Raw genomic sequence first — 126,113 nt, forward strand, 5'->3', positions numbered from 1 at the left:
AGAAATTTTAAAAGTTTATATAGTACAAAATAATGAACAGCGAATTAGAAAAAAAAGGGTGTGTTCCTGTACTATTTTTGTCCACAACACAATTGATAAAGAGAGTTGAAATGTGAAATTCTAAGAGATTATAGAGAGAAAAAATTATAAAATTTTGAGCTTTTTCTCTCATTTACAAAGAAAAAAGGTGCTTAAGGTAACTTTATTACAAAAATCTGCAGAAATTTTTTAACAATCAAATTGAATTTTTGATATATTAATAATTAATCTAATTGAATAAATATTTTCGATTTTAAATTCCAAGTTGGAAAATTTAGTAAACTTTTAAATTTGAATATTAAAGAAACTTTGGTGTTAGGCCATATTCGAAAGTTTTATTCGTTCATGTCTTCCAATTATAGTCCTTCAGCTTGAATATCACAGCATCGACATAACATTCTACTGTAACTAGAACTCATAACAAAATTAGCTCAAAATATTGAACTACAATTCAATATTAAAAATTTTATGTAGATCTGGTAAGATTATATAATATTTATATTTAAAGATCTATTATATTTTACAATATATAAATTGCTGTTTACACACAATCGATTTTGACTAATTCTTATGATGATTTTTAATTCTTTACCTCCTTTCAAATACACAAATCAACATGTATACAAGGTTAATATTACATATTTTAAATATACATTGGTTGTGTGTATTTCTTTTATTTTTTCAACATCATAAAATTGGTAAAATTATTTCAGCTCTCGTATAATTTTTCTCTTATTTTTTCTTATTTTTGTTTTTATAGTTCGTTACAATGTAAGGGCACAGTGATGATGTGACAAGGAGGAAAAGTATAATATCTATAAAGAGTTGATATTATTTTTTTTTTTGTATTACAATATCTGTTTTGTGTTTGTATTTTCTTAATTTCATCCTTATTCTATAAATTTTTTTTTGTCTTTTCGTTACAAAAAGGATAACAAAGAAATTATAACGTATTGAAAGAATTTTATATTATATTATAGGTATAGAAATGTCGAAGAGTCTTACAGAGATATAGAAACGAAAAACAAAGAAATAGAAAAAAAAAGGATCAAATACAGCCAAAAAGGAAATGTTTACTTGCCTTAATTTGAAAACATTATACGTGACCAGAAATCAAAAATTGAATAGGTTTCTTTATTTTTTTATTTTTAATTTTTCAATTTTTTCTAAATACATGCATATTTTATGTTATTTTTTATTTACTTTTATAATATAGTATATTATTTTTATTTTTTACTTTACTGGTTATATTGTAATAAAAATTATTTTTTATATTATAGCGTATAATTCTAATTTAATATGAAATTCTGTAAAATTTTATTTTCATCAATTCATTAAACAAGAAATTGTTTAAAAAATAATATAGAATAATATTAGAAATTGAATGTATGTATAAATTTTGCATATAAAAAATTCGTAAGTTTCGCGGATATCGTCCGAGACAAAAAAAAAAAAATGTCTGTACATAATGGTTTCTGAATTTTTTTCCAAGTTACGAAGCAAAGCTCATATTTTATTCATTTAAAATTGCATAATATACATTAATTTGTAGATTAGGATAAGATATTTAACATTCGGAATCATAAAATCAGATTTAGATCAGAAATCAGATTTAAATTTTTTACTTTATTACGCCTTTTCAATTGCTTGTAATATGCTATTGATATGCCTTCATTGCTAATTACTATGTCTTTCAAAAGGGGAAAACTAAATCCTTACATCGTTTTCCATTAAATTGTGCTCATATATGATTTAATCGAAAATTTCAAATACATATTATAAGAGAAGTATAATTAATTATACTGAAAAAAATGAAAACATATTTTTAAACAAAATTGAAATTGTCATCTTCTTGTCTCATTATTCTTACAAACATTTATAATTGTCTATCATATTATTTAAAAACAATTTCTAAAATTTCTTGAAAGAAACCATATTTCTCAGTTTAGATTAGTACCTAAAAAATATTTAAAAATTAAAAAAAACAATAGATATTTTACTTCATAAAAGTTCAACTACTTTTCATTTTATTTTGAGATGCCTACAAAACTAAATACACATATTATATTTCCACATTTATACGAATTTAAATAAAATTTTATAAATGAACAAAAATGCAAATTACAATATAAATAATTGTAAAACTTCAACCAAAAAAAAAAAAAAACAAATCAATTTCATTTCTAACTAAAGTGAATCAATTGAATTGACTCCAATTTAAAGTTTAAATTATTTTTAATTTTCTATTTCCAGGCTTGTTTTAAAGCTTTACGAGCTGATAAATATTTAACAAAAAATGAGCTAGATGTTAATACAATCAATACAACTGAAATTAAAAAGTAATCAAAATCCTCTTTTAATAAATCAAACGTTTTTGATGGTGACACGCGTGTAACAAACAGATCTGAAAAAAAAGGCATCAAAAAAATAAATAAAATAATATTTTATTTTCTTTTGTTTTACCTAAACCATAAGCAACTACCAAACAAGTACTTTCAAGACCACTGGGCGAGGTATAAATATTTCTAATACGACTTATTGTCTGATTATAATTTATTATTTGTTCTGATGGTAATGGTAATTCTGGAATGTATGGTATAGAACCTTCTTCACGATTTTTTTGTGATGTCGGACGACGTGGATCTAATAGGGCCCATGGCATTTCTATAATACCACCACTAGATGTTCCAACTGTATATATAAATTAATATATGTACAATTTTATGTTTTGTTATTTTCAAAAAAAAAAATAACTCTTACTTAATATATCTTTATTTGTAATACCACGTTCTGTAATTGTTTCTTTCATAGCCTCTACAATTGTTGGTATTATATATGATTGTTTTTCAATTAAAGGCATAGGTGGAGCATCTAAAGAACTCCAAACAGTACTATTTGCTTGAACTTTTCCTTCATATAGTTCAATAGTAGCTAAAATTAATTGAGTTGTTTTATCATTTATATACAAAAATCAATTTTTTCAATATTAATTACTTATTTCAGTTCTACGAACTTTATCATTATAATACGAATAAACTAGCCAGTTTTCTGAATGTACTATATGAACTGGTTCACGTGCCTTTTTATGGGTCAACGAATAAACAACAGATCCAGAAACAACATCAACTAAATGCACGTTTAATACATCTGAAAATAAAATTTAAAAAAAAAAAAAAGACAAATATTAAACTATCATTAAAAAAAAAGTAAAAACAAATATTAATTTTTATTGTAGACGTATAATTCATCTTCAATTAAATTTTTCATTTAAACAGTCACTGAATCAAGTGCCTGCTACATACATATATCCAGATTAAACTATCCAAATATAGTATTTTCTACAGTAGGATTGTTATCTAAGCCGAAAAAAAAATTGTTGTATAAAAAGATTATATTAGTTAACATACAACTACCTAATAAAAGGTTGTACCCATAATAAAGTAAATATTAAAATAAAAATTTTTTTTTGCAAGTTCAAGAAAATTATTATTTAAATAAGATTTCAAATAACTACTGCTAAATATAACTTTAATTGCAATATTTATGTAGATAGCTTTGTACCAAAGGAATAATAAAAAATGTAAATTACATGATCTTTTAAATTGAACATCAACGCTAAAAATTAAAGTTTATCTAAATTACAACTATTATTACTTAAGTTTATAATTTTGATATGATTTATTAACTATTTACACTCGAAAAATTCAAAGATATAACAAAGACAGAACACACGACATTACGAACACACGAAAAATATTGTAACTTATCATATTTAACTTTGAAAATTTAAGCTAACAATTTATCTTTAATAATAATATTGTAAAAGAAGATTTCTTTAAACAAATTTTTATGAACAAATAAATAAATATATGTATCATATGTATGTACTTTATGATATCAAAATTATGAAATAAATTCAACATGATAAGAACAAAAAGTAGAATGAAATCCACATATTTAATGAATTTAATTTAAATTGCAAATTTTTTATTAATATAAAAAGCTAAAAGTTTCACGATTTTAATTTATTTTAAAAGTGTACGTAGCTTTAAAGTGACCAATTTAAATTAAGATAATATCAAAGATTTTTGCATTATAATTTTAAATTATTGTTGAAATGGCATCAGAAACAGTAGATAAAAATTGCATTAATATTTCAGACAGTTCCAATAATAACGTTGACCTTGAATATGATACTAATCAAATACCGGAATGGTTAAACAAGGATTATATGGAAAATATATTGAAAATATACAAAAATGATAAATCATTAAAGATCACATCATTTAAAGTAAAACCTGCATTGGGAAAAGGTGAAAATTTTGGTGGGGTTATGACCAGAATACAATTACAATATATTTGTAAATGCAGTAAATCATTGAAGGATGGATACTATATTGCAAAGAGTTCATTTGAAGGTAATTTAAATTAATTATAAAATATAAATAAAATAAAATAAATAAAAAATAAATAAAATAAATAAAAAATTATCGCTAGATGATGCATTTTCAATGGAAAAAATGAAAGATTATGATATATTTAATCGTGAAATCGATATTTATCAAAATATTTTACCTAAACTACGTGAATATTTAAATGAAATAAATGATAAAGAAATCATTTTTCCAACAACAATTTATGTTGATTATAAAAATTCTGGAATTTTATTTGAAGATCTCTCCGTTGAATCTTTTATTATGCCTGATCGTACAAAAGGCCTTGATGAAGCTCATATAAAATTAGCATTACGAAAATTGGCAAAATTGCATGCAACATCAGCTGTATTAAATGAACGTGAACCAAATTCATTTAAAACATATGATCGGGGATTTTTTAATAGACATACAAATTCATATGCAAGTTTTTTTGAAAATAATTTAAGAATTTGTGGTGAAACTGTTAAAAAATTCGGTCCAGAATATATAAAATATAGTGAAAAAATTGAAAAATTAGTACCACAATTAATGGACATTGGACGAAAATTATTTGATGTACAAGAACATGAATTCAATTCATTTGTACACGGTGATTTTTGGGTGAATAATTTATTGTATAAATATGACGAAAAACAAATTAATAAGCCATTAGAAGCTATTATCTTAGATTATCAGTATAGTTTCTATGGTTCATCCGTACTCGATTTACTTTATTTTATGAATACATCTATGAAAGAAGAATTGAGATTATCAGAAGAAGATAAATATATACAATACTATTATAATTTTCTGGTTGAAACATTAAAAAAACTTAAGTTCAATGGTAAAATTCCCACCCTACATGAATTTCATATTCAATACATTACAAAAGAGTTCTTTGGTAAGTTGTTTTTATCAATTGTCAGATATATGCTTTTTTTAAAAATAATTTTCTTTTACTCAGCTTTTCATTCAAGCTGTGTTATTCAACCAGTAATGCTTAACGAAGAGACAGAAGATGCTGATTTTAATGCTTTAATGGCCGAAGATGAAAGGGCTTTTAATTTTAAGAGAACCATCTACAAAAACAAAAGGGTGGTACAGAATTTAAAGAAATTATTACCCCACTTTGACAGAAGGGGTATTCTTGATACAAAACTTGAAAATTTATAAATTGGAAGCAAATAATATTCAAAAATGATCAACTACACTTTCATGATACTATAAACGAATAAAGTAAATTAATATTTATTCTAATCTATAGCCTGTGAAATATAATCATAAACTACAAAACAACTTAAACGTATTGATTACGTCTGCAAAAATTACTACATAACTTAATAAAAAGAAATATTTTACTATACTTACATTTATGAATACTATCCAAACCTTGTGTAACGACTGCTACTAAATTTGGATTAATGTACTTATATAAAACCGATCTATCACCAAGTACACGTCCTTGAGAGTGAACGTTTTCTATAGGATTTTTAACTGAAATAGTTAAAATTCTATGATTATTTCCGTGACCGCCCAAATTAACACTCCAAATGGTGGTTGCTTTCAAAATCTAAAAATGAAGAAAACAAACATTTTATAAAAAATTTTCCATAAAAATTTTTTCATATCATATTTATATATTAATACCCCTTTCACTAATTGTATATTATATCCCGTTAAAATTGATGCTTTTGTGTTAGCTACAAACATATACATTCCATCAGCCATTTCTTTGGTATTCTCTGGTATCACATGAATTCTATTGTATTCATCTAACAATAATAATCCTTTCACAAACTGAACATTTTCGTTATCCCTAAGTAGGCCTAATTGCTTTATTTTATAATTTAATTCATTCAATCCGTTGTCAATTGGTTGGCCATTTATAGGATTAAATCGAAAAATGAGTCCATTATCTGAATTCTAAAAATAAATATATTACAATGTTATAAAATAGGAAGAACATTAGGCACATAAACGTTATCATACTTTCTGTTTTCCAACAATAACACAAATTGGATGATGCGGAAATTGTTTTGCTGTTCTTTGAACAAGCAATTTCATAGGTTCCCTATCATTAAAACTTTCTAAAGATGGCACGTATTTTTGCCAGTGTAGTTTTCCATTTAAATTATCCATAGCAAAAATTTTTCCACTTTTTGTAAGTATCAACAAAATTTTGTGTAGGCCAAATGCATCACGAGTTAGTCCAGCTTTCTGATTAGGTGTTAATACAGATCCTATTCCCAAAATACTCAAAAATGCATTTTTCAATAGAGACACTTGAGATGTAATTCGACGTACAAATGCACCGCTTATATCCCCTAAAAAAATTTACAAAACTTAATATCAATTTTTTACCATTACTTTTTAAATGTGCCAACATAAAACGAAAACTGTGAAATTTTCTAACTGAAATATATCATTAGAAATAAAAGTAAAATAATAAAAAATCAAAAAATAACTAAGCACACAAAAAGCAATAAATTAATAATAATTCTATAGTTTGTCACAGCCTTTTATAAAGCATTTGCAGCTTTTAATTCATATAATAAGGCTAATCAAATGTTTCAAAAGCGTATTTTAAATCGCTTTATGGCAAACTGATTTTGAACACATTGCAATTTGTTGAAAATAAGAGCCAGATATTTTATTTTTGTAAAAGAACAACGAGTATATAATTCTTTGGTTATTTATCGATGTAACTATATAATTATGTTGATATAATTATGTACAAAAGTAAAAGTTAAAAATTTTATAAGAGGATTAACGAGTTTTAGCTGTCTTGTGAAGCTTGTACTCATTTAAATTTAACAATAAACAAATTCCAAAATAAAAACAAAAAAAATATTCTTTAAACATAAATACTTAAAGATTAAAATTTTGCTTTCACAACTAAAAAGTGAACATCAATAGTGCTAAATTTTAAGAATAAGTACTTGCTCTTATTTACTCACAATCATATCCAAGATCCTCTGCATGACAATTAAAAAAGTTTTTTTATTCCATCAATATTTTGAAAATTATAAGCAAAATAAATTTTATATAAGTACCTACCTGGTTTGCTTGTGAATTCACTTTCAATAAGACCTTCGGAGTCGGTGATAGGTAAATCAATTAGTTCAGTCGCGACAATATTAGTAATTGATTCCTCTCTGACCCAACGGATTTTATCTTTAATAAAATTTAAAACCATTTCTTAAGAAACAAGTTTTTGTACAAATTTTTTTTTACCTTGATGTGTAAACAATAAGGCTCCATCTTCAGTTGAAATTACTGCATTGCAGATTTTGTCATGATCCCTAGTTTTTCTACAAAATATGTCTAAAATTTCAGGCGGGCCGTAGTAATCGGGATATTCTATAGAAAACTGCAATTCATCAATTCTGTCACAACTTTTGGCGTTAACAACAAGCAATTTTAACAAACTTTCATTTAACTTAGTATAAGCAAGCATCGATTGATCATTAAACGAAAATGGTACAATACTATTAGCACTAATTTCGCACCCGTTTTCTATGTTGTTTAAATTTACCAAGTTCCCATCAACTATAAGTACTCCAGATTTACCCTGAAATTAAAGCAATATTTTATTTTTATTATTATGGTCAATTATTATTAATTTTGAATTTACTTTCACAACTTTTGGAACTTCTTTTATATCTTCGGTTAAAAATTTTCTGAGAACTTGAGTTTGCTCAGAAATCAAATCTAAATATATTATCTGATTCTTTTCAATACAAACGTAATATGAACCAGCTAGTACACATTTCCCTTCTTGTATCCATGGAGCAGATATTTTAAATGAATTCCCTTGTCCTGAGGAAGCAAAATACTTTGTAATTTCTAAATGTGAGGTCCAAAAGGGCATCACGTGATATAAATAATATTCATCATAAAACCATGCAGATGCTTCGGCCTTATCAGCTTGAATTGGCATTAGAGACCATTCAAATTCTAGATTACCGGTACCCGCAGACCACCCACGTACTATAGCCGGAGCAACTCCAGTTATTGTAATCATATCATAAACAATATTTGATTGACGAGAAACTGGAGCATTTGATGAAGATTCTTCATTTACAAATTGAAATAGTTTTACATCTCCGCGAGGAGAATTCTCTAATATCTGCCTCCATTGAATTTCACCCGTACGTGTGGAAAGTGCAGCCAAAACATTTTCCTCAGTCGTTACAATTAATCGATTATTACTTAAAATAGGATCAAATACAACATTTTTCACCCTACCAATATTCAATTTTCTCCTGGAAATAAATTAAAGGTTAATTACACGTAATTTTACCATTAAAAGTTAGTCAAATCATCTTTACCAATCAAATTTTTTTATTTGATCTTCATAAAGTCCATCAATTCTTCCTAGAACTAATAAGAAACTAATTAAACTAATTATTATTTTAGAACAACTGCAATAATTCATTTTAATATAATTTTTAATTTAAAAAATTCATTTGAACAAAAAGTAAGGATTTTCTATTAAAATGTATTTTAGATACAAATAAAATAGTGACATCTCTTTTGTCACATTATTTTTTGACATTACATAAAAGTGTTGTCGTTATACAGAATAGGCTCATTGCACTGGTTGTAGAACAACATTTTGTGCACGATCCACTTTTATGTATTATTTTATTTAAAATATAAATGTGATAGGTATTAATATTTTAATTTAGAACATTTACATTATGTAAAATCAATTTTCCCCGTATTTTTATATTATATAAAAAATATACAAATTGCAGGTATATGAAAATTAAAAAGACTACTCGAAAATACAAAATAACAGAATGTTGGGGTAAAACCAAATTTTAAAAGTTACTTTTTTTTTGTAATTTTATTATTGTTCTTGCCGCAAAAATTTGATTTGAAAGAATTAATTGCTTAAATTTTTAAATAAATGAAGGTTTATATAGCAAAAGAAAACACTTTCTCAACAGTAACCTTTTTAATTCATTATTTAAATCCCCAAGACATTAAATTTTTACTGATTTTGTCTAAACTTTTAATGATAACTTTTTTTTGTCATGTTATTTTATAATTGTGATACAGCTTGCAGTGAAAATTACCGTTAAAATGCAACTAAACAGAATCAAATTGTTATCAAATAGGTGCCTTCTCATATTCTTACCTAATAGGAAAAAATGTTTACTAACGAAGAATATAAATTACAGGTATGTACATATGTACTTGATTTTAAACTAATCTAGTACTAAATCGAACAATTCAATTATTCGGAATCACTGCTAAAAAATCAAAGGCACTTTTAAATTAGCTTTTTATAATAAATATTTGTTTACTTATTTTACTCTTTTATAAAGCTCAATACCGGTTAACAATCTTCTAAAAAGTTTTTTATTTACACATATGTACACAATGCTACTCATGATACCTAACCTAACCTACCTACCTTCAAGCTTTTTAATTCAATGAATACACAAACTCCATCATATTACAAATTTCCAGATACAAAAATTTTTTTAGTTTCATATTTTTTGTTCTGTATATTTGAAAATAAATTGAATGTCATATTAGTTTGAATTTAACTATCGGATCGATATGACAAGAATTACGGGTTTAAACGAAGTTTTATAAAAAAAAAAAAAAGAAAAATAAAAATTAAGTTTAATAATAAAAAATTTAATATTATTTTTTTTATTTTACGGGTTTCCTTATTTATAATGTTTAACTACATAAGTGTTTAATAATATAAAAATTATAATTTAAAAAAATTATTTTGAAATAATCATTACATATTATTTGCATTTTATATTTTATTTCTGTTTTACTACTATTATTATCTACTACATATTTGGAACAAGGTTAGTTTGGATTACATACATACATATTTTTTTTGAATAAGAATTTGTATGCATAGAAACTTTTTATAAAAGACAGTAAAATAAACATAAGTAATAAGACATACAATTGACAAAAATAGAAATAAATATTTAAAAAAAAAAATGTGCAAATTGTACGCACACATAAGTATGTTCGTTAATATATACATATGTATGTATGTTGGTACATCCAACATAAAGGTAGTTAATAAAAAATCGCATGTTAATTTTCTAATCTATCTGAAAAAATTGATCAAAAAATTATGCTGTATGTTGTTTGTAAGATTTATTTACATTGGTTCTTTAAAAACATACATTTATACCCGCTTATGCATGTACATATATGGGGTGTACATGCATATTTAGATATGCAAGCAGAAAACCACTTAAACCACTTAAAGGTATTGCCCTTTATCGTAATACCTAAAACGTAACCATATATGTGCATATAATAATGTTGAGTTTTTTTTATATTATTGTTAGTTATAAATATCAATACTCCACTAATAACACTAATAACATTCATGAATTTGGATATATATTTACGTAGATACCTACTTATCTAAATATTATTTATACACAATTGTATGTATATAAACGACATACATACGACATAATAAATATGACTGAATATGGGGTGAGTGAAATAATCCAATAGGGAATGTTAAAATTATGACGTGATCAAATACATACAAACATAAATTGACCAAAATAATGAATAATAAAAATTGTTAATTAATTTTTTTTTCAAGATTTCCACTTTATTATAAGTATGTATTGAAAGCATATTTAGCCCTTATATTCAGCAATTTAATAAAATGTGTAGCTTATTATTACTATTATGTTTTGATTTCTTATTTCATAGTAGCCTGTAGGTATATAATACAATATCGGTTCTTTATCAAACAATTGAGTATTATGATTATGAGTGCACATACTTACATAAGTATATGTAAGTAAATACTTGCATAATAATATAAAATAATAAATATAGAGAGTTTGTTTTAATTTTTAATGTTACAAAGGCATAATGTTGTGATAACTACAGAATACTTCAATTCCATTATTGTGAATTAATACAAGCGGATGTTTTAAAAACGCCTTAGTGACAATCTGTAAATTAAATCTAATTATTTTTGTTACTTTCAGAAAATCATTATAAAATTTAAAATCATCATCTTTGAATAATCTTAAGTATTAAATTCATAAAAACAATATTGTTTTAATTGTGGAGCTCTTATCATTAGAAATACTCCAAATTGATTGTGGTATACCGTTTAACTACTTAGAAGAAGCATTATAAAATAAAAGTATTTTTCATAACATTAAATGAATTGTAAAAAAATAAGCCATAAAAAATAACGGTATTGCATCAAATAAAAATTGTACACATCTTAAAATTATAACAAATTCGCAATATTTTGAGATTATTTAAGAAAAAAAAAAAATTTTTTTTGTCAAGGTCTCAAATAATCAATTAGAAATAAAATGCTGTAATAAACTGGTTTTATTATAAATATACATAAAGTGACTATTCCATACAAACTTTCTTGCCATACGACAATATGTGTGTGTACATTCATACAATAATATTGTATGCTACTATAATATATGTTTGTACATGATGTTTATTTCATTATTTTTTTAGACGATGATTTTTTTTCTGTTCAGCAACATTTTTAGTGTAAACCTCATGCATACGTTAGCTGTAATGTGGAACGTAACTACATACATTATAATCTCTACAATCTACGTAGCTTAACGTAACGTTAATAGCAGATAATTTTTGCTAAAAAAATTTCATTTAATATTTTTATTTTTAAAAACTGGTCTCACTATAACTCAACAACATATTAAATGTTTTTAATTAAAATTAGTGTGACGAACTTTGCTGTAATGCACTTACACAATAGCAAAAATATTATTTTATAATTTTGCAATATTTGTGTATAATTTTGCAATATAAGTGTACTCGTCGCACACAAAAAAAAAAAAAATTGAAAAATATTGTTACTTAAAATTCACAAATTATGACTACCTATATAATTAAATTTTTCATACATAAATATACATACACATGTATATTTACATTCAAATTTTTTGAATGAATAATCCATATATAAGCAAATACCTACTTTAAATATTTATAGCTTCTATTGAAGAGTCATTAAGTACTGTGCAATGTTTCAAGTTAAATTATTGTTCAGTATAGGAAAATAAATTTTAAATAAAATTTTTAAATTAGCCGCCGGCAAAATACTATATGTAACATGCTATACGTTCTCACTTAACAGTATTGTACTTTAAAGTTGGATAAAACCAATTGTTTGTAAGGTAGCAAACTCGTAGCACATTCCCTTTCAACAAGTGAAAATATTGCTGTTAAAAACAATCAAGCTATGTACTGCATTATTAAAATTATTTGAATTCATGTGCGAATGTATTTCATACCTTTAGGATGAGCAATGTATGCAACCACTAAAATAGAACCAAACAAAATTGAAAGAAGAATCAACGTAATACTTAAATTTAATATGTTTACAAAATTATCTTACCTAGTCTTGTAAAATTTCGACAAAACTGCTCTTTTGTGTTATCCTTGACTTTGAATCTATTTAAAATAATCAACTTTGTTATATGTGAATATTTTCAACTATATTATTCCAATTATTTTTTTCATTGTTGTTTGATTTAAATTCTGCCCCGTTCGCAACAAATTCGTTCTCTCAAATTAATGATTTCATGTTATCCAAAGCTGTACTTTTTAAAAACATTTAAAATCCTCTGTATTTTTAGGAATTTGTGTACGTTTGCACGTTTCATTTCACAAATAAAAAAATTCATCAAAATAGTTCGAATTTCTTTTATAATTTTCACTGTTTCCATATTTCTTGCATAAGTTGATTGTTATTATTTTCCTTAAAATTCCTTACATTATTTAATTTATTTTCATCAATTTTGTTATTAATTTCGTAATTTTAATTTAATTTTATTTATTTTTGTATTTTTCTATTCATGATGTTACTCTGATTGAAAAATATTTTATCCTCATACATAAATATTTGTAATTAAAATTTTTTTGAATATAATGTATGTACCTATACTAAAATTTGGTAGTTCATTTTCGAAATTTGTTCATATTAAATTTGGAATGAGTGTAGTAGAGAAAGTTCTGTGAGATATGAATTTGTTATTAAATTAGGTTAAAGTCTTAAAAACATTTTTCCAATTTGGATTTTTTGAATAGTAATTTAACCGCGAGGGTTGTAGCTAGTGGCGGTCGTCTTTTAGTCTGGACTCAGATCTGGATCTTACAAAATTTTGACATTTTTTGTTTATATACTAAAAAATAATGTGATTGAGTTCGAATCCAAATTTTACCAATTTTAAGAAAAATTGTACTTTTTTTTATTTTAAAGCTTTTTTTTGTAAAATAATTTTTTGAAAAAATAATTGTAATTTTTTGATATCTAGAGACATTTGTTCAAACCTTATTTACAATAAGGAAATTTTGTTGAGAATCAAATATATTAAATAAAAAAAAAAGAAATTTAATTTGGATAGCTGTGGAGGTGAAATAATTACCATGAATTTCGAGTTTGGACAGAAAATTACGAGTTATCAGTTTTGAACAATTTAAAGCATTTAAGAATATAAGAAAAAGAATTCTTATTTGGAAGAAGAGAGAATTTTATATGGAATTACCAAATTTATAAAGGCTGTAACAACTTTGAATGAAAGAAAATTTTAAAGAAAAAAAAGTTCAATTAAACAAACAAAATATTTCCAAGTTTTCAACTAGAGTGTGAAAACTTTTCGAAAGTGGGCCCTTCAAATAAAATATCTAAAGAACGTCATGTAGATAATTCAAATTCTCAAAAATTGCATTTACATACATATATATTTGTATTTATCAGAATAAGTGTATACTAATCTGCTTTAAAAATATTTCCATTTTAATATGAAAATACTAAAAATAAATTTCCAGCGCGCATCTGTATAAATTTTATAAACTGAAATTGAAACACGTTTTTAATATTTGCAAAGCTATTAGCTTGTATCTTCTTTTAAAAACAAAATACTTACTGGTTTTAAATTCTTTTCATAAATATTTAAAAAATATTTATTCAAATTGTTGAAATATGAACTTTTGATATTCAATATTTAAATATTAATTGATTTAGAAAAAAAACTTGATATTTTTTTAAAAATATTTTGTTCCAGACTCCAAGTGGACTAAATAATCAATGAATTATAAAGTTTTTCGTTTCACAAAATCAATAGAACAAATTGATATAAAATATAAAATATATTTTATACAACTAAGTATATTCATGTAAATGAGAAGAATAAGAGCAAAAATTTCTAATTGAGCAATTGAAATCAAATTGTATAATAAATGAAATTTCATCTTCGAGGACGCTTGTCTTTTATATCATCTTGTTCTAACAAACTAATGTAATAAGAGTGAACATGCATATAACCTTAGTTAACATTAAAATTAAAATTGAAATTTAAAAATTAATTTAGAAATTCTTTCTCTTCTTTACACAGAACAAATTAAACAAACCCATTAAACTCGTGTGCTTCTTATAATATGCAAAAATGCAAACGCTATTGTAAATTAAAAAGCGCAAAAATTTTTTAATATTGAATGAGTTTTGCATATTATTATGTATACATATGTATACATTCTATTATGTAGCATATCATATAAATTGAGTACATATGTATGTATATAGTTACCTACAAACTATAGATATACACTAGCATACAACATTTCCACTCATATAATATAAATTTTTATATATTATGTATACACAAGTATATCTTTTACATTTTGTACACAATAATATTTAGATATTTTATAATTAAATTATCTAATATGTACATATGTATATGTATATATATATATATGTACATACATTGTATATAAATTGATTGAACCGGTAATAATCTCAAAATTTATTCATATATGAGTGGGTCTACAATTTATTGAACTTTATTGTTTTATTTTTATTACATAAGAATACATAATAGATACATACTAAGCACAAAGCTTATTATAATATTATATACAGCTATTATAGTTCCTTATATTATAACAGCGGTGGCTAAAATTCCGGCTCGTGAGGCAAATGTATTTCTTTGAAGAATTTTTTGTTACTCTTAATAATACAACTCGGATTGATTTTTACCTTACTCTTTTAAATTACTTTGAAAAAATTCAAGCTAAGAATGAAATAATTCATCGAAAACTGTGCGAATGAAGATAAACAGTGACGTATTTATCCGGATTTAATCAATATATTAGTTTCAATTTGATATTTGAAATAAATATACCTATAATTTCTATCACTCCTGGCTACGGATGTAAGTTCTATTCCGGAATTTTGAAACTTTTTAGTTAATTGCTTAATACAGTGTTGTAATTGAGGCGTCAAATTTTGAAAAATGGCTCGCGTAGTATCAAAGACCTTGGCCACCCCTGTATATATTTATTACTGTTAAACAAAATACATTTACATACACATAAATTATTTTATGACCTAAAACTTGTACATAATGACCATATAGGAATAAAAATAAAAACTTATATAATATTTATATTGACAACATAATCTTTGACACACAAACACATTATTAGAAAATAATTTGAATTTCTACAGAATTTTTTTTAACATCTTTATTTTTTTTAAATAAGAAAATAAAGTTGTTGCTGTAGAACGAATATGGATTAAGTAAGAATTATTTGAAAGTCAAAATTAAAATTGGTTTTCCATCGGTACGATCTATTATTTATTAATTAGGATTTATGTACATACATACATATGTATGTATATGTAAATTGTGTAGGTAAAATAGTTTCTGGTGTAGGTATCAAATATGTATAACAATATATTTTTTTTAGCTCACTTTAATTAATATTTTGCAGCTCACAAATTACAAATTTAGGTTAAATAATAATATTAATTGCATTGAATTAATTACAAATTTCATTTGGAAACAAACCAAAAATTTATCGCTAAATACATACCTACATAATGTATAAAACTATGAACTAATATACAAAATATAAGAAATCATGGAACGCTTTTTATTCTATCAATATTTATTTTATTAATAATAGTCGTGTTATTTCAATAAATATTTGAATTTTTATCTTATCATATTTGCCTATGCATGATTTTGTGATTAAAAATTAATAACTCCTAAAAAAATATAGATATACATATACATATATACATACATATGTATGTACATATGGAGTACAAAAATCGAAAAAAAGACGCTTATTAAATCGTACAAAATTCACACATTTATTATACCTACTTAGTGTTGATATAAAAATTAGTTGTATAGATGTAGATCTCTCATTTTAACTCATTTAATATTTATCTAACAATTCTACTAAGCTCACAATTTTGTTTTTCATTTGCACAAATGTGTATAAATAAATGAAAATTCTAAAGTACATGCTATTCTATGTTTGTATATATGCTATTCTAATTTCGCCGCACACAATAATAAAGACAGTCGTTAGTTAAAATTTCTTTAAAAAGTCATATACCAGAAATCTGGTCTATAGAACAGTCAATTTTATGAACACACCCAACCGAATTAACACACAAATTGAGTTACTGAACTATAAGAGTACAACATAGTGAACAAATTTTACAAAATTGCTGTTTTTTTCTTGTAGCCGAACTTTTAGTATTGAATTAGAAAAAAGAAGTAAAACTTATATGGCGTCATGTCAATAATGTGTTCAATTAAATAAAATATCAATTCAATCATTTCAATAAAATACAGTTTTTTTTCCGAAAACAAATCCCGAAAATTCCGAAATTCCAAAAACAAAAAATTAACAGAAAATATTTAAGTTTAAAATCATAACTCTTTGCAATTAAGAGTAAGTGTTACAACAATATCTAAAAAAATTTGGTGAAGAATAAAGAATCAACTGTGTGCACCACAACTACTTTGTAGATTAATTTAATCGGCATTTAATATATTGAACTTGTTCAACAGAATGAAAAACCTGTGTTTTTATTGTGTTAACTGGAGCAGACTGTACTTACATATACATGTGTGTGTTTAAAATTTTTTATGGTATAATTTTAAATTAAGACAGACTGACGATTTTTCATTAATATTACATATTTATATGAAAATACATATGTACATCTTCACATATTTTATTTTGTACTTGGTCTGACTTAAAAAAATTTAGAATTTGCTTAAATTATGTACATACATACGTATTTTAAAAGCTCTTGATGAGGTAATATAATAAATGTACAGCTGAATTGAATGTACTTTTAGCAACAATACAATTATTATTATTATCTATGCGTATGTATGTAATTATTATTATCTATGCGTATGTATGTATAAGTATGTTTCAAAATGTAAATAATATTTTAAAGTGACCGACTGTGTTATATTTTTTACTATATGTATTTTAAAATACACGTATGCATGGGTCATTAATTTATATAAAAGAATTTAAATGAATAATATAGTAACTAGTTGTTATAAATTATATAAATTATTTCAAAATTAAAATGACTGCATTCAAATTTAAATTTTAAGTTTGAAATTAAGATTATGGATTATAGTATGCATGTGGTTATTAATAAATTATGAATTATAGTTGCTGAATTAACGTACATGTAATTAACACAGTATTTTCGAAAATTTTGAAAGTCGAGGAATAATCTATTTTATAGCAACTTGGAATATTATTTTCTATTTCGCCACTTAGAAATAACAAAAAATATGTTTACAAAACAGAAAAGAAAAATTTTAATCAATGATTCGAATACAGCAAACTAAATCATTCGATATGGTGCATAACATACGTATACAGTATATTTTACAATATGTATATAAAAAAATTATGAGCATATCAGACGATTATGAGATGTTCAAATTAATTGATAAGCATTGTATTTTTAGCTGATAACTATGCGTTTTTTTTTTTAGTTTCCAACTGATAACCGTTGCTGTGAGTTAAAATCAGCTGTCCTAGATACGACAATGTTCAATATTCACTTTAAGTACATATGGATTTCAAATACACACATATGTACATATTAACACAAACATTGTATTAAAAATAAAAATGTTTGAATTTTGATTACTGAATGACCTTTTATATTTAATTTTGTTTCTTCGAAATGAATACCTACATAGTATGTTTCGTGAATTAATAATAATTTAAAAAAAAGTTTTCGTTTCTAGTTTCTATATATGTATTTATACTTATTTAAATTAATTTTAAATTCAAATAAACTTTTATGCATATGCAGTTTAATTGAAAATTCTATAAATATTTTATTATTTGCATCCGTTAATTATATTAAATGATGCAATATTTCTCCAAGAAAAAAAATTATTTTAAATATTCCGAAATTTATTTTCGATTCCAAAGATTAAAGTTTCTTTATTGTTATTTAATGCCAAAAATACATTAATTTTAAGTTTAAAATTTTATGCTATAATATGCCTTTATTTTTATTTTCGATAAGTGTTATACACATTTATATTTAAAATATAATATTATACATGCAATAAAAAGAGTTATAAATGGCTGCTATATGTTTAAAAGATTATTCTTTAGAATATTTTAATCTTCTTTATATGCATAATAATAAATAAATAATCCAATTTTATAAATTTTTAAATTACAATAAAATATTAAATAATTTGCAGATATTGCTGTCAGAATTTCAGTTTATAATTTTGAAAATTCCCTCAAAATTCAGAAAATTAGTAATTTGAAAATTCAATATAATCAAAATTACCTAGCGTTAGAACTGAATTATCGAAAATACCCTATAACTGATTCATATACCGGTAATGTATAGCTTTTAGAAGAATGCACTTTATTTTGTTATAAAATAACATATGCACTCACACATATACAAAAACGGGTTAGTTTAAATGTAAATCTCATTTAGTAAGTTTCGAAATAATCAATTTTTACCAAATTACGTGCATTGGTATACTTAATTTTTTGAAATCTATATAGTGATAAATTTAAAAGAAACAATTTTAAGAAGATCTACGAAAGCTCAATGATTTGATAAATACCCACAAAAAATAAAAATTAGGCGGCATTTAATTTGATTTTCGAAAAAAAATGTGCTTAATGAGTTTTACCTTTGAATGCGGAATATTGAAAAAATATTTTTTTTTTTTGGTAAATTGAAAAAATATTTTGAACTTATTTTTTATACCCCACCCAAATGTATTATTTTTTATGACTTTCTAATGTTATAGAAGCATTGAGGTTAACTTGAAATTCAGATCATCCGCATACATTTTCGTTATTTCTTTTTTTTTTAATTTTTTTTTTTTTTGGTCAAGGTTACTGAAATCTATGAAAACAAAGAAAAAAACTTATGGAAATGGTGCGATAACCAGCTACGTTATGTGTGCATTCGTTTTAGAGTTTTACTTAAATAATAGTAACAAAAAAAAAAAGAGAAGCAAGGTTACAAGAAAATTGCAAAAAAAGAAAAAAATTGTAATTTTCAATTTAATTTAATTTTAAAGCGGAAAGTAAGAGTTTTTAATTTTTTAATTGCTCTTATATAATTTTGAGTTTATTTTTATACCGTTACTGTAGGTATAATAATTCATATTTTTTATTATACGATTGAGTGCAGGCAGGGTAAATTAATATTATACCGGGCACTATTAAATTTATTCTGACTTCTTAAGGAAACAAATGTTGGTACTAAAAGAGCAAAATTAAACTATTTGAAAATTATATATAAGAGTGTTTCCAATACTCTTTCGAAGCAGTTCAAGGTACCTATATAACAAAAATTGTTTCACCGATCTTAAGTTGAAAATTTTTTTTTTGATTTGAAGAACAATAAAAAGTATTTAAAAGTTCAAAATCCAAGTTTTGATACAAGTTCAAGAGAATTGTAAAATTTTGAAATTTTCTAGTTCACCAGAGCATTTGTTAGAGTAAGACCACTAGCAAAAGCAAATTTTTATTGGATTACTTATTGAATTATATACATTAAAACATTGAAAAAATTAAAGAATTTTAAAATTCCCACAAATTATTTAAGTAACTAGTAAACAATTCTGATATAGAATTCAGTCGCACAATAATAAGCTAAACATTGCCTAAGATAATTACAACCCCTTTATCATAAAACAACTGTTTTGTATGTAGACAAAAAAAAATTTCAATATTTTGGACCTTGGACTCCATTGATTATAATCGCAAACATTAAAAACTAAATGTTGTAAAAGTTGAACTCCATAGTCACTTGTTTTTACTTCAGCGATTTGTGTACTTTCAGACATGTTGGTCCAGCATATTTTTGTAATTTAGTAATTAAAAAATTAAATATTTATAATTAAAAATAACAATAATATTTTTTTTTCCAGGTCATCATACTTGCATACATTTCCATTTGATACATTCACCCTGTATAAATGCTTTATGTATTCTACATTATAAATGTATAAGTAAATTTAGACTGCAATTTTATATAGTACATACATACCTATACTTATACAATACTATTATATTATTTATACAATATATTATATAAAATCAAATTAAAAAAAAATATTTTTCTTACCAAATATACTATACCTACACATATATATAAAACTGTTATATATATAACAACACTATTTATATACTTTATATAAATATTATATACAATAAATAATTTAAATAATATGGATAATACAAGTCAATTATTGGAATTTACAAAAAATTCATCGAAAAATAATCTTAAAACATTTGTAAATCCATTTGGTGAAAGGCCATGGATGTTAAATAATGGTGCAGCAGCTGCAGCTACTGGTAGTGGAACTAAAGGATTAAAGGGTATTATTGCTGGTGGTATTACCGGTGGTATAGAAATTTGTATAACATATCCCACCGAATATGTTAAAACACAATTACAACTTGATGAAAAAGGTAAAATAAATTCAAAAAGAAGGTTTATCATTTCTTAAGAAAAGGTTTTATAGCCATTTTCATTCATTAAACATATTATAAATTTGGTATTATTAATGAAATAAGCCCTAAAGTTAAGTGAAAATTGAAAATTTAATCGAAATTTAAAAACCAAGAAAACTGTTATACTAAGTAAGCTACTATAAAGTTTCAATTTATTATAAATATTTTCAATAAACTGCAGTAACACGGTAGTACGTCATTAAAAGATTATTCAGCTTAAGGGTAGTATTTAATTCCTGAATTGTGTAGGCAGGCAGGGTATAACAACAATTTTGAAGTCGCGGTATCTTACATTCAAAGGTTGTTATTGCATTTTGAATATACTACGTATGAGCACGTCCGCAAATAATAAAATGCAATGAAATTTCGGTGTAGATAAGTATTATATGTATTATATTTTCTAGTATCCTCTTTTAACCAATTTGTACACAAAAAAAAAAAAATAAAAATTTTTAAAGAAAAACTCATTTTCAAAAGCTCTTATAAAAACTAGAGAATGGAAGAATTCAAAATATTCAAAAGGGTTTACTTTATGTCACACAAATCCTTTTGAAGCAAATCAAAAATATTATCATCATCTCTTCTTGAACTTTATTCGTCTATTCCATTCTATTATATTTTGTTAAAAGTAAAACAATGTACTTTTAGGAAGATTTACTTGAAAAAGAAAACCTCTTCTATTTTGAATATATTACCGTCTTAGATCAGAACTGTCCTAAGTCCACTTTCAAACAAAAACTGCCTGTTTCTCATTTATTCATTCTTCGTTTCTTCTTACTTTCTGCGTAGCAGTTGACTTCAAATTTTCAATTCCTAAAACCAGGTTGTAAAACAAAATTATGTTATTTTCATACTTGTTGCACGTGTAACACAAAATTATTTTCTCATTAAAATACAAACAATGAAGCTGTAATAAAAAATTTTTAATAAATTAATTTTTTTAGGTAATAAAAAACAGTACAATGGAATTATTGATTGTGTAAAAAAAACTGTTAAAAATCGAGGATTTTTTGGACTTTATCGCGGTTTAAGTGTTCTATTATATGGAAGTATTCCCAAATCGGCAACACGGTTTGTATTAAAAAAAAATTTTGAAATATTAAAAAAAAAATGTTAATAGCAACAAAATTTTAAAATATAATTTTTAATTTTAGATTTGGTGCATTTGAATTTTTTAAATCACATCTTTGCGATTCAAATGGCAATTTATCATCAACATCAAGTAAATTATTAGCTGGTTTAGGTGCTGGTGCATTAGAAGCTATTATTGCTGTAACACCAATGGAAACAATCAAAACAAAATTTATTAATGATCAAAGAAGTGCCAATCCAAAATTTAAAGGTTTCGCTCATGGTGTTGGTTTAATTATAAAAAGTGAAGGAATATCTGGTGTTTATAAAGGTTTAACTGCAACAATTTTAAAACAAAGTTCAAATCAAGCTATACGTTTTTATGTAATGGAAAGTTGTAAAGAATTATATAAAGGTGGTGATCAAAATAAAACTGTACCGAAGCCTATTGTTGGTGCATTTGGTGCATTAGCTGGAGCTGCTTCTGTTTTTGGTAATACACCATTAGATGTTGTTAAAACTCGTATGCAAGGTTTAGAAGCTCATAGATATAAGAATACATTGGATTGTGCATATCAAATAATGAAAAATGAAGGTCCTACAGCATTTTATAAAGGAACTGTACCACGTTTAAGTCGTGTTTGTTTAGATGTTGCCATAACATTTATGATATATGATTCATTTATGGATCTATTTAATAAATTTTGGAAATAATCAACTATATGCATATAATTATATCCAAATATATATGTAACTAGGAAAAATACTTAAAATGTAGATGTGATTAAATTATTGAAATGGCCTCATAAAAATATATCTAATTATAATATTATGCGACATGATATACAGGTGTGGTATGTGATATTTTTAAAATATCGAAAGTTTCAATTCCTAAAATATTAGATAAATATTTTTCATTCATTTTATTTAATATTTTCATATTTATATATGAACCCTATTGCATATTTTTATAAATATTGAACTTGCTCAATATTTTTTTTAAAATATTGTACTATTAAAAGTGCTTTTTATATTTGTTGAATTTTAAATATTGGAAAAAATATATAAAAATAAAATTTTACATGGTTTTAAAAATCGAAAATTTATACAAAATGTAATAGCATAAATATTTTAAGTTATATTAACATTAGGAAAAATGTTTATTTTGTTGTTAATAGTAAAAAAATAAAAATATTTATATGTACAATCGTTTTACAAATGTTACTCTAGTTTTAAAATTATATAATAAGAAATTAAATCAAATATAATAGGATCCTTTTTGCTAATGTTTTTGTTTAAATATTAATAATATAAAATTAAAAATTAAAAATGCATGAAATTGTGTGAGGCCATATTCAGTTTTCAAAAGTGTAATTATTATTTTTGCACAAAAGTTTTTAGCTATTGTTGTATTTTTAAAACAACGGCACTGTTACAAAATGTCCAAATTTTTTTTTTTTAATTTTTATATTCAATTACAAGTTAATAGCTTACAAAATAGCTTAAAATAAATTTTATATTGTATAAAAAAAGATTCAAATATATTCAGAATCAAATTTAGCTTTTGTTAAAATATCGCCAAGCTAAATTTCAAGCTATAATTAATAAGAGCATTCCAAAGCAGTAATTTATTTTGCCCTAGGTTTTGAATTTTGGCAACAAAACAGTTTGTGTTTCATATTTATTTAAGAGGATTTATTGAGATTTTGTTAAAATGTTATGAAAATTGTTAAAAATGTTTATGTAAATATTTGTGAAAATTTTTAAAATAAAGTGGCAAAAATTGAAAAAAAGAAAATTATATAGGATGTACATGCATAATAATATGTGTCTGTAAACAAGGAAAGAAGGCACAAATGATGTGTGTTTATACTTATACGAAAAACGACAAAACTATAAATATATCCCTGTACAATTTTTTTAATAAAATTAAATTCGACTGTTAACTGTTATGAAGTGGATTGATTATTAATGTGATCACAATAAACTTCTACGAGTTTAAGGTTTTGAACTGGGATATTTAAGGCACCCGTAATCCAAAATTTGTTAAAGTTGCAGATTTTTTTTTCTTCCAATATTTTATGTCCTTGACTTAGGACTTAACTATACAGCAATAGGATTTAAAAAAAAATTGTCAATAAAAATGTCAAAAAGATATTGTTCGAATTGAACAAACAGCAAAACTGGACCACTTTTTTTGTAACTAACCTAAAATAAAATTAAAACAGCATTTCTTTTTCTTATCCAAAACCCATTATAAAAAATCAACCGTTTTTATTTCTGTCAGCCGTGCTGAATACCATATTCCCCTTAGCGAAAACTATTAGAAACTTATTAAAGAGTTCTCTTACTATTAAAAGCTTACATCTGAGGGGTTCTGCATATCTAAATTTTAGTTTACTGTGTGATTGCATCTAATGAAGCTATCAAATGCAAGTTTTAGTTTATATCAGCATTCTATTTGTATTGACGCAATAGTTTAATTGCTTGCTTACGTATGTATGTGTCCAAACAATAAATTAAAGTTGAACATTAATTGCAAGACTTGTAAAGTTTTATTAATTGCAAAAATTGTAATAATTTTAAAATAATGTAATTATCATATATCAAACTGATCTCAACTATCAAAATGTTTTTTCACGCTACCAAATTGTCACATTTGAACAACGATTTTTCTTTTTTGTTGTGTCATATTTTTTCAAAGTTTTTCAATTTGTATTTATTGAAATTTTGTTAGGTGTCGCTTTTTTATAATTATTCAAATTGTCAAAATGATTTACTTAATCAATTACTTTTTATATGACAGTTGTCATATAAATCAATACATTTATTTATATAAAAGTAATCATTCAGCTGATCTATAAATGTCTAACTGACTGATTATCTATCAGAGAAGAGAAAAAATTAAAGTGCGAAAAAAAAATACTTACAAATTATTTTTCTTTGTTTTGAAAAAGTGCAAAATTTCGATTACAATGTTCATTTTTATTTATTGTAAAATATTTTATTTACATATTTAAAAAGGACAATTTGTTTTAATCCAAAACTATTACGAATCAAAAACAAATTTTTTCTTTCTAACATTCAAAACAATTTTATTTTTATTGCTTTAAAACTACATAACGAATATAAAAAAAAAAGTTTGGAAATAATCAATAATATTTTAAAAAAGAATTTCATTTTAAAATAATTTAAGATTTTAACATATATTTTTTTAATTTTAAAATAAAACTTTAATGAATAAATATTTTAAAGATTGAAATTAAAAAATTCTTTCAAATGTACCCAAGTACTTGATTTTTTTTTTTTTGTTTCAAAAATATTTTGAAAAATTTTTACGAATTGTTAAAATTTAATAGGATTTTATGTATAATATAAAAGTGTAATTTTATTTAATTTAAAATTTAAATAAAAATTAAAAAAGAATTTAAAGCTGTGACTGAATTCATCACATCATTCCAAATTAGAATATTACATACATACATATGTACATATATTATATGTAACTAAATTTGCCGTCATAATAGAATTTCGTCTGGTGGATTATCATTATTAAAAATAAAGTGATATGTATATTTTAATGCTAAGAAGGTACATATATACATGCATTTACATAATTTAATATAAATTTACATTATATATTATACAGGATATGGTAGAATACAAGAGAAAATAAAAGAAAAGAACGATAAATAAACATTTTAAGCTGAGACGATTTTTACATGCTTAAATTTTCATGTCCACATTCTTAAGTAGCATTATACAACTAAAGTATTCCATATTTAACTAACTATATAATTTGTAATAGATTTACTTTTAATATAATGAAAATGTAGTGCTTTAGCTGGTCCCGAAATATTTGGAAGAAATGCTTTGTTTATCGTAATTTTTATCAATAGAAAATTAAAAATGTAAAACAATTATTTATTACTTTCAAATCAAAATCTCAAGGTAGAAATTTAAAATATCAATGTGGGTAGGTAGGGATTCTATCTGTTCTCCATTAAATTTTAATTAATTGACTTTTTTCTCAATAGATTTTGTTATCTTATCATATTTAAGAATATTTTTGTTTTTTTTTTTTTTTGTATTATTAATTCAGATATGTTAGGTATCGGTAAAGTATAGATATCTACTTATTGTAAACCAATATTGCCTAAATAAAATTTGTATAACTGAGGAAACAAAGTGTCATTTTTTAACATAATTGAATAAATAATCTACCTACCACGATCTTATTGTTTAGATATTGAGGCAGCTAACTAGTTACATATTCTTTATCCATTCTTTATTTACACAGGTAGGTAGGTAGGTACGTACTTACACTGTTCTACATCTTCACAATAATGGCAATGAAAAATATGATTACTTTGAGCAATTTTAATACATAAAACAAGTAAAAAAAGACGTGATTTTACATAAAACTTTTTTACTGTCTTGTGGAATTCATTTCAGAATTACAATTTTTTTTTAATATCAGTTATTATCTGCTCAATATAGTAAAAAATGTTTTGGAATTACCTAGTAGACCTACATTACTTTATTTTCACTGAAAATTTTCCAAAAAAATAATATAAATTACTTGCAAATCTGTAAATAACTTCTTGTTCTATTCTGAAATTAAAATATGTGGGTATTTTCTAGGTAATACTAATAGGTAGGTATAGTCAAGTTGTTTATTTTCACGCTCATTCTTATACCCTGAGAAATGAATATTCTAATTTTAATATCCTCTTACATTCTTAAATCGATTACCTAGGTATAATAAATTTAATATAATATAAGTATTTTATGGGTCATAATAAAAAATGTATTTTATGGGTTTTTGTGTATACCTAGCTAAACTCTTAAAAAAATAAGTAAACATTCGCTTTTATCAGATATAATAAATATGAGTCAGATTATAGCGAGAACATTTAATACACAATTTACATACATATATGTTTTTTTAATAACACACATTTTATTTATTTGTAAATCCATTGTCATATAATCAATAGCTACATACGAGTACAGCGTTCATATGCTTTGAATTGCATCATTTTTTCACTTAATATTATGTAGGTAGCTAATTTAATAGGCTGGGGTAGGCATCCATAATAAAAAATCAGTTTTATCAGTTATCGTGCCAATATATATTTAATTCAAAATTTAATTGTTTTATTTCCAACTTCATAAACCAGCTGATTTTTATTATATTTGAAGTCTAGAAATTAAATAATTTATTAAACATTTCAAATCCTTCTCTTAATTTGTAGAGCACATTTTTTTCTTTCGAACTTAAAGGGGTTTTAACCTTTCTGCCGATTTTTCCAATAGATTTACTACATAGAATAATGAGATTTTCTTAGTATGAGAAATAGTCTGTACCTTGTATTGAGTGCATAATATATAAAATTAAGAACTAGATTTAAAAGCTTTCATTGTCAATATTGAAATAAAATTTGCATTCTTTATCAATTTATTTACGTATATTTTATTTTGAAATGACAACAAATTCAATATTAATCTTAATTTTTTTCTTTTTAGGTTAATAAAAGAAATCCTATAAATCTAAACATCTGAAAATATAAAATGTAGTTTTTAAGAATTTTTTTTTTTTCATATTATCAATAAATAAGATATTTTTCACAAACAATTGAAGTTTGAACAATAATTATACAAAATAAAGAAAGTCACCTAAAGATGAAAATTTAATCTTTTATGTGAAAAGAAAATATTGTCTTTAATACAGATAAAATTACAAAATTTCATCATAATAGACGACAACAGTGAGAAAATTTCATCAAAACAAGAAACATGAAATCTTCATTTTTATTGATTTTTGTTATTTGTGCCCTTTATACACCATCAATTAGATCACATATATTAGTTAGAAGAAGATACACAGATCAAGTAAGTTTATTTATGATTTTCAAGATAGAAGAAAATTTTTAATTCTTTTTTTTTTAAAAAAAAATATAAATTTAGTTAATAGAAGAGTTTTATGACTTGCCGGCTCTATTTGGTGATCCTATTCCAAGTACAGGTTTACGTGTATATCCACTTGGAGCTTCTCCGATTGATGGATGTGATACACAGCCAACACCACATCAACAAATACCTTTTGGGCCCATTAACAATAGAAAATTTGTTTTGATTATAGCTAGGTATTTCATAGCTAGTTTTAAATTTATGAAAAATTTTATATTAAAATTTTTATATTACAGAAACAATTGTACTTTTGAAGAAAAAATTCGCAATGCCCAAAATGCCCAATACGATGCTGCTATAGTCTATAATATAGGAAGTGATGATTTAGGTAAGTAAAATGTGTTATTTTAATTGATTACTAAATTTATAAAGTTTATAAAAATTACAGATAGTTGTTATTCTAAAGTATTTTTTTATTATATTGTGAATTCAACTTATCTAAAAATATTTTTTATTTATTGTAGAACAAATGTCAGCAAAGAACAGTACAGGAATAAAAATTCCAGCAGTTTTTATTGGGGAATCAAGTGGAAACTATATCAAAGATTACTATTTGAATCAGAGCGAATATGTTTTAATTATAAACGATGCACTTCCATTTAACATTAATAAAAATTTAATAATTCCGTTTTCAGTTTTAGTTGGTTTATGTTTTTTTGTTATGGTTAGCAATCCAATACATAAATTAAGTTGTGTATTTGTTTTAAAAAAAATTATTTTTAGATTTTATACATGATATACAAATGTATTAGGGAGCAAAGACGATTAAATCAACATCGTTTACCAAAACGTCTTTTGAAAAAAATCCAAGTTGTAAAATTTAGTGAAGGATTACCTTACGAGTCTTGTATAATATGTTTAGAAGAATATAGTAAAGGAGAAAGAATAAGAGTTTTACCTTGTAAACATGGTAAATCAATTATGTATATATATATATATATAGCAAAATTATATGATTTGTATATTATTTATTTAAGTTTAAATTAATTGAAATAAAATTTAACAATCGATTTCAGCATATCATTGCCATTGTATAGATGTTTGGTTAACTAAAAATCGTCGAGTTTGTCCAATATGCAAGAGAAGGGTTTTTGTCAGATCGGAGACGAGGAATCAAACCAGGAGGAGACATTATTCGTCGGACAGTAATACTGACACTGATGATGATGTTCAACCACTAATCTCCAGTTTGAATCCAAACGATCATGGTACTTTTCCACAAAATAATCAAAATGATAATAATGGAAATGAAACAAATACAAACAATCAACGAAATCAGGAACGTCCGACTACAGATGATGAAGATAATGGTATTAAAAACAAAAATATATTAAATATTTTAAATTTAAAGAAATTGTAAAATTTATTACTTTTAGTTTTGAATAGTGCTGAGTCTGCAAGCGGTACTCAAAATAACAGTTCAAATTCACGTAGAGAAAATCCATTCAACCGAAATTCAGGATTAAATGAAGCGCCGATTGTTGAGCAAAATGCCAATGAAGAAAGAAGTTTTTGGAATTTTTTTAAATTTAGGTAAAATTTAATATACACTTTAAAAACCTTTTGCTCATTCGAATTTATTTTTTTAGACTTTTTCGTCGCTCTGATTCATTAACTACACCTTTATTCAATGAAATTGAAAGTCCTTTTACAACTACCCAAACAAATTCAAATAGATTGGGAACACATGAAGTACCTTCTCCAACAACAGTTAATGTGGCAACATCACCATCAACTGCATCAAATAATATTTTAAATACGAACTTAAGTGGTTCATTTCAAGATAATACGGTTGCAACAACTACATCAGCACCATCTTCTTTAACAACAGTACAAATCTCAAATTCAAAAGAAAAGAACAAATCAAAAAGTTCAAAACGAAATAAAAAAGATATAGGATCAATTTCAAATTCGAGACAACAACCCTCGACATCATCAATACCAACTTCATCAATATCATTGACACAAGAGCCAACAGTTCAAAATTCTAATACTGAGGCAGATGTTTTTATAGCAACACCATCACAAGGAGGAATTGGTGTAGCTGCTTTACCTAATACAGATTTAAATCCTGATCAAAGGAATCAAAGTTCTTCTACAAATAATCGACATAATTACTTTAATCTTTAATGATCTTAAAAGATTATGTTATATGAAAGATTTTAAAATCTAAGAAAACATTAAAGCGAATATCACAAAAAAAAAAAATAATAAAATAAATATATAGTAAGGAAAGTTTCAGATAAAAATTGAATGCAAGAAAGAGGTAAAAATAATTGAATGTAATAAATATTTTAATAAAAAGAATTTGTAATATACGAGGGTTATACATATTCTAAATTATATTTCATAACATAAATTAAAAAATTGTTGGCATAATATTAAAGTTGTGATGTTTTATATATTCTTTTTTTTCCAATAATTTTAATTTGTATTTTTGATAAATTAAAATGCTAAAAATAATTAAAAAATTATTCAATTTTTATTATTGAAATTATTTTAATTGATGTTATTAATAATTAGAAATCCTCTTAAACTTGAATAATAACTATGTAAAATGTATTCAAACATTATGAATTGCTTCAATGACCTAAAATTGTCCAATTAATAAAAAAACAAAAATTGATATTCACAACATAATATGTAAATTGTTAAGTCGATTCAATTGTTATTCAATAGATTTTTAAGTTAACAAAAAAAAAAAAAAAAAAATATAGATTAAAAAAAATGCACTCTTTAGTTTTGCTAACATTTTATTTTTGTAAATAATATATAAATATTTAAATAACTAAATACTCTAGTCATAAGTAATATAAAATTAACAGATTAAATTTAAAAAAAAAAAATGTAAATCTGAAACAATTTTATAAAGAAAATTTTAATTTTAAATTCTAAATTGGAATTATTAATTTTCATATGAAACAAAGAAAAACTCATGTACAACATTTTATATGTATTTAATTAATTTTCAAAAATTGATTTTGTCTCATAAATTTAATTTCCAAAACATTTTTTTTTTTTTTTTTTGGAAAGTAAAATCGGATCAACAATCACCCTCGTATTTTATTTAAACTGTTTAATTAATTTTTACCTAACAATAACGTACGAATTGTGATTGTATATTAATAATAGTAATGATAATATATTGTAGTTATAGTAGATATATAATTGTTTATAAATATTTTTTATTTGTTAATTATTCCTTTTTGCTTTTTTTTTAATTTTTATTATTAATTTAGTATGAGTTTATTTTTTTTTTGAATACAATAACTATTTTATGATATCAAAGACAAATGAAATTTTTTATTTACCTTCTTATCCTTACAACTTCGATTGGATGTCTTCAAAAATTATTTATAAAAATAATAATTTTGTAATCGTAAAACAATTAAGATGCTACTATAAAATGAAATAAAATTTTATTGTTAAATATATATTTTGTGTAAAATTAAATATTTGTTTAAGAACAGTGCGTATAAGGAACAGATGAAAAATATGCTTTATCATTTTATTGCTCACCAAAATTAATATTTTGTACTTGTTTTTTTTTTTTTTTCAAAATCTTAACATTTTATATCTTTTATGTTAGATATAAATGATACTCGTAATATTTTGGTAATAAATCTCATTATCATTTGAATTGAGCTATGTAAAATTTATACAATATCATCTTGTATAATATTCATTATTTTATATTTTTCATTTTTTACTAAAATATATATAAAAAATTCACTACAGAACTCAAATTTATATTAGATTTTGTAGTTGGACTATAGATAAAACTGTTTTAGTCTATTTTTAATAATAAAAATTAATACATATTAAATTTTACATTGTAAATAAATTGGGTAATCAAAATACAGGATAAAAATTTTAATTAATTCTGCAAATTATTTTGGAGAAAAAAATGTTATCTTTATTTTATAAATGCTTATTAAAAATTGTCAGGCAAACATTGGCAATCAAATATAAAAACTAAAATTTCTTTTTCATTTGAATTTTCATTCAAAACAAATAAAATAAATAAATCTGTTTCATTTAATTGTCAATTTTAATTTCTTAATCTTTTATTTGTAAAATTTTCAATTTGCGAATAGAATAGATAAAAATTAGTTTTGCAAACCAATCTAAAAGTATCTAAAGACGTTGTAAACTGAACTTCCATAAAAAAAATTATTTAAATTGTAAATAATTAGATTTCTTAGAATATGTTTTAGATTGTGAAATTGTTTTATGTTAATTTTTGTAATAACTTTTTTAAATATCTTACAAAAATATCATATAATTATGAGTGCATAAAATACAATCATATGTATTTATTATTCTACATATGCATACATACACCTTGTAGTCGAACAGATATTCAAATTAATAAAAATTGCTTATATTAAAATCATAAAAATTTTTTAAAATTTTCATTTAACACCTTGAATATTTCATTGAGATTGCAATAAATAAATTTATATATGTAATTATAATTATAATTATAATAAATGAGGGAATTTTATTACAATACTTTTGCAACAGAATTATGTAAAATAATCTTTTGATATTTGTATTGCAGATTATATGTAATAGAAAGGTTTATTTTATAACATTTTTAATGTTATTTTCATTTACATGTTCGTTTGTACAAAATGCCTACATTACATTTTTCTTTATTTATTATTTACATATTTAAATGTATAATCATCATATTCATACATATATGTACATAGGAATATCAAAAAGGATAATTGATTTAATTTTTTTTTTTTGAAATTTTCGACTATGCACCAGCTTACTTTAATATTTTAAATGGATTAGAAAGAATAATAATTATGTACATATATCCTTTTTTTTATTGTTTCGTCCTGATATTATTTTTAACTATGGTGAACATTATAATTAAATTTATTTTATAAAAATTCCGATTTTTATAAAAAATAAAATATTATCATGTAGTTATTAGAGTTATAAAAAGAGAAATATAACAGAAACAATTGCCCCTCTTTCAATGTTATGTTGTATATGTAATGAAATTAAATACATAATATTAAAATATTAATTATTTGTTTAAACATTAAGGCATATGAAATCAATACAAAAAAAATAATGTATTACATATTTAGAAACAGAAAATACTTTATAGAATATAAATAAAAGGTTAATAAAAAAGTTAAAGAGTTTTCTTTGTTGAAATTTTATAATACTTAAAATACTGGTAATTCGCATACTATATACTAAAAAATTTACATTTTTAGTATCTAATATATTTTTATTTGAGTCCCGAAGCATATATTATGTCATTTCTTAAGGAGTTTCTTGATTTATTTTCATATTCTGTGATCTCAAAATTTCTTTACACAAAACTAAAATTATTTGTTTTTTAAAATGAAATATTCAAATTTTGAAAATTGTTTAATTACAACTAAGCAAAAAAGTAAAATATATATTTTTTTTTATCATAAATTATAACTTTATTTTCTATTATAAACAAATATATATATTAAATATCGTCTTTTTTTGAGCTAGTTAAATCTAATAACAAATGTCTTCTGCGTATATCAACATGCCTTAGAAAATTATATACTCGATCGGATAAATATTGATTAGATTGATTTAAAGACGATTTATCTTCACATATTTCATTTTGATTTTGGCTATTTGTTTTGATTGCTGTTTTTAGTGATGTAAGTTGAATTTTCTTCAATTGATAAGAGAATATACCAAATAAGAAATCCATAAGAGTTAATTGTGGCCATAAAGCTCGTGTAAAATATAGAACGGTGGATGATAACTGGAATAGCAATAATAAAATATTTTATTTAAATATATTTATCAATAAAATGAATAGTTAAGTTATATAGTTACAAAGAAGACATGTTAAAAATTTTTAAACAGTTTGATTAATAGATAAGAGAAATGAACTTTAAACTACTATCAGTTATCAATCTTTATCAGCATGTTAATTAATAAGTAAAAATTATGAAAGTTCTAATATTTAAAATATTTGCCATACATTGTACATGTATCCCTAATTATACTCGAAAATTAAAAAGAAAAAAAGAAAATTACCTGCCACATAAGAAAATCACTTATTCTAGATTCACCAGATGTTCTTATTAATAAATCAGGATCTGGTGATGAATTCATATATAAGCACTTTGATATTAAATATTCATTTATATCTTCTTTTTTCAAATCTCCATGATCTTCAATAACTTCTTGTATAGATGTTGTAATCTCATTGTGCGAAGTATACGCAAAGGCAATATTTAAAAATAACTTATCATTTTGTTCTGTAATTAACATTGCTTTAGCTATAACATTTTGTAAATCTTTTGGTAGTAACAATAAATCGCCAAAAATTCTTATTCTTACTCCATTTTCACATAAAACCTTTTCTTCTTCTAATAGTTTATCAAATTTCTCTTTAGCTAATCGTAAAAGATCATCAACTTCATCTTGAGTACGTTTAAAATTTTCGATACTAAACGCAAATACAGTAACTTCTTTAATTTCCATACTTAAGCACCATTGTAAGCATTCAGTTAATTTATCGAAACCTTTTGAATGACCATCGATTTTTTGTATTTGGGAATGTTTTGCAAATCTTCTATTTCCGTCCATTATAAATGCTATATGTTTTGGTAAAGGTCCCATTTTTAGTATATTCATTGCCAATGTTTCATACCACCGGTATTTGTAATTTCTCATCCAAGACATATTTATATCTATATTTTTTTCCTAAGTCTTATCTAAAAAAAATAACTATTTGAAACTTCTAATTAGTGCTTTTAAATCAATTTTTAACTAAATCATTCAATTTAATTTAACATTTAGTTTTTTTTTTTTTGTTGTAATGGTCATTTAATTGTTCTGATTCTTCTGATCTTAACTACGGTTGGCAAAAAAATTATACTTCTTCATTGCAATCTTTTAATTTATTTTGGTAATTTATTATATGAATTTTGCATTTGTGATACCAAAAGCTTAATATTTTTTAAAGAAATTTATAAAATTTTCTCATTAAAATTAAAACCCTTGTGACTTGCTACTACTACACCGAATCAATATAACCAAACCATATGTCAATTCTCTGACAGCTGAATAAATACACGTCACTGATATGATTTAAGCGTTACCATATAAAATAAAATAAAAAGTAGTCTGACATAATCGTATACATATTACAATAACGTATACAATCACAAATACGTCAAAGTAATTTGAGATATATGCCTTAATTTATTGATTTCATAAAACAAGAAACAAATATTGCGCTGATTCAATTAAATGATTAAGTTTAAATTTATTTTTAAGTTTTTAAAAATAGTTTTTATGCAAACAAGCAATCAAAAAAAGTCATTCTTTGTTCGCTGAACTTATACAATTATTGCAACGGGAAATGAAAATTAATTTTCGAGTGTTTTCAAAAATTTACAATTTATGAATGTTTTTTCAGAAAAATAAATCTCTTTCATGAAAACTTAAACATAGAGATTGCAAATTATCTATTACATTATTGAGATGTTATGGTGATTCAGTAAAGTATATAACATCGTTTAGCGCATCGAAAATGTGTAAAATTTTTGTTTTTTTGTTGAACCGTTATTTCAAGCAAAAAGTTATATTGTTCCTTCATTAGCCCTTTCAAAAACTGTTCTTATGAACCTTACTTCACTTTCGGAAGGAAATTTATAAACAAGAAAGCTTGCCAAATAGAAATTTCGTGAACATTCGTTAAAATCATTTTACCCCGGAAACCGCCGAAAGAAAACTAATACAGAATTTGGTTTATCTTAATTATTCTTAATTAAATATGTTAATTAAGTTCTTAGTTAATGACCAAATACGTTAAGTAACAAAAAGACATGAAATAATAAAAGATCTGTTTATCTATTTAACAAACACAGAAACCTTTGCCAGTATAAGTGACAAGTTTTCTCAAACAGTGAGAAAACGTTGTTATCTTTCAGTTGGGGTAAAACACAATGCAGAGGCTTTCGTGTCTAAGTGAGGGATTAACTAGAACAAGTAGATATAAAAACTTTAATAGTTTGACAATATCAACGTAGATAGTTTCTATGTTTTTCTTTGTCAAAAAGTGTGAACATTATATTATAATAATTTCTATTTATTTAGTTTATATCTTCAATCAAAAAATTCACTCACATAAATTTACTCTGATTATTGGCATACTACTATATACTTTGACTTAGCTCGTCGTAATTGTCTTATGTCGTAACTCAATAAACAAAAATTAGAAAAGAAAAGAAACTCGTCACGTCAACTAGCTGAAATGTTTACCTTTAGTATTTATTTATTTTAAAAATAGTAAATAAGAAAAATGTCTATTTAAATTTGAAAATATTAGAAAATAATATTTAAATAAACAATCAATATGGAGATGGCTCAGAAACTATTTGGGTCTCGAGACCATGAAGGGTACATTGGTAAAGAAGAGCATTTGGTAAGAAAATATTTTAAAGGAATCGTTATCACACCTCCGCATTTGTTAAATTAATCGATTTTAACTTTGACATTTTTTCTTATTTTTTAGAGAAATATTGAAACAGCTAATGATGAAGAAGATGAATTAGATATAGATTTGGCAGAACTGACAGAAGAAATTAATGTGGTTGATGGAATAAGGCCCTCTCCGGGAGGACCGTTTTCTGCTTTAATCCCATCGATGTGGCCTCAAAATATTCTTGCCAAACTAGGTCAACCAGAAACCGAAAATCCAAATGATCAACCAGATTATCAGTTTGATGAATTTGGGTTTCGTGTTGAAGAAGAAGACGGACCAGAACAAAATTCAAACAAACTTCTAGGTATTCCATTTGTTGAAGATCCACAAAAAAGATTGCAATGGATTGCACATTTGGAATTTTCTCATAATAAAGAGGCTAGTGAATTAACTTGGGAGAACGTTGATGTATGCCTTCCTAGAACAGAAAAATTGCGTAATATGGTAAGAGATGGAATTCCACACTCTTTAAGACCTCAAATGTGGATGAGATTGTCTGGGGCTTTACAAAAAAAATTAAAATCAGAAACTACATATAAGGATATTATAAAAGCCTCAAGTAATGATCAACTGATGACCTCAAAACAAATAGAAAAAGATTTGTTGCGAATTCTTCCGACGAATGTTTGTTTTAGTTCTCCTAATGGAACTGGTATTCCTAGACTAAGGAGGTAAAGTATTTTTATATATAAGATCTTCATTAACAAAATATTTCTTAATTGTAGAATATTAAGAGGAATAGCATGGCTTTACCCAGATATTGGTTATTGTCAGGGAACAGGAGTAATAGTAGCTTCTTTATTACTGTTCATGGAAGAAGAGAGTGCATTTTGGACTATGGCAACTATTGTTGAAGATTTACTGCCAGCTTCGTATTATTCTTCAACATTACTTGGTGTGCAAGCTGACCAAAGAGTGATGCAAACATTAATAGCTAATTATTTATCAGGAGTCGACGAAACGCTAAAGAAACATGATATTGAGTTATCGCTTATTACTTTGCATTGGTTTTTAACGTTGTTTGCTAACGTGGTACATACAAAAATACTTGTACGCATTTGGGATTGGTTTTTTTATGATGGTTCAATAGTTTTATTTCAAATTACCTTAGGCATGTTAAAAATAAAAGAAAAAGATTTGGAACATTTGGAAAATTCGGCTCAAATTTTCAATTCATTATCAGACATTCCAGGAGAAATAGAAGATGTGGAAATGTTATTTCAACGTGCAATGGAAGTTGGCGGTTCTTTAAGTCAAACAGTTATAGATACACACCGCAGGCGGCATTTAGCTTATTTAATGGCAGATCAAGGAGGTTTAGTTGGAAATCCTGAGGCTGTACCTAATTTACCAAAACAGCAGCTGGTAAAAAGACAAGTCAAAAAAAATAAATCTATGTTTCAAACTTATCTGTTTGGAGAAGATAATAATTGTATAATTGATACAAAGAACAAAAACATTCGCCAGACAGAAATTTTAGTAGACCTTAGAGAAGCGATTTTAAAGGTTTGTCGTCATTTTATAACAATTGAACCAAAGTTACAGGCACACATCAAGATGATTGCTGATTACGGTATGGATAGTCATGCGAAAGATCATGAAAATTACATTAATGTGTCGAAAAATCGAAATAGAAGGGCAAAAGCATTGCATGATTTTGAAAGACACGATGATGATGAGTTAGGTTTTCGCAAAAATGATATTATAACAATAATAAGTCAAAAAGACGAACATTGCTGGGTGGGTGAACTAAATGGACTTAGAGGTTGGTTTCCAGCAAAATTTGTTGAATTGTTAGATGAAAGAAGTAAACAATATAGCACTGCAGGTGATGATGCTATATCAGAAACGGTCACAGATTTAGTACGCGGTACATTGGCCCCAACAATAAAACAAGTCTTAGAACATGGAATGAAACGTCCGAATTTTTTGGGCGGCCCTTGTCACCCTTGGTTATTTATAGAAGAAGCGGCCACACGTGAAGTTGAAAAAGATTTTGAATCAGTTTATAGTCGATTAATATTATGCAAAACATACCGTTTAGATGAAGATGGAAAAGTTTTAACGCCAGAAGAGTTATTGTACAGATGTGTTCAATCAATAAATCAAAGCCATGATAATGCTCATGCACAAATGGATGTAAAACTTCGAAGTTTAATTTGTTTGGGACTAAATGAGCAAGTTCTGCATTTATGGTTAGAAGTTCTATGTTCGTGTACAGAAATTGTACAGAAATGGTATCAAACATGGAGTTTTATAAATTCACCTGGTTGGGTGCAAATTAAATGTGAGTTACGAATTTTGTCACAATTTGCCTTCAATTTAAATCCTGACTGGGAGTTACCACCAAGGAAAGGTACTGAAAGTCAATCTTTAAAAGATGGTGTCAGAGATATGTTGGTTAAGCATCATTTATTTTCTTGGGACTTGTAAATCAATTTAAATTCGCTAGAATAGTTTTTTTTTATTATATACATATAAAAATGTGCTACTGATTCTCTTTGAAATATAACAAAAAAAAAAAAAGAAAAAGTTATCAATTTATGTCTATTTACTGAAACTTAATTTTAAAGACTTCGTCAATGTAAACCAAGATTTTGTCGTATGTCCTATATGTATATACGTAATTTATATGTTGTACTCACTTTTACTTTATTTATCTACTAAAATATGAAAGTATATACAAATAAAATTATTTATATTAATGTTTATACATATAAAAATTATTCAAATATAAAAAATATTAAAAAATGCACGGCATATTGCTTTTTTCTTTTTATCTTTATTGTAAAAAAAATTTTATTTAAAAACAATTTAAATTAGCTGCAAACCAAACCTAAATAATCATCCATTAATGTACCAATTGCAAACTAAAAGAAAAACGAATAGGATGCTAATTAAATTTATAAACCAATTTTTTTTAAGAAATTCTTACAATTCCAGTTGCATCCACTCTGGTGCCAACAATTTTTAAACGAATTTTATCCTCTTCGGATATTACAACATCTTCATCTTTTGATTTATAACATGGAGGGATACCGTTGGGACAAAACTGCATGTCAGCTGGTATAGACTAAAAATTACAATAAACATTTAAATATTAAAAATTTATAAGTATATTAAAATTATAGTTAATTACATGATGTGATATAAAACATGAAAGTGGTCCAATTTCTGCAAACATTCCAACCTAGTACCAATATTTACAAAATATGTGATTGTTAATTTCACATTAATAATTTCTTTTTACCTTATTCACTTGCTTAACCAAAGCGTCTAAAACTTCACCTTTAAAAGGCCGAAACACGATTGCTTTATATTTTACTGGATAAACGACAAAACCTTGCCCAGGTTGAATGACTCCTGATCCTATTTGATCTATTGTTGTTACTGCTATAACAAATCCATATTTTCCGGTGCATGTCCCTTCAACTTCAGTATACAATTTTTGTTTTACAGTCTCAAGAAGTTGTGGACCAAAATATCTAGGATGCAATAATATTTCATGTTCCAAAGATATCTTCAAATAATAAAAATTCAATATTTAAAGTCATACAATAAATAAAAGTAATTTTTAATTACATGATAAAACATAGTTCTTCCCTGGTTAAGTTTAGCGTTAGCGTACTTGAAAAATATTCAACAATGTTGTTGTTGTTATTTTTTTTTAATTTTTTTTTTGTAATGTCAAGTTTTGACTTCTCAAATTTTCGAAATGACAATTTAACCTAAACTATTGTCAGTCGTCTAGCTTTGATCAAGACCTATTTGCAATCAATACAGTGTGAACAAAAACTTTTCATTCAATGTCTGTTTCATTGGCTTCATATAAATTTCATAAAGTTATTCTAATGAACAACACACTCTTTTGTTCCAATCACTTTTACTTTTTTCCATATAGATTACGTTATTTTAAAAAATTTGATTATAAGAAAAATATTATAGTCCAAACTTGTGTTTCTGTCAACTGTGATTTAAACAAAAAAATTTCATGAAATTTGTTGAAAAGTCAAAATTGGAAAAATACATTTTGAAGAAGAGACATTATTGTATTTTTCATGGAAACCTTGCAATATAAATTAAACACACGTTCATTTTTTTATTTTTTATTTAATTTAATCATTTTCAGCAAATTCTTGATATTTTGTGATACTACATGTGTAGCTTAAATTATTTGTCAAACGAATGACAAAATACGGAATTTCCCTTGATAAATGAAAACGACCCTTAAATTTGTATAAGCATAAATCAGCTGTTTCATATATTGGCATTTTAATGATGGATACGATAATAATTTAGAAAAAGAAAGTAAATATTTTTTAATAAATATTTGGAAAAGCGTATAAAATTTGTTAAATAATAAATTGATTGTTTTAAAAACTATGAACTCGAAGCCTGTTCTGACTTGTAAAGCTTGTTTATTTTGTTGTGACAGCGAATAACGGGTAAAATTCTATTTTTAGATTCAGGTGTAGGACCTTTATTTAAGTCATTGGAGCCGCATATTGTTTCTAGTATTCCTCTGGATACTTGTGAGTGGAGACGAGCTTTTGGAAGGCCATCGAAAAATGTTCGCCTTGAAGCAGTTTTTCAACCATTTTCAGAAACACCCTTGGAAAAATTTAAAAAAGGTGAATGGAGCATTCAGGAGCATCCAGTTTTACACATTTTTATAACAGAATGCGCGGTAAAAATAAAAATTTTATTTTACATAGGTTTTTTTTTAAATTGAAAATCAATTTTAGGATGTTGATACATATAAAAATAGTGTTAAAGAGGAGATCGATGCATGGTTAAAAGTTTTGAATACATATTATATTGCAGATTGGATGATCTTGTTAGTTGAAACAATTGATGCAAGAAAAACAAAGAATATAATACCAAGAACCACTGTATTAGATAAAATTCGACTAGATTTTGCCTCGAAAAATGGTGATAGATGCATATCGGTACTTAACCCAGCGAAATTCGAACAAAAATCTACGGAATCTTTTCGCTGTCTAGTGCAAAGAATAAGACATTTAATGTTGTCCAGTTATAGTAAAAATATTGTTAAATATGAGGAGCTGATTCGTGTAAATAGGGAAAAAAGAAACCACGAGAATTGGGATTTTATTAAATATTTTTTGTTGCAAGAAGACTTAGCTTTAATTCTAGAAAAATTAGAATTACATTCCGAAGCTCTTATTCAATATGACGAATTAGATGCAATGTTTTCTCAATTTGTTACCAATTCTGGGTTCGGTGAAAAACAGAAATGGTTGGAATCATTCCAGCATTCTTCAGCTTCATTTCATGGCATATCACTGCATCGTCAAGATAAATTTAGTATTAGAGAAAAAATAAAAAATGTGGAGGTAACATTTCTAGAATTTCGAAATTATTTATTTGAAAGACAAGCGCATCTGCTAATATTAATGGAAAAGCATGCAGAAATTGCAGACCGTTTACTCCCGTTTTTATTTGGTACTATTAGAGAAATTGAAGTGCTCAAGGTTGATGTCATTGAAGGTGCATTATCATGTTGGCAATTTGTTTGCTCTTTGGAAGTTTTAGACGTATGTGATCAAGTAATGGAGTCTAATCAAGTTGAATGTTTTAAAAAGTGTGCGCCGATATGGAATTTAGCTAAAGATAAGTTATATGATTTAGGGAAATTATGTGGATTGTTACCTGGATTCACTCCAAGCTCAGAACAATTACATATTGTTGTTCAGCTCTCAGCTGGTATAGGTGATGCTCCAAATGCGCAGAATTTTTTAGATCCTACACCACAAATTGAAAAATCTCATTCTCCAAGTCGAAAACCTAAAAAAAGTTCTACAGAAAAACTGAAAGAAGCATTAGGTTCAAATCAAGGTTTTCAAAAACTTTATTTAGAACTTAGTGAACTAGCTATTTCTACGTATAAACATGTTTCACGTTTAAGATCAGCACGATTAGTTGGCTTAGATTTGGGAAATTTTTACTGTGCTTTGAATGAGCCTCACAAAGCTGTTGTTTTTTTCACGGACCTTTTAAGAGAGTTAAAAGCAGAATCATGGACGGCATTAGCTAGTCAAACTTTATTGGAATTAGCTAATTGCTTTCGTAAGATGGAAGATTTACTAGCGTACACTAAAACTTGTTGTACCATATCATGTTGCTTAGATTTGGAAGTACTTGTACGCACGTTTTATTTTGATGAATTTTTAAAAAGTTTAAAAAATTTGCCACAAATTTTAAAAGTTGAAAATGATGCCAATCCCTATTTTTGTATATTGGAAGAACATTTCAAAATCTGTGCGATCGATGTGCTAAATGAGGGAATTATAATCCAAGATGATATGGTTATAGTACAGGTTAAATTAGAAAGTAATTTTCCCAGAGAAATATATGTAGACAAGATTTTATTATCTTACGAGATGTCCTCAAATAATAATGCCAACGATTTACCATCAGTTGATTCAATTTCTAATAATTGTTTTTTAAACTCAAAACAAGAAGTTTTTCTTCATTTAGAATACAAACAGGACAATACTCTGTCTTCAGCATCTGTTCGTTGTGATGTACAGAAAAGCTCTAAACCTGTTAGAAGAACAAGCAGTACAAGAAGAAAGATATCTCCAACAATTAGAGCGGATTTTACCAACTGTTTTGCTGTTGATCCTTTAGTTATACATCCTGGTAATAATTTAATTGAACTTAAAGGGAAGGCTCTAAGGGTTGGGATTTGGAACTTTAAACAGGTTAGATTCTTTGAGAACCAAAATTTTTTTATAAAATAAAATTTTCGTTTACAGCTTTCCATTAAAATGCGGCAGTTGGAATTTTTATCTGATAAGATACCTATAAAATTAAAACCATTTGAATTCACAACTAAGGCAGCTTCAGCAATATTATGTTTCAAAAATTTAATAGCTGGTATTGAACAACCTGTAACTTTATTTGTTTCCGGTGGAAGTTTTATTTTCCCTCCAGATGCAAAAATTACTCTTAAATGCTCAAAACACTTGAAAATAAGACCTAACATAGATAGTTCAGAAGAGACGAAATTTGAAAATTTAATAAATTGTCCTCTACCAAATTTCAAGTCGTTTGAAGAACGTACTATTCCATTAATTGTTTTAACTGACTTACCAGGATGTAATACGGATAAACACATTGAGCATGCCATAACATTGAATTGTCCTTGGTCCCGCAATGATTTAGATATTCCATTGCATTTTATGCCTGCAATGACTGCCTCATGTCGCTTACATACATGCAATACCCAAAAATTTCTGCATGTTTGCTTAAAAGGCTTGGAAGCACATTTAATTTTATCTGGAACACAGATGAAATGCGACACTAAAGGAGTAAATTTAGTTGATTTGAATCCAAAAAGTCAAAAAACAATTGTAAGGTTTTCTAAATCTTATTATTCGAACTATAAATAATTTTACTTTTAGGAAATATACAAAAATTTAACTGTGTCATTTTTATGGGAATTACAAGTTGAGCCATTGAAGACTGAAAATGAGATGCCGGTTATAAAAGTTCACTTTTCTACAAAATACGCTAGCTACAATAAACCAGATGTTCAAAGGAACTATGCATGCGCATTTGATGTTCGAGATTATACGACATTATTTAAGATTCAAGCGAAAATTGAATCAAATGAACTATGCCGTGTCGGCTCAGTTTGCAATTTAAATTTAAAAATAACAAAAATGCATGATAATCCATATAATGATTTGATGTACGAAGTGTTGGCTGATCAAAATATGTGGGCGGTATGTGGCAGAACAGCAGGTAATTTGAATATTTACGCAACAGAAGTATCAAAACTTGAAAATTTTAATACTGAAATAAAAATTTTAAGGTGTTGTTTCAATGAACAACGTAGAAAGTCATTCGATTTCATTGGATGTGCTGCCATTGAGTGTAGGTTTTTTGCCAATGCCAAATGTTCGACTTTCTAAATATATTTCAGGTGGTAAAAATAAGCAAGATGTACATCCAAAATTGCAACCATTTCCACCAGGACAAGTCTATAATTCCACCAAGAGTATGCAAATTCACGTTTTAGCGGGTACTACAGTTGAATAACATTTAATGTAAATTTAGATACATAAATGTAGATTTTATATATTTATATTTATATAGGTATATATGTAGCAAAACAATATGATATATACATGTAACAAAAATATACATATTGTATGCATATATGTATTAACATAATATACATATATATATACATTATGTTACAAAATGTGCATTATAAACTCTAAGCTTTTCTCATTTGATTATTAATTATTAAGGGAAATTAAAATATTGTTCAGTATCAATTTGGTATTGTTGTTTAAGCTTTTTCTATTTTTTAATTTTAAGTAGGTTATTTAAATTAATAAAATATGTTCAAATATTCTTTTTATCATCAGAATAATAAAGTATATGTTAACTAAATATTTTTAATTGGAATCTATGTTGAAATGAGTTAAGGAATCTTTTTTATGTAAAAATAAAGGAATTAGTATGAATGCATACATATTATATTATATACATTTATCTTAAATATCAATAAATCAAAATTTATTGTTTTAAAATCAGATTTTTCTTGAACATTTTCTTAAAATTATAATTTTTTACATTTGTTGATTCATTTACAATTAATATTATTAACAACAGTTACTCGTGTACAATCACACATTATGTATTTTTACATTTTAAATGATTAACATTTTGAATTTAAAGCTTTTTTAAATTTTGCATAGGCTAAGTGTTATTTATTCTTCAAATTTTGGTAGACCAAATTCTTCTGGTCTAAAATCTGCTAATGAACTTAAAAATTGTGTTGCTAATTTTTTTTGTTCAGGTGTTACACGTGGATCTGGTACCATTATCGTTTGCATGCCAGCTTCTATACCAGCTTTAACACCATTTGGTGAATCCTCGAATACAAGACATTTTTCGGGATTAGGTTTATCTTCAAATCTTGATGCTGCTATCAAAAATATATCCGGGGCAGGTTTGCCTTCTTTTACTTCTGGATCACTTGATCCACAAACGATATGATGAAACATTTTTATTAATTCCGGTATACCTGATGTCTTTTTTACGACAATTGTTTGAGACGAACTGGTTGCTAAACAAAACGGTATATTATTGGCATTCAGATGTCTTATAAGTTTTTCAGCACCTTTCAATAATTTAACAGCATTAAATCTTTCATTACATAATTTATTATATTGTTGTAGATATTCTTGCATTGTTAATGGTAATTTTAAATCTTCAATAACAATTTCAGCAGAACGTTCTTCTGTTGTACCTAGTATACGCATTCTTGTGCTATCCGGATATATTTTTCCATATTGTTTCGCAATATCTGAAACTATTTGCTCATAAATAGTTTCAGAATCTATAAGTAATCCATCAAGATCAAAAATTACATGTGAAACTTCATTAAATAATTTTCCATCCTTATTGTCATTATTGTTCATATCACTTCCGTTGCTCATATTTATTTACTTTTATGTAACAATAGAAAAATAATAAAGTTGATATTGGTTATTATTAAATAAGCTGAAACCGATAAAATAAATTGAAACTATTAATGTTATATGATGAGTACCAGAAATTTACCGAAATATAGGAATTCACTGCAAAAAATCTTGGAAAATCCAATATTAGTCTTTTACTGCTTTTTTTTTAGAAATATGTAAATAACTGGTGAACTCAGAAAAAAATAAAAAATCAATAAAACTAACTTGATAAAGATTATCGTCAGATGTTTTAGAAATTTTGCAGTTAACTGAAAAAGCTTACCTAATGTAGGTATATTTTATTTATTTGTTTTTATAATATACATACACAGATACATATACATATGTATATGCGTGCATATATGAATTGTATATTCACTTGTTCTTTATTGTATTCCACCTTTTGTCATTAGAATATTTTTTATTATTTGTTTGATATTTACACCTGAGAATATAGGTTAGCTCATATATTTTGATATGCACTTGAACTTGAATTGTGCCCAAGCGCAAGTTTATTTTACATTTTGATATACGAACATAGATACATATGTATATACTTACTTATAGTATGTATGTGTTATCAATGGTAATGTTCTGTATTTTTTGCTTACGTATGTACCTACATATATGTATATGTATATATGTATTTTGCTAGTTTGCACAAAATGCATAAAAATCTAAATTACTGGCAAGATGTTTTCTACTTCTGAATAATGTGAGCGTGAATAATATTCGCATTCTTATTTTATATTATCTGCTTACCTAAGAGTAGAAGTAAATTACATATTGGAATCGTAATCAATAATCAATTGACAATACTACACTGGAATCTACTTAATATATAATTCCTAGAAAAGAAGTTTCAATTTTACATTACATGTTGAACTGTAACATGTCCGGCTCTGTTATGTTCATTAAAATATTTTTTTTTTAATTCTTAAGTAAAATTCAAAAGAATTACGTTCAATTACAGTAACTGTTATTAAATTAAAAAATTTTCTTTTCAATTAGAAATTTTAAAATTTAAATGCAAAGGTATTCAAAACAAAAAGAATACAAAAAGTATTCTAGTTAAGTAATTGCCTACTCACTGCATTGCCAGGAACATTACCAATATTCGACATTTTAATACATAAACTCTTATCTATATATACGTACATACATATTTACTTACACATCGATATTGGAATCAACACAATGATAATATTGGATGCACGAGAAAATTACATAATTGTACGCATCTGTTGATAAGTGAAAAGTAAATAAATTTCTATTAGATAAGTGAAAATTTCACATAAATATATATACGTTACACAACGTTACTGTAACGGAACTGGAACTGGGACTGTGGTTTGCTTATACATACATACATACGTACATACATAAATAAATAAATTGTTATGAATCATGCTTTTTTTTATCAAGAAAATCATTAAATAATTTTCAATTGCCGCCTCGCTTTACATTTCCAGTTTTGTATTTGTAATAAAAAGCTTTACTGGCTCAATATTTGTACATATGTATATAAATAATTACCAAATACGTATATAAAATATAAATATGTTCATATATTTACCCTTTCAATATTGCATCATAAATGAAAATTGATATTAGAAAGTATGCACTAGTGTTGAGTGCATGGATATTTTTATTTTATGTAGGTACAGGGTGTGAATTTTAAAAGTAGTGTGAGAAAAGCTTAGACAATTTGGGAAGTTTTGATATCTACATGCATAGATATACATATGTATATGAACATATCCACAGGTACATGTATGAATATTGAAAACCGGAAAAATTTATCGCTTTCACGTAAAATTTATTGAAGTTAAATAAAAAAATTTTTTTGTTCATTCTCGTTTTTTATTTGTTCTTATTCAATAAAAGATTCATTTACTTAATATTGCATGGACTTATGAAATATAAGAAGCTTAGATATTAATTTTTAAAATTTTTTTATCAACGCGGTTTTATTATTGGTTCCAGTTAAATGTAGATATGTAGGTACTTAATTTTTTATTCTTCAAATTTTGGTAAACCAAATTGTTCGGGTTTAAAATCTTCTAATGAATTTAATATTTGAGTTGCTAAATTTTTTTGTTCGGGTGTTACACGCGGATCTGGTACCATTATTGTTTGCATACCAGCCGTTACACCAGCTTTAATACCATTTGGTGAATCCTCGAATACAAGACATTTTTCTGGATTAGGTTTATCATCGAATCGAGATGCTGCTATTAAAAAAATATCTGGAGCAGGTTTACCTTCTTTTACTTCTGGATCTGTTGATCCACAAACAATATGATGAAACATTTTCATTAAATCTGGTACAGCTGAAGTTTTCTTTTCTACCATTACTTGTGATGAACTAGTTGCTAAACAAAATTGCACTTTATTTGCATTTAAATGTCTTATTAATTTTTCAGCACCTTTCATTAATTTTATACTATTTAATCTTTCATTAGATAATTGTTTATATTGTTGTAAATATTCTTCTACAGATATCGGTAATTGTAAATCTTCGATAACAATTTCAGCAGAACGTTTTTCTGTTGTACCCAATAAACGCATTCTTGTATGATCCGGATATGATTTACCATATTTTTTTCCAATATCTGCAACAATTTGCTCATAAATTGTTTCAGAATCGATAAGTAATCCATCAAGATCAAAAATTACATGAGAAACATTTTTAAATTGTTTTTTATCGTTGTTATTATTGCCAATATTATTTTCGTTATTCATCTTTTTTTAATATAATTTGCAATTTATGAGGAGATTATACTGAAAAAAGGATTTATTTTTAATATTATGAAATAATTTACAGAAATAATTTATAATTTTTTAATTTTTTATACAAATTAATTAGAAGAATTCACCTGAAAAATAATTCTCAACCTGCAGAACAGTTCAATTTCTTTTTCTTAAATTTACTTAAAAATTTTAATAATTAATTTATATGGAAAAGCAAAAAATTATTTAAAATCTTAATTTCATCAGATCTTCAAGAAACTTTGCAAATGACTGAAAATTTCCAATCCAATATTTGATCATCTACATGCATATACATACATATATACAAAAAATTATATACGTAACTTTTTTTCTTTGGAGATTTGCCAATTTTCGTAAGAAATAATTTGTGCATGAATACGAAAAATTTATTGTACATCTTCTAGATTAATATGTACATACATATACTATATAGGAATCGTAAATATTACAAGATGCATTTGCGCTTGCATATGATTAATGTATGTATCTGAGTATGTTCATTTTTAAAGTAAAAATCGCAAAATGGTCTTCTATTTTATGAAATCGAAAAACTTTGGGTGCTCATATGTACATATATGCTGCCTATACATGTACATATATGCTGCATATACATACATAACACTTTTTTAATTATACTTACTTCATTGTTGGTCTACTTGAACTTGAATTTTAAATTTCACTGCAGTTCAATTATTCTGAAAAAATCACCGGCAAAATGTGTAAGATAAGATAATAGCATAATGAAAATTATAGTAGAAGTGTTTCACCGCAAAAAAATTCAACAAGATCGAAAAACTTGCAATAATAAAAAAATAAAATGGATGGTTTGTGATGTATGTACATAATAATATGTAGTCCATTTAGTTTGAACGTGTCTAAATATTGCATACACTTAGGATGAAACAAGAACTGTAATCAAAGAATTTTTAATATAATAACCAATTTTGTCCGCTTAATAGGTAAGACTAGTTAGGTTATAAAATTGGCTTTAATCAATTTCTGACATTTATTTCCTGGGTGAATAGCTCAGAATTATCATCACTTTCTATCTGTTATTTCACTTTCCGGGTGATAAATTTTTTTCATTAAGCCCATGTATTTGGGTGTATTAATTGGCCGTAATTTAACAAGGTATGTGTGTACATATAAATACATCAAATAGGTAAGCATTATTGGCAAAGAAAATGTTTTATGTTAACATTTCGATATACATATATGTACAAAATATTTATATATGTACGCTCAATATTTGTATGACAAAACGTCATCTAGTTATTTATGCTATGTAATTAGTTGATGTTGTATTTAAAATTAATCAGTGACGTTAACGTTTGTGTTGACGCAACTAAACATCATAAATGAAAATTGATTATACAAAGAAAGTTTGTATTTAATAAAATAATTTTAATAATTTTAAATTAGTAACAGTATCTATATATGCACATACATAAATCTTACGTTCTAAATCGTAAAATAAAGCAAATTTTGACTACAAAATTTTGACTTGCATATTTCAATAAATTAAAAGCTTTATTCACAAACTTCAAATTATAAAAATCGAATTTTTACTGAGCAGTGAAAAGCAGGAACATTTTTGCTGTGCTTTTCACAAAATATTTTAATTAAAATTAATTGTACATGCAATTACATAATATAAAAAATATAAATAAATATTATTAATTAGTTTTCTTCAATAATCTTATCAATTGTTTTTGCATCTAAACGATAAAAATTCCATTTTTCAAGTTTAGTTAAATTAATTGCACCCATTTTTTCATAAAATTCACGTGATGGATTCCATTCTAATACATGAAAATCTACTCTTAAACATTCATAATTTTTAGCATTTTTACATATTTCTTTCAATAATAAACGTCCAATACCCTTTTTTCGATATTCTGGTCTTATATAAATATCTTCAATAAAATAACTTTTTCCTTGCCATGTTGAATATGAAAAAAAACATAATGCGTATCCAATTGCCACTGATCTAAAAGTATAGAAAATAAAAATATAAAATATATGGAAAATTTTCTGTTACATGTTTAGGTTGTGTATTTTGTGTGTATTTTGAAAATTTTTAAAGTAAAAATTTTATTTGAGGTATAGTGAAGAGTTTCTAAAATACATAGTATATAAAAGTAGCTTGAATTAAGTGAGAAATGGTGACGATACTAAAAGCAACAAATTTCTAAATCATAGAATGCATAGAATTAGGAAAATATTTTGAAAAAAAAGCAATTATTTATGTACATTTTATACTTTATTCGTTCAAATGAGATAACAAGATGCAACAGCATTAACCAGTATAGCAACAACGACAGTTTCTTTGTATGCATTAAGTTATGTAGAGTAAACATATGCAATGATCGACGGAAAACAGGGACACCACTGAAAACTAAAGGAATAACTAAATTTTAAAAAATAAAAATTTTCTTTCATTATTTGGAAATCATGTAAGGTGCTCAACAAGTCCGAACCGGGGCTGATTAAAAAGAGAATATTTAAAAAATTTTTATTAATCGAAAAACTTAGAATATTAAAAACACTTTTTCTTTATAAAAAATTTTTTTGTTTCGGGAAAAAATTTGAACTTGATGCTGATGGCCTAATATAGAGTATATTCGACACTAAATTAATATTATAATTTATTTTATTCCTGGGAAGCTAATACCACCGATGATTGTTATGCTGATAAATATTATAAGTGGTAAATATTTACAGTATATCCGACGCTATACAACGCACCCCTGAATATTTAATTTATATATCAAAGTACATTGTTCCACATGCACCCCTGAATCTTCACATTGAGCTGAACATATGAAAGCAGAAAAAGTAAATAAGTTTTGTTGAAACTTCTCTTATTTTATAAATTTTTTTTTTGTAATTTTATTTTTTACAGAATGATTTTTCTTTTTTTTTTTAATAACAAAATTTAATATTTTATTTTATAACAAAATGCTGAATTTAAATATAATAGTAAAAATATCATAATGATAATAAATAATTAATTACAAAAATTTTATTATTTTTTTTTTAAATTTTAGAATTTACATGAAACCATCAATGCAAGATCAATAAATAAATTAGTATTCATATTTAAATTTTTGATATTTCAATATTGTATTTTTCGCTTTAACATGGTGATTCCATTTCAGAATTAATTAATTTTAACATATGAACACGATCACTCTCATTCTCGATACCATAATTAATTAAATCAGAATTATTAAAATTCATAAATGAATTATATGATATATTTTTCTCTTGAAAATTTTTAATATATTTTTGTAAGCCTAATTCAAATAGAACTGATGATATTGTTATACGATTATTATGAGTAGTTTTTGGTGTTAATTGTATATCACTGAAATCAATTGAATCTGCACTTAAATTATCACATTTATTAAATATTAATGATATATTATTATCAAGATTATTTCGATCATCAATGTTATCAATATCAATAATGCTATTATTATTATTATTTGATGGTGTTGATGATAAAAAATTTAAAGATTTCGCTGAAAATAATGGTGTATTCTAAAAATGAATTAAAAATTAAAATTTATTTTAATAAACATAATATGTAAATTATATATATATATATATATATAGATATACCATTGAATTTGATTTTATTCCAGGAATCATCGATTTATTATTATTTGAATCATTATTATTATTTAATGAAGTACGTTTTATAACAGTTTTCTTATGCGGTACTAATTTTTTTGGTAGAGTGAATAACATATCATCAAGATGATCAGCCCTATATGATGGTGATAATGATGATAATATTATAGAATCATCCAAAAGTGTATTATTTGTATATGAATTATATTTTAAATTTGAATTATTGTTATTTGTATTAGGACAATTATTATTTTTTAATGCACGACCATTATTTCCTGGAATTGGTGAAATACCCGGTGATGGTAAACTATTATTTAAATTATTTGGTGTAAATGAACGACGATTTTTATTTTTCGGTTGAATTTTATTTGGAGTTTTAATTTTATTTTTATTATCCATTATTTTTGCTGATACGCTTTCATTTATTTTAAGATCAGGTGTTTTAAATGTTAAATTTGTTGAGGCTTTTAAGAAAATATGGAAAAAAAACATTGTTAATTAAACACTTTACATTTTTTTTTTGCATTAATTACAATTGTTTTGTAACTTACTCATTTTATTTTATTTTTTTGTTTTCAAATTAATTTCAAATTTTATAAAAAGAACAAAACGAAATTAAATTATTAAAGTTTAAATTGCAGGTGCACTTCTACGTTTGAACTGAAGAAACAAGAGAAAATTTAAATGGAGATTCTAATTTCAATTATATTTAAAACTGTAAAATTTTAATAGTGTTATTTTGTGGATGTTCTTCGAAAATTCGAAATTCGATATATCCATTTTGTATAGGTTAGGTATTGAAATTTTAATTTATGTGAAATTATTACGAGGTATTATGATTAAGGGTGCAGTACAATTATAAATATTAGTCTAAACACAATGTTGAAAACTTATTTTTTGAATATTTCTACAATTTGCAAATTTTAATATAAAGTTTAAAGAAAACCGGAGGTTTAAGGCCAAATATATGTGAAAACTAAATTAAATACTTAATTTGAATTAATATTTAATATTTAAAGTAAACTTAATCTTAATTCTGCATTAATTTGAACACCCATATGACAGCATTTCGTTAAATATATTTTCTGTCAAATTGACAACATGTTGTACAGCTTCTAAAAAATTATATTATACCGAATTTGAATTAAAAATTATGGTATTGCAAAAATTAAAAAATAATTGTAATTAGGCTGTCCTTTTAATATTTTTTTTAAAAAAAAACTGTCCTTTTTAATCCGTTTTATGTGGTGCGTATGGTTGTATATCTAATTTGACAATAACAAGTTAGGGGTACTTTTAAAAATGCAGTTCTTAAGGTTTAAAATTGCCAAGTTTTCAAATCATCATGCATAAAAATAAATTAAATGTATAGAGTTTGAATAAAATTAATTGTTAATTTAATTAAAATCTTTACAATTCTAAGCGTAAGAGCTGCATTTTCAAAAATATCCAAATTTCAGGTATCATATCATGTTATGTCAAAATTATTTAAAATATAATATGTTTTGAATTATAAAAATCCTATATACAGTTTGCAGTTTGTATAACACAATTTTTTTCTGTAACATAACATAAAATTGATAACAGATAACAGGTTTCGATGTATAGAAAAAAATAATAATAACAAAAATATTGAATTGGAAAAATTTAGTGTAAATTGAAAATGCCTTTAATCAGGACTATACTCGCTTGAATTACAGTGTTTGGCATCTATTTTATGATCATTTACAGAAATGATATTAAAATATAAATATAATAATATGGTGTATATACCTATATATCGCGTTGTTATAAGGGCATATGTTCTAAATTATATGAAAATATTATAAAACAACAATTTATATATGGAAAATATCCACATGATTTTATTTTATGGATTTTTAAATATGAATACATAAAAACAAAACTGATAAGATGAAAAATGTCAATAGGTTAAAAAAATATAACGCGATCAAAAAAGTGTTTAAATTCAATATGTATGTGGGATTGTATATAATTTGTACATATATTATGTATATATATATGTAAATATCATAAATACAGTAAATATAAATATATATTTTTATTAACTGAGCTCTTCTGTTAAGCCTTTAAATCAATATTTTTTTATTTGAATGAACGGGACAATATTATTATTTTACTCATATACATACATATATATATGAAAGGAACACAAATGAATGAAAGTGTCAACTAAAATTTCTCAATTTTGAGTAAATTAAGTTTTAAATTTTTGAAATTTTTGAAACTATATAACAAATTAAGACCAAAAAATTGACGTTTTCCAGTATGAAACAATAGTTTTTCAAAAAATGAGTATTTGTATATGAAAAATAAGCATATAACACTTTCATTCATTAAAAAAATCCAATTTTTATAAATATGGTAGTTAACGCCTTTATTCACTCGTATGTTATTGAGATGTACATTAATTGCATTATCTATATAAAGTGCTTAAATGTTGAACTAAATAAAATGCGTTAGATCAGTAAACAATATTTTATATGCACATGCATACATACATACAAATATTATAATAAGTATGTATACAGATAATGTGCATTCATAAAGTTTTTTTAGTATTTAAATAATAAGTAAAATCAATAATAAGAAGTCATAAATTTTAAAATATTGAGATGAGAGAATAGCAAATAGTATCAAATTATAAATATATATATTTATATATATATACAAGATGATTCAGTAATGTGCAACATATTATTTCCATCTCTTATATACAGAATCAAAACTGGGAAGAGTTGTTGTTCAAAACTAAGTATTTAGTCTCAATGGTTTCTGATATAGTAAGGGTAGGAGGAGGAAAGATGATATATGAAGTAGACAAAGATACTGGGGAATTCTGATAGAGTTTTTACTTGCAGCTCTCACCCCGCCTAAGAAAAATATGAGTTTCGAACAATATTTTTTTGAAAGTGCTTATTGAGATTCTTGAGACAAGACATAGCTTAATTTCCTATCACTTGTAATTTCGGAATGGCTCAATGAGCTGTTTTTAAAAAAATTTTTGTTGGAAGCTCATATCTTTCGTAGAACAGAGGATTAGAGCAAGTAAAAATTTACAAAAATTTTTCTTAAATATCTTTATCTCGAAAACCGTCGAGCTTGAAATTCAACCATTTTTTATTCTCTAAAGAATGATTTATAATATTGTGCTCATTATTGAATCACTCTGTATGTAATATACAGGGTATAAAAAATATCAATAAATAAAATAGGTTTTTTATTTCTTAATATTCTGTTTCCATAAATATTGTGGTTTAAGGTTTTTGTACTACATATACATATAGTGTCTTTTAATGATACTTTTCAATCAGAGCCGTATAATATTTATGGGTGCATTGCTATTATCCTAGTAGTAAGAAATAATGTTGTTATTAAATGGTAGTCTTTTAAAATTTAATAAGATGATAAGATAAAAATTAAAAACCTAAAATTAATATCGAATAGGCCTATACGTACATGGTTTTAATGTATATATGTCTATTAAAAGGATATAATAACTAGAGATATAATAACTATTGTTATACCCATGTAATTTTATACATATATCGTTTTCTTGAAATCTTTGATAACAGGATGATTTGAAACATGCAGAAAATATTAACATTTTATTCACCCTGTAAATAATTTGTAATTAAAAATTATTTTATTTTGACATTATAATCAAATGAGTGGTTTTTAACTGAGAACCTATATGCAATATTAAAATTTATATGCTGTTTTTACAACTGGTAAGTGATAAGAACACAATCAGAGCTATGAATTTTAGAATAAATATATATTTGACTATTTTTTTTCACAAACAATTAAAAGTAAAACAAATTAAATAATATACAAAAAAAATTTAATTAAAAAATAAATCTTACTGTGTCAGGGGTCGTTTTAATTTCATATCAGATGATTCGCTTTCCATTGGTATAGTCATTGAATTATAATTAATTTTTTCTACAATATAACTATGAAAATATTGATGTTGATTTTTATCATTTAAACCCGAGTCTTTAATTAGTTCTATTAAAGTTAATAAAAAATTTCAATTATTAGAATATATTTTTTGAATATGCATATATTATGTACCTTCAGTAGAAATTTTTGGACCATCTGGCATTCCTTGAAATTCAGCCAATTCCTATAGTATGATTACATAAAATTACTTTTTGTTATAATTTAAACTTAATGATTTTTACATATATGAAATTAAAATTAACTAATTTATATATTTCAAGGTTTTTATTGGCCCAAATTACCATATAGAATAGAAAATAGACAATACAAAATAGAAATTATTAAAGAATAAACATTATTTAATGTAAAATATTCTATATTACGTGAAATGTTGTAGGACGGGGCGAGAAAATATTACAATTTTCATTGAAAATTAAAAAAATTCCAATGAAATTGTGTGTTAATTTTAATTTATATACGCAAATTTTTGTAATTAATTTATTATGTTTTCTTAATTTGTTATTTTAATTAATATTAATTAATTATTCTATTTGTTGATTTTATGTTTTTAAACATTTTGTTTAATATTCGTTGAATTGCTCTTTTAAAATGAAAGTTTCAATTATTTTATACCTACAGAAGGGTACTTATTACTTAATATCACAACAATAAAGATATAAAACAAAAATTTTATATTGTCTGCTCCTAAAGTTATGTTATTTTTATTTTGTTTTGCACATTACTAAAACTAAATATTGCAAATATTATTTTTGTGGCATGTTTTCTGAATAACCTTAATTTTGGATAATTTTATTAAATTGCCAAAGAAATTTATTTTTTTTGAATTAAAATATTTTGTTTTGAAATTGAATTCGCTTTTTATTATTAAGTTTTAATTCTAATATTAAGTTTTACTTGAAATATTTGCAATGCATGCAGTTTTTAACACATTACACATTATAATTAACTTCTTAAATATTTAATTAAGTTAATAATATTAATTTAGTAACAATATGAGCACTGTATATATACTTGTATAAAATATTTTAAATACTAACTTGAATCATTTCTCTAATTATTGGAATATCTTCAATTTTCGCTTTCCGAACAACATATTCTATTTTAGGTTTTATTTTAATACTATTACTTTCATTTTTATCATTCATTTTTTATAATATTTAAATTGATAGTTAACAATTATGTGTTTAAATATTATAGATTAGAATTAGAAGACTGCACAATTTATAAATTAAAAATTAGAAAATTTTGAATAAATTAAAAAAAAAAATTTATTTGCAAATGTCCAATATGAACACTAATTTCTAACTAAAAATATATTAAAAAAATTATTTTGATTTACATAATTTCAAATTTAATTTTAATCATTTAAAAAAAAATATATAAAAACACAATTATTGCTATCAAAAAAAATCGTAATTATAAATTTCAATTAATATTTCAGCTGATTTATAATTTATTATCTTATCTTACTTAGAGAATGTTTTATGTGCAACTGAAAAAATTTTGTAGATAAAAATATTATTTCTATAAATATAAAAGTTATCTTTATAAATTTTATAAAAGCTTTTACTTGAGATTGAAATCTCATAGAAATTTTTTGTTTTTTTGATGTTTTGCATGGACATATTAAATGAGTATTGTTGTGAACTTTTTAATTGATTAACAAAACATTGAAAATTTTATTGAAAATTCTGATATTAACCAGGGGCGGATTATTTCGTTTTAACGATTAACGAAGCTGTATATGGACGAACATGAGATCCTAAATCTAAAATGTTCCATTGAAGCTATATTACCATTGTTCGATAAATTGTAATACACTCTTCAGTCATGTGATGGCTGCAAGTCCGGGAAAGCGGTAGCGCACTCAAAAAAAGCAGGATCTTTATTATGTCGAAGAGTAGAACCGATCTTAGGGCCCTCTCGTATGATTTTGTGGGATCCAAACTGCTAAGGTATAACAAGGTAATTTTGAAATGGGTGACATTACGGCACAGTCGGAAATGAAAAGGCTGATGGTCTTACTCTTATTGAAGCGGTAACTCCTTTCATTGGACTGGAGTGAGCAACATTCATACTAGCACTGAATGGTTAAGAAAAACGGCCCCGGCCCGGCTGTAACATTTGCCTGGGCCAATCACTTTTCAAAAAATTTATGTCTCCCTTTGGAGTGTGGGGCGAGAATTGGCTACACTTTTGGTCGTCCGTATTTGAGAATGTTGTTGGGTACACTGACTGAACTCCTGATGAAAAAAAAGATGCAGTTTGTATAAATATACATGTTTATTTCATTATTTAGCAATTATGCAGTAATTTATTTTGAATAATATTTCACGATAATGTCACAATGACAGAATACAAATCCATTATGTTAATAAATAATAAACTTATAGAGCTATTGTTAAATATTAAATTTAATTATAATATAAATATACATGTATATTATAAGTTTTATTATCATAATGATAATTGTTACTGTTCATAAAATATAAAAATATAATAATAGAAATTAAAATGTTTTAAAAGAATTTGATTATTGTTAAAATTTATACAACATTCTATTGTGAATATTGTTTTAATAGTAAGCATATATTATGAAGAAATGTTTGTGAACGCAGAAATGCTAAATGTAAATATGAGAAAATTATATTATATACTTAACCATTCTACTTAATGTAAGGCACCGCAGTTGTTATAGTTTTGAATCAAGACTGGTGTATTATAATTGAAAATAAGCTTGAATGTTGAGTTATTTAATTTATATTATACTGTTACACTAGTAAAAACAAATCTAGAAACGAATCACACCCAAGCTAGAGTCCGCAAAGTGAATGTTCCCAGTTACTTGCACTTCATTTACTATTTCTCGTTAAATTCACCTTTAATGGCTCACAGATACAAGCACTTATAAAAAGAACGAATGTTATTTTTAAAGTCAGTTTTTTTGTTTAAAATCAATTAAAAATCTTTATTAATTTTTGTCGCTATACACAGTTAGTTTTAAACTTATTTTTGTGTACACAAAATATTAAAAAGGAAAGAATATGTATGTAAAAATTTAGACTGACTGCTCGATATGAGAAAAGTACATTTACAAAAATGAATTAAATAAAAAATTATAAAATGAAAAGCAAATTCAATTGAAAAGATAAGACGGGCTTTGTGTATTTATAAGAATTGTAAAACAGCATGTTAAAATAAATAACTTATTTTTTTCAATAACGAAAATAACTATAAAATTAAAATAAAATAGCAAAAATTGAATAAAATGAGCAAATAAAGGCAAAAAAAAAAAATTTTATTTTTTGATTTTATTTATCAGTTTTAAAACTGTTTTTGAAAATTTTCTTATCAATGTGTACTTGCAGTATATGATAACAAAATTCATACATAGTTTTTAAACTATATTGTTATGAGATTATTGAAAATGTATATAAATATGAATTGTGGAATTTTTAAATTTGTATTGTTTTGAATTTTAGAAGGAATATTTTTGAAAAATTAAAATTTTAATTGCATTTCACTAATTAAGTACGGTTGAACAGTTTTAAATTTGCATTTTCATCTACTTATATATTACGAGTATAATGTTGTATGTAGGAGCAGATAATCAAAAGATTTTCTTTAAAAAATAATAAACAATTTTTTGAATTTATGAGGGTATAATGTAAATATTATACCCGCATAATATGAACTTGTGTTTAAATAATATATTTATTTATATATATATATATATATATATATATATATATATATATATATATATATATATATATATATATATATATATATATATATATATATATATATATATATATATATATATATATATATATATATATATATATATATATATATATATATATATATATATATATATATATATATATATATATATATATATATATATATATATATATATTTTTTTTTTTTCTTATAAAATTCAAACTAATTTGGATTAGTATTATCATTTCTTATTACTAGTTAAATAAATAATTTAAATCGAGAAATTCATGTATGACCATAGATTTACTTTGATCTTTAATTTTGTGTTCCATTCAATATGGAACACTCAAATTAACAAGGTCGGCAAAATAAATATAAGGTATAATCCCAGGCAATAGCCAATAAAATTTTTTTTTTAAAGCTGGATGTAATACGAGTATTTTCTTAATCAGCTAACTGTACTGGTTAAAATCAAAGGTGCCATTCAGATGAAATAAAATTCATATTTTTATATAAATCAAGTTCTTATAAGTTTTAATGCCTCTTAGTCTGCACATGAGTACGGCATATCTGAGCAATATTGTTTTTGTTACTTTTCTTTTCTCTGAAAAATATAATATGTAATTTTTTTTTTATTCCTACATACATTGTGTATATTAATTCGAAAAAACAAATATATTCAAATAATTACTTTTACTTATACTCACATAATATTAAAATTTTCAGGCAATAAAATATTAGCAGCAATTTGATGTGCATCAGATACCCAGTATAGGGTTAAAGTATGAAAAATAATGATTCAGGTTCATAATTATTTGAATCGTTAATAATACAGAAAGTTGGATTGTTAATAATATTGTTGATTTTTGGTTAAATTTATTTTTACTGTTTATAGTTTTTTAAAGAGTAATGAGCTATATGAATTAATTATGGTTCTCTTTTTTTAATTTATAGATATTAAGATTCATTTTTTGGGCTAATTCCTAAACTGCATCTGTTTTTACGTAATTTTTCTACATCAACCTATATACAAAGGACTATTAATGAGAGGAGTCGGAGCTCATATTTCGAGAGACAGTGTTCCGTTAAAAGATGCATAACACTACTCTAAAATCCAAGTTTTTGAATAATATATACGAATGTTATATGGAGAGAGATGATAGATTCAATATTAATTTTTGTTTTAAATTTTATATCGAGTTTCATTAATATTAATTGATTTATTAAATTTAAATATATATGCCAAATGTACGTAATATGCATTATTATGTCAGTTATCAATATAGAAATTTTATCAATATTATTAACACCTGTAATTTATATTTAAAATTTGTTTTAACATGTAAAGTACATATGTATGCCATAAATACCTTAAATTGCTTATATATGAACTTTTTGTAATCTATATATAAAGTCACGAGACCTATAAAATTTTAATATAAATTCAAAATAATGATTATTAACGCGGGTTTCTTGTTTTATTTATTTATTTTTGCGATACGGTGGCGCAGTACTTGGTATCTACAAATTTGTTTTCTTTGATAATAAAATATAAAATTTGATAGTATTGTTGTGCCGCGATTAAATTCTATATAATAAGCACATTTTATTACGCCATTTACGTATATATAAGCAGATATATATGTAAATATTATAATGTTATTTAACTGTAAAAAATGTAAGATTATAATATTGTGAAATAATTGACCAAGTTTTAATTTCACATACTTGTATTTGTAAATGGCATTAAAATTGGCATTTTTTTTTTAAAGATAAGCGAAAAAAAACTAAATGATAAAAATTTGTTTATTCTTATGACACGGACGAAAAAGCTTTTAGGAGGCGGGAACGACCAATATATTTTTTTACGTATAGCTAAAATTTAAATTTTTCTTTATTTTCTTATTTTTTTTGTTAAATTTTATCAGTTAAAAACTAAACAACTTTTGTATGATTGTGGCGCTTTGAGGTTAATTACCTTTGTAAATTCATTTGTGTGTAAATATACAAAATTTTTTGCATAAAAAAGCAAAAAAATTACAAATTATCTAACAGGCTAGCTCTTTAATCTATATTTTGTTTATTGTATATAAATTGAATATAAATTTGCATATCTAGATGTAAATAATTTTTATCTTAAAATTATTTGGTTTTACTAGACAGAATGGCAGACGGAGATCAGTTTTATCTATTGGAGAAAAAGTTATTAAGATAAAAATTACTTAATAATTATATAAGTGTGAGTTTAATTTTGGCTTATCTATAATTATATATTATTGCACATTTTGCTTACATATTTGAACAGAAATAAAAGAGCGTTTTTTTTAAATAAGCGGAAGTTTGTGTGTATAATTGTGTTACTTTAAGCGAAATGATGGAAAGCGAGGTTCATACCAAATTTTTAATATCAGAAATATTATTAGGATTTTAAAAATTTTAGAGAATTTTTCTATGTATATATATCGAGGTGACTTTATGGAAGGGATTATTGTACTTGTTATGTTTGAGGACATGAGAACTCTTTCTAGTTGCCCTTTTGTTTAGAGAGAATACGTTCATTTTTTGATATTTGTTATCAGTATATACTTTGATAAATCATCATGAGTTCGAAAATCAATCTGCAATTTTTATATATGATGTTACTTACATAAATGTAGATGTTATGTTCTATTGCAAAATGTGATTCAGTGCGGTACTATTGCCTAAGTGAATATTATAAGCCTACCTCCGGATTACTCAACTACAGTCCCTGGATTATTTCCGTGAAGCTTTTTACTTATGTGCTGATAAAGTGGAACGAATTAACATATCAGTTTTTATTATTATTTGTGTCATTCCTGTAACTTGTAGATTGCAAATTTTAAGGGAACCGAGTAGGACAGGATTACCCCCCAAGCCAACGCAGCCATTCTTGACTTATTGTAGCCTCTCCACGGTCCCGCCTATAATGTCCTCGTCCCAATCACAAAGCCGGAGATATCCCTAAGGGAGTTGGACAACAGTTCCCGAACACTTAGAGACCCATGTCCAAGACAATTGCGGCGCCGAACAGCCAGTGCCGGACAGTCGCAGAGAACGTGCACGGCGGTCTCATTGCCACCCTCACAAAATCTGCACAGAGGGGAGCCCGACTTCCCCAGCCTATGCAGGTGGTACTTCACTGGGCAGTGCCCCGTGAAGAAATTCGCAATAGTGCAAACCCGGCTCCTGCTCATCCCCAGCAACTCTGCGGTGAATCTGCTGAAGTACGCCGAAAGAAAGACCTTCACATGACGGCACCCTTTCGTGTCCCGCCAGTAACGGCCGCATTCCGCCGCGAGCAGGCAGAGAAGCCTGGCCCCCACGGCGGAAGAAGGCAGACCGCAGAAAGGCAGCGGCTGCAAAAAGTCAGCCCCAGATCCCCTCCGCGCCAGCTCATCGGCAATTTCGTTGCCCGCATGACCATTATGGCCCGGCACCCAAATGAGCGTGACTCTGTTCTCCGATGCCAATTCCATAAGTGCAGCAAGCCAGCCCCAGACCAGCTTGGATGTAACCTGAGCTGAACGAAGCGCCAGCAGTGCAGCCCTGCTGTCCGAGAACACATACATGGTGCGGTTTCTATACGCCCTTTCTAAATTGATTCTCAGACAGATCTCTATTGCATGTATTTTGGCCTGGAACACCGTGCAATACGAGTCATGAGTTGCATATACACGCGTGTCCGTGCGGACACCGTATACACCCGAACCCGCACCCGACTCCGTTTTGGACCCGTCCGCATACCACACGCTCGAACCCGACTCAAGTACCGGGCCACCCCGATCCCACGTCCATCGATCGGGAAACAGAACTGTACTTGTGGTCGAAGTTGTACCGCGGCAGACAGGTATCCGACATGGTTATTCTTAGAATCAGATCGCTCTCAAAGAAGTCTCTGTGAGTCCTCTGGGCCAACTTTAGCTCAGCCCCGTCCTCGCCAGAGAGACAATATATGGAGGTGCAGTGGCGGCAACCCGATCATCACCTCCAATGCCGCGGTAGGAGCAGCCCGCATTGCCCCGGCCACTCCCAGGGAGGCCAGCCTTTGTAACTTTTCCAGCGTGGCCCGCACACCCGCCTGCTGAGCCTTACGGCACCATACAATCGACGCGTAGGTGACGATGGGCCTAGCAAGGGCCGTATATAGCCACAGTGCCATCCTGGGACTGATTTCCCAGGTCCCTCCGATGAAGCTCCTACACGTCTACAAGACCGCAGTAGCCCTATCGATAACTCTATCTATATGGGTATTCCTGGAGAGACGATCATCCAGGGTTACCCCCAGATACTTCACCTCCCTAGAGTAACTAATACATTCACCAAACAGAATTGAGCTCGTTAATCTATCCCTGCTTCTGCCTCTGGTGAAGGCGACCAACCCAACGCCTTCGCGGCACCTCTCCACAACACGCAAATTTTGCTGTAGAAGATCAGAAATAGTGCTCTCAAATTTTCCCCGTACGACGAAGGGCACACGTCGACGTATGCCTAGACACGTGCTCCGGAGCCCCTGAGAGCAGCGATTAGATCATGCGGACACCCTTTTGCAGCGGAGATGAAGAGTGTATCGTCAGCTATGGTGGACTTAATAATCCTATCCTGTAGCATCCGATTAACCCATCTGCTAGTCGTCGCATCAATCCCTCATTTGGGCAACGACTCACAGATGACATGATATGTGGTGTTGTCAATAGCTCCCTCAATATCAAGGAAGCAGCCAACTGCCACCTCACGCACTTCCAGTGAGTTTTCAAGGACCCCCACCAGACTCTGCAGAGCGAGTACAGTAGATCTTCCCCACTGATAGGCGTACGAGATTCATGCAAGGGATTGCTTCCCAGAGCATCGTCTCGTATTAATCTATCAATTACTTTTTCCATTGCTTTCAATATAAAAGAAGTAAGGCTGATTGGACGGAAAGACTTTGGGTGGTTGCTTGGTCGCTTACCCGCCTTCGGAATATACGTCACTTTAGCCACCCTCCATGCCTGAGGGATGTAACCCCACGCATAGCTGGCACGAAAAATTTCCAACAGTGCTCTGGCGATATGTTGGAAACCCCTCTGCAAAAATGCAGGATATATCCCGTCATCACCTGGAGGATGCCTTCGGTTCAATGACCGCAATTAGTTTGAGTGATTTCGAAGAATCTTCGAGTCAGGAAAGTGCGTTCCTGGTACTTAGTTATTAATACTAAAAAAAAGTGACTCAAAATTAGGATACTAGGATATATAGCTGGATACATGCACGGTAAATACATCTACCATCTGCAAATACAAAGTGAATGTTTTAAATTTAGTGGTAGTGTTTTTCTTTTTTAAATTAACATATTTATTTTATGTAAGCTTCGAATAGAAAACTCTATATAATATGTATACCTACTCATATAAGTATTATATAATAACTGTGGAGAACATATTTCTCAACTTTAATTATGAAGATACAAAGACTAAAATTTTTCATGTTTTTGTATTTAAAAAATAAATATACATAAGTAGTCAATATAGTAAAGCTATAAATTCTGAGCGTGAATTAAATGGAACGTTTTCAATTGGGTTGCTTAATAATAATTTTATTTTTAAGTACACATATATATATATTTTAACAAATTTCAAAACACAAAAAAAAATGGACGTTTTATATTTATTATGTGTTCACATATATACATATGTACATATACTACATATACATATGTATATAGATATGTATATAAAAAATTAATTTTTTTATGTTGCCCATTTTTAATTAAAATCAAATATAAAAGCCAATATAATAAAAATTTAGGAATATAGCTGCATAAAAGCGCGAATATTATTGCTTACATTAGTATATATGTTATGTATGTTATATATTATATTTCTCTACCAATAATATATAACACAAATATATAATATTCTGTAGGCACATGTAGTATTTCATATAATTTTATTATTTATTTACTTATTTAAAATTAATACTACTATATTATTATTATATATTATATATACATATATATCGTGGTATATCACATTTGTGTAACAATTATGAAGACATACATATGTATGTATATATATAGAATGAAATAAATGAAATTCAGTACGTGGATAATTGTTTTTGCTGTTATTTTGTTTCTCAGTTTTGTGTAAAACTTTTTAATAGCGAGACGAATTTCGAAATTCTATTTTAAAATTTCTCTATACGAAATATAAAATTTTAATTTGTTTTTTTGTTTTTTATAGCGAGAAAAAAGTAATAAACAAATTATTGTATTAGTTTTAGTATATAGTTGCTAAATTCGATTGTAAGTTATTATTTTAACTATACAAATAAATAAATTATTGTTAATAAATAAGAAGGTAAACTTAAAAAATAATTGAACAACTGCGAATTATAGTTTATGCTAAAAAAATTTGCCAAATTATAACAGGCAAATTAAAACTGTGAAATCTTCTCGAAACATAAGTTAATGAAATATAAAATATTAGATATCCATGTCCATACATAATTTTCATATCTAATGCCGATTTAATCTAATGCCAAACAATAATATTACAATTGCTAATATTGCATACTTTTAGGTTAATATCTAAGATAATTGAATTTATTCCGGTGGTCATTTAAAATATGACAAAAAACTCACTTAGTATCATTATGACTTGTGTCGGTTTATTACTAAATTCGCATGACTTGAATGTCATATGGTCAGATTTATAATATTACTGATTTTTATATAAAATAAAAATTTTACTTTTCTCAAAAGTATCATGAGAGTGAGTTAAAACCGAAAAATATGAGATTTTTTGTGACAATGTAAAATAACATTGATATTATTGGTGTCTGATATATCGCTAACAATCGCTAACTAACAAGAATCTTGGAATATAGGCACAATTTTAGGGAATTATTTCATTTCGTATGAAATAAAATTTTCAATTAATTAACTAATTTAGCATTGATTTAAGATAGTTTTTGCGTTAATAATAATTGACAGCATTACGAAAGTCATTAAAGTATTTCAAAAAAAAAAAAAAATAAATTCATAAAATAACTTATGTTAAACTTATTATATATATAATTTTTGTTATAAAACACTGTACATAATATATATATACATTTATTAGAAAAATTTATTTAATTTAATTAAATAGTAATTTTAAATATATAGTACAGTATATGTGCATTTTATACTCAAACATAATTATTAATTGTATATATATACATATACTCATTCGATTTATTAATAATTACTATATATATATATATATATATATATATATATATATATATATATATTTATATATATATATATATTAAAAAATGAGCATGTAACCCTAAAAATAACCTCATTAACCTTTGAATAATGCTTTTTTATTTCTGTTTTGTTTTTAAAAAAAATTAAAATTTAAAAATTTTTTTAATTTAAATTCACGCCATTTATTGCTTATAATAAATCATAAAAAAAATAATATATTATGTATATATAACGTAGAAGAAAATTCTCGAAAATGTTATAAATATGTAGTACAATTATTAATAAATATGAATATATTATAAGGCATATATACGATATTATTCAATTATTATTATATTGAATTGTTATTGAAATAGTTATTTCTTTACGAAATTTAAAATTTTGGTTTGCCGATTGAATCAAATCTAAAGTATCTATAAAAATATTTTACTCATTACTCCATGCGCCATTTTTCAATAATCAAATTTTCATATAATTAAATATATTTTAACATTTTGTGTTATAAATGCTTAATTGTGTTTTTCTGAATATATAGAAATCCTTATTATATTTCAATAAATTTCATTATCTTCAGAAATTTTTTAGTTCGGGAACTTTTCCAGTATTAACTACATACATATTTACAGATTATATTTAAAATACGTAAAGTAACGACCTATATACATATATATGTTAGCTTAAATATGATGTAACGCAATGTAACTTAACGTAAAATTAAGTTGTATAACAGAGAAGACGTAATCGAACTCAAAGTTAACTTTAATTACAGATGTTTACCGCAGTTAACCATGGAATCCATTTGTTTATATGTGCTATTGTGTATGCTATGTTATAGGTTAAATTAGGTTAGGTTGAGACGCCTCAACGTAGTGAGCCAGTGAGGTCCGTTGTCGTAGTGCCGAATCGCTCCTTTTCTACCCTCCCACACTCCTATTAGTACAAGTCGGCATTTTTCAAAAAACCGATTAAAATCTAATTACATTCACTAAGCTTGTTGAAAATAATGAGATCCAAGAAATCTCGAATTATCCGAGTTCGCCAGATCATGAGCATTTTTATATACGCCATATTATGTGGACTATATTAAAATACTTATTTAGCTGTTCTAACTGAAGTACATACTTTGTATTTGGATTTTTTCATTTATACATATAGATATGTACATGCATGGCTTTGTTGGGTATAGATGTCAAAATTTTCTAATATTTTTGTATTATTTTTTAATTTTTTTTAAATACATGCGTATGTATGTATATTAGTTTAAAGCTATATTTTCATGTTATAATTTATTTAAATTATTTGTATATTTGCATACATTGTATATATATTATAAAAAAAATTTACGTTCTTCAGACATACATATATATGTATACATACATATGTAATATACAATAATATTATGTATCCACATACATTCTTTTGTACAAGTGCTTATGTGGTACAAATACCGTAAGTTATATTTTGATAGATGTAGTAAAAAAATAATATATATGAAAAGTTTTCTTAAAAACAAAAAAAACTGAGAAAGAAAGAGAAACAAATTAAATAAATTAATAATAAATTAATAGTCACAATAATAACATACTCGTAGTACCTACATACAAAAAAAACGGATGTGGTCAGTGTATGATCAATTGCAAAAGGTTGTCGCTTGTAAATGATAGATTGATTAAAATTGAGGAACCAACGTACCTGACCTGCGATTTTCGTTAATTTTTTTGATCGATTGAAGTTTAAAAAACAAGTTCATCAACCCGATCGATTCCTCTCTACTTCTTTTTACTCTTTCCTTAATTTTCTAAGAGTTGTATGCTTCCCGCTAAAAAATCGGTATGAATAATAATATTCAATAATAAAATATACATTTTTTTTTGTTTCTTAATAAAAGTGTATATTTTGGGATCATATGTACCCAAAAACCTAGCACATTTCTCACTTATACTTTAACTGTCTATCTTATATCATAATGAGTAAACAAAGACTTATTTAACAAAACAAAACTAACACATAAATGTCTCTTGAAAATTCATCCAGCCCAACCTCAGAAACAGGCGTGCTTGGACCGACAGATAAAAATAGTTACTTAAAAGAAGTAGGGTCATGCACCATCAAGTATTAGATATTGATAGGTCAAAGACCAGTGCATAGATGGGTGCGGAGTATTTGGCCAAGAACCGAATTCTTCGAACCTATAGGAACGTTTACAATCCATTTTCGAGGTGCACGCCATTGAATTGTATACGTGCGTTTTAGCCTGGAAAGGGGCTATTAGGGGCAGGAGAGAGTAGGGCTGCCATCAAAACGCTGAATTCATTTTCTGTACTCTTTGCGGCAGTATGAAGCTTTCTTGAGAAACTCAATGAGTTTACCTGAGGTACCTGACCCGCTAATGAGGAGAGGGAAAATTCAACTCTCCTTGTCTCATAGTCCTTCTGCCGAGCCGAACCACATACTTTTCGTTGGGAATTAAGAAAACAATAAAACAGGACGCGGTCGCGCGGGAGAACTTTTGCGAGATTGCGGTAGGCCAAGGAACTTCTGGGAGATTATGACCTTAGCGATTTGGGTTGGACAAGAATCAGGTGAGAATTCTCACTGGGGATCTCAGGGCACTGCAGACTTAGGAGATAGATTATTACGCGGGGCGTGGAAAGGTGATACACTTCCAAATTCTGTTGTGAGAGTGCGATGCTTTCCCTCAAGAAAGAAAAAAAATATTGATGGGCTTTGACGGCGGCGGAGTTGCAGTATTTTGGGTCTTGAACATTTTTGAGCAGGGGGGATCTTAAACAGGTATTGTAGCGTGTGGTCTACTCAAATGGAACAATAGATCCCTATACGCGGTAGCGGTGCTCTGTTGCCCCGCTTGTACACATCTACAAATTCACTCAAAAGAACTCTAAAACCTCCCAAAATATACTTATTTTGCTATGTTGCATAAAAAGTGAGCATTTTCGTCGAAACCAACACAATTTTAAATTCGTTCTGAAAACAATACCTTCCAAAACGAACAACGAAAAAAAAACTTAATAAATTGTAGAAAAAATTCAATAATGGCTGTATTAATTTTTTTTTATTCATTTTTGTTGAAATATAAAATTTATTTTTTATTTTTAATTATTTTTTTAAATTCATATTTTTTTTTTTCAAATAAAGAGAAAAAAAAAACTAATTTAACATTTTAATATTATATTGACGACAACACAAAAAAAATAAAGTTGGGTCAAACCAATGGTTTGTATTGTAGCACTTTTCCCTTCAACAAGTGAAAATTCTGCTTTTAAATACAGTCTATGTATAGCTATCACACTATTAAAATTATTTTCATTCAAATACAAACTATTTCTAGGATTGCATATATTTAGGATGACGCATATATGCAGTCTTTGAAATAAAGCAAAAATTAATATAAAAAGGGGTTAACATAATGCTCGATTTTAAGGGTTAATTGTGTGAGTTAAGAAAAATAATTATATTTTTTAATTTCATGGAATTTACCGTTAGCTTTTTGCGTTTATAAAAATTTGGAAAAGCTTGCGGTTTCGGAAATATAAGGTGTCAAAAATTCAAATTTTACGAATTTCAAGAGGTGATAACTTGAGAGGGGGTGGAGATGGAAAAAAATTTTCTTCTAACAAAATGAACTATTTATTAATATCTAAAAGCTCCTAAAATTTCAAGCTTCTAGAGTCTGGGGTGTAGAAGAAAAACGACATCAAAAATTTGGAAAAAAAAGACTTTAAATAACGGTAAATTTGAACGGCCATTTTGTTTTTCTTAAGTTGAACTATAGTATACCGCGCAAGGGGAAGCAAGCCATTGCCTTTCTGCGTTTGAAAAATTTCAAAAATGCTTATGGTTTCATTGCAACAAATATTTAAAAAAGGTCATTTTTAGGGTTTTGGGGGGGTATATCTTCTAGAGGGGGGGAGATAGGTAAAAATTTTGTTCTACGGAAATAAGTTTCTAGTGAAGATCTATGTACGTATTAAATTTCAGCTTTCTATCTTCAAAGATGTAGAAGTTTTGTAAACAGACACACGGACGGACGGACGGACGGACGGACGGACGGACGGACGGACGGACGGACGGACGGACGGACAGAGTGAAACTAATAAGCACTTTTTTCAAAAAATTTTTTGGAAAAGTGCTAAAAACCAAAAAAAAACAAGAGCAAAAAAAATAAAATAAAAATAAATAAATGAAAAAAAACCGTATATACCGTTATAGCACTGATTTTTATTTACTGTAAAATATTTAATTAAAAAAAAAAAAATTGAGTCTTGAAAGGAAGCTATCAGTGTCAGTGTGAATTTTTTTTTTCATTACGGAATTTTTATATAAAAATTTTTCTTTGTTTAATTCAAAAAAAAATTACAAATTTTTTTTTCTTTATAAATTCTGCAAGTATTTTAATAAATTCTTACATTTTTTCCAAAAGATTTTTATAACAAGTGCAATTTTTATTAAAATTTCCACTTGAACATTACAAGAATTGCAAAATAAACGCATTATCAAAAATATTGTTAAAATATTGTTAAAATTAAATTCTAAACATTTAATTTTTGCTTTTTTTAAAAAAATAATTGTGGAACTGAAATATATTGAAATTTTTTTAATTATACAATTTGTATAAATTTTATATTTACAAATATAATTTTAAAGAAACTACTTGAATTTTTATTAATAAATAAAATTAATTTTATTAAACTCTCTAAAATTAAATAATTATTTTATAAATTCAATAACACCAATACTACATTTAATATTAGAACAGTTTTCTCAAATAAAATTATAAATATACAGGTAAGTTTAATTATAAATATTTTATACGTAATACCATTGCACAAATTTGAATTAGAATAGATTAACAAGGTTTACAGTAGCAACTCATAATTATTTACCTTATTACATTTTAATTACATTTTCCGCGAGTCTACCACAATTTTCACCAAATTTCAGTAGTTTTCAATTAAAATTAACATTATTTTATATTTATGATTTATTTTTATTAATTGTTATAAAAGAATATTGAATATTATATTAAAAAAGTATCCTGTAATAATTTTATATTATAAAATAATTTTCAATAATTTTAATTTTAAATATTTATAATATTAATGCCGGCGGAATTGAGTAATTTACAATATTTATTATGTGAGAATATTATATATACAATATATAAACTGACCGTATTGTATTTGAAACAATAATTAAAATATTTAAGAGATATTTCAACAAAATTTATATATTTTTTTTTATAATTACAAAAAAATTTAATCGAAAAGTAACTGATTAAGAAAAAATAAAAATTAATATTATAATATTAAAATATTATCGCGCAGAAATATTGTACTTATATTTGTATATATATGTAAATTTTTTATTATAAAAATATTAAATATATTTATAAATATTTGGTTTTTAATATATGATTATAGTATTGAATTTGAAAATATTATCGTATGAATTTTCAACGATAATAAATAATTGTTGCGCTTTTTCTTATATTATTCCTGATTTCTTCAATATTTTTTGTTTGGGCTATCCCCCCATTTCATTCATAATATTCTAAATTTACTACATATTAAAATTTTTTGTGTTATCATAAATTTAATATATATATATATGTATATATATTTTCTGATAACTCTTATTTTTACTATTTTAATGTGCAATATCAAATTTTATAAATTTTCTATCAGGCTTTTTTTTTTTTGTTTTACAATAATATTTTGTGTATTACAAATTTTATCAGTTTTATTGTATGTATATGTGAGTATAATATGAAAATATTATACCTTATAAATGAATTTTTTAAATATTATGACTAGTGCATTTTGTTATTTTTGATAAGGATAATAATATAGATAAGAAGAAAGTTGTATATGTGAACATTTACCGTTGATAACACATATATTGTATATTTTATCAAAACTTTACATATTACCTATACAATATTATGCAACTGTTTACAATTTGAAATATGTATTAAAAACAATATTGGTTCCCATATCGTGTTCAATTTAAATCTAAAATAATTTTTAAAATATTTGTAAAGTGCGTATTAAGTATATAATATTGAATTCCTAACTTCAATATTGTACAACTACCTACAATTCAGTAATATTACAACACAATTCAGCAATGACAAGGTGCAGACTTTGAGCTGGTTTGAGCAAAATACAGCACATTGCTATATATAGTTTTGAAATTAGTCTTTAATATTGTGCAATATTTTTTATAAATACCAAGGACTTTATTTTTCCCTTTTTAATTCACTTTAATAATAATAATAATAACAAGGTGTTGATAATTCAAAATAAACTATATATTGTAATCTTTAAATATTCTAATCATTTAATTTACAAAAAAAAAAATGAAAGAACGGAGATAAAAAACATTTTTTCACGTCTTATTCTTGTAAAAAAAATATTATATGCGCTTTTTTTTCCTTAGCACACTTATATTTAATTTTTTTTTTTTTTTTCGAAAAAAAAAAATGATAATTTTTATCACGAAAATTATAAAAAATAAAAAAAAACAACTTTTCTAAGGGAATGCTGATATTTGACTTTATTTATTTTTATTTTTTTGAAAACTTGGTATATAAATTTATTAAAATAATTTTTTTTTAGTTTTATTTCGATTATCGGCGGGAAAGCATTATATACTTATATACATATATAAATAATATAATATTATAAAATATTAATTTTAAATATATTTTAATTATTAAAATTATTAATTTTAATAATTTTATTATAATTTTTTTTTTTAAAAATGAATTATAAAATTCATGAATTAATAATACTGTTATACGATAGTGTATAACAGTATAGTTTAAATGATTGCAATATTATTTTATTTTTAATCAACCCATATAGTGATTAAAAATTAATTTAATAATTTTAAATATATTTAAATGAAAAGAGTGTGCCATAATTTAATTTTATTATAAATGTAATTTTAATAATTTTCAATTGTTGTGACAAGAATTCCATAAAACTCGTAAAACTAAGAGTAATTAAATTATAATTAATTAAAGCAAATTATAAATAAATAATTGAAATGTGATCTTAAAAAAATTAATTAAAATATTAAAATTGAATATATAAAACAATATTAATTCGGGAGAGCAGCTCTTATTCGGGAGTGCAGCTCATATAATCTTAACTTTAACCTGTATGTGCGGTTAAAATGCCTAAAACAACAATAGTTGGAGATATATTCACATAATACAGAATATCGTATGACGTATAACAAAAATACTAAATTCTAATTGTATGACGAGTTCTACCTCTTAACTTACAAAGTATAGAATGTATTTCCTAATTACAATATTAATATTAATTTAATAATTAAATTTAATAATTACTTTTAAATTAATTTTAATAATAAAATCTTTAAAATAAATTTTGTATAAATTTTTTTTTAAATAATTATAACACCTACTGTTGAATTATATACTGAAAAATAATAAATTAACAAAAAATGTTATATTCTTACTTGTTTATGTTCTCTGCCTCATTGCCCTCACATATTGATGCTGCAAATAAAAAGTGTTATACAAATATATGATTATACTCACGTATAATTGAATTAATTTTAAAATGCTATAATTATTAACTAAATTCTTGAAAATTAAAAAAAATCGAATTGTATACTTTAAATATCAAATAATAAATGTTTGATTAAGAATTTTTTGTATATAAGTTATAAATAAATTTACAAAATACAATTATATAAAATTTAAAAAATTTTTATGGAACTTCGTTCAACATACAGAATTATTCTTTATGATTCAACAAAAAAATGAAAAAAAAAATATGCAGGACTATTCCATATCTTGGAGAAGACTAACAATTTTATCTGTTCTTGTGGGTTTGAAATTAAAAATATACTCAGATTGCTTTAATTACTATAAATGAAACCATCAAGCAGCCACTGTAATTTACGAGTAGAAAAAAAATTTTGTATGCTTATGGTATTTATGAAATATTTGACTAAATATACAAAATTATTGAATATACTTTTGATTATCAAATACAATTGTGAATAAAATCTTATAAAATAAATTAAAAAAAAAAAATTTAAAAATCAATACGAGTACAAAACATGATAAGAATTTTCGGTTCTTAATGTATTTCAAATATAGCAATTACATGTTATTGTCCAGTTTTACAATTATACAAATGATAAGTTGTTGGGACCGCAGTATTATGGTGTATAAATAATAACGACTTGTGGCTTAATTTCATTTTTATTTTTTTATTTTTTGTGATAATATCGTTTTGCCACCATAATTCAAAACCTTAAAGAATTTAAATATTAAAGAAAAAAAATATATAAAACGTCCATTTTTAATTTTTCAAGAAAAAAGGAATAAATAATAACAAGAACAAAAAAATATTACAATAAGTATAATACGTACAAGATGAGCACATTGTGACGACGCTCGTCTTATCAGTGAGTACACAATAATACATTTAATGTTTTCCATAATATTCTTGTGTGTTATAAAAAAAAATTTTTTTATACATTAAAGCATAAAATTAAAATAGTTTTTATATTAACTTGTTTATAGTTATGCTACGATATGTCTACAAACATATGTACATACAAGTACATATTATATTTTAAAAAATTTTAGGAAAAACAAAGGAAAATTTCAATTTCCTGTCTGTGTCCAGTGGAATTTATAATTTTGCGCGACGCATATTTTACGTATTTTTTGTGTACAATATTTATTTTATGTGGTATGGCAAATTAAGGAAAACAAAACAACAACAGCAGCATAACCAACAGAAAATTGCGGTCGTCGTACAATTCCTTAACAATTTTGTTTTTTTTTTTTTTTACTTCTTATACTTTTTGTTGGTTTCATATCGCGATTTGATATAAAAATTGCCCTTTTTTTTTCAAAAACATTCTTACTTACATTCTATATACAAGATAATAATTTTTTATTACGAGTATACAAAGAAAATTTTTCTTTGTTTTAAAAAAAAAATTAAAATTTCATAAAGGTTTTTGAGTTTTAAAAGAAAGTTGAACAATATTATAAATTTTTTATGTATAGCTATATAGTTATGTATGTATGTATGTATGCTCCAACATAATTGTGTTTAATATTTATACATAAGTAATTAGACATTGTGTAGAAAAATTCTTCATGAGACCGGAAATTTAAATTATATATGTTTGTATGTATGAATGTAAGTCATTGTTATATTAGATAAAATATAAATATTGAGTACATACATATGTAAAATATTACTTTTGACTTTCATTTATAGGCCACCATTTTTTTTTGCTTTTTGCGTAATTTTATTTTATTCTTTATTTTAAATTTATTTGTTAATTTATTTTAAAAATAGTTTTTAGAATAATAAAATTTGTTCGTATTTATATACATATATATATATGTATATATTTTTAAGTTAATGACCTGTTGTTTTATTATCGAAATACCATTTGGTATTTAATTCTTAAGAAAACTAATTAGAAAGTTGAAGAACACAAAAAAATACGGGAAAAATTATATGAGAAAATAGTGACTCATCTGTAAAACCAAATTTAAATTATATTTTTTTATTAGAATATTGTTTGCTAAATATTTAGTTAGAGTAAATGACATATTATATTCATATGTATGTTGTCATAAATGACATAAGTATTTCATGCTGTTAAAATTGCATAATTTTTGACGTGAATCAAAACGAGATACGAGTAAGTTGAGGCATGCCTTTCTTTTTTCAATCTAAATTGTAGTAACCAAAATTTATGAAAACTAATAAATAATGTCACAAATTTGACACAAATAACACTATTTGAGAAATTCATTTAAATTCTAAGCAATCAAATATTTTGCTAAGATATTTTCCGCATAAAATTCTTTTTATTATTGAAAGAAAAAAGTATAAATAAAATTATACATGGAATTACACACTCTGGACTGTTTATATTTATACCTTAAAACAAATATATATTTAAAAAATTATGAATTATTAACATTGCGCAGTTTGATATTTAATAAACATTAAAATAGGGGTGTAATTTGTTTTAACGCCCATCAATTATGTTCCATAGCGCCTACAATTAGGTATGTGTACCACACAACTACATCATAAACCTTTTTATACCAATATGTGTACAAAATATAATAAAAATTACAGGATTTTCAAAATATTATGTAAATCACAATATAGAATATAAAACATATGCACATTCAGATATTTTCACATCTGTAAGCTCATAATATGTAAATTTCGTGTTTATTCTATATTTCATGCTGAGAAATATTAAAAAAAATAAATATTGGTAGCAGACAGCAGTTAAAGTATAATCGAAGATAACTTTTTTTATCCAATTCAGTTATAAATGCTGTAAACGCCTACATGTGTACAGCTTAACAATAATAAGATGAAAATAGTATACAATATTTTGAAAAAAGAGGACAACCAAGAGGATATTTTGGGATTTTTTGTGCTCTTATGTACATACGTACATATATGAAATATATGTTTTTATATAAGAATTTGTATGCATACATGCCATGAAATGTTTATATCACATATTTTATAACACATTGTTTAAGTTTATTCATGTATTATATAAATGAAGTGATCACTTATTATCTTATTGACTTTATCGTTAGGCGACAAAATTTTGGAATATTTATGACTTTGGCTTGGCATTACAATATTATTTTAATTTTTTATTATATCTATTTTTTTTTTTACGATCTGACCACATATTGTATGTATTTTTACGCCCCCTAATCATGATATTTTAAATATTTTTCTAAAAACACAATTTATTAGAAATTTTTTTAATAAGAATAAACTATAGGATGCATAATCAATATAAATATATGTATACATAATCCATGACTTCAAAACTGAAGTAATACTGTATCCATACACAATTCAGCAAGTAGAACACATAAGCTGAATTGTGTATTACAATGCATAATCCTAATTCAGCTAATAAGTTACAATTGATTAAGCTGAATTGTATATTACTGCAATTTTAAAGCCGGGGATATCTGAAACAAGAATATAAGCAAGTATTAAATGGTTGCGTTGCTGAATATGAAGCTGAATTGTATTTCATTTATTATTTTGCAAAAGCTTATTAGTAAGAGAGGAGCGCCCCGCCTGGCTACCCACTCAAAACCCATGCGCTCGACCAACAAGAAGGTCCATCGGCAAAAAAAGCTACTTTAATATCCGCATATAATTTAAAATTCGAGTTAAGATTGTTAGATCCAGTTAATTAGTAAGTAGAAAAATAAATCTAATTAGTCATGTGGTAAAATGTCTTGGCATTGGAGTTACAATAATGCGTACATCCTTTTACAATTCAGCAACTAACACTACATAGTATTACAGTTTTGCTTCTACAGTATAACTGGAAACTGCTTGCTGTTTTTACTATATATTTAGTTTAAAAAAAAAAATTAAAAATCTTTTGGATTCAAAACCTAAATCAAAATTTTTAATAATGCATTTGAGAAATCTGTTTAGAGGTTCATATTTTGGCACCCGTTCATTAATGATAATATCATTATCGTAATAAAACTTTACTCATTTCTAAATTTCATGTATGCATACATACTGTTGTGCACACTAAGTACATATTCATATTCCAGTATAGTGAGAACTATACATATAAAGATAAGATGACGATAAAATTTTTCACAACACATAAAAAAAAATATTAAGTATACGATTGTACAAATAAATGCTATTAACACAAAAATTTGAATAACTTCAAATTAAATTTTAATTTTTTACTTGTATTTAGCACTAATGATAAATTTCCCCAAGGATTTCAAAGAGAATAATATGCAGAATTAAAACAAAAAATTAATTTTTAGATTCGCAATTTTTTATATATATAGTGTCACAATATAAATTTCACTGTTAGATTACTCTTATATCCATCGATTGTAATAAGAATTCCGTGAGGATGACCCTACGTAGTTGTGTAGATGTGAGCTGGCTTATTTGCAGAATGTATACATTTCATATTGTAAATAGGTGTTATGGTACTCGAAGTGAAAGCAACTATCTTTTACAATTTTGGGAATACTAGTGATATTTTGTCCAAAAAAAATTTTTTGAACATAACGGCAGTCTTTACACTGGCAGCTTTAATTCGATTAAATTGTCGTATAATATGCGACAAATGTATGCTATTATTTTACTTTGTTAGATAATTTTCTTCAGAAGTTTAATAATTATTTCATATACTCTTTCTTTTTATTAAATTAACAATATTATTGTTATAATTTAACTTTTTAAACTCTTTAAAAAAAACAAATGTTCCTCACAATAAACCTGCATATAGTAATGATTTAGAAATTAGAACTTCTTGCATTCCAATTTAATCTTTAGTAAAATTTTTGAATTTATCGAAAAATCAAATTTAAAATAATTATTCTCTTATCGGAAAATTTATAATTCATAATCGAAATATGTACATTTGGTATACGATTAAAAAGTAAAATTATTAAAAATTTATGAATTATGAGAATTTTTCAAGGTTAATTTAAAAGGGTTTCGTAGTTCTTATATAGAAATTTTAAAATTTAATGTCTTGGAGAAATTATAACTTTCCCAAAAAATATATTCTCATAATTAATATTTTCTAAATTTTCATAATTTAAAATATCCTTACATTTAAATATTCTTTAAAAAAAAAAAACTCCATTTAGGATAATTAATCATAATTTTTCTTAGAATTTCTTATTTTGTTAAATAAATTTTCACTTTCATAATTTTTCCTTTTCTTATTTGTATAAAGGAAAATTTGTTTTTTTTTTTTAATATTAATTTTTAAAATGATCTTAATATTTTCAAATGGACAAATCTTAAATCGCTTATTATACTTAAATTTTATATATCCATGTATACTCTATGAAATTGGTCATAAAATTTGTTACAGAAGGTTGACTTTTTATATTTTGAATAGAGAAAAAAAAAAACTTATAATATAAAATTAAAGGCGTAAAAATCTTTTGCGCGTGGTCTTCAAAAAAAAAAGGACCTGTTTTAAGAAAAAAGAAAATACAAAAAGAAAAAATTCAAGTTGAAATTCTAAATACAAATGATCTGTGCCTCTCAATGGTTTCGAATTTCACTTAATTTGTTATAAAAAATAATATCGAAAAATCTATGACGTCCATATTAGTGCTTCATATTGGTGAATACTGATGACATATTCCGATATTTATGATAATTGATTTCTAAAGTTTTAAATCTTGAACGGCAAATCAAATAAACTCTCAGGTATTTGAAGCCTGCCTTTAATATTTCTGATTTTGACTTTAAATTTTTAATATTGTGTTCAATTTCTTCAAATGTTACGAGATTTCTAAGAAAATATACTTCGAATTTTGAAAAACTTTTACTAGAATTTTTTAAGAAAATTTCTAATTTTTAATTGAAAATTTTCAAAATTTGCATACATGAATTAAAATACAAAAAATTTCGGACAAAATCTCTTAATAATTTTCATTATTATTAAAATATTTAAAGGAAACTAAAAATTTGAATGCTCCTTAGCATTAAATTGTATTAAGGGAAAGATTCAATGACCATTTTGACCAGCAACTCATAATTTTTATTTTTTGTTTTGTTTTTCGTTTCTTTTAATAATTAACAAGTTCATATTACTTTTTGAGCGATCTATTAAAGGATTTTTTCATAAATTTTTTTTTTCTAAATTCTTAGAGGAAAATTCGTTCAGCTTTCGAGTAAAAATGTAATTGTAAAATTATAAGATTTTCAGAATTAATGTAAAAATTTCAAAAGGTTAATAAACTTTATTAAACTCTTGTATTTTAGAAAATATTTAAAGATGATTGTATTTTCAACTATATTATAAAAAAATAATAAAAAATTTTTATTAGATTTTAGTTTGAAAATAATTATAGTAATAAAACTTGTTATGACTTCCCAAAAAATTTCTAGGACATTTCATTATTTACTTACATAAATTTATTATTAATAAAAAAATTCAGTCAATTTTTGAGCCAGTTTAGATTTTATTTGATTATTGAAAACATTGTTGCATGAAATGCCTTTTTAATTATATGTTTTGAAATATTTTTATTAAATGCAGTATTCTTTGGTCGATTAAAATGCTATAAAATTGCATTAAAATTTTATATTGTAAGTATATATGTATGTGCTGTGATAACAATTGATCTAAATGTAAAATTAATTTTTAAATAAAAAATAATTTTTATTTGAATAGATTGGTTTTTAAATAGCAATAAAGATCCTATTACAACATTAATATGCAATATTGTTGCACAATTTATTTTCAATTTACTTACATACTATAAATTTAAATTTGTTATGTGTGGAACTTTTGATATTCTTTATTAGATTTTCATATAAAAGAGTGTGCACAATTTTGGTTGATTTGAAATTGAGATTTTCCTTATTTTTGTATTTGTAATCCAAGGCTATACAAGTACTTGTTTACACAACTCAAACTGATGTGGTGTAAAAATCTTATACATTATAGGAAACTATTTGATTTCACAAAAAAAAAATTAAAGGTAACTTTGTTTACATATAAATCAAAAAAATTTGGAAAGAAACGATCTTATTTATCAAAAAATTTAAAAGAGGATTGTAAACATTTTTAAGGATACATTTTAAGTGTTTATTTGATAAATGTTTGTATCAATGTCAGAATCATCCCAAATCAAAATAGGATCTTAATTTTTTTTTATTGTGTATCTAAATTTAAGGTTTCATTTTTCTCCTGTCCACGTGTCTTTAGTTTCAGGCAATAATATTGATTTATTTTGACAATCAAATAATAAACCTTAAAGACAAAATTAAGTGTGTTATGCACTCATCTATTTTCACTGACAATAATAATGATAAGCTTTAAGATTTTAATATTGACATTATTTATTTTAAATAAGAGAAAAATAGGGACACTTTCGAAAATCCAAAAATTGAACAATAACAAATTAAATTTTCGTTAAAAGAAAAATTCAAGAATTATGTTTGATTTCTAATTAAAATTATAATTGTCAAAGGGTAACTATCAAACTTTAACTGTCAAACGAAATGTCATATTGTGCTTACTTTTTAATATGTTTTTGATCAGCATTTTAACTAATCGTCATGAATGGGGTTATATTGAAACATTATACTATCAAATTTCAAATTATTAATTTGTTAAATTATTGAAGCGCACGTCTATGAATCGCCGACTCAAGCAATTTATAGCGAAATTCGGCTAACATATAATGCTCGGTTTTGGTTTGGTGAGTTTCTAAAGGGATTTTAAGCAAAATTTTCCTATATAGCGGTATATTAATCCCTAAAAAACTAATTAATAAGAATTAATAAAAAATATAAACAATTACATGGTGTATTGGTAATTAGTAATATCATTAGTGTAAGAGACATAATACCTTTTTATACATTGTTTTGGTTGTGTGCCTCAATCATGTAAATAATACTTAGTAATTATGTATTTGCTGGGAATTTCTTCATTACTCTGTAGCTCAGTTGATAGAGCGTGCGCCTAGAAAGCCGTACATGACTAGTTCAAGTCCAGTTTGAAGAGAAAAATTAATTAATTTTTCAAATTTGATTCGTTCCTTTAATTATGTCGTACTGCAGTTGTGTGAAGAAATTTGCATTAGTTATCTCCAAAAAAACCCTTCAAACTTCATTGCATTCCAACAAAAAAAAAGCATTTGAAATGATTTGCACGCTAATAGCATGATCGCCCTTTACTACTTTAAAACTGAAGCCGAACCTGTAATTATGATAAATTTTGCTGTAATATACGTACACGCATATATCAAGATGACTTTGATGGGGTATGGTTTTGAGTCATGAGTTAATTACCTAATTTTTTTCTTTTTGTTTTCGGCGTTCCAAAATATTGTAAAATCTTTATTTTAAATTTTATTTTTCAATTATTTTTATTTTCAAAATTTGCTTGTCAAGATTTGTCCAGAAAAAAAAAATAAATGCCTGATTTTATTTACAATAGAAAATAAAATAATTTTTTTTTCTTATTTACATATTTTCCTTAAATTTTCTTGTTTACATTTTTTTTATCCCATTATTCTTATCAAAAAACTAAAGTGCTAATAATTTGATCCTTTTTCAAGGACGAACAGGTTTTCATATTAATATTTTTGTTTTTATTTAATTTAAATTGTATGTGTAAAGATAAAATTTTATTGTTATTATTAAAAGAACAAGAAAAATATTTTAATTTACAGCAGCAGCAGCAGCACATAATAAAACACCTTCTTATCACAATCTATTGTTATCATTATCTATATGCTTATATTAAATTTCTTTGGAACATATGTTCATGTTATTTTACCTTCCTCGTGACGTCACAGTTTTAAAGACATGATTTAACATAATATACAAGACTTGTTTTCGCTTCAAACGCACCTTATTTAAAGTAAAAATATTCTTATAGCAATTTGTAATTGTCTTATTTATTTTTTTTTCAAAATTAACCATTTCTGTGTCCTTTTTATTTCATTTTAAATCAAAACAAAGTAATAAAAATGAAAACCACACTACAGGGATTTTATTATCATAGGTAAGCTATACATTGTAAACGAGCTGCTAAATATACTTGCAATATATACATACATACATACATACGCATAATGATTCATTTTTATAGGAGCATTTTATTTTGTTTTGTTTAAATTTTAGGATTTATGGTATGCGTGTCTTGGTATTGGAATTTTGGCAGGTAAAATCGTGAATTTTATATTTTACGTTATTCTTATTTTTATTTTTGAATTTGTTTTTACTATGTACTTAAGTTTTATTATGAAATTTGAAAAAATACAAAAAAAAATTCTAAATGAGTTTTTAATTATCCGGTGAAACCAGAAGGATAAAAAAAAATTTGGAAAAACTCTTTTTGTTTTGGTTCTTGTTTCAAAAACAAGTCCTTCAATTTTCATATTGTTTTTCAAAAATATTGGATATTTATTAAAAAATTTTGAATTTTGTTAAAAAAAAAAAAACAATATAAAAATTAAAAATAAAATCAGAAACAAAATGAATTTTACGATTTTCTATAGAAGGTTTGTAATAATGCATGTTTACAGGAATTTAGCCTTGAATAGGCTTTTAAAATAACAAGCTGTTAAAAACTTTCGTGTGAAAACCTTTTCACTTTCTTCATTTAATTTCCCTTGCATAGGAGACGTTTGCTTAGCACAAGAATTTCTAACAGCAAAATAAACGTCACTTAATCAACCTAATAAATGCAGCTATCAGTTACTATAACTAATATCGGAATTATTTGTAAATGGAAAGACAAGGAAAAATAATATTAGTAGATTTAATTTGACGTTAATATATAAAATATTATAAGCTAAAAACTCAGTTTATTCGCTTCTTCATTTTGATGGTTCGTTAGTTTTTCTTCATGTTTAGAGGCAAATATTTTGATTTCACTATCAACACTACTAATTTTGAGGTCCCTATGTAGATTATCGTTGCGAACATACCATGGTACGCCAGCCATCTGCCTAAGGATCTTGTTTTGAAATCTTTGAATAATTTCCACATTAGTTTTTTTCGCACAACCCCAGAGTTGGATTCCGTAAATCCATATTGGTTTTAGCATCTGTTTATAAATTAGGATTTTATTGTGGATAGACCGTTCGGAATTAATGCCCAACAGCCAATTTAGTTTTCTTGATTTTATATTTAGTTGCTCCTTTTTCATTTTTATGTGTTCTTTCCATCTTACCTTCGCATCCAGAGTCATACCCAGATATTTTGCAGAATTCGAATATGGTATTGTTTTAGAGTCTATTGTGATCGGGAGTGTTGAAATGTTTTTGTTTGTGAAGTTCACATGTGCGGATTTAGACTCGTTCAGTTTTATGCGCCATTTCTTTGCCCAGCTAACAACGTCATCCACTGCAGCTTGTGCCTTTTCAGTTGATGAATTAACATTGTCAGCTACTGCTAGCAGTGCGGTATCGTTCGCAAATGTGGCTGTTGTGACAAGTAAGTCACTCGTGTATAAAGAGTATAGTAAAGGACCAAAGACGATGCCCTGTGGTACACCAGCGCTTATGTTTTCTAAGTCAGAATACTTCCCGCCATATCTTACACGGAATTCTCTGTTCGTCAAGGATGAGTTTAGTATTTCATAATACTGAAATGGGAGGTCACGATGAATTTTGAATTTCAGGCCTTCCAGCCAGACCTTATCGAAGGCTTGCGACACATCAAGAAAGACTCCAGTACAAACTTGTTTTGTTAAACGAAGCTAAAAACTAAACAATCAAATTCTTATGCGTGCAACTTTTGCACGTTGAATTAATAGTTTATTGAAATAAATTGCCTCAAAAACCAATAATACAAGAAAAAATTAAAGAAAATGAATAGTACCGTAGAGTCTGGCCTTCAACATCCTTTTACTTATATTCGTACAAAAAGCCGACGAATACAAGTTAATTTAGCGGAACATTGCACCTCATTGGCTCATGCATCCCATATTCGGTACTGTAGCAGATTATATCTTAAGTTTTTGGGATTCTTCCTGTAAGAAATTCGAACCAACAAAACTAGCACTACCCCAACAAGTTGATTAATGAAAACTATATTAGAAATCCAAAATATTAGAGTCCAAAAGCTGAAGCCTACTTTCATAGAGGTGCAATCAAAATTGGTATGACAAACTCATACCACAAAGAGCAGCCTGAATACGATTTATATCAACATTACAAAAAGTATACACTTGACTTGACATGAATATTTCAAAGTGGGCCGCACAACAGCTGTATAAAGATGTTTCGTCACAAAAGGAACATTTCTTCCTAATTTCGAGAAAACAATGTAAAGTTGAATAAAGCAATTATAATTTATTTCTATATATTTTATTATACAAAAATATTGTATATTATTGGCGTTAATACAGTTGTTATTATATAGTAATGCCATAACATATCGACCTAAATTTTTTATTATTACTTTAAGCAAACAATATTACTTTAAGTGAATTTAATTCTAGAATAATATGTAAATGCTATTAATATGGTATTTATACGAATGTTGCAGGTTTATAAATAGCCCACCTATAGTGCACTTTTCAATTTATAAAACTGTTTAATTATTTCTTTGCTTCTTAATTAAAAATATATTTAAGTTAACAATATATAATAAATATTCTAAACAGAGTGAATTTTATAACTATGCTGTTTACGTAATTGAAACGTTTTAACTGGGTTAATGTTAATTTTATCTATACACAATTGAAAGACTTTTTTTAATGCATATTCAAGCCATGAAACTATATGTTATTTGTCATGGTTTAGAACAAATTTATTTCATTCAAATTTACTTCTTTGTTATTGTTTTCTAATATAACTTGCATACGTATGTACATACATATATACATATGTATATTTTAGTAAATATTTGGGTATAACATGTTCCGGCGTGGTTATTTTTATGAAACACGTTTGTGTTAATTAAATGCAATTAAATATTTCAGAATATAATATTTGAGAATTGAGAATTAATATTTCTAGCGGTGAAGTTTTAAATTCTGTAGCCCTTATAACCATGTATTACGCATATTATCAGTAGTTATAAGATATAACAAGAGTGATATATAACGGTTGCATGAAAATCAAAAAATTTATAGACTGAACATAAATTTTACAAAATTAGTTTCAAAAACGTCTCTGTATATTAATGCCAACGCTGTATTATACTGTGTTTTTTGACGAATTTCGGGCGTGTGCAAATTTGTAGTATTAATTTTACTCAAAATAGTAAAGAGAACAGTATCATCCCGCCTCCGTTCAAAATCACCTCAGATAAGATTTACTAAAGAAAAAAATTAAATCTGAGGTCGCAGATATTTTTTCTTTTCATTATTCAATCGCGTGATTGTATAAATGTTATTACGACAGTGTCACCCTGCATGTTGTTTTGTGCATATTCTCGAGATTTTATAGAATCTTTTAAGTTTGTCAACGTTTGTTCAAAGAAAAAACAAAAAAAAAACAAAATTGAGATGTTTTGTTAATGTTTACTTGGAGCAAATAAGGAAAATAGTTAAAACACAATTTTAATTTCCTATAAACACCTTAGTTATATAATTGGTTATTGTTTTAGTAATAAAGGTATAACTTTTACCTGTTACGTGTTATGTTAAAGTAAACAAAACTTTAAAAAATAGTGATCCCTTCCTGTTTAAATCTTTAAAGGTTACAAAAATTTAAATCTATTTATGAAGCTACGATAATGGGGAAAAAAGTGAATGTTAAGGTATTTTTAGTTTAATTAATTTGTTGATCTTTTTTAGGTGCATTGAATTAGGTACAAATTAGGTACATATATAGGCACATATACATATATTTGTGGTTAAGGGAAATCCTCATTTAAGTGTAAAATCAATAATAGAAAAATATGAAAGAATTTTTTCATAAAATTTCTAAATAAATATTATATACAATTTGTAACTATGCGGCTTTACTAATTTTTAAACGTTAAGAATGGATAATAAGAATAATAAATTATAAAAATTCTATTTCAATTGCGTATCTCTGATTTTGTAATATTAGTTCGAAAAAACTAAATTAAAAAAAAAATTGACAAAAAACTATTAACTTTGAAAACTTAAAATTGCTTACCATGCTCAGCTTATGCAAGTATTTTGATTAATGTAAGTTAGGTTAAGTTGACGTAGCTTTTGTAAGGTATAGAAAATTGGCCCGTTAGTATACCGCTAGATGAACGTATCTCCATCTACATACAAAGTAACACAAACTTTTCATAAACCTTTTCATTCGCTATAGGGCCGCAACTCGGAGAAAGAAATAAAGATCCAAGAATAATTCATCTCGACTGTGCCAAATTGAATGTGAACAAAATAGATGAGCTACTGTCTCTCTCTTCTTCCCGTAACCGCAGTTATTGTAGCAGAGAACGTTCGTCGCACTCCCCATTTTTTTGGCATGATCGCTAATCTAACAATGTCGCTTATAAACCCTATCACTGCTACAATATCTCCCCGGCGGAGAGATATTAGATAACCGTCGATGTCGATGTAGCTTAGGTCACAATTGTCTAGTTATACATTTCCCTACATTGCTATTTATTTGATCTATTGTCGCATTGCGTACGAATATCTTGTAAATATTAAGAGTCATCTTCAACTCCTCCTTCTCAGATAATTTAAGAGCGAGGAACTAAATTCATTTAATTTTTAACCGCATATTTAAAATATCTGGATTAGCGATTGTATATTGTCATTTCTACATTCTACCTTAATTAGTCATTATACAATTGTAAGGAAAGAATTTGTGAAATAGTGCCTCTTGTTTTTCAAATTTAAAAAAAAGAAAAATCAAATTGGTTCCTTTATTATACATGATGAATTATGACATTTCTATATAGTCTAGACATTTAAGAATAATATTTTGGTGTAAAATAGACCATAAAACCAAATATACTTATAAGTATATCGAAGTGCTTGTACATTTATGAAAAAAAAATTTTTATTCTATTTTAAACCTTTCAAATATTTAGCGCAGGTCATTTTATTGAAAATTTTGGAAATGCCCTTAAAAAAAAATTGTTTAAAAATCAAGTGACATACGAAATTTAAAATATTTGATCCTTTTTGTTGGTGCTAAAATTTTAAAACATGAATTTTCAAAAGGACATTAAAAATGATCTTACTTTTATACATGAATAGAAAACACAAAAACCAGAAAAAAAAACAATCCAAATAAATTATTACAATTTTAAAGCGCCTTGTCAAAAGTAACTTGAGATATTTGAGACTTTAATAACGTATGTGCTTAATATTGTGTGTGTATGTACATCAGAATATTTATTAAAAATACAAGAGGTATAGGATAGCATATCGTAAACAAATTATATTAATAATTTTAAAAACATTATTTAATAAGTGGGTGGTATGTTTTGAATGTTCTCAAATAATTGATTTACAATTTGTATACATTATCTAATATAAGACATTAAAATTATTATACAGGATTCACACATTTTTTAAGTGTTTTGTTACAGTTTAAATATCAAAAAAGAGACCAAAAGTATGTACGTCCAGGCTAGTCTTTCTTGTTTAACAGTTTTAATAGCATTTTCAAATTGATAGTAGATTATGTGAAGATGCACTAAGGTTCATTTATTGTTATACAAACCTCTTCCTATGTAAAAATAAAACAGCAATTGATATTCGGTATTTTTTAATTCCAAAACAGAAGATTTTTTCGTCCTTTCAGCTCAGCAGAAAAACCACTTAAACACACCTAAACAATGGGAACAAATTGCATCAATTTACAAAATTTGAATGTTTTTTAAGTTGTGTATATATACATATGTAGATGAACACACATATATTAAGTAGAATATCAGTATTTTCAGACTTCTATTTTTTGCCCGTATTGCAAACAGGATCGATAACAAATTCTTGTACATATTGCAAAAACTTTATTTGAGTATTGATGCGGCATAAAATTTCATATTAAGTGACATTACCAACTTACGATATACATATGTATTTTCAACATTCTTCAATGAAGTCGCATTCTTAAAACCTCCAATTCTTCACTTAATGAATCTTCAACAACCGAAAACTCAACGCTGCTCTCTATCCCAAGTCTCATCCGCAGGCCGATGTCTCCGTCTACGTCAACGAGGTGAAAATAATAAGTAACACCCGAGACATCTGAGGGTGATTAGATATTCTACAGGTATATTACTTCATCTTACAGAATATGAAGTTCACTTTCGACAAATTACGTTCATTCTTAGGAAATTATATTATGTGTATTGCCATCATTCAAACCAAAACAAACTAAAGCTTTTAATAATTTTAGATAAGGAAATTTTTAATATACATACATACATGTGTACATATGTACATTACACACCTTTTCAAACTTTGTTTAGTCAACTTTTTATATTTTGAAATCGGAAAAGGGTCATGTTTAAGAAAATTAAGAAATCCAGCCGAAACCTGGATAGTTTATAATTATAAATTAATTTCCTATACGTATGTATGTACATATAGAGTTGTGTATAAAAATAATTAAATATTTAGCACATACTTACGCACATAAGTATGTACATATGTATGTATGAACATACAAAATTTAACATTTCATTTGAAAAGTGGAATTTGTCAAAATACTTTAAAGTTGGCTTTATTAAATTATTTTCAATTAAAATATTCATATGTGCGGTCGTATATATTTGCATATGTATGAACAAACGTACATAATGAATGTAATGTATATCGCTCTGAAACAATAACAAAGTAAAAATATAAAAATTTAAAACTTGATTTTATATTTAAAACAGTAATAAAAAATACAGTAATAAAATTATAATAATAACAATAAATAAATAAATATAACTATAAAATAAAAATTCATTGCCAATCAGTAAACAACAAAATCATAAAATAATTTCAAAGGGGCGTATCAATAAAACTTTCATTACAATACAAGAATACAATACGCAGTCACACTACAATCAAATTTATTGAAATTTTAATACAAGCAAACACACACAAGCAAAAATACAAATAATCGCGTACGTGTGTGTAAGTATACCCGAATACCTTCCATACTCACTCAATTATCGTTAACAAAAAAAAACACTCATACTTTAATTTTTTCGTTTCATGCGATTTTAACTGACAGTAATCAAACATGTATGATACATTAATATAAGAGCATAATAATCAAAGAAGGTATGACCGTATGACATACATGTTTTGAGTGTTAATTACTAATTACAAAAAAAAGAGTATAAATGTATTGAAATCACTCAAAATCATGGCAGTCATAAAAATATAAGAGTAAATAGGAGCAATATGCCTAGATTAGATTTTTTATAGAGCGTAAGAGAGGGTAAAAGAAAATATTTATTTTAAATTTCTTTAAGATACTGATATACATACATACATAGGTGTATATGTATTTGACTATATTGTAAGTTCTAAAATACATAATTTAGAATTTTTCTGGCTGAGGTTATAAACAAAAATAATTTCGTGGGCATACTATTATATTGTACATTATGTGTATGTACATATATATTTTTAACTGATATATACATACATATTTGTACAGACGTATTATGTACAGATGTATACAAATATAATAGTTAATTTAAATTTATATTTTAGTTTCCTGCGACTTTAATGTTTTACTAAAGAAATACATCTATACATATAAATATATGAATATTAATATACATATTTATAAACATACATACATATATGTATATCCATCATGCTCAAGTTATTTTTTTACTTTTTATCGATTAGGTAATTCTTCTTGTATATACATATATGTATAATATACGATCCAAACAACTCAAATTTCCCTTTTATCAAGGTAGAACACGTCTCCCTACAAGTTGGCTCGATTCCCACATTTACCAACGGGATCAAAAAATCGGTTATTCTGCTGTACTTAAATTTTCCATTTCTTTATGTTTTTATTGCTATATGAGCAACTTGAAGTCAGTTATACATATTTGGTAACATCAAGAAATTTATAAGGTTCTTATTTTGCTTCGGGATGAAACATTTTTATCACCTAGCAGTTTCATCCTTTTCAGAGAATTTTTTGTAAAATATTTAAGTTAGAGAAATGTCCAAAAATTGTCTTAGCATAAAATGAAATACAAGATTTTGATATACTTTTATACAAAGTTTTGAATATATGGCCAGACTGATTTCTTAATATCACAAATTTGATTGAATTTAAATGGGTCGAATTCAAAGTATATACATATTTCTGATTTTTTAACTTAACTATTGACACGTACATACGCATATGTTAATCTTATATCTACGCATAATATATTACTTTAGGAAACTTTTTTATTAATCCCATTGCTGAGTCTTCCCAAATTGCTATAGGTATGTATATTTTATGTACATTTAGCATTGACAAATAATTTGTACAAATGGATGTTTTCTATTTTTGTAAATATATATATTTTTATAGTTATATTTATTTCAATTTTTAATGTATTCGAATATTTACATTATGTACATTGAATTTATTTTTTCATTCCTTTATACATAATACATACATAAGTATATGTAAATATGTATATAAAATATACTATTTAATTTTTATTTATTTTTCTCTTTATAGCATTTGAAAAAAAAAAAAAACATTGAAGCAAATATTTGAATAAATTTTATTCTTTATTTGAGTGATAGTTCAAAATTAGTACATTCAGAAACTTTTAAAATGAAACATCCTGTTGTTGTATCCCCATCGCGTCAAAACCAAAAAAATTCGAAAACAATAAAAACAAATTCCTTAACAGCAACTATATCACCAACAACAACAAGCTCAACAACAAATAGTCCTAATAAAATAGTAGGTGTAAGCATTCCAACATCATCAACAGCCTTGCAACATCCAACAAAACATTCTACCAACACAAACAATGAAAATGAAACTACGATTTCAGAAGATAAAAATAATGTTAAAACTACTGACGAATCTTCACGTTTAACTAATAGAAATATAAATACAAATTTAAGTGTAAATAGCCTGTTGAATGCACATAATTGTAGTGGTAAGTCAATATACATATATATATATTGCATACATAAATACATAAATTTTGATTTTTTTTTCTTCAAAATATATTTCGGATATCTAACAAACTTACACATATAAATTTTAAGATATATAATATTAAAAATATACTTGAGAATATGAGAAAAAAAAACACAATAATAATATAAGAAAAAAAATTTCAGGCGAACATCAACAAGAACCAAACGAATATGAAACTGAAAATACTACAAGTTCTGTTGCATCAGTTCATCAGAGATTTTCATCGGCGATAGTCAATAATTTAAATTTAAAAAATAATAATAATATTAATAGTAGTACAAATAATATTACTACGTCAACTTCATTATTTAATCGTATTTTTGAGACATCACCAAAATTAACTACAATATCATCTAATAATAATTATTTAAATTCAAATCAACAACAAACATCACAAATTATTATAAAAAATCAAAATTCTGTTATTAATCAAGCAACATCAATTGGTGTTGCCATTAATCAATTAAATAATAATAATAATAGTAATATTATAAATAATCAAAGTGAAAAATTACAAAGTGATACAATAGTAAATAGTAGTGATAGTGTACAAAATCAAAATAATAGTAAAAATAATAATAATAGTGAAATAATATTATCAGACAATAATTTAAATCAAAATCAGCCAACAGAATCGAATACAACAAATTTATTACAATCTACTGAAACGATTATAAATATTAAAACCGATAATGATATTAATTTAAAAAGTGATAATAAAATATTAAGTGAAGATTCTTATCATAATAATAATAACAATAATAATAATAATAATAATGATAATAACAATGATATTTCTACTAATAGTAATAGTAATGATAATAATAGTCTAGGAAATTCAAATAATATTAATAATAATAGTAAAAGTGTAACAAGTTATCGAAATAATTCTGTTATAATTACAAATCGTAGTCAGACAAATAATCAAAATAATAATAATAATAATAATAATAATAATAACAATAATAGTGTTAATCAAAATTCTATTACAAATGTTGTAACACAAGCTAATCAAATTGCTGTTGTTGCACCAACATTTAGAAATAATAATAATAATAATAATAATACATCAGAATTGTTAACATCAAATCAACAATCTCAAACATCATCAATTGGTGTTATCAATCCTAATTTAATTACTGCTAGCGGTACTGATCATAATGACAATCAATTAAGGTATAAATTTTAATTTAATTATTAATCTATTAATAAAATAACTTACAAGGTTTTAAATTTGAATTATTATATCAAATTTTTGTATTTATTAATGATTAATATATTTTACGGAGGCATGTATACGTTATGAGTACATTGTGACTTTATATAGATAAATATTATACCATTATAAATTTCAAATTATTGAGTACAGGGGCCTTTCTATGTAATTCGATTTTTGTGAAGCGATTCTGGTTTTCGAGAAAATGATAAGGTTATACCAATTATCAATTTGTATAGTATTACCCTTCCATTTCTGCAAATTCGAAAAGCATTTCATGAAAATTGGATTACTTAGTAAAGCCCCTGTTCAATAACATTTTGTTTTAGTTATAATAGATTCCAAACTACGCGAGCGTTTAAATGTGTTTAGGTATTTGCAATTAAAAGTTATCGGAAAATCATGGTTTAAAACTAAGCTAAAAATTAAAATGTATATTTTTAAATATTTTAATTTTTTCTAATAATTTTTTATGAATTAAACAATTGAACCAACATTTTTTAAGATATATGAAAGCAAGACCAATAATAATTTGTTTAATTTTCAATGCTCTATAGATTTAGAGAATCATTTTACTTTCAAACAAAATTTTTCTAAGCGTAAGATGCACATTAATTTACATACATATACTTTTATATTAGTAGAATATTAGAATAATTTACTTTGATATTTCCAGAATTATTTAACATACATATAAATTATTTTTATTATTTTCTTATACAGTGATAATATACCGCCTACATCACCATTACGTTATACAAGTTTAACTAGTGCTGTATTTGCTGCAGCCAATGAATATCCAATAACATTATCAACTTCAAATTCATCACCATCATTTAAATATAATTGGCCATATGATTTATCACTTAATAAAGATACAAATGAAAAATATTTAACAGCAGCACATCATCAACAAACACAACAACCAATTGTTGCAACAGCAACACATCATTATCAACATAATTATACTGGTCATCATTTGCAACATCATTCACCACATTTAACCTCATTGAGCTTTGAATCAGCCATGAGAAATCCTTTAGCTATGTCATATACAGATCATCATATGCATTTAGCAGGTGGTGGTCCCGGATTACTTGGTGTTGATGAAATTATTGAGGATACATTAAAAGATGAAAATTGTTCAATTGTAGATAATCATCATTTAGTTGGTGTTCATGATGATGTAACATATTTAGCATTATCAACAAAAGAAGCTTTATTATATAATAATAATAATAATAGCGGTCATATCAATAATAATAATACAAATAATATTAATAATAATCATTCAACAAGTAGTACTGAATCAAGAAGTCCATCTGGTTTATCACATACCGATGAGATTAATGGAAATGCTGGTGTATTACAAAATTTTACTCAATTAACAAATGCTCGTTTAGGTGGTAGTTTATATTCAACAACAACTTTAGGTCCAGATTCTCCTATGTTACATAGTGTTTCAGATTATGATACATTAACAGTTGCAGCATTATCACCTGGGTAAGTTGAAAATATTTTATTGAATTGAATTATGTAGTAACTGTTTTTTCCAAATTGTTTTATTAATTGATTGTTCGTGATTTATTATAACGGCAATTGAATTAATTGAAAAATTTTTTTTTATTTAAAATTGCCTGATTTTATGCAATTTTTTTATTATAGATATTACGTAAGCAATCCAAAATACACAGTCTCTGACTTTGTAATCAAAAATATAAGTTGAATCTCTGATTGTCATCTTGAATTTTTTAGAGCAATTTCAAAGTGCAAAATGAAAGATGATTTTTTAACATCTTACCCTTTGATTTCCCAGATTCATCATGTGAATCATGTGATTTGAGTAGCAGAGTTTGTAAGTAAGGTTTACGTTCGGGAACAATGATTTCATTTTAAATAATAATTTTTTTTAAATTTCTATCTTATTGTCAAACTCCCCTATAAAAAATCCTTGATTCTTTTCAATGAGCTCGCATTTGTAATCGATGATCAATATGAAAATAAAACTTTATCGTAACTTATGCATTTCTGTGAACATATTTCACGAGATTATTGACATAAAAGATTTTTTTTCTAGATTTGCAAAACAATATATATTTAATTCATTTATGATGAAGACAAAAAAAAAACAAGAAAATAAACTGAAAAAAATAAGAATTTTTTTAATTTCTACTCATAAAAGAAAAAAAAATTTTTTATTTTGTTGAGTTTTCTTTCTTGTCGGTTTAAATTTTAGTTTAGCGAATTATTTTCGCATTCAGAAATTATTATGAGTATGGAGAAGGTTGTCGGGGTTATGTACTAAATGACTTCCAAATGAGTGATAAGAAACTGTATTTATGTATACATACAATCTACATAAATAATGTATATGAATATTTTTTTTTATATTTTAATATTCATCATTATATTTTTATGATTTTTATAATGGATGACTCTTTATAAAGATTTATATTAAAAAAAAGGAAAATGGCAGATATAATTATTTTTTTTTGTTGTTTTACAATTTTAAATTGGACAATACAATAATTTTGACTTTGATCTGTAATTTATTTAAAATTTTGTGTGTTCATAATAAATTTCATATAAATTTTTAATCTCTTCCATTTTGATTGCAAAATGGTGTTTGCATTAAGTATAAGAATATTCACTGCTTTTGTTTTGCAAGAAAAGATGTAATTATCTATATTGGATTCTTATATTTTGTACAATTATAAAATTTAATTGCTCACGTGCCCATTTAGTTCATTGGAACAATATTAAATTTAACAAAAATATGAACATATAGTGTTGTTTCAACAACCAAATATTTCTGTTACCCAATACAACATCAATTTCCTGTTACATACTATGTAAATGATCAATTACACCTAATTCCAGTTCGATGATATAATTATATAACGCATATAAATGTACGTTAGAAGTTGGTTGCGGGTCTTGGCCACTGCCGCAAGTTCACCACACCCCAATTAGCACAAATATGTCATTTTCCTGCCACCACCCCTTAAGCGGCCACTCATCATTGAGCTTGTAATTATTGGTGGCCTATATACGCCGGCCGTTGGCATTTCCAGAAATAATTAAAAAGAATCTCCTTTTTGTTCATTTCGCGACATTGTCATTATGTTATAGTATTTACTACTGAAATGGTATGTTTTTATATACTTATTTAAGCTCCAAAGCTTAGTTTTTTGGTTTTATTTTAAATTGCATACTAATGAGGTACCTGTTACACACCAGATTATATCTTACAACAAAATATGAATTTAATTAAAATTTGAGATCTAATCAAATGTCTGACAATAAAATCTATTGGAAAAACAGAAGTTAGCTGACTATCGTCAGATCAGATTTTCTGTTAGAATAATGTGGCGTTAGCTAAATTTTAAATTTTTTTTTTTTTGCCGCGATCCGATTTACTTACATATGTATTCAAATATTTAATAAAATATTCGCTGTCAGTAGTTTGACATTAAATAATGCTCATCTAATTTTATCCAAGATTAAATCGTAAATTTGATTTGATGCGCAATTCGGAAGCTAATATTAGTAATATAGAGTTAAAATAGCAAAATGTCACAGTTTATTTTCAACTGATTTTCAATGTAAATTCTTTCCCTTGGAATATAGAAATCAAGTTTCATTACGGTTAATATTTTGCTTCAAAAATAAATATAAACTTCTTCATTTAAATTTCATCCATTATATTTAAAAAATCAAAGAAGCCATTTTTTAATTGCATATATATAAAAATGTGTGTACATATACAAATGGTTACATTAATTATCAATAATTCATCAGTTTTGATGAACTATGGATGATGGATTTTTTTTTATTATCATTCCATTTTCGTTAAATAATAAAGATTTTTTTTTTACTATTTTAATGGTAAATACTTTATTTTATATATGTACACTATTTATATTTGTATTTAATAGGATAGGTATATTGAATAAATATAATCGAGAACAGAATATGTACATAATAAGGAATTATTTCAGGAATATTCTTTTCTCTGATTAAATATATAATTTTCTTATTTTGATTATTTCTGATAACACTCCAATCTTATAATAATGTAGACAAAATAAGAATAAAAAAATTTAAAATTATATTGATTAAAAAAAATATCAAGAAATTTTTGAAAAAAAAAATGAACGATTTTGATATAATATTCGTCTTCTTTCACAAAAAATAAAAAAAAAGTGATAAATCTTTAATTTTCAAAATAATAATTATATTATATAAAATAAAAAGATTAGTTATCGATGAGATTTAGAAAGTAAAACAACATTTACTTGAATAGTTGAGGAAAACAGAAAAAAAAGTGAAAATTATTTCCAGATTAAAAAATTTTTTTTAAATTTTTAGTAAAAATAAAATCACTGTAGTTTTTTTTTTCATAATTTTTTAATAAGAAAGTACATAAAAGTGGTGTTGATCCTTTATCAAAAGCGGTTCTTTTTAATATTTTTAAAGAAAAAGTATCGAAAAATTATAATAAGTGAAAAAAACGTAAAAAATGTTTCAAAAAATTCTGGAAAATGATTTTAAAATGTAAATAACACAACTATATCGTAAATTATTTCTATTATTTTCAATAAATTTTAAATATAAGATTTGAATTTAATTAGTAAAATTAAAATATGCTCTACATTTATTACAATATTCATCAATTTATTTCTATAACATTGTATTATTAGTAACGATCTGCTAAAAAATTGTATAGAGTTGCTGTTATGCAAAATTTGTAATGAGTACAAAAAATATGATCAAAACAAGTTCTTTTTTGTTAATCAGAAAATTAAATATTTTAGTTCATTTGCGATTCATAATTTCGAAATATTATTGAAAAATTCTATTTTTTCATATTTAGGTGAGCTTCACATTGCAGATACGGTTAAAATAATGAATTCATGTATAGCAGGAACGAACTTTTGGTTTAATTTTCAAAATATATACGTATACATATGTATAAGTATTGTACTTCCTAAAAAATTATTATAGTCGTACATTCAATAATATAATATAATCTTGCAACTTTCGAAGTCGAATCAATCTTAAAAATTCAATAAATTTTTATTAAATCATAAGTTTTAAATCAATTATTCTTTAAAAGCACTCAAAATATGTTAATATAGGTATTCATTATCACTTTTATATATATACATATATATTTCACAGTATATGCAAAATTATCACCAACCCAAAGTAATATTGTACATATAAATTTTTTTTGCGAAAATTCAATTATTTCAAAAGTTTTAAAAGCCGATTGTTTGATTTGAACTTTGCACAGACAAATATTATAACTACTGATTGAAAGAAAGAGAGAGAGAGCTTAATTTTAAAAAAAAATATTTTAAGAGATTTATTACAGAGATTTTCATAATGCTCTCACTGTAAAATTTTTCTTAATCTTATACAAGATTACAGACTTATTTTATTTGTATATGAAAAATTATCTTTTATACCAATAAAAATTATTATTTTATTATTTTTGTTATAAGATTTTTGAAATAAAAGTGAAAGTAAAAGTTAATATGTAAGTAATTTTTTTTAAAAATTAATTCATTGAAAAATAAACACCTTTCTAAATATAATCAATTTATTGTAGGCTAGAATGTCTAGATTTATTTATTGCATTCAATTTCTAACAAATGCGTTCTACGATATAAGATTGAATTTAACCTAGTTTAAGGTTTACTATCGAAAATACTCGTACATTGTATTACATTTTGTGCTTTAGCAATTGGCGTGTGCCTATAATTGAAGAGTTTGCGCATTCGAGCTGATTTCGTTTTATAAAAATTTAATCTTAGAAAAATTTGTTAAAGAGTTAAAAAGTAAGCGGCATTTGTGTTTAATTTTTTTCGCACATTTTGCATATTAATATAAGTAATGCCCATATTTTTTTCTTATGTCAATGTAATTTAGCCTAAGTTTTAAGATCGGCTTCTTATATGATTCCGCCGATTGTAAAATATATGGAAGACTCGCACTTTACAGAAATCGATAAATCTGCCCCAATATAAATTCAAACAAGTTCGAGATGCCACTACATATACTAGTATATACACATACTTACAGAAGTCGCAGTTGACTTGATGTGTACACCAAAAGCAGAACCTTAGTTATTCTGAACCAGAAATATTCTTGTTTTCTTTTTCTTATTTTGTAATTGTAAAACTGTTAGTAATAAATTTTCCCAAATCAATTTTGCTTCGAATTATACTTTGTTTGTAAAATTTGTAAATTATTCATATTTGTGTATGTACAACAAAAAAGAAAAAAAAAATTCATTGTTAAATTAAAATTTTCTATTAGTCATTGTACGTATAACTTAAAATACTTTACTGTTTTATGTTACACAATAAAAATCTTGGAAAATATGATCATCATATACATAAGTGAACAATTAGAGTAAATGTGCACCTGAAAATGAAAATGACGAACGTGATATTTTCAATATCACTTTTTTCTATTTTATTTTTTAACTTACGTTTTACATACATTTACCGATATTATTTTTTTTTTTTTTTTGTGAAAATTATAAATTTTAGTAACAGAATTATTTTTAGTGTTGTATTTGGATCTGTTTGACATGACAAAAGATATGAGAAAGAACAGAAGGAAGAGTCATACTTAAATATGATAAAATGACAATACATGTAGTTAAAATGAGGAAAAAAGATATGATTATGCCATATGCGAATACACAGGCACAACATTAGCTGTGAATTTTTATTCAATTAATCTAAAAAATAAAATTACGGTTATTAAAAGTTGCGTCAACGAAAAACCCTGACAATAAATTGATGTTTGTTAGTGATTCTTGCTCGGAAATAATAAAATTTTTCAGACACCCCAAATTAGAACTAAATTCAGTTCTTGAACATTATGAATTTGTCAATCTTTTCATGAAATTACGATGAATAATTTTAATTTTGATATAGTCAGACCGCCCACAGTACAGACCGCCTATTCAAAGTAGACAACCTCCCTAGCGAAACCCAAAAGCCGCGCGAGAGACACCCCGGATAGGTACGTCCCCTAGGCCATTATAAAAATAAGCCCCCAAGACACGTTTTCTCTTCCATATTAAAAACGGACAGGCACAGAGAACATGCTCCACATCTTCCAACTCCGCCACATCCCGACATCCATAATATACATCCGTCGTAGCGAGTCCAAGCCTCCTCGCCATTTTCCCCAAACGGCAATGCCTCGTCAGCACCCCCACTAGTGTGCTGAGATCAGCCCTACCATACCTCAACAGCATCCTCGTCCACCTTTTGTCCCTGATAGGCCACATTGTTTTGGTCATCCTACACGTGTGAGCCTCCGCCGACAAGACCACACACCTCCTCTTATACTCAACATTTTTTCTGTATAAGTTTTTATACTTTTTCTATTAGTAATATAAATTATAACCTAATTGTTTTTTGAAAATTATAAACACATGGTGGGAAACCAATGTTTCAAACAAATACGTTACCGTTTTAAACGGTCTATACAAAAAATTTGATACAAATACGTTACGAGATATGAAATTTATTTCATTAAATAGCTAGGTATTTTTCTATGAAAAAAGTGACTGAGATTAAAGGTGGTTAAAATCTGGTCAGATTATGAAGGTGGTATCATTAAATAAGTTAAAAAGTTTTGATGTTTTACTGTATTTGGTAAAATTTCAACAAAATATATATATTAAGAGAGCGTTGGAAAGGAAGTTTAGTTATTTAAGCGACTTGAGATTTGAGAATTTTAACCGGGACTTTGAAAACTTCATTTTAATTTATAATGTCATTCTGTTATGAGATAAGAGATAAAAAACCTTTTTTTTTGCTGTCTTCACGGTAGAAATTGTGTTTGGTCGTATTTTATGTGGAACCGGACTACTTTTTTTAAGTTGGTTTTATATGGCAGGATTATTTGGAATAAAGCTTAATATTAGAATCATTAAGTTGGATGGTTGGCAGATAGTCTCCCACTAGACTGTAATACTAAAATTCCACGATAATGTAAACTGATGTGTCCGCCAAACAGCGCATCCAACCCAGTATTTCACTGTTAACTAAAAATCTTCATAATATCTTATAGTGTTTTGTACTTTAAATTCTTTTTAAATTAAGTTGCAACTTACTGTTTGGAAAGAATAATATAATAATGCTTTTTAAAAATTTTTTTTTTTTGCAATTTATGCAAATATAAACAAAATTATTTACTTATTTTTTTAAGTGTCGAACTGAAAAGCATATAGTTAAATTTTTTAAACACATATGTTTATAATATTTGTAAATATATATGTACGTGCGTTTATGTATCTACAATTATTTTACAATAGTACAGATGATCTTCTTTCTGTATAACTGCTTTAAAATGAAAATAAGGAAAAAAACACATAAGAATTTTAAAATTTTTGCATTATTTTTCTTAATTGCACATTTTTCTTAAAGTGTAAATTTTGTATATATACATATATATTTTATGTATACATATTTAAATTGAATATTATTCATATAGTGATTATATATGTGATATATATTGTAGTACTGTATGTATGTAGCCAGATATTTTAAAAGGTATGCTGTTTTCTATGTGAATTTAAATAATATGTAATACAAATTTTGGCACGTGGTTAACACTTTTTTTTTTATATTCAGTGAGTTCAAATTTAAGTTAATTCACAAAAAACGTATGTGTATGTTTGTATATGTACTACATGTACATATGTATATTTATATAATATGTTTTTGTTGTTTTATATTAATTATATTAAAGAACTCGTGCTATTATGTTACGCCAGCATAATTTTAATATTTTTATACAAAAATTTTTTTAAACATAATACAATAGTAATTTGGCGGGTAACTAAATATTTAGACTATTTATATAGATTATGTATTTTAGTTGAACATATATATCATGTTTACATGAATACATATATAAGTATAATTTGCTCTATTGTTGATTTTTATAAGTTAATATTGTTAATAAAAGTTATTTGGTGAAATAAACTTAATATATTGCAGAACAATAAATGCAAAATGCAATATTGTAAAATATATACTGCAATATATATAACGTGATAATTATATATTTTTCACTATTCTATATAAAAGCAGGAAAGTTCGTATGATTGCGCTACACATCATAATTTCACTATATTGTTGACAATTAAGTAATGTCTCCAATAAATTTATGGCAGTTTTCACGTTCATTTTATAGATTCATCGCAGTATATACATATATCGTGATATATACTGAGTTTATAAAACAATCTATTCCTTTCAGGTTTACTGTAGAATATTTTATAGCGTCAAAATTAATTTTTTGTTTAATTATGCATATTTATATGGAAACTTAAATTTTGAGAGCAGAAAACTGCTACAGTTTCGGAACTGTCTAATTCACACACCTATAAGCAAAAAAATAATTAGTTTCAATATTATATACTCTCAGTTTATTGTCGTATGAAGGGGTAAAATAGTAAAATTAAATTCTTATTAGCGTATCAGAAAATTAATGTCTTAATTACTAAATATATATTATCCATTTGAATTAGTTTCATATTAAAGTTATATACGGTAAACGTTTAAATTAAAACCTATATGTACGTTCGATGGTATATGTATATGCCCATATATATAGTATATACTGATGCATATAAGCAGTAAAATAATATTAATACTACTTACCCGCATAAGTACCTTAATTTTCCCTTAAAATTTTTCCAAAGTTAGAAAAATAATTTTATAAAGGTGTAAATGATATACGCATTTTGCTTTTCCGTAACTTAATTTCAAAAATATTTTCATTTTAACATAACATAGACCAACTATGTATTTCAATAAATTGATCATGTCCATACATACATCTATATAATTATATGTAAATACAAATTTATTTCGTATTATACATATACGATTTGTTATATTAACCTTAGTTTGAGCAAAACAACGGCAAATATCGTAAAAAATTTCCATAAATTACTTGAATATATATAAAGAAACCTTCATAACACATTTTGTGGAGTGTAATAAATATTTTATATATACAATTTTATATTTCTATTACTACATACGTACATTATATATACAAATATAAATTTAGGTATTCATACACCTTCAGCTAATGAAAATTTACAATAATTTTAGTTTTATTGCTAGTTTTATAGCTATACATACATCTCAAGTTTTCTAGAGCATAAAATGGGTAATAGTACACCCAAATAGTATAGGCAAATATTATATAGAAAAAAAATATAAAAAATAATTTTAAATTACTTAATAATTTAAGAATACTCTTAGAAAATAAAATTTTTTTAAATCTACCTTAAAATTGAAACTTAGTAGTAGTTAAATCTTAAGTTTTTTAAAAAATTGAACTTAGAATTCGGTTGATATGTGCCTAATTTTAGCATAATGCATATAGGGTAATATGAAATTAAGCTCCATAAAATGTATGTACTTGCACATAAGCAAAAAATATACAAGCTCATGATTCTTAAGTTTATTAAAAATTCAAGTTCCCGCAGTTTAGTTATTTACCTCTATATGCATCTATTCTATTAAAAATTTTTTGATGGACAAAACAGCTTAGTCTTAGACTTTGTAAGTTCTGAAAGTTTTGTTTGAATTTTGAGAAAATTATTTTAAGGTAATTAATTTTTGTATTGGCAATAAATTAAATTAATTTCAGTTTAGTTTTGAAAATTAGTTTATAAAGAAAATAATATCCAATTGTTCACATGTTACTATATGAGTGCATGTATAATAGTAGTTTTGAACCTATTTATATATGCGGATGGAAACATTAATAATTAAACTATATAGAGTTTAGCTATTCAAAACTTAATATAAATATTTAAAATATTTAAAAAAAAAATTAATTTTAAAATATTTAAAATTCGTATATAACTTTAAATTTTTGTTGATGTCACGTTTCACAATATAATAATTAAATCTTATATGTATATTAATTAATACTTATTAATTTAAAAAAAAAAAACAAAATTCTATAAATATTTTAAATAATTTAAATAATTCTATTATAAATTAAACATCAGAAATGCATTTATAATTATTATAAAAAAAATTTCCACAACAAATATTTTATAAAAAAAATATGTACAAAATATAAATTTAGAATGAAATACGAAAATATACGAAATATGTAGAAGAACGAATAAATGGCAATAATTTTTAAATTCACAACTTTTCCGGTTTTCTAATGTTTTGAACTCATGTTTACCAAATGAATATTAAAAACATGATAAACGTGTCATTCGAAAAAATTAAACTTTTTTTTTGTGACATGACAAAATCAAAATTTTTTGTTCTTGACGTTCAAATTGAAATGTCAAAAATTTCAGTCTGTTTATATTATTTTTAATAGACTTAACGACATTGTCATAACTTATAATTAATTTTTTATAACATTATAAATTTGAATTTCGTTCAATATTGTTATTAAAATATATTTGATTTTAAATTTCTGACAGATATTTAAAGTTTGAATGACATTTACATATTTTATATTATTTGACGTATGTCAACTTTAAAATTACTTACCTTTACCAAACTTTTTACTTTAAACTGTTTAAAATGCCATATTTTTTATTATTATTATTATTGCCACATTTATTGACTCTTTTAAGAGCTAACGTTTCACAGGCAAATGTCACTTGTCATAGTTCTGTTATTAAGTAAAATCAATTGTTCAGAGTAAATTTTATACATTGTAAATGAATTTTAGGATTTTGGATGTTGTCTTCAATATTTCAATATGCAGTACGCAATACAAATAATTTTTTTATTTCAAAAAATTTTAATTTCATTTAAAATATTCAAAAAAGAAAGGTTTGTAATACACGAAGATTTTATTCTGGTGAAAAGTTCAACTAGAAAAATTGCCTCTTGAAGTACGGAATTTTCGTTTTCAAATTTTATTGCAACATTTATTATTAGGTTTAAAACTTTAGAATTTATTATTTTTTAACTTGTTCTGCTAGAACTCATAATATTTATAGGTGACATGTAAAATTTTAACAAAAAAAAAAAAAAAATTTTTTTCTTGCTACTATTTTCATTACAATTTTTTTTTCTTTGTTATTCAAAATAAAAAAAATTTTTTTAGTGCCTTACTATTACAAAAAAAAACTTATTAGTATAGTACATTTATACGTATGTATGTTTGTATGTAAATGCCGTATTTTTAGAATAGTTTATTTGTTAAAAATCTTATAAACAGTACGACAAATTTTATATGCAATATTTAGGCATATAACAGGTCAAATATATGTACATACAAACAAATAAACATCCACAATACTTGTATCTAAACATGAATAAGTTTATGAACCTTATTTTTCCATTCTCATACATACCGACATAAGAACTTATTATATTGTGGATATATACTAATAAAAATATATTCAATTACTTACAGATATTTTCACCTATATGTTTACTTACATATTTATATAGGTATATTATATTGTAATAATAATAACAATAATAATAATCAATTTATTCTGTCATTTGATCGTTGTATAGTAGGGTCGGTCGACTTAGTCGCGTCAGTCATCTATATGATGGTATATATGTATGTATGACTGAGTAATTTTATTTATATTTTACATATTTGTGCATTTGTGCATTATTCATTTTTCACTTGTTTTATTTAAATGTTATACATTTAAATAATAATAATAAGAATAACAAAAAAAAAAAAAACATGAAAATAAGAAAAATAAAAGTTGACTTAAATTTTCGTTTCGGTTTTATTTTATTTTTCTTCTTTTGTTCTTCTGTAATGCCTTAATTAGTCGTAGTCATGTACACGGAAGTATTAGTGTATTAGTTTTGTTTTTGTTTTTATACTAAAGGTGTTTTTCATATGATTTTTAGAACACTGTGTACGTTAGTAGTAAAAAAAAAAAATAATTTTTTTAAACGCTTAAATTTTCTTTTTTATTTATTTATTACTTGTATTTTTTTATCCATAAATCGGTCACAGAAGAAGGATCGAAATAATCAATATTAAAAAAATTTAGAACGAACGAGTTTTAATTTTACACAAAAAAAAAAAATAAAAAAAATAATTTAACGCTTAATTTTTTTAATATTTTAATTTAAAAAAAAAACTAAAAAAGAAATTAATTGTTTATGATCGTTTAAAAATTGTTTTAACTGTGGTGAAAAATTATAATAAATTTTTGTATTAAAAACAAAAAAAATTTTGTGTTCTACTTAATTTTTATTTAAAAATTTTAAAAAAATTTTTTTTTTTGCTATAAAAATTATAATTTCATTGAAAATATTGTAATTAATATTTTAATTTTTATTTATTCGAATTTAAAATAATTAATTTTGAATATTTAAATTTTTTTTTTTATATATTGCTGCTTCTTATTGGATTATGTTAATTTTATTATAAAAAAGAAAATAATTAAAAAACAAAATTTTTTTAAGAACGTTTTATTTTTATTATGGTTGTTGTCGTTGTTATTCTCAAAACAAATATCGTAAATAATTACAGTTAATTAATATAACAATAATGATCATTAAATATTAGAAACATTTTTTTTTTCAATACATACATAGGTACTTATAGAAATTCGGTGTTTATGTTCAATACGGTGTTTATGTATATATAATGTGCATGTGGATATTTTGAAACAAAGAAAAAAAAAGAAATATTAAAATTTCAGTGAAACTATAATTTTGAATGTGAAAACAAATTGAATTTAAATAATTTAAATAAAAAATAATAAATATTTTTAATTTATAAACTTAAAATACGTAATTACTTTATATAATAGTGTAGAATATTACAATTTAAAATGGAGTACCCAATTAAGAGGTAAAATTATATGATAATTGTGTAGAATTAATTGGATTAATAATTTGTAATGATCGTTTTTTAATTGACATTGCGTATTTAATACAGTGGTATTATATTTTAGGGGGGGTAGGTTTATTTATTCTTACCAAAACCAATGTGCAAATATTTTGTATTGAGCGTGTTTTTTTACTGATTATTTGCAGAAAAGTAGAAAAATGAGGGAAAAAAAGAGGTTTTTCTTTTTTAAAACTCTCGCAAATGAAATTTTTATTTGCAATTAAAAATTTTAATTTTTGGTAAAAAAAAGTGTTCGCATACTTTTCTTATTTTTCAAATTAGAAAATTTAGTTTAAAATTATTATTGTTTATTTACTTAAATTTTATATATTTCCCCCCTTTTTTTTTTAATTTTTAATTGAACAAAAAAATTTCGCCTTATACGGTACATTACATATAGGGTTCCTTATAGAGTATGATGAAAATTGAAATAGAAAATCGTTAGATTGGAAATTGATTGTCACAATATGAACAACAGTATACATACTGCAAACAGTATTGCGACATTTAACTGTTTTGAGAAAAATTTGAAAATTTTAAATATAAATCGGTTTTTTAAGGTGTTTTTACCTATAATTTTTTTAAATTTTATTTTAATTTTGGTTTTTCTATTAATTAATTTAACAAATACATACATAAGTATTAAAATATGTGTGAAGTGACAGCCGTTAATAAAACTTGAAATATCATACCATACACCATTTCATTTTTTTTTACCATAAGCGGAAGTCAATTTAAAAATTTGCACAAAAAAAAATCCCAAATTTCAATCAAAACATTATTGGAAGTTTCAGTAAAATTTAATTATGTATATTGGAAAATTGTGGTAGTCTTCACTTCTATATTCATTTTACTAAGCATATATTCTATGACTGGATGTTGTGATTGTATCGATGTATAATTGTTGTGTTTATACAGAATTTCGGTAGATCTTTCGCTTACAATCGATTGCTTCATTGTATACAATTTCTAATGTTTTTTAATATACATACATAAGTATATGTTTATTATTTTGTATTGACTTATGGTTATTTCAAAAAATTCATCAAACAACTTAAATATTTTCTAGATTTTATTTCAAAGTTTTTGTTTTAACATAAACTCATAACTTTCTTCTGTTTACAGTGTTTCAAATTTTGCTTTTGTTTATAGTTTGAAATTGAAATTATAAATTAAATTTTGGTTTGACATTAAATTTTTGATTTAGTAATCATCAAATGTAACACTATATCGTAATATAAATGGAAATAAAGTAGTTGCTTTTTATTTTTAGAGAATGTGCTGAACAGCTTAAGTACTTTAAACTGTTCAAATCGTTTTCGGGTAATTTTTTTTTTATTATTTTTCTAATTGTAGTGAATGGGTACATACATTAATATAGATTTCTTTTGTAATATGTATATGTGAACATTATAAGTATAATTTGCTCGCCATGATCGGAAGTCTGGCGTTTATTAAGAGGAACATGTTTAAGGAAACAATTCCGAATCAGAAATTCTCAATAAAATTTCTGTTTCTTTCCTAGTTTTAGATTTAACCCTAATGTTCGGAATAGTGAATTTTCGAAATTTTATAAATTTCGATGATTTAGCTATGTATAACATAATTGATAGAAAAGATATTATTAAAAAGATCCAAGCCAATTGAATTTACGATATTAATTTTTTCGTAAACTTAAAATTGGCGGCATTTATTCTCTTCTATACTCAAATTTAAATATCATCGTACTTTTTATGTTCCATAATTTCAATTTGAATGTCAATAATAGCCAATTTTGCAATTTTTTTTTTTGATTTTTATATTGAAGGAGACCACCTCATTGAGAGATGCCCCTTTTAAATATTTAACATATTGATGAATGGTGTTGAATTTCTACTATATATTTTTTTTTATTTTCATTTTTATTATTATTTATTTACATTTGAAGGCTCATCATTATAAAAGTTTTCATATAGTGTTATACCATACCGTTATATGATTGTTAGTTTAGCGGTATTATAAACTTAATAATTGAATTTGTTACATAAAGATAAACTATGGGGTATAACGACATGAAAATTGAGTATGCAGGTCGAATTGGGAAATTTTTTATCATGTCATTTTTTATTCTTTTTATGGTAGTATTATTGATTTTGGGATGTCTGTACTCTACTTGCATTGATATAACAAAATAGTTAAAAATTCAATAAACTAATCATAGAAGTTTTTGATCACTTTTTTTTTTAATGATCCAACATTAAATTTAGTTCGATTATAATTCGAAAGTTGAAAAACCGTTATTTTATATACCTAATACAAGTGTTATAAACAAAATTATGAATTCGTTATTACTTTAATTTTCGATCATAAATTCGAAAGAGCATAAATAACGCCATAATTTTTATTATATTGAAATCGATACACATATGTTCATACATATACATATATATGAATACCTTATGTTTATTTTGATATACATAAGCATGTAGGACCCATTGATGTGTTTTATAGTGTATTATTGTTTTAAGTATAAGTTGAGTATTTTCAACCGCTTCTGCAGAAGTTAAAATTCCATATTTATTTATTAAGTTTTGGAAAATTTGTATATAATTTTATTTATAATAATATATACATATATGGACATGTATATATTGTATATATATATTAATTTTTTAGAGTTCGCCAGGCGAACTTAACAGTTTCTTGTTTATTTTTTTTTATTTTTTTCGTTTGGTTTTGTTTATATTTGATTTTAACGTTTTCAAACCGTAAAATTTTTTAATATAAAAACTTTAATTTTTAATATTCATATTACAAGCTGGTCCCGAATTAGTGTTAAACATTTCTTGAATCCATAACTGCTGTAATCTGAAAAATATCGTATATATATAGAAGCATCGAAGCTGCTTTAACTCCCTCTACCCATGGACGATTGTGTGCTTCGTTCCACCTCCTTTATTTCACACCTCTTACACGAACAATTGTTTTCTTAAAAAACCTCAATGCCTTGGGGATGATTTCCCTAGAAATCTTTGACATCAGTTTGGGGTCACCCTGCACAATTTTGTACATATTAAAGCTTATACCTATAGTATTAAAAATTTGATCGTATTTTAAGTATTAAAGTGCTTATATTTATGTTTTATTAATTGCTGATTTAACAAAACAAACAACAATAACAAAATGTATACATAGCCGTTCTTTTTTTTACTCCAAAATTATAATGTTTGAATGAAATTATTGGGGAAATCATCATCTTATGTTATATTAAAATTTTAATGCATTGTTATTTATATTTTAAGTTATTTATATTTTTTTTGGTTTTGTTTTATACTAATTGGCATTATATGTTATATAACCGATGTATGCCTGTGTGTACGTATGAGGGTATATATTACATTTATGCGTCGTATATAGAATTTAAATTTTTACACAAATTATTAAATTTGTTAAAATTTGATATTAATTCATTATTGTCTATACTGTCTAAGTTAAAATCAATAATTAGAATCACATAGAACTAAAGTTAGTTTTTATTTGGAGTTAGCATGATCGATTATTGTGAACACAAATTGTAAAATATTTGAGTATATCGGTACTCAGACGTATTTAAAATTTCATAATTGAAATTTTGCTATGAAAGCTAATAAAGCATAATTAATAACTTATTTTGTAATAGGTGAGTTTGAGAATTTATCAACTTGTGCAATACACGTTTATGAGTTGACTAACATGTGTTAATTTTAATTTTTAATAAATTTTGTAAATTGAACTTTAAATTTATTCGTGTCATTATAAAATTTAGTTGTAAATATACGAGTAGAAGCTTCATACTCAAAATTAAATTTAAAAATCATATTACAAAATTATGTATACAAACATACTATTTGTCATTAAGATACACACAACGCAACTACTCACAATTATAATACGATATAAAATAATGTGTGCAAATATAATATTTAAGTGAATAAAATGTGCATAATGTATTGGGTGTGATATAATTATGCGAATGGTAATAATTATTGTCATTAATGAATCATAATATTCTTAAATTAAAATTTATTAAAATGAAAGTATTTGAGTAATCACATTATGTACACATAATATATAATTGTACTAATAAAAATATAAGTTGTAATTTCAAAGGTTATTATTAGATTAGTCATTAAAATTACTCGTATAATAAAGGACAATTAGAAGACGTTATTGTTGAAAACAAAGTAAGAGTCTTAAAATTATTAATTTTATTTTTCTTTTTTAAATTATTTAGAATTATTTAAATGAAAATAAAAGAAAAGAAATAATAAAAAATGATTCACAATATTTTTTCCTTTAATTTAAATTATAATGAATTTCTTTTATCATTTCTTTTAGATAATTATTCAAGAAGTTAATTTGATAGGGCTTTTAATATTATAGACAATTAATAAATTAAGACCTTCACTCTTTTATTAGGTACTATTACAAGAAATTATAAGAAAGAAATATTTAAATTTTATACAGTACTATGTCTGTACTATATATACATGTATGGGTTTGTAAGACCCTTGTATTATTAATAAAAGCTAACAAGAAACTGGTTGAGTCCAAAAATTTTTTTGGAATATTTTGTGATTTAATTTAATACTTATTTATTATTCCAAATAAAAATTTAATTCCGGATTACATTTGAGCAATTGAGTATGCCAAAATTACTTCAATAACACAAAATTTTAATAATTTAAAAGTTGTTAAAAATTTAAAAATATAGTTTTTTAACCTGTATTTAGCTTCTGGCATATTACAGTTTAAAAAAAATAAATAAAGCAGGAAAAATATTTTCTTGTTTATTAAATATATTGGATTTCGTATATGAAAAACATTAAACTTACATACATATATTATATGTAATGTGAATTTGTACTTGAAGAATTAATCAAGTTTATAATATTTTATATAGATTTTCAAGTTGAATATCTAGAATATTCTTTGAAATTCAAGAATTTTTAACAACATCATCATTAATTAAGTATATTAAGTATAGTATTATAATTGATTTTTTTGAAAAGATATCGATTTACAATGGTTTTTACACAAAATTACAATATTTCTGCTACTTTAATTTTAAGTTAGGGAAAAGTTGTTATTCAAAATAAATATATAATTTTATTTAACATCCTCAATTATGTGCAATAATTCTACTTATTTATTAAATATATTATATAGTTAAAACGAGTATTTTATAGGGTGACATTGATAAAGATCAATAGTTGGTAATACCGAAAATTTACCCACGATCATGTATGCACGTACGCAATATTTCAATGTTATCCGATTGTGTTTGGTAGTGCTGGACATCGTAATACAATTTTAACTCTAAATTTTTACTTTCACTTGTAATCAATTATTAGATTAGATTACATTAGTTAACAATGCACCGCGACTTAAGAAGTGGATCTAATGCGCTAATAAATTTCGATCTTGTTCTTTCTGAACTCTTTCTTGATTCTTTTCTACCAGATTCAGGTTTGGGCCCCAGAGGATCTCCTTTCAAGACTCCTCCGTGCATTTCTCCTGCCCAGTCTTCCAAAGGTTGCCTTAGCAACGGAAGCCAACGCTGAATGCAATGGTGTAAGTTTCAATAGATGCTGTCGGGCACGTTCTCATAGCTCCAGTAATGCAGATGTAAGCAAGTTTAGGCGGCACTTGGTAGTAGTAAGAAAGTCTCTGTCATGGGTATACATCCACTTTATTATATACGGGGAACTGCCGCTAATCAGTTATATAGTTAAAACATTATGAAGATTTTGTGGAAAAAAGGGTTTTTTATGAGTTTGCTGATTTTGGGCTGAATTCCTATGCGATTTAAAAATTTAATAAATAAGAGAACTGACTACTATAAAAAATTTTGTTTGAATTTTTCTCTTGATTAATCATTAAAATTTTAATTTTCTTTACATGCTTATAAAATGCACTCCTATTTAAATCATTATTATTTAGCTTTTTTTTTTCTTATAATAATTTATATTCATTTTATAGCTCAGTTTGTCAAAGACCACCATTCACATCAGCAACAAGCGGTATGCAATATTTAAATGGTGCAAATAGTCCAACACATGATAATCCAGGAGTACATCAAATGTGGTCAGCTCCTTCAGTTGGTCTAACAGGAAGTGATTATGGTACTACAAAATGTGGTGCATTACCAGCTTTTCAAAGAATTACATCAAATAGCAGTTATTCATCAATTGGTGGTGCAAGTGGTAATACTGGTAGTGGTAGCGGCATAGGTACAAATAATAGAACAAATCATTATAACTCACCTTTAAGTAATTATAGAAATCAAGTAAGTACTATATATAATATAAAATGTTTATGCTTTTACTAGACTCAAAGCGGTGTACGGAATATCGTATGATTATTATAACAGTAAATTGTTAGTAATTTTGAAAATTGGGGTATGTGCATTGCGCAAGACACTTGATTGTTAATACAATTAAATATGGCAGAATTTCATTCTAAAAATTTACTCATTTTAGTTATCAGTAATTTTGAGGGTTTACTGTGAAGCTTTATAATTTATTATTGATTACATCAATATCATTTTTATTATGCCAGACATTTTGACTCTGAAAACAACTAGATCTATGTTTTTTGTTTTTAAATTTTGTAAATTACACAACATATAAGCATACATGTGTAAATGAATATTTGATTAAGCAATAATGAAAAATCGGCAAGTACCTGCGAATAATTTGTTTAATAATTATTAAAATTAATTTTAAGGTAAATCGAATCTAACTACATATATATTATCGTTTTGTATTCTAGACAACAGAACCATGGCAAACTTTTGACACTAGTCCAATAAGTTATGCATCATCAACAGGAATCGGTACTAGTGTTGTATGTTCAACTAATGCTCGTGGTACTGGTATTGCTGGTTTAAGAACAACTGATGGTACAATGCCTCATTTATCAGCTGCGGCATCTTTATCAGCAAGTAAGTTTCTTACAACTTAAATTATTTTTTGTATTTATAATATTTAGTAGAAATGCTCACGGTTTGTAAATAAATTCTTATTTGAAATTCAGTTTTGATTGAAAACAAAATTCTTATCTTTTGTAAGAATATTTTCCATGTGCGGTATTGCCATGTTTCAGTTATCTTAAATCTAAAAATATTATGTTTTTTTATTTTAATTTTGTGGTTTTGTATATTTTTGTTATTTTTTTTTTTGCTTTTGTTAAGAGGTTGTTGAGGTCATGTTTTTTTTTTTTTTGTTGAATTAGGTGAAGATGTTGTGCTCGTTTTTATTCTAATTTTTATAAAATAATTAATTTAATTTTTTTTTTGCTTTATATTAGAGAACATAGTAACTAGGATTTTTGACTTGAATTGATGAATAACTGTAAAAATTGAGATATATTAAAATTTTTATAATAATTTTGAATAATATTCAAAGCATAAATTTTTAAAAATTTAATTTTTATAATGAATCTAGTGCAATTGTACTCGAATTACACTTGAAATATAAGCATTTTTCCATTTTTTTGATGGGATTTGAATTTATTTATTGAATACTTTACATACGATACAGTACATATGCATATTTTTAATTTAATTAAATAAAATAATGTTATGCATATTCTGATGATTTTTTAATTAATGCTTGTTTTAAAAGAATACATAAACTATATAAATTAATTCTGGCTAAGTAGGTTACTGAATATAGTTGTTATAAAATAATTTGATTTTCTACTTTTGTTTTGCAAAAATTGTATGGGAGTACATACACATATACATATGTATGTCAAGGAAATTGTTGTTTGTTTTTTTAATTTTGGATTTTACTTATTCTTTTTATTTTAATGTTTTTCACTAAATTTTTCAAATGTATTCACTGAAATGATATTGTAAAAAATTACAATTAGTTTCAGATTACTGGTATGTACCTACATTCAATAGGTCTGTGATCTGCGCATACAATTCATAGTAAACAAAAATTGAACTCATTTACTTCCACTTTAAAAACGTTGCTTTACAATATTGCATAAAATTAAAAAAGTTTACGAACCATTTTTAATTTAAATTGTCTTATTTTTTGTTTATTGATTACTAATGCTGAACGATGTAGTGTAGATATAGTCAATAAATGACACAATGTTTGCCGCGATTGTTATAACTTATTTAAAAAACATGTCTGTTTTCTTGAATTTTCAATATTAGTAAATTCTAATTCTAAATCCGATGTCTAAATCCACATATTGATTTTCTCTTTTTTGAGAATTTTTGAGTTTATTCAAATTTTACTTGTTTATACATTTGCTAACAAATTTAAAGATTATATCTAGTTTGCATATCGGTTTCTTAATTCTTTCCAAATGGTAACACCTTATATGCTAAAATTAATTTATTATACAAGAGAAAAATAATTTATAAAGAGAATTTTTAATTTATGAATAGAGAAATTCTCTCTTTCTTTTATTGTCAGGTATTTATTATATGTAGGTAGAATAAGTGAGCATTATTAGATTTATTTTTTTTTTAAATATATTAAAATTATTATTTATAATATATTAATTTTTTAAATAACATATAATAATAAATTCAATTAATTTACCTTCAAATAAAAATATATAAAGGAACATAATAATTTTGAAATGAAGTGAAGAAAATGTTAAATAGTGTCTATGTTTAATAAAATTAATTTATTTTTAAATAATTAACATTTTTTTTTTATATAAAATAAATTTATATTATTAATAATATTTAATCACATTTGAAAAAAAAAAAATTAATATAAAAGAATTTTTTCTCTAAAACGAAAACAAAAAATAAATTTTTTTTCTATTAATATAAATTAATAAAATTTAAAGCGAAAGCGCTACTTGAAATCGATGCTGATATATTCACTGAAGGTCGCGAATGCGTCAATTGTGGAGCTATATCAACCCCATTGTGGCGCCGTGATAACACCGGTCATTATTTGTGCAATGCTTGTGGTCTTTACCATAAAATGAATGGCATGAATCGACCATTAGTTAAACAACCTAGACGATTGGTAAAAAATAACAAAAAAAAAAAATGCAAAAATTTAAATTTAAAAAATTTTTTTTTTTAAGAACAAAATTTTATTTTAAATTAAATTAATAAATAAATTGAAATTATTAAGAATAAATGTAAATTCTTATAGAAATCCACTGTTTTCTTAATTATTTTAACTAAACATGATAATTAATCGCTAATCGAGTTTTTTTGAAAATTAAGTATGAAGAAGAAGAAGAAGAAAAACAAACGATAATTTTTAAAATAATCAAAGGAAATTAATTGAATTTATTTTTTATATTATTTTTTTTTTCTAAACACGGCGTCAATTTTCTATTTTTATATAAAATTTTATAATTTTTGTTTAATATAATATATATATAGAAAATTTGCTTTTATTTATTTTAATAATTTATTTGGAATTTGCTTCTTTCACTATATGAAAAACTTCTTTATTAAAAATTAAAACCCAATCATAATCAAAAATTAATCTTTGTAGTAAAATTAACAAAATTATATAGTTGTAATAAGTAATTATAACTAAATAATTAAATAAACTAACAAAATATACTACAAAAATTATTAATTAAAATTAATTTAAATCTCAATCAAATTAAAATTATCCGAAGGAAAGCAAAATAAATTTTTTGTTTGTGTTTTAATGTTTGAAATACAAAAAAAAAAACAAGCGTAGAAAAACAAAAAGAATTGAAAAATAAAATAAAATCAACAAAAACATATTAAACAAAAAAACTAAAATTCAAATTTATAAATTTGCAGTGGCCGCTGATCAAGGCGGAGATTTCTATAAGAACTACTATTCCTCCTATTCAAGTACATTGCCGACTCGGGCGGTAACTGAGGAAAAGACTAGCCGGCGTCTGGTACGTTCAAAGGTTAATATAATTTTTTTTTTTGCTGTTATATCTTTTATTTATGTATTTAATTTTTTTTAAAAATTTTGTTCTTAAATTTTTAAATGATTATTGTGCTTTTTCAATATCAAATGTTAAAATTAATTTAAGAATATTCCGTGGTATAGTTTAGTAAAGTGGAAAAAGCTAAGCACCTGCCCGGCCTGAAAAATTGCCGATTCTAGATGGTGGGTACCTTAAACATAAATATAAAATCATTGTAAGTTGAGCATTACAAAAATATTAAATAAATCGTAAAAGTAATAATTTATTTTAAAATTTATTAAGCAAACAATTCCAATAACAGGAACGTAATTGTATTTTACGTAAAATACATAATTTGAATACAATTTTACAATTATAATTAAAAATATTAAAATTTTGCATTTTATATATTGAAAAAGTACAATTGATATTCGAAAAATTATTAAAGAGTAGCAGACAATATCTTGAAAGAATTCATGAATATTGGAAAAATTTTAAATACTGAAAGTTTTGATTACTGAACTTGTTATTTTTATTTCCCAAATAAACTTTAGAAATTTAAATTTTTTTCCAGTTTGTTTATTTTTTATTGATCCTTTCAAGATATTACTGCTCATAAAATAATTTTTACTTTTTTTTATTAAATTTCATCATATTTATGAAAATTTCAATATTATATATATACGAAAATTTTTAATACTTAAGCAGAGTGCATCAAGACGAGTCGGGTTATCTTGTTCAAACTGTAGTACCACATTAACACCACTTTGGAGACGAAATCTTAACGGTGAACCTGTATGTAATGCTTGTGGTCTCTATTTTAAATTGCATAATATTAAGAGACCTCCTGCAATGAAAAAAGAAACAATACAAGTAAATAAATTTTTTGTTTTTTATTACAAATTGAAATTAATTAATTTTATTTTTAATTTAAATTTTAGACAAGGAAGCGTAAACCTAAAGGAACAGTCAAAGTTGAAAGAAAAGCAAAAATATTGTTAGTTGAAGTAGCGAAAGGTAAGTGAAAGTGCCAAAATTTTGCACTTCATGTAGTTCTTAAGTAATTTTTTTTTTTCAAAATTTACTAACATACTTAATTATTCAAATTACAAAATTTCATTTTAAAATCATTTATAGTTTTCGCACTCATTAGAATCATTATGCGCACTCTTTAAGGTCTTAATATACATAGAATTTTGTTTTTTTTTTTTTTAATTTTCATTTCTAAAAATAAAATTGAACTCTATCGTTTTTTTTTCAATTTTTGTTTATTTTTAGAATCGAAAAATAAAAAATCATCATCAATACAGCATACAAATGCCTTATCCCATTCGAATTTATCAACAACAAATCCAGCTATCACAGTAAACAAAAATAATAAAAATAACAATAAAAATAACAACAATAATTATAATAATAATTTTCTAAATAACAATTACAATCATCAAAATCAAAATATAATTTCACCATCACCATCAACACCATCATCACCATTGTCATCGTCATCGATTAATAATATTCATAATAGAACATTGAATCATAGTTTTAATGAATTATCACCAATATCAAATAATCAAAATTTATCACCATTACATAATAATTATTCATCAACAACTATAAATTCATCTCAGTTAATTTCATCAACAATCCATAACAATGATAATGATAGCAATAATAATAATAATAACTGTATGAATAATGTTATTACAACGTCACCCTCATTATTAGAAAATAATAATAATAATAGCAATAACAATTTCAATTTCATTAATAACAACAATATTAGTCCGACAAATAATAAATTTAATATGTATAAATATTTATCTGAACATCATAATAATCAACAACAGGAAAATCATCAAGAACATCTAACACAACAATTTCATCAACAACAGCAAACACAACCGACAACAACAAACAACAATACATCGATTCACAATCAACAGCAAACACAAACACAACAACAGACACAACAATCACAAACCCAAACTCAACAGACCAATCAACAACAACACCAATCATTGATGAATGGAGCAGAATCAGGAATTCAACAACAGATATACAGCAACCCTCATCTTCATCTTCAACAGCAACTGCAACAACATCATGCCCTTCACCAACATCACCAGGTGGCGGCGGGAATCAATACATCATCGACAGTAGTGGTTGCATCACAAATCACCCCAACATCACAACAGATAATCTCGATACCTGTATCAGTAGTGGAAACTTCACTACAACAACAACAGCAACAGAATATCTCACAACCTATAGATGCCCATCACCAACAACAGCAACAAATATCACGTCAATCCAACAACAACAACAACAACAATCATCATCACCATCATCATCATCACCACCATCACCATCAACAATCACAACAATTACAGCAACAGGAACATTTGAACAACAGCAACAACAACACAATCAATCATCATCAGAATCGTCAAACGCACTCACCACAGGAATTAGCGATCTCGAATATCTCCAATAGTAGCCCACCATATGATCAACATTCACCAACATATTACTATCATGAACAATTAAATAATAGTAATAGTAATAATAGTAATGGTAGTAATATCAATCAAGTTCATTTAATTAAAATTGAAGAAAATCTTCATATGAGTGATCATCATTCAAGTCGTAGTCCATCAATTGATGATACAGATTATGATGGTAATCAACATCATCATCATCATCAACATAATAATCATCCACACAATCATTATCAACATGAACAGGAATCAAATCATCATTTACATCATTATTCAGATGATTTTGGTCATCATATTGATAGTTTACAAAAAATTGAAATGATTGAAAGACAAATTAAAATTGAATGAGCTTAATTAGATAAATGAGGAAAATTTAAAATTATTTGTTTATATATCTTGTAAATAATTTCATATATTTTTTAATTTTTTAAAAATATTAAGTCTTAAAAATAATATAAAATCAAAAATAGAATATTTAATGAAATATTACAATAGAATTAAATATTTTTTAACAATTAAAAGAACAATTATCATTAGGAATATTAAGACTTAGATGCATATGCATATATATTAAAATTAATTAGTCACAGGAATCTCACTTCAGATATTTTTGCTTAGAAAACTCTACAGAAAGTTTTTTTCTTATATTTTTTCAAATTAATCAAATAAATCGTAAATATATTTGGAACACTGAATCAAATAATAATTTTTAATTTAAAGTAAGTCTCAAGAATTTGATATTATAAACCTCTCTATATAAATAATTTAGTGTGTAATATTAAAAGTTCGCTTATTATTGTATACACTATATAAAATAAGTTTAGATGTATATATATATAAAACTACAATGTAAATATGAACTTATTTTAAATCAAATTTTTAATATTTTTTCTTTAAACAATACACACTCAATATATTAAAAATATTTTAAGAACTCCAAATTAATTATTGATTATATTTCATTTATGGTCGTAAAATCACAAAATATTTCTTTAAAATTGCCTTACATTTGAATTGCAGTAATTCTATGTTACCAAAACAGCCCATCTTATACAGGTTCTGATTGTTGGATTATAAAGTAATACAGAATTACTGCAATTTAAATAACAGGAACTGTTGTTATAATTAAATTTTTTAAATAATTCCAAATTTGAAATAAGTACATGTAAGTTAGAATAAAAAATTTTCATTATTATAAGTTAATTATTGTGAATATAATTATTGTGAATTCTTAATTTTCTATTTTCTTTTATTATTTTCAATGTTATGTGTTATATGACTTTCAAATATCTCAATAAAAGCCATGACAAATTTAATATTTGAATAAATATTATTAAATAATATTTTGTAAAATAATTAACATATAAATAATTTTGAATAATAAATTAATTAATTTTTTTTTTTTATTAATAAATTGTAAATAAAAATAAATCAGAAAAATTCAAAAGAATTCCATTAGTTTGTAGTAAAAAAAAAATAAATATAAAAAAATCTCATGAAATATTTTTTTTTTTTTTGTAAATAAATGAGAAAAGACTTTTCATTTAGTTCAAATAATTATTAATTTTATATAAGTTAATCTTAATATTAAAGTAAACTTATAAAAATAAAAAAAAATAAAAAAAATAAAAGAAATTAATGTTTATAATTAAAAAGTTTACTTGTTTTAAGCTAAAAAACCAAAATTGAATAGTTTTTAAGGAAAAAAAATTGTTGAAATTAAAAATTTATGATTTGAGTTTGAAAATCACCACCAAAATTAATTTATTAAAATCAACAATTTTATAAAAGTGTAATTTTAAATGAAATATTTGTTTATTTTTTAATTATTCATTTATAAAATTTTAGTTTAAAATATAAAATAGTTTTTAATATTGAATGAAATTAATTTTTAAGAATTTTATAAGATTTTTACAAAAAAAATATATAATTATTTCAATAGTACATAAGGGCAGTTTTAAACTACCCAATATTAATTATTATTAAGAAATCGGCCAAATTTTCCGAATATCAACATAATAATTTCTAATATCAAATAATCAAAATCAGATTCATTTCACAGTAGATGTTCATAATCAGGTTTAAATGTACAGTACCGGTTAATAATAACGAGTCAATCGTAATAATTTTCTTACCGAATAGATCGATAGTGTGCTTATTGAAATAATAAGTTTATTTTTATTGCTATTCTCTTTCGAGAATTCTTCTTGTTCTTAATTAATACATAATTGTCATATTACCCGTAATAAACTCTGGATTGAATTGCAGTAATTGTAATATTACTCCAATTTGTTACAAAAATGTTCTTAAATATTATAAAATTTTTAAAAATTAAATTTTCATAAATATCAAATATTCTAGAATTAAATAAATATTTTCAAATATAATATAATAATAAAAATTATTATGAAAGATTAATTTTTTATTTTAAAATTTATTATTTTTGATCAATATTTGTTTTATTATTTTTTTTTTTCATTTTTGTTTTTATTTTAATTTAAATGAGTGTGTGATCTAATCAGATTAATGAAGATTTTATTTTTTTTTATAAAATTTTTTCCGTTTGTATGAGTTTTTTTTTTCTTTCGGTAAAATTAATTTTATTAAATTTCAATATTAATATTAATTAAGAATTAGAATTTTGAAAAGTGTGTACATATTTTTGGAATTTTATTTTAAAATTTAGAATATTTTAATTTTTCTCTCTTATTTTTTTTTTTTTGTTTTTCTTGATAATTTGTTAATTATTATGATTTTATAATATTTAAGTTTAATAATTGTGTTAATTTCTATATTTAGTTTTAAATTTTTTATTACAAATTATATTAACTATTAAGATTTATCATTATTACTTTAAACAAAAAATTTTAAAAGACAAAAATATACGAAAATAATTTAGATTTATATGACGTTATGTAATGATGTATAAAATATATGTATATGTAAAGAAAGACAAAAATAATATTAATAAAAAAATTATAAATAAAAACTATTCTTGTTCGTAAAATTTCTTAAAATATCTAATTAAATTTTTCTAAACAATATTTTTTGATTTATTTCCTTGTAAATAATGGAATCCTTAAAAATATTTACATAACCCTTTTCATATATTTTCAATTATTATTTTTGAATGCTAAGTTTCTTTAAATTTCAATATGTTCAATACATCATTCTTGGTCATACTGTATTAGGGATAGGCTAGAATGTAGTGAGAAAGCGTGAGGTTTGATTTTTTCTTATTTTATTTAATTTTTTAATGCATTTAATTCTTTTAAATCAATTTGTGATTGAATTTGCAAATATGAAATATTTTCAATTTCATGAAATATTTTGCATACTTTCAGGATGACAACTTTTAATTTTTTTACTTATTTTCTAAAGGTTTATGTACTAGCTAATTAACTTGTATAAATTTTATGTGGGCATTAATATTATTTGTAAATGGTGTGGTGAAATTATAGCAACTGTGGTTAAAATTAAATTTACATTTTCTTTTTACAGAATAAAATAAAATTAACGAAATCCTTCTTTTCATAAAATATACGGTGAATGGTGAATTTTATTAGGGGTTGTTATCATTTTTTTTTTTTTGTATATTTATGCAATTTTTTGATAAGAAATTACAATAATGGTGCCCGACCATATTTTCATTAATAAAAATTTTTGTCTATATCTTAACCAAAATATTGTGTTTTTGATAAGGATTTTTGATATTTTTATTTACTTGATACGAGTATTACAAACTCAAATTTTCTATGTCTGTACAACTGTTTCTACTTTTTTTTACTGGGATTTTTAATATGATTTTTAATTTTTTTTTTTTGTTGAATTAACTGTTGTGGTAAAACATTAAAATATATTATGTATAACAGGTTCAAAAATAGATTATGAGTGATACCAAATTTTGATTAGATAAAGTATAGATTTTAAAATTATATTTGGACATACTCGTACAATATAAAAATTGATTAAATACACAAAATATACAATGAAAATTGAAAATTTAAAAGAAGACAAGTAGATTTTTTTTGTTTTTTTAAATATTTTTAGTATGATAACTTTAAATAAAAAGTGAATTTAGGATTTTAATACTAAATTAGATTAGATAACAGAGAATATTTCTTAAAATAAATAGAATTAATTATTATTAAATTGTGAAAGGATTTGGAAATGTAATTGAGATTTGACAACGTATACCGCGAAATATTTATACAGGATGTACAGTTTCTCCCATATAAATGCTTCAGTTTTTGTAGGAGGACTCTCCTAATGCTCGTATAATGAATTTAGTTGCTATGATTATAGTCTGTATATCCAGTATAACGTTTGGTCCACAAATGGAGGGCATTGCATTAACATTTTTACTGGCAAATAAATTAATTGTAGCCGGAATTTGCCGGAGAATTGCGTGTTACCAAAATTTCCTATTGAATTACTGAAAATTTTTAATTTTAGTTTATTAAATATTCTATCTTCTTCATTGTTAAATAATTTTAATTGTTAGAATTGAATCAATAATTTATAAATATAAGGCGTTGTTGTCTTCATGTGAATTTCAAGGATATGTTGTATACTTGTGTATTGTGTAATAATAGTTTTTCAGTAAAACTGCGTGCTATTCTTTATTAATTTGTAATTTGTTAAAAAAGAAAAATTTCTTTAGCTCGAAAAATGGGTAATTGGACAAATGTAGACAACAATTTAAGCAACAATGTATGGTGCATGTTGCTGTTATATGATGTACAATATTTGAATATCTAAAGGCAAATGTAAGTTTTTCAACAAAAAATTGTATACGGAGAATTTAAATTATTTGAATTTTATTTTCGCTACATAATTTTTGTGTAAATAAGCAATAAAAGTTACAATTGTTTGTTTATAGTTTTTTTTTTTTTGGTTTTAGTTTTTATAATGTAAAACCACAAATTTAACAATCATTCAAATTTATTTAACAATCATTCTTTCATCTAGCCCTTAATAAAAAAAAATTGTTGTTTTCTTTGATTTTTTTTCTCGAGGATTCACATAAATATATTTTATTGTGTATATGTATGTTTTTCAAAATGTAAAAATATTGTTGTGCAAATATACAAAATATATTTGTATGTATATAATTGTGTATGTAAATATGAAGACAATTTTGAAA

General features: G+C 24.8%; 12 protein-coding genes across 21 annotated transcripts; 6 read left to right on the top strand and 6 right to left on the bottom strand.

Moving 5' to 3' along the window:
- Positions 1–2,033: 2,033 nt before the first annotated feature.
- Positions 2,034–8,944, bottom strand: LOC129608189 (ER membrane protein complex subunit 1). 2 transcript variants are annotated; one of them, XM_055519548.1, is made up of 12 exons: positions 8,786–8,944; positions 8,089–8,719; positions 7,689–8,025; positions 7,512–7,628; positions 7,412–7,429; positions 6,444–6,778; positions 6,102–6,377; positions 5,823–6,024; positions 3,034–3,186; positions 2,800–2,970; positions 2,503–2,730; positions 2,034–2,443 (listed from the first exon to the last, which is right to left on the bottom strand). In XM_055519548.1, the coding sequence occupies exons 1-12, from the start codon at positions 8,890–8,892 to the stop codon at positions 2,283–2,285; spliced, it is 2,736 nt and encodes a 911-aa protein (XP_055375523.1). In that variant the 5' UTR covers positions 8,893–8,944; the 3' UTR covers positions 2,034–2,282. The 2 variants fall into 2 exon arrangements, with proteins under 2 accessions (XP_055375523.1, XP_055375524.1); XM_055519549.1 differs by lacking the exon at positions 7,412–7,429.
- LOC129608190 (uncharacterized) lies at positions 4,075–5,711 on the top strand. The gene is made up of 3 exons (XM_055519550.1): positions 4,075–4,457; positions 4,537–5,355; positions 5,419–5,711. Exons 1-3 carry the CDS (start codon positions 4,157–4,159, stop codon positions 5,625–5,627), a joined length of 1,329 nt encoding a protein of 442 aa, XP_055375525.1. The 5' UTR covers positions 4,075–4,156; the 3' UTR covers positions 5,628–5,711.
- A 1,095-nt stretch (positions 8,945–10,039) lies between the features above and the next one.
- On the top strand, positions 10,040–25,008 carry LOC129607889 (putative tricarboxylate transport protein, mitochondrial). The gene is made up of 4 exons (XM_055519131.1): positions 10,040–10,291; positions 20,729–21,272; positions 22,259–22,385; positions 22,469–25,008. The coding sequence occupies exons 2-4, from the start codon at positions 21,029–21,031 to the stop codon at positions 23,097–23,099; spliced, it is 1,002 nt and encodes a 333-aa protein (XP_055375106.1). The 5' UTR covers positions 10,040–10,291; positions 20,729–21,028; the 3' UTR covers positions 23,100–25,008.
- A 651-nt stretch (positions 25,009–25,659) lies between these two features.
- On the top strand, positions 25,660–30,578 carry LOC129607841 (E3 ubiquitin-protein ligase Godzilla). Of its 2 annotated transcripts, none has more exons than XM_055519041.1 (9): positions 25,660–25,976; positions 27,915–28,280; positions 28,356–28,534; positions 28,595–28,686; positions 28,823–29,022; positions 29,082–29,268; positions 29,375–29,668; positions 29,735–29,891; positions 29,948–30,578. In XM_055519041.1, exons 2-9 carry the CDS (start codon positions 28,185–28,187, stop codon positions 30,486–30,488), a joined length of 1,746 nt encoding a protein of 581 aa, XP_055375016.1. In that variant the 5' UTR covers positions 25,660–25,976; positions 27,915–28,184; the 3' UTR covers positions 30,489–30,578. The 2 variants fall into 2 exon arrangements, with proteins under 2 accessions (XP_055375016.1, XP_055375017.1); XM_055519042.1 differs by having other exon boundaries at positions 28,120–28,280.
- A 3,224-nt stretch (positions 30,579–33,802) lies between these two features.
- Positions 33,803–35,397, bottom strand: LOC129608006 (dehydrodolichyl diphosphate synthase complex subunit DHDDS). The gene is made up of 3 exons (XM_055519303.1): positions 35,155–35,397; positions 34,416–35,098; positions 33,803–34,137 (listed from the first exon to the last, which is right to left on the bottom strand). The coding sequence occupies exons 2-3, from the start codon at positions 35,064–35,066 to the stop codon at positions 33,847–33,849; spliced, it is 942 nt and encodes a 313-aa protein (XP_055375278.1). The 5' UTR covers positions 35,067–35,098; positions 35,155–35,397; the 3' UTR covers positions 33,803–33,846.
- Positions 35,398–36,619: 1,222 nt separating this feature from the next.
- LOC129608165 (small G protein signaling modulator 3 homolog) lies at positions 36,620–39,513 on the top strand. The gene is made up of 3 exons (XM_055519501.1): positions 36,620–36,813; positions 36,904–37,544; positions 37,599–39,513. The coding sequence occupies exons 1-3, from the start codon at positions 36,745–36,747 to the stop codon at positions 39,304–39,306; spliced, it is 2,418 nt and encodes an 805-aa protein (XP_055375476.1). The 5' UTR covers positions 36,620–36,744; the 3' UTR covers positions 39,307–39,513.
- Positions 39,514–39,556: 43 nt separating this feature from the next.
- On the bottom strand, positions 39,557–40,586 carry LOC129608166 (DNA-directed RNA polymerase II subunit RPB7). The gene is made up of 5 exons (XM_055519503.1): positions 40,456–40,586; positions 40,124–40,393; positions 40,013–40,063; positions 39,809–39,946; positions 39,557–39,743 (listed from the first exon to the last, which is right to left on the bottom strand). Exons 1-5 carry the CDS (start codon positions 40,465–40,467, stop codon positions 39,693–39,695), a joined length of 522 nt encoding a protein of 173 aa, XP_055375478.1. The 5' UTR covers positions 40,468–40,586; the 3' UTR covers positions 39,557–39,692.
- A 556-nt stretch (positions 40,587–41,142) lies between these two features.
- LOC129607966 (trafficking protein particle complex subunit 10) lies at positions 41,143–45,165 on the top strand. Its single transcript, XM_055519242.1, has 6 exons — positions 41,143–41,280; positions 41,337–41,560; positions 41,619–43,601; positions 43,656–44,252; positions 44,304–44,646; positions 44,717–45,165. Exons 1-6 carry the CDS (start codon positions 41,256–41,258, stop codon positions 44,941–44,943), a joined length of 3,399 nt encoding a protein of 1,132 aa, XP_055375217.1. The 5' UTR covers positions 41,143–41,255; the 3' UTR covers positions 44,944–45,165.
- Positions 45,166–45,471: 306 nt separating this feature from the next.
- Positions 45,472–46,806, bottom strand: LOC129607967 (probable pseudouridine-5'-phosphatase). 5 transcript variants are annotated; one of them, XM_055519245.1, is made up of 2 exons: positions 46,663–46,806; positions 45,472–46,419 (listed from the first exon to the last, which is right to left on the bottom strand). In XM_055519245.1, exon 2 carries the CDS (start codon positions 46,353–46,355, stop codon positions 45,624–45,626), a length of 732 nt encoding a protein of 243 aa, XP_055375220.1. In that variant the 5' UTR covers positions 46,356–46,419; positions 46,663–46,806; the 3' UTR covers positions 45,472–45,623. The 5 variants fall into 5 exon arrangements, with proteins under 5 accessions (XP_055375220.1, XP_055375223.1, XP_055375221.1 ...); XM_055519248.1 differs by lacking the exon at positions 46,663–46,806 and adding an exon at positions 46,605–46,633 and having other exon boundaries at positions 45,472–46,364; XM_055519246.1 differs by lacking the exon at positions 46,663–46,806 and adding an exon at positions 46,605–46,624.
- Positions 46,807–48,286: 1,480 nt separating this feature from the next.
- Positions 48,287–49,384, bottom strand: LOC129608029 (probable pseudouridine-5'-phosphatase). Its single transcript, XM_055519331.1, has 2 exons — positions 49,259–49,384; positions 48,287–49,163 (listed from the first exon to the last, which is right to left on the bottom strand). Exon 2 carries the CDS (start codon positions 49,122–49,124, stop codon positions 48,396–48,398), a length of 729 nt encoding a protein of 242 aa, XP_055375306.1. The 5' UTR covers positions 49,125–49,163; positions 49,259–49,384; the 3' UTR covers positions 48,287–48,395.
- A 1,342-nt stretch (positions 49,385–50,726) lies between these two features.
- Positions 50,727–59,779, bottom strand: LOC129607888 (thialysine N-epsilon-acetyltransferase). Of its 4 annotated transcripts, none has more exons than XM_055519130.1 (4): positions 59,443–59,779; positions 56,892–56,943; positions 56,681–56,825; positions 50,727–51,144 (listed from the first exon to the last, which is right to left on the bottom strand). In XM_055519130.1, exons 1-4 carry the CDS (start codon positions 59,443–59,445, stop codon positions 50,835–50,837), a joined length of 510 nt encoding a protein of 169 aa, XP_055375105.1. In that variant the 5' UTR covers positions 59,446–59,779; the 3' UTR covers positions 50,727–50,834. The 4 variants fall into 4 exon arrangements, with proteins under 4 accessions (XP_055375105.1, XP_055375104.1, XP_055375103.1 ...); XM_055519129.1 differs by lacking the exon at positions 59,443–59,779 and adding an exon at positions 57,818–58,150; XM_055519128.1 differs by lacking the exons at positions 50,727–51,144; positions 56,892–56,943; positions 59,443–59,779 and adding exons at positions 51,744–52,700; positions 52,782–53,257 and having other exon boundaries at positions 56,681–56,726.
- Positions 59,780–75,726: 15,947 nt separating this feature from the next.
- On the top strand, positions 75,727–121,330 carry LOC129608106 (GATA zinc finger domain-containing protein 14-like). Its single transcript, XM_055519429.1, has 11 exons — positions 75,727–76,227; positions 92,957–93,389; positions 93,577–94,057; positions 94,403–94,609; positions 95,373–96,152; positions 114,558–114,864; positions 115,350–115,521; positions 117,399–117,583; positions 119,175–119,339; positions 119,408–119,483; positions 119,745–121,330. The coding sequence occupies exons 2-11, from the start codon at positions 93,056–93,058 to the stop codon at positions 121,313–121,315; spliced, it is 4,278 nt and encodes a 1,425-aa protein (XP_055375404.1). The 5' UTR covers positions 75,727–76,227; positions 92,957–93,055; the 3' UTR covers positions 121,316–121,330.
- Positions 121,331–126,113: the final 4,783 nt, after the last annotated feature.

The sequence above is a fragment of the Condylostylus longicornis genome, unplaced genomic scaffold (assembly GCF_029603195.1).
Source record: "Condylostylus longicornis isolate FDR11 unplaced genomic scaffold, ASM2960319v2 ptg000030l, whole genome shotgun sequence".
In the NCBI taxonomy this organism is placed as follows: Eukaryota; Metazoa; Arthropoda; class Insecta; order Diptera; family Dolichopodidae; genus Condylostylus; species Condylostylus longicornis.

Coding starts and splice junctions, on each gene's coding strand:
- LOC129608190 (XM_055519550.1), top strand. CDS start 4,157: ATGGCATCAGAAACAGTAGATAAAAATTGCATTAATATTTCAGACAGT. Junction 4,458..4,536: donor TGCAAAGAGTTCATTTGAAG/GTAATTTAAATT, acceptor AATTATCGCTAG/ATGATGCATTTTCAATGGAA. Junction 5,356..5,418: donor CATTACAAAAGAGTTCTTTG/GTAAGTTGTTTT, acceptor TCTTTTACTCAG/CTTTTCATTCAAGCTGTGTT.
- LOC129608189 (XM_055519548.1), bottom strand. CDS start 8,892: ATGAATTATTGCAGTTGTTCTAAAATAATAATTAGTTTAATTAGTTTC. Junction 7,629..7,688: donor CTTATTGTTTACACATCAAG/GTAAAAAAAAAT, acceptor ATTTTATTAAAG/ATAAAATCCGTTGGGTCAGA. Junction 2,971..3,033: donor AGTTCGTAGAACTGAAATAA/GTAATTAATATT, acceptor AATTAATTTTAG/CTACTATTGAACTATATGAA.
- LOC129607889 (XM_055519131.1), top strand. CDS start 21,029: ATGGATAATACAAGTCAATTATTGGAATTTACAAAAAATTCATCGAAA. Junction 21,273..22,258: donor ATTACAACTTGATGAAAAAG/GTAAAATAAATT, acceptor TAATTTTTTTAG/GTAATAAAAAACAGTACAAT. Junction 22,386..22,468: donor ATTCCCAAATCGGCAACACG/GTTTGTATTAAA, acceptor TTTTAATTTTAG/ATTTGGTGCATTTGAATTTT.
- LOC129607841 (XM_055519041.1), top strand. CDS start 28,185: ATGAAATCTTCATTTTTATTGATTTTTGTTATTTGTGCCCTTTATACA. Junction 28,687..28,822: donor TATAGGAAGTGATGATTTAG/GTAAGTAAAATG, acceptor TATTTATTGTAG/AACAAATGTCAGCAAAGAAC. Junction 29,023..29,081: donor GTTTATGTTTTTTTGTTATG/GTTAGCAATCCA, acceptor AATTATTTTTAG/ATTTTATACATGATATACAA.
- LOC129608006 (XM_055519303.1), bottom strand. CDS start 35,066: ATGTCTTGGATGAGAAATTACAAATACCGGTGGTATGAAACATTGGCA. Junction 34,138..34,415: donor GTGATTTTCTTATGTGGCAG/GTAATTTTCTTT, acceptor TTGCTATTCCAG/TTATCATCCACCGTTCTATA.
- LOC129608165 (XM_055519501.1), top strand. CDS start 36,745: ATGGAGATGGCTCAGAAACTATTTGGGTCTCGAGACCATGAAGGGTAC. Junction 36,814..36,903: donor TTGGTAAAGAAGAGCATTTG/GTAAGAAAATAT, acceptor CTTATTTTTTAG/AGAAATATTGAAACAGCTAA. Junction 37,545..37,598: donor GGTATTCCTAGACTAAGGAG/GTAAAGTATTTT, acceptor TCTTAATTGTAG/AATATTAAGAGGAATAGCAT.
- LOC129608166 (XM_055519503.1), bottom strand. Junction 39,947..40,012: donor CATGTTTTATATCACATCAT/GTAATTAACTAT, acceptor TGTAATTTTTAG/TCTATACCAGCTGACATGCA. Junction 39,744..39,808: donor GAGTGGATGCAACTGGAATT/GTAAGAATTTCT, acceptor TTTTTCTTTTAG/TTTGCAATTGGTACATTAAT.
- LOC129607966 (XM_055519242.1), top strand. CDS start 41,256: ATGAACTCGAAGCCTGTTCTGACTT. Junction 41,561..41,618: donor TTTTTATAACAGAATGCGCG/GTAAAAATAAAA, acceptor AATCAATTTTAG/GATGTTGATACATATAAAAA. Junction 44,647..44,716: donor GGTATGTGGCAGAACAGCAG/GTAATTTGAATA, acceptor AAAAATTTTAAG/GTGTTGTTTCAATGAACAAC.
- LOC129607967 (XM_055519245.1), bottom strand. CDS start 46,355: ATGAGCAACGGAAGTGATATGAACAATAATGACAATAAGGATGGAAAA.
- LOC129608029 (XM_055519331.1), bottom strand. CDS start 49,124: ATGAATAACGAAAATAATATTGGCAATAATAACAACGATAAAAAACAA.
- LOC129607888 (XM_055519127.1), bottom strand. Junction 52,701..52,781: donor GAATAAAATCAAATTCAATG/GTATATCTATAT, acceptor ATTCATTTTTAG/AATACACCATTATTTTCAGC.
- LOC129608106 (XM_055519429.1), top strand. CDS start 93,056: ATGAAACATCCTGTTGTTGTATCCCCATCGCGTCAAAACCAAAAAAAT. Junction 94,058..94,402: donor AATAATTTAAATCAAAATCA/GCCAACAGAATC, acceptor TAACAATAATAG/TGTTAATCAAAATTCTATTA. Junction 117,584..119,174: donor TTAAACAACCTAGACGATTG/GTAAAAAATAAC, acceptor ATACTTAAGCAG/AGTGCATCAAGACGAGTCGG.